The sequence below is a fragment of the Dama dama genome, chromosome 18 (assembly GCF_033118175.1).
Source record: "Dama dama isolate Ldn47 chromosome 18, ASM3311817v1, whole genome shotgun sequence".
NCBI lineage: Eukaryota > Metazoa > Chordata > Mammalia > Artiodactyla > Cervidae > Dama > Dama dama.
Window position 1 is genome coordinate 88,319,113 of NC_083698.1, and position 137,228 is coordinate 88,456,340.

Here is a 137,228-nt window from a genome sequence, read left to right on the forward strand (position 1 = left end):
AGAAAGAAAGAGGGAGGGGGGATCGGGATGGGGAACACATGTAAATCCATGGCTGATTCATGTCAATGTATGGCAAAAACCACTACAATATTGTAAAGTAATTAGCCTCCAACTAATAAAAATAAATGAAAAAGAAAGTCCTAGTGAAAGACGAGATTTTCCAATTTGTTTCAGGGTTTTTAATCCCCCTATTGTCCTTAGTAGTGTATTCATATATACTCCCACCTTTTCCAGAGATAGTTTAAGGAGGGCTTACAGAATTATATAGGATAAATGAGAAATTATTAATCAAATGTGAAAGCAAAAAAAAAAAAAAAGAGAGAGAGAGAGAGAGAAACAACAGAAGCAAGTTCAGGAGTCAGGGGCGAGATTGAAACACAACTACTCTGGGAGCTCGCTACTGATGGACCACACATTCATGCTTCCCCAGTGGCCCCATTTACAAAATTAAATGTCCGGAAAGCAAACACAAACCAACCATTCTTCAGATTATGAGAGGCAAAGAGGGGGGTTCACAGAGGAGACATCCGTCTAACATAATAAACAAGGTCCTTAACAACATTTCTGAGTAGCACAACCACCAGTTTCACTGGCCTGGGTCTACTGCTGACTAGTACCTTCAGTATGGGCTCCACACAAGGCATGATTCAGAACTGGACATAAACCAGAACCATTCCCCGGGGGGCCAAATACCAGCTCTGCCAGGCTGCTCTGATCCACAGGACATTTCAACTCTCTGGAGGCTTGAATCATCTCCGCTTGGTTTTTTATCATTTAATTCCTGTTCGAGTGGATTGTATATGCCCAGGGCTCAAAATTCAAAAAGTACAAAAGAATATACAGTGAACAATACATTTCTTTCCCACCCAGGCTCCCAATTCCCCTCTCCAGAAGCAACCAGTGTTTGCCTTTTGCTGTTTTTTTCCTGCGTAGGGGGTGACAATGAGCTTGAAATGATGTGTTGTGACAATGTTGTCTGTTAAATACTGACCGGTCACTCTCCAGAGAAGTGGTGAGATAAGGGAAAGGTTCACACACGCTCTTTTGAAAATGAGAAATCATCCAAGGTTTACTTGAACAAATGCCACCCTCATATCTGGGAGGAAAGGACAGAAACCACCCCCCATCCCCTATCCCCACCATCCCCTATCCCCACCCCAAGGTAGAATCATGACTCTCCCTAGAGAATTTCATTTGCTGGCCTTGAAATGCAGAGACAAATGAGTCACTGAGGGCCTGAACTCCAACTGCCTAAAGCCAGGCCAAGAGTCACTTTGGAAAACAACGCATGGTAGATGCCAACAGATTGCCACCAGGAAAGCAATTCTCTCCCTGACCCCACCATCTTGGAGGCATTTGGAAGTGTGGGGGTGGGGGAAGGGTGTCTTACGGCTCTTGGCAAAGAAGCTAAAACTGCTAAAACACATTTCATGTTCAGTCGTGTCTGACTGTGTGTGACACCATAGACTGTAGCCTGCCAGGCTCCTCTGTCCATGGGATTTCCCAGGCAAGAATACTAGAGTGGGTTGCCATTCCCTTCTCCAGGGGACCTTCCTGACCCAGGTATTGAACCCAGATCCCCCACATTGTGGGCAGATTCTATACCATCTGACAGTTACCAGGGAAGCCTCAAGAATACTGGAGTGGGTAGCTATCCAAGAATACTAGAGTGGGTAGCTATTCCCTTCTCCAGGGGATCTTTCCAACCCAGGGATTGAACACAGATCTCCTGCGTTGTAGGCAGATTCTTTACCGTCTGAGCCATCAGGGGTGGCCCAGGGAAGCACCAGGGAAGTGTGGGGTGGGAAGAGAGTGTCTTAGGGCTCTGGGCAAAGAAGGGTTTACTGGTATTGACTAGGCAGGACATTGCTTGAGACCGCCCACACTGAGAAGGATCCGGCCTCAAATTCCATCAACACCCCCAGAGAGACGCCTGGGCTGGGGCCCAACCCCAGTCTCAGCCCTGAAACATTCTCTGCAAAGTCCCCCTGGAGCCCTTACTAGGAGCCACCTCACTCCCTGGCACACCCAGCGAGAGAAACAATTAGGGAATGCATACTGAGGTAATGGAATGACGCGTTGAGTAGCTTTTATTTATAAGCCAGTTTGAAGCTGGGGAACAATTACCCAAAAAAGTCCCTTTGGTTTGAGAATAGATGAGCTGTTGCTTTTCTCTCTGGCCGTGACCAGTTAGCTGAGTCAGTCATCTGGTCCAGACACTCCTGGATGGAGATAATAAAACTTGATCCCCTGGGTACAAAGGAATGTTGGCCAATCCATTCTCTAAAGTGAGAACCATTCTTCCTCCTATCCAAGAGAAGGGGTTGGTTTATTAGGAAGCCTATTTTTGCGTGGAGGGTGGAAAGGGTTTCTTTAGGCTTATGGTTTTTACCTCGATCCAAGTGAGTATCTGTTGCCCCTGGTGGGTTTTTTGTGTACACTCCTGACTTCCTTTCTTCATTTTTGCACTCTTTTATTCCAGTCATTTGCTGAGAGATATCTACAGCAGCAACTGTGCTGTGAGGGTGAAATGAGATTAATCTGATAGAGTGCTTACCGAAGACCAGGCACACAGAAGTGCTTGGGAGTCGTTTGTTTTGTCAGCAGGATTGCCGAGTGCCAGATGCCAGCCTAGATCCAGAGATCAATAAGAGAGATCTTTGTCCCCCCAGAAGCTCCCAGCCTCCTAGGGGGCAGACGCCCCTGGAAGCAAGTGTCCTGGGATGTGATGGGTGTGGTGCCGTGGCAGAGCCTCCTGAGTCTCTGACCAGGGCCCCAGTTTCTAGAGGGGTGACCTCCTCCCTCTCTCTCATTTGGGGAACCCCAACTTGAAGAACCCCACCCTTAGCTGATGGGCCAGCTCATCCCTGCAGCCTCCCCGGATGGGATGAACAGGGCAGGCCTGGGTGAGGGAGGGAGTGTGTATATTTACAGAATGTATTCCCATTTTTGGTTTTCTAGAATGTCTGGGTAGCATGTGTACTGCGTTTAAAACAGGCTTTGGATTCAGATAAATGTGATCCTTGTAAGCTGAATTTTGCCAAGTTTCATTTTCTTACAGTGGGGTGACAGCTATCTCACAAGGCTGCCATGAAGTTAAGTAAGAGCTGTAAAGCGCAGATCACACCACTCAGCCACCGTAAGCATTAAGTGGCAGCTCTCCTAGTGCGTATTTTTTCCCCTGCCCTCAGATTACATCATCATAACTCCTTTCCTTTTCCAGCACTTAACAGTTTGCAGCGTACTTTCTTTCTTTTTTAAGTCTATTGAATTTGTTACAATTATTGTTTCTGTTCTATGTTTTGGCTTTTTGGCTACCAGACATGCGGGATCTTAGCTCCCTGACCAGGGATCAAACCCCCACCTTCTGCACTGGAAGGGGGAGTGGTAACCTCTGAACCACCAGGGAAGTCCCTGTAGAGTGCTTTCACCTATGTTTTCTCACCTGATCCTCAAATGACCCCGTGAGACAGCGCAGGTGTTCCTTCCCCAACAAGAAGAAATTGAGTCATTTAGCAACTATCACCCAATCAAGGGTGATCCAGGACAGGCTTCTCAGTCCCCATCTAGGAGGCTGATGAGTTCGGAGGATATTTTCTGGTGGTCTGATCATGAGATAAGAAAGAAGAATGGTTCGATCCGGGTGTAGGAGATACCAGACTGGCTCCCCTCAGCCCTGGGCTTCTCACAAGGGGAGCTGGGGGAGCCTGGCCCCTTCTCTGCCTTCCCCAGCAGCACCCCATGAACTCCACTTGGCAGCCTGCGGGGGAGCTGGATGGTCACAGGGAAGATGGAACAGTCCCCGCAGTGGGCTGGGGGGGAAGTGGAGAGCGCTGAGGGGTGAGGCCTGCTGGAGTGGAGCCGGCCTGGGCTGGGAGCCAGCCTGGATGAAAAGACTCTTCCAGGAACCACAGACTGTGGCTGCTGCTGAGGTGGCAGAGAAGGCACATCTGGCAGAGAATGCCCATCAGTGGCTCGTTGGTCTAGGGGTATGATTCTCGCTTAGGGTGCGAGAGGTCCCGGGTTCAAATCCCGGACGAGCCCTACTTTTCCTGGATTTTTCTTTTTTTCCATTCCCTTTTCCCCACCACACACACAAGTATACACTGCCTGCTTTTTCTAAAGTTAGAAGCAGAGATGATCCAGTGGTGAGTGAATAAAGGACTCAGGACAAGCTGCCAGTCAATTTCCCCACTAGCCATGTCCTGTATATACCTCGTTACCCCCACTGAGGCCAAACCAAGCAGAAGGAGATTGTCATAGGTCCAGGTGCTGAACCTGAGAAGGTTATGGGGCCAAAATGTTGCCTTGTGTTAGGCAGAAAGCCTCAGCCTCAGAGAAGGAGCAGGGGGTCAGGACTGAGGAGTGGGTCTGAGTCGGAGGTCAAGAAAAGGCAAACCCGCCACGCAAAATCCAAGCTATGAAGTACACTGGCTTCAGAGTCCAAAAGCTAGGATCAAAGTTGCAATTTGGAATCTCAGCTTTCCTCTTGGTAAAATGGGAACAATAATATTCATTTCTCAAAGTCGGAAGGATTAAATCAGAAACTGTATGTGAAAGCCCTTTGCAAACTATAATGTACCTTACAGACAGGGATTGTTAGGAATGCTACTAAAGGTAAAGAAAATCTAGAAAGGAAATTCTGACAACATGACAGACTGAACTAACGTAGCTCTCCCTTCACCTAGTGTTCCCTAAAACACACACAGAAATATTGCCTAAAACAGAATTTAAAAATTCAAGTATGAACAATTGCAAAATTGACTTTGAAATTTCCAGATATCAGAATTTAAAAAGGAATGCAAGGGACTTCCCTGGCAATCCAGTGGTTAACATTCTGCTTCTAAAGCAGAATTAAATTCTGCTTCTAATCCCTGGTCAGAGAACTAAGATCCCATATATGGCACTGTGTGGCCAAAAAGTAGGAAAAAAAAAAAAAAGGAATACAAAACAAAGAAGGGAGATGGGAAGAAGGAAAAGAGCTATCACAGGAGCCCATGGTTCATTTCAGACACAGATAACAGATATATTGCTTTCAATTCTAGGCTATGTCCCCTCAGCCCAGCAGAGACAAAGAGCTGGGACTGAACCCTCTGCATTAAAGTTTAGAACATCGAAGATCTACCTTATCCATGGCAGAAAGACTAAAAATGGCACACTCTAGTTCAAGGAAGCAGAGAAAAAAGGGGGAGAAATATAAGTCAACTCTGAGAAACTGAAGTCCAAGCCTGAGAAGATGCTTGTGTTGCCTCTGGGTTTATCTGCATGATGCTGAATCCTGAAGCCAAGAAATTAAATATAAATTGGTTTAGGAAAATCCCTAGGAATACCACAGGACTCCCTGGGAATACCACAAAGGAACACCACAGGAATCCCTAGGAATACCACATAGCCACAGAAAGCAGGAAAGAGCTCTTCAAGCATGTTTCATAACCCAAGGTATATCTCACTAAATAAATGGAAATCTCACTAAAAAGTGACAAGTCAAGAACACCTACTGAAAGAGAATTCACAATAAAATATTAAAAGCTAGACAAGAAAGCAAACCATCATAAGGAAGAATTGGCAGACACAGCAGACAGGACAATTAACACTCTAAGAACGATGCATAATAGAAAAATATGACAAGCACTGTATAAGTTTTCTTAAAAGTGTTAAAGATGAAAGACAAGAAAATAAACAATAATGAAAATATTGCACTATGAAGAAAAGCCGCTCATTGAGGGAAAAGAACAAAACTTTAGGAAATGAAAGATATACCACTGAAGACTCAATGCATTAAACAGTAGACTTGACCCAGCTGGAAAGAGAATTGATGAACTGAAGGAGGAGGCTGATGAAAGTGTTCAAAATAAGGGGGGAAAGGGGAAAGTAATGAGATAGAAAATATGAAAGAATAGTTAAAAGACATGAGGAAAAGAACACTATATATATACATATATATACATACTCAAAGACTTTTGGGCTTCTCTCATAGCTCAGTTGGTAAAGAATCTGCCTGTAATGCAGGAGACCCTGGTTTGATTCTTGGGTCAGGAAGATGCTCTGGAGAAAGGATAGGCTACCCACTCCAGTATTTTGGGGCTTCCCTGGTGGTTCAACTGGTAAAGAATCTGCCTACAACGCAGGAGACCTGGGTTTGATCCCTGAGTTGGCGAGATTCCTTGGAGAAGGGAAAGGCTACCCACTCCAGTATCCTGGCCTAGAGAATTCCACGGACTATACAGTTCATGGGGTCACAAAGAGTAGGTCATGACTGAGCAACTTTCACTTTCACTTTCAAAGACTTTCACTGAAATGCCACTAAAAGATATACTTCATAAGGAAGAGGACTGGGAAAGGTCAGTTTTCATTCCAATTCCAAAGAAAGGCAATGCCAAAGAATGTTCAAACTACCACACAATTGCACTCATGTTACACACTAGCAAAGTAATGCTCAAATCCTCCAAGCCAGGCTTCAACAGTACCTGAACCGTGAACTTCCAGATGTTCAAGCTGGATTTAGAAAAGGCAGAGGAACCAGAGATCAAATTGCCAACATCTGCTGGATCATCGAAAAAGCAAGAAAATTCCAGAAAAATGTCTACTTCTGTTTTATTGACTATGCCAAAGCCTTTGACTGTGTGGATCACAACAAACTGTGGAAAACTCTTAAAAAGATGGGAATACCAGACCATCTGACCTGCCTCTTCAGAAATCTGTATGCAGGACAAGAAGCAACAGTTAGAACTGGACATGGAACAACAGACTGGTTCCAAATAGGGAAAGGAGTACGTCAAGGCTGTATATTGTCACCCTGTTTATTTAACTTATATGCAGAGTACATCATGCAAAATACCGGGCTGGATGAAGCACAAGCTGGAATCAAGATTGCCAGGAGAAATATCTATAACCTCAGATATGCAGATGATACCACCCTTATAGTAGAAAGCAAAGAGGAACTAAAGAGCCTCTTGATTAAAGTGAAAGAGGAGAGTGAAAAAGTTGGCTTAAAACTCAACATTCAGAAAACTAAGATCATGGCATCTGGTCCCATCACTTCATGACAAATAGATGGGGAAACAACGGAAACATTGAGAGACTTTATTTTGGGGAGCTCCAAAATCACTGCACAAAATCACAGAGTGCACTGGTAATAGCAAACACCCTCTTCCAACAACACAAGAGAAGACTTTATACATGGACATTACCAGATGGCCAACACCAAAATCAGATTGATTATATTCTTTGCAGCCAAAGATGGAGAAGCTCTATACAGTCAACAAAAACAAGACTGGGAGCTGACTGTGGCTCAGATCATGAACTCTTTACTGCCAAATTCAGACTTAAATTGAAGAAAGTGGAGAAAACCACTAGACCATTCAGGTATGACCTAAATCAAATCCCTTATGATTATACAGTGGAAGTGAGAAATAGATTTAAGGGACTACATCTGATAGACAGAGTGCCTGATGAAATATGGACGGATGTTCATGACACTGTACAGGAGACAGGGATCAAGACCATTCCCAAGAAAAAGAAATGCAAAAAAGCAAAATGGCTGTCTGAGGAGGCCTTACAAATAGCTGTGAAAAGAAGAGAAGTGAAAAGCAAAGGAGAAAAGGAAGGATATACCCATTTGAATGCAGAGTTCCAAAGAATAGCAAGAAGAGATAAGAAAGCCTTCCTCAGCAATCAATGCAAAGAAATAGAGGAAAACAATAAAATGGGAAAGACTAGAGATCTCTTCAAGAAAATTAGAGATACCAAGGGAACATTTCATGCAAAGATGGGCTCAATAAAGGACAGAAATGGTATGGACCTAACAGAAGCAGACTATATTAAGAAGAGGTGGCAAGAATACACAGAACTGTACAAAAAATATCTTCATGACCCAGATAATCACGATGGTATGATCAGTCACCTAGAGCCAGACTTCCTGGAATGTGAAGTCAAGTGGGCCTTAGGAAGCATCACTAAGAAAAAAGCTAGACAAGGCTATATTTTGTCACCCTGCTTATTTAACTTATATACAGAGTACATCATGAGAAATGCTGGGCTGGAAGAGACACAAGCTGCAATCAAGATTGCCGGGAGAAATATCAATAACCTCAGATATGCAGATGACAGCACCTTTATGGCACAAAGTGAAGAAGAACTAAAAAGCCTCTTGATGAAAGTGAAAGAGGACAGTGAAAAAGTTGACTTAAAGCTGAACATTCAGAAAACTAAGATCATGACATCTGGTCCCATCACTTCATGGCAAATAGATGGGGAAACGATGGCTGACTTTATGTTTTTGAGCTCCAAAATCACTGCAGATGGTGATAGCAGCCATGAAATTAAAAGATGCCTACTCCTTGGAAGGAAAGTTATGACCAACCTAGACAGCATATTAGAAAGCAGAGACATTACTTTGTCAACAAAGACCATCTAGTCAAGGTTATGGTTTTTCCAGTAGTCATATACGGATGTGAGAGTTGGACTATAAAGAAAGCTGAGCACCAAAGAATTGATGCTTTTAAACTGTGGTGTTGGAGAAGACTCTTGAGAGTCCCTTGGACTGCAAGGAGATCCAACCAGTCCATCCTAAAGGAAATCATTCCTGAACATTCACTGGAAGGACTGATGCTGAAACTGAAACTCCAATACTTTGGTCCAATAAGTGAAAAAGTTGGCTTAATGCTCAACATTCAGAAAACTAAGATCATGACATCCAGTCCCATCACTTCATGGCAAATAGATGGGGAAACAGTGGCTCAATAAAGGACAGAAATGGTATGGAAAAGACTCATTGGAAAAAACCCTGATGCCGGGAAAGATTGAAGGCGGGAGGAGAAGGGGACGACAGAGGATGAGATGGTTGGATGGCATCATCAACGTGATGGACATGAATTTGAGCAAGCTCCGGGAGTTGGTGATGGACAGGGAAGCCTGGTGTGCTGCAGTCCATGGGGTCGCAAAGAGTCAGACATGACTGAGCGACTGAACTAAACTGATAAATGCAATGAACTGGTATATTTTACATATAAAGTTTCTTGAAAGATAGAGGATGAGGGAAATGTAATATTCCAATAGATAATGATCCATAATTTTCCAAAAAGAAGGAAGACACAGTTCTCAGGTTGAAACTGAGCTTATAAACAGATTGTGGTGAAACTGCAGAATACTGAATAGAAAAATAAAAATCTTAAAAGCAACCAGAAAAAAAGAGGCTGTTCACCTAGAAGGACAATTATATTGGCAGCTGACTTCTTATTCACTGCAAAAGATTATAGGAAAAAACAGAATATCTTCAAAAGGCCAAGAGAAAACTGTCAGCCTAAAAATCTATGGCCACTAAATTGCCATTTGTGTTTTGAAATAAAAGATCTTTTAAGACAAAGACTGAGAATGTTTACCACTCAGAGACTTCTGAAATGCCACCAAAGGATATACTTCATAAGAAGGAAACTGAAATAAGAAGAAAGGCATGAAACGCAAGAAAGAATGATGAGCAAAGACATTTATAAATATGTTCGTCAATCTAAACAAGCACTGAAAGCCACTGCTGGTGGGATGTAAATTGGTCCTGCTGCTTTATAGAACAATTTGGCAATATTCTGTAAAGTTTAAGGTGCATGTATCCTATGATCCACAAATTCTACTTCTAGGTATCTACCTTAGAGAAGTGCTTACATATATGCCAAAGAGGCACACACAGCACTGTTTATCACAGCATTGCTTATGATCTGGAATACTGAAAATGTCTTAAATGCCCATTAGCAGAAGAATGGATAAATACGTTGTGGTATATCCAAACCATGAAACAGTATTCAGCAGTTAAAATTTATGAACTGGCACTATATGAAATAGCATGAATGTTTGCATTTAAATATATTTTTAAAACACACAAACCAGTATTGTCTATTGTTTGTTGTTGTTCAGTCACTAAGTCATGTCTGACTCTTGGTGACCCCCATAAACTACAGCATGCCAGGCTTTCCTGTTCTTCACTATCTCCCAGAGTTTGCTCAAACTCATTTCCACTGAGTCAGTGATGCAATCCAACCATCTCACCCTCTGTCGCCCCCTTCTCCTCTTGCCCTCAATCTTTCCCAGCATCAGGGTCTCTTCAAATGAGTTAGTTCTTCACATCAAGTCCCAAAATATTGGAGCTTCAGCATCAGTCCTTCCAATGAACACCCAGGACTGATCTCCTTTAGAATTGACTGGTTGGATTTCCTTGTTGTCCAAGGGACTCTCAAGAGTCTTCTCCAACAGAGTTCAAAAGCAACAATTCTTCGGCACTCAGCTTTCTTTATAGTCCAGCTCTCACACCCATACATGACTACTGGAAAATCCATAGCTTTGACTAGATGGACATTTGTTGGCAAAGTGTCTCTGCTTTTTAATACACTGTCTAGATTTGTCATAGATATTCTTCCAAGGAGCAAGTCTTTTAATTTTGTGGTTGCAATCACCGTCTGCAGTGATTTTGGAGACCAAGAAAATGAAATCTGACACTGTTTCCACATTTTCCCCATCTATTTGCCATTAAGTGATAGGACCAGATGCCACGATCTTTGTTTTTTTGAACGTCGAGTTTTAAGCCAGCTTTTTCACTCTCCTCTTTCACCTTCATCAAGGAGCTCTTTAGTTCCTCTTCACTTTCTGCCATTAAAGTGATATCCCCTACATACCTGAGGTTGTTGGTATTTCTCTTGTCAATCTTGATTCCAGCTTGTGATTCATCCAGCCCAGCATTTTACATGATGTACTCTGCATATAAGTTAAATAACCAGAGTGACAACATATTGTCCATTGTTTGTAGATACATATATTTAAGTAAATATATAATAGATGGGCTATCTGAATCAAATGTGTCAAGAAATGAACAGTTGTTAGATTTCAGTGGTGGGTGCATGGATCTTTATTATGTTACTTTCTGTATTGTACTTTATGCATCTTTAAAAGATTCACTTTTATTTTTTTAATGAAAGGATTTAGGTATTTAGAAATAAGGGTAAATGGGGATAAATGGCTGCATCAGTCCTCAGAGAGGATGATCTGCTGGGATGGGATTAGGAGGGAGGCTGAGTCCTGGGTCCAGGGATTATGAGGATTAATTCAGATCATCCCCCTAAGCTGATCACCTGGTTGGCATTCCCAGGACTCCAAGCCCTTCAGAGATGCATCTCTGGACACAGTCCACTTCTCCCCATACTTCCTGCCTCCTATCTCCACTCTCACACTCAACCCAGTACTACTCTGCTCAGGGATTACCCACATTTGGATCCCTAGAATAGATTGGTTCAAGTGCCCCCTGAATACTCCTCAAATCAAGGGTAAATGATGACCTGCACCCCAGGAGCCAAGGAGAGATTAATCCTAATACTCAGGATCAGAGCTCCCTGAGGAGAGCCTGGACCCTTGGATGTTACAGTTGACAACTGCCTTCCCAGTCCCTCCCTCTATTAGCCAAGAGGTCAGCAGTCAAGGTCTGCTAACTGACCCTGCTGGTCAGTCAGAACCAGAAGAAGCTGGGCTGGTGCAGAACAAAGAGTCACTCTACTTCCAGCATTAGCCTCCGTCATTCCTGGGAACCCTATGCCCTTCATCTTCCTGATGCCAACCCTATGCTCTCTACCTTCCTAATGCCAACCCCTTCCACCATACCTGACAAGCACTCTGCTCCCCAAGTTTTGACAAACCTACAGTCTGCAGCAGTCCCTCTGGAAGGGGTCTTGGTGGACTTGCCCAACAGTCTTTCCCCATAGCTGGATCACATTAACCACAAGGTCTGGAGTGGAGCCCTATCCCCCAGGGAGCACAAGAAACATCTTGATCTGTGCTTACCATCTCTCTGAGCACATACTGGGCTGGGAGTATGAGAGGGAGGAAGAAAGGTGAGGAGAGAAGGCAGGGTGTGGAGGGAGGGAAAGAGAGACAGACAGAGGCTGAGAGGCAACATTATTAACAGGCAACACTGAACTCCTTGAGTGTGAGATCATATACTAAATGATAAGCAGAGTATACAGAAGTGAAGTTGGGAGATTTACCTTTACTCATTCATTCTATGTGTAAGAGAATTTGTCAGATGCTAGAGATACACAGAAGACCATGGTAACTTCCCAGTCTTCAAGAAAATGGGCAGACAGAAAATTAAAAACCTGATCTTGACAACCCTGAGTGACTGGCGCTGCCCTAGAGAGAAAGGAGGATAGGGTGGAAAACTGCAGGTGTGTATAATGGGGTGGGAGGGGGCGTCAGGAAGGGCTGCCTAGAGATGACTCCCTGCTGAGTATTGAAGGATAAGTAGGGGATGTGCAGGCGAAGAAAGGTTCTCCCCTGTAGAATACGGAGGGCTCGTGAACCTGGGAGCCTGTGGCTGTGACAAAGACACTATATGCCAAAGACCTTGCGAGTGGACGGGCGAGAGAAGGGATTGGTGTGTGTCCCTGGCTTAGGAATCTCCCAGGGCTTTTCTGGATGTCCTGGGACGCCCCAGTGCTCAAGTGTACTCATATTTTCCCTAGCTAAGACCTTCAGAGATGTAAGAACAATTGCTTCTTCAAGACGTTCCTTGAATGAATGAAGAAGTTAAGTGAAATAAGCCCGCAGAAGTTTCACATCTCCCATTTTTAAGAGTGTAAATCAGCAGTGCCCACCCTGAGCAGGCTACGGTGCAGGATGAGTGGGGGTCAGGCTCGCAGCCCACCGGGCTCTTGGGAAGGCAAGCGGTGGAGAAAGGCGGCCTTCGGACACTAAGGACTGTGTAGGGCCACGGAGCCGCCCCTCCGAAGAGGGTTCCTGCTTCTGGCTTGGTGAGGGGCGCACGCACGGACAACAGAGGGATCAGGGCCCCGAGTTCACATATCCTGGCCTCAGTTTCCCGGCTCCTGCCCTCACGCAACTCTGAGGCTGGGGCGAGCGGCCGGGGTCCGCGCAGACTGCGGAGCTCGGGGGGCGGGGGGTGGGGACGCCCTACGCTGTAGGGAGCCAGGGGAGTGCGAAAGCATCCGCGTGTTTGCAGGAAACAGGCCGGGAGGATCCGTCCATTCTTTGGGTTTTCCTGCCTCATCACCGAGCGAGACGGGATGCTGGCACAAGGAGCCGAGGGGTCCCCCAGCGGAGCCGACTCCTGGCTGCTCGCACTCCCCGCGCGGGTCTCCTCCCGTCGCCCGCTCGCTCGGCCTCGGGGCACCCGGGAGCTGCGGCTGCCGACCGGCTTCCGGGCGGCGGCGGGGGCGGTGTCAGGTGGCCCGGCCAGGCCCCGCCCCCTCGGCCGGCCCGCCGTCCCTCCCCTGCGCACCCGGCTCCGGTACCCGGCCTCGCGGCGGCGGCGGCGGCGGCGGCGGCGGCGGCGTCTGCTCCGGGCGGCGGCAGCGGCGGCGAGAGCGGCCATGGAGGCGGGCGCCGGGGCTGGCGCGGGCGCCTCGGGCTGGAGCTGCCCGGGCCCAGGTCAGAGCGCCCCTCCCTCACCTCTCCACTGCCGCTCTTTCCTCTTCTCCACCTCTCCTCCCTCCAGACCCCCACGGCCTCTCCCCCCCTCCGCTACTCCCCACCTTGACGTCCGAAGTCTTCCTCCTCCCTCCATCCCGCCCCCGACCCGGGCCCGGTCTCCATCTTTCCCGGCTGGGTCTTCCCCACACTGGCCGCATCCTCCTTGACAGTCCCTGCCCTGAGCCCTCTCAGTCTCGACTCTCCAGCCTCATACTGCTTCCAGCCCTAGGAGCTCTATAGATCCTGCACCCACTCGCACCCCTAAAGCTTCTGAGCGCGGGGCGCGGGTGCGGTGGACGAAGTCTAGGGAGAGATGGAGGGGAGGGGAGGGGCTCCGGTCCACACGACCCCCGCCAGCCATCGCCGTCCCCCCTCCCCACCTTCCCTTTAGGCGCACCACCTCACCGTTTCAGCCTCTTTACTGGCTCCCACCCTCTGCCATCCTTGTCCATCTTCCCCCACCCCCCGTCCCCTCTGGGCTAAAGAGACACACACCCTTTCTGCCTGTGCAAGGGATAGGAGCCTGGAACTGAGGTTGCAGCGGAGGATGGGCAGGGCAGGGCGGTGTCCCCAGAGGCCCAGCTTGAGGGGCAGCTTGGGGAGAGGAATCGCAGCGCCTGGCAGAGTGAGCCAAGTACTTCCACTGGGATGAAAACCCCCAGGACTCCGAAGGGCTAGAAGGTGTGTCCCTTCCCCTCCCTGCCTCACCCCAGCACCCCACAATCCCTCCTGTCTCCTTGCTCACAGGACCCACAGTGACCACTTTAGGCTCCTACGAGGTGTCTGAGGGTTGCGAGAGGAAGAAGGGCCAACGCTGGGGGTCGTTGGAACGGCGGGGAATGCAAGCTATGGAGGGTGAGTTTTCCCATAAAGCTTTCTCTCCTTCCCCCTCACCCAATTTTCCTTCCTCCCTCTGACCCCCCAGAACTCTGAGCCAGGACACACACCTTCCCCCTAGTTCAGCTCAGCAGCCCCTAGCCCTCCTCAGGGCTCAGGCTTTGAGGGAAGTTCAAGGTACATCCTTTTGGGGTTTTAATCACCAGCTAACCAGGTTGTGTGTCCCGAGGGAGCTGCCAGACAGAAAGAGGCCTCTTTGGACAGAGCTTTGAAGCTGACTTTCAGCAGGGGGTTTGTTCTCTCTGCCTCCCGACCCAGATCTCAAGCTGTCTCTTATTCTGAAAAACAGGGAAGTGAACTTGTGAACTATCTTTCTGGTGCCACCACCACTGACTTCAAATGGAAGCCTGGTGGCTTTGGTTCTCTAGGCTACCTTACTGCCTGAAAGAGGGAGCCTGGGAAGGGGGCTGCTGAAAAGGCCAACCTCCCAACACACGTGTGTTCCTACCACACCCATGCGACTTGGCAGTTGCTGCCAACACCAGGAGGATGCTAGAAGGATGCTGGTCCTGTTGCCAGGACTTCCTGTGAAGGGTCCCCAGGTCCCTGTGCACATCCAGTGTGGACAATCTTGCCCCCCTCCCTGACCCCGGGGAGACAGATGATGCAAGGAGTCCCAGATGAATCTTAGGCTGTGGTTACTGGACAAAACCAGGCCAGAGATTCAGAATTTTAAAACAAAACAGTTGCCATCCAGATAAGGTTTTGCTATTTAGAGGAACTGCATTGCAGTAAAGGAGGGGGTGCTTGCCAGCCAGAGACTGGGGACCAGCACACCCCAGTTTCTTAACTCATTAAAATGGCAGGCTTTCTTTTACACACAAGTACAACCTATGACTTCCCCCTAAAAACTGCCTTGTGGTTAGCAGGGGAGGAAGGGAGACCCCTGGACACTCAGCAAGGAAAAGAAAAGTGGACTTGGTAGAAAATTTCAAAAAGGCTATTCGATGGAATATATTTGGAACAGCCCCAGTGTTTGTCCAGTAAAACCTTTAGATCATTTCATTCAATTGTTCTCTTTCTCTGCCTACTGACAGGCAATACTTTCTTATCATGGAAAGGCTAGTTTCTCACAAGCCACCTGGATCATTTGTAAACTTTGTGCAAACCCCCAAACTGTAATCCTTGCCTTGTTTGGCTTAAAGACACACCCAGTGTCTGAATCCTTTCTTGACTACTTGTGCCCAGAGACAAGGATGGAAGAAGCAGGTATCCTTGTGCAAGCCGGTCCCTGGCTGTTCAGTCCACCTGAAGGCAGTCCTTGGAGGCCCCAGAGGCAATGTTGGTCCAGAAAGGGCCTGGGAGGGGGATGGATACCTCCAAACTTCACTCTCACACCTCAGGTCTCCTCAGGCATGCAGGTGCTGCCCAGGGGCTCCTTGGGGGACACCAGGTGGCACTATTATACCATCTCTGCCCTCTAAGGACAGTGAGGCAGAGGGCCCTCTAAGGGCTGTGGAAGAAAGTTGGCTCTTACTCGCTGGCGGGATGTTGTGGGGGGTCTCTCCTAGGGGAAGTGTTACTCCCAGCTCTCTATGAGGAGGAAGAGGAGGAGGAGGAAGAGGAGGAAGAAGAGATGGAAGAAGAGGATGATCCAGGGCAGAAAGGTGGCAACGAGGGCTCTCTGTCAGTCGGCAAGCACCGAGGCCTGAGCCTCACGGAGACCGAGCTGGAGGAGCTGAGGGCTCAGGTGCTGCGGCTGGTGGCAGAACTGGAGGAGACCCGGGAGCTGGCAGGGCAGCATGAGGATGACTCGCTGGAGCTGCAGGGTGAGTGCCTGCCATGGGGTGGGAGGTCTTGGGCCCAAAGGCACTGGGTCCCCAGCCTGACACCAGCTCCCCTGTCCCTGCAGGGCTCCTGGAGGACGAGCGGCTGGCCAGTGCCCAGCAGGCAGAGGTGTTCACTAAGCAGATCCAGCAACTCCAAGGTAAATCCTTGCACTTGGACTGGCGGTCATCCGAGTAGTTGTGTCTTAAGGGTTTAGCAGAGGCACAGCAGACCAATGGAGCCGAGCTTGGTACTTTGTCCTCAGTTTCTTCTACTGTTCTTACCTTTTTCTCCTCATCTCTCCATTACACTCTTAATTTCCTTTTTTTTTTTTTTCCCCTGCACCTCTAACTGACTCTTCTGTCCCCCTCCTCCTTCCCTTTTTTTGCCCTCCCATTTCATCCCCTTTCCTTGAGGCTAACTCCTTCTTCTCCCCTCAGTCTCTCCCCTTCACACCTGCATCCCCTTTTCTTTGTTCTCCTGGTCAGTGCCAGGGGTAGGTAGTCACGGTTAAATTGCAAACCATATCACTTTTCCCCCCATCCCTCCAAGAGCATCATGGGAAGAATGGTGAGCCAATGAGAAGTGACAGGAGGGGACTCAGTGCATCTTTTAAGGGAAGCAGATGAGAATGCTTCTCTTGTTACCTAGGACCGAGCTAGTGGCCCCCAAAGCCCTTTTTTTTCCCTAACGCCCACGTCTCTGGGAAGCAGCAAAGCAGGCATCCTACAGTCCACTGTTCCACCAAATAAAGAGGCAGGTTTTGTTACATCTGTGGGCCTTGGGAAGGTTTTGGGGAGTTGCCCTAGAAAACAGCAGGGACTCTCCAGGGAGAACTGAGATCAAGCCAAAAGAGAAGTATAAATGGAAAAATAAGGAAGGCTGGCAAGCAGGCCTGGAGAGGATCAAGCCAAGGTGGGAGAGGAGGAGGGAAAGAGAAGGGAAAGAAGACGCAAGCAAAGGTAGAAAATAAAACAGAAAAAGTAGACAATAAAGGCGCTGAGGTGGGTGGGGAGGTAAAAGTGTAAGTCACTCAGTTGTGTCCAATTCTTTGCGACCCCATGGACTATAGCCCACCAGGTTCCTCTGTTCATGGGATTTTCCAGGCAAGAATTCTGGAGTGGACTGCCATTCGGGGAGGGAGAAAAACTGCAGGAGCCATGTTGCTCTGGGGAAAGAGTGTGAGCATTGTTCTCAGGTCACCTAGATTCTTGAGCTCAGCTCTGGCACATAACAAGCTTTGTGATCTTGAGCAAGTCACTTTTATCTTTATGAGACTCAGTTCCTTAGCTGTAAAATAGGGCTGATTTATATGCTTTATCAACCATTTATTGAGTACCTGCATACTTGGAGGACCAGCTATAGACAACATAGATCAGATCCCTGTTCTAATGAAGAGTACATTCTGATGGGAGAGGCAGAAAACAGACAAACACCATCAGTTCAGGAAGAAAATAAATACTAGGAAAAAATATAACAACATGATAGGGACGGGGGTAAGATGGAAGTGTATTTTTGATAGAGTAATTAGAAATGTCTGAGAAGGAGACATTTGAGCTAAGACCTGAATCATGAAGAAGATCTGAGGGATGTGCACACTGGGTAGGTGAACTAGCAACTGCAGAAGCTCAGAGGCAAGAATAAGCTTCATGTGCTTGAGGGACAGAATGAAGGCCATTGTGGTTGGAGCAAAGTGCATGTGGAGGATTTTGCTAAGAGAGAGTTCTGGGAAGTGGGAGAGTTCAGATTACAGAGGACCTTATAAGCCAGCTGAGAGGTTTGACTTGTATTCTAAGTATAGTGGAAAACATGGGAGGGTATTAGCCAGGGCTGGAGGGATATGATCCACTTTACATTCTTAAAAGAATACTTTGGCTACTCTGTGGAAATTGAATGACAACAGAAGAGTCAAAACAGTTGAGTCTGGTCAGCAAATAATTGCAATAGTCCAGCAAAGAAATGGTGGTTGCTTGGATTAGAGCAGTAGAAATGGAGATGATTGAGAATACAATTTGAAATTTAGAGCTCTCAGGACTTGCTGAATTGGATTGGGGGATAAGAGAGGCATGAAAGATGACTTTGCCTTGAGAAACTGAATGGATGGGAACAACTTGACAAGAAACAAATTTTAGGGCTAGGAGAACCCTTTAAGACATGTTTTCTACATGTTGAGTTTGAAATGGCTATTGACATCTAAGTAAATATATTAAAGGAAGCTGCTGGATATATGAATCTAGAACCAGGGGAGAAACCAGGACTGGAGATATAAATTTGGGAGTCATTAGCATATAGATGACATTTGAATCCATGGGAGATCACTGTGAAATCACATGGAGAGATACAGGAAAAGGAGAGAAAAGGGTCTGGTCCCAGGGATGCTCTGGAAGTTAAAAGTCTCACAGGCAAGGTGAAATGAACGGAAACTGAAGTAGGGGAGGAACCACTGAAGCATTTGGTGACCTGGAAGCCAAGAACAAAAAGTGCTTCAAAGAGACAGTGATCAGCGCTGTCAAAAGTTGCTAAGTAAGACGGCCATTGGATTGGGCAAGACGGAAGGCTCTGAGACGTTTCAGTGAAGATAGAAGCCTGACTGTACTCAACTTGAAGAGGAAAGGGGAGGTGAAATGGAAAAGGTGAGTATGCATAATTCCAGTAGTCATGTCTTGGAGAGAAGCAGAGAAACAACGGAAAGGAAGCCAAGGGACAGCTCCTGGTGTTTCGTTTTTGGGGGATGGGTCACACTGGATCATGTTGGTATGATGAAAGAAAGGATCCGCTAGAGCATTAGACCTCACCTAAGTGCAGGGTTGGGGTAGGGGTGGGGCGGAGGGCTGCAGGTCTGGCTGGTGTTGGTTTAGTCGCTAAGTCGTATCCTACCTTTGCGACCCCGTGGGCTGTAGCCTGCCAGGCGCCTCTGTCCATGGGATTCTCCAGGCAAGAATTCTGCAGTGGGTTGCCATTTCCTTCGCCAGGGGATCTTCCTGACTCAGGAATCGAACCCTGGTGTCCTACCTTTCAGGCAGATTCTTTACCCACTGAGCTATGAGGGAAGGTATGGGGAAGGCGCCCAGACCCCACCCCGCGGGTGAGGAATCTTTGCGCACGCGCGTTGCCCGTTTCCGCCAAGAGGGGGCGCGCGCGGCCTCAGAGGTAGCTGGTGTTGAGAGGCCGTTCCGGCCGCCACAGCCCCTCGGGGGGCTGGGACCCGCGGCGGCGGGAGGCCCCCCCAGAGAGACCGCTTGGTGGGGGGCAGGCCGGTGAGATGGAGGCCATAACCAGTGAGTGAGAACTGATTTTTCTGTGCCCCTCGCCCGGCTCCAGGGCCTTCGGCATCGCCCCGACGGTCCCAGTCTCACTGTCAACCGGCGCCGGCTCTTCAGAACCCCAGTCCGGCCTTTCCAACTCCTAGCGAGGCCACCCCAGTGAGGGGCCGTCCAGCCCAGCCTTCCGATAAGGTCCTCCCTGGTGCCCGCAAGTTCCACCCCTCTGCCCCTGTGTGTTTCTAATTAAGAGCTTTTCAAGGTTTAGAGGGACCCTCTGCCATTCTTCAGTGGATCTAAGAATGTCTTTTTTTTTTTTTTTTAAAGACATAGAGGAGAACCTCAGGGATACCTGAACCTGAACATCAGGGGCAGAGTGGGGAAATGGAGGTTTCCGACAGAAAACCCACCTGGGCCTTTATCCTAATGGCCTGTGACTTGTGTGTCTCCCCCACTAGGCTATATGCTCCAAGAGGCAGACCGTTCAGTAGTAAAAAGAGCAAGGACTATATTTCCTTCAAATAGGAAGGAAGTCAGAGAATCTAAGCAGAGATGTTTGGGCTTGGCACAGAGGTGATCAACTAATACTTGTTTAATTGTCTAAGTAGAGGAGACTGCTAGGATGCTTGTAGAGAAGGGAAGACTGGCAAAAGGTGTGCCTGGAACCGCACCTGTGAGCTTGGCAGTGTAGGGCCGGAGACCTTAACCCTGCCTCCGGACTCCCCATCGGCTCAGCATTTATGTCTGTAGTATGTCCAAGTTTTTCTTCTCAAACCTCCGTTTTCTGTTCTAGTGTGTGTGTGTGTGTGTGTGTGTTTTTAATACCCAAACATACAATTCTGCACCCGTGGTCCTCAGTAAAAGTTTGTGAACTAGTTGTATCCCCTGCTTCATTTATGCATGTATACAGCAAGTATTTATTGAGTGCGTTATGCCAGGGTCTCTGGCAGATCCTGGAGCTGTAATGGTGAGCAAAACAGACATGATTCCTGTCTTGATGAAGCTTACAAGTGAAGGGGAGGCCAGCGTTTTAATAACACACACACTGAAAAGTACAAGGGCCTATGAGAGCATTTAATGAAGGACTTCGCTTAATTTTTTGAGAAGGTGGGGGGAGAGGCTAGGGAAAGTTGAAATCTGAAGGGAGTTGGGGGCAAGGGTTAGGGAGAGGGTGCCTTGCAAAGAGTTTGTGGGAAGGTCCTGACCCTCCTAACTCAATCCTAATTTCCTAATCCTGACCCCCAAATTTTGGATTCTGTATTGGTGGCAATATCTTTTACTCTTGCTCCACTTTTAGTTTCTCCTGGGTACCTCTGTTCAGAAACCCTGAGATGCTCCACAGATACTGAGAGCTCTGACATGTTTATTTTGTACATTAAAACCTATTATAAAATATAGGCTTGTTGTGAAAAGTTACAAAGCAGTAATATATATGATGTGGAAAGTAAAAGTCTCTCTCATATGCTAAATCATTCCTTAGTAGCAACTGTGTTTTATGGTTGAGGACTTCTATCTTTCCAGACCTTTTTCTATGTCTTTGTATATTTGTGTTATATATTATACATATAAATATTTTTGCAAAAATGAGATAATACCATGTATTTTACAGCTCAGTTTTCTTTGTAGTTAGTATATTATGGAAACCCTTTCATGTTTTCTCTATAGATCTGCCACTTTCTTTTAAATGGCAGCCAATATTCTATTTCATCTTCTTCAGTTTAAACAATCCCTTATTGATTGGCATCTAGTTTATTTCCCCATGTTTGATTACCTTGCGATGAGCTTACGTTTGAATTTCAGCTGTGAGCTCTAAATACACATTCTTTTGGGACCAGTACTTACACAAGCAGTTCATGGAAAATCTGAGGCTCTGTAATTTCTAAGCTCCCAGACTGACTAGATGAGAATAGTCTATAAGTGTTTTTTTAGTGAGAGACTTTTTGGGAAGACTCAGGGCATAAGTAAAATGCTGAAAATTAGGTCTGGTCTTTAACTATCAGGTGATTTCTTAGAAGTACCTAATACTTTTTGTTTGGGGTAGCCTAATTTGTTTTTGTTTGTTTGTTTGTCTTTTGGGTTGTTTTTCTTTTTTTTTTTTTTTTTTTGGCCTAATTTGTTTTTGATGCCAAGCCTCAAGATCTGCTTTCCTACTGCACCTAACTACCTAGATTCACTCTGTTCTCTTAGGTATTCCCTTTATTCCATATTAGGTGAAGCTATACTTCTCTGATGGGGTAGAGACCAGGTTGTCAGGAGTTTCCAGATAAGAAATAAGCCTGCCTTTAACTTTGTGCCCCTAGAATATGGTTGGTTATCCTCTTGATCATCTCAATATTATCTTTGGGCTTTGCAGGTGAGCTGCGGTCCCTGCGGGAGGAGATTTCCCTGTTAGAGCGTGAAAAAGAATGTGAACTTAAGGAAATAGAACAGGAGTTGCATTTAGCCCGGGCTGAGATCCAGACTCTGCGGCAAGCAGCGGAGGACTCCGCGACCGAACACGACAGTGACATAGCCTCCCTGCAGGAGGACATCTGCCGGATGCAGAATGAACTCGAGGACATGGACCGAATCCGAGGAGAATATGAGATGGAGATCACCTCCCTCCGTGCAGAAATAGACATGAAGAACTCTGACCCTTCCAATAGTTTCAGTCTCTCAGATTTCTCTGAGATGCAAGGTATGAGAAAGTGAGCCCTTCTCCTGGTCTGTGAGTCAAATCAAGCAGAGGGAGCTAGGATGCAAGAAGGTGGGCTTAGATCATGAATTGGGAGCCTGTAGAGGAAACTTCTAGATGGGATTCAAGACTATAAGAGAGAAAAGCTTGAGGTCATGTAACCAGTCTATGGTGGTATAAAAAATAGTACCATGTGTGAAGTAATTAGCCTCCAACTAATAAAAAAAAAAAAAAAAATAGTACCATGGAGATGTCCCCTGAGAATTCTTCCTCACAGAGCCATAAAGCCCTTCCTACTCCCCTAGTGGCTCAGATGGCAAAGAATGTGAGTGGAGGGCATGGCAACCCACTCCAGTATTCTTGCCTGGAGAAGCCCCTTGAACAGAGGAGCCTGGTGGACTGCAGTCCACGGGGTCACAAAGAGTCAGACACGACTGAGCAACTAAGCACAGCATAGCACACAGCCCTCCCCAAGGAGAAGTCTAGGGGGCAACAAACCAGAGCGCAAGACAGCTGGCGAGGGACAGAGGTTATTTCCAGTAATACATGAGGTACACAAAAGCTCTGAGTCTGCTCAGAGTCTCCCAGCGAGTTGCTAGGCTTCATGACATCAGAGACTTTGCCTTTATTCTGAGGCTAGATTTATGATCTGAGTATAATGGGAGGCCCTGTACTAGGCCAGGTCAAGCAGAGGCAGTCAACAAGGAATCAAAAGAACTGCAAGTTTTCCCAGCTGTAACAGGCCTCTCAGAAGTGCCTTTGGACTGATATACTCTGAGAAGGAGGCTAACACAGTGGGAAGGCTTGGGCTGTTCAGAATCTCAGCTCTGCTAATTAGCAGGATAAACTTAGCCTGGTTATTATCTCACGGTTTCCATAGCTGTGAAAATTGATTAATAAAACTTTATAGTTGGATGGGATTCTGGAACAGGAAAAGGACCTTAGGGAAAACGTAGAAAAATCTGAATAAAGTATAGAGTTTAGTTAACAGTAATGTACCAGTGTTCATTCCTTACTCATGACAGATGTACCCATGGAAAGATGTTAACAAGAGGACAAGCTAGGTGAGAATACTCCCAGGGAATTCTGCACTATCTTTGCAACTTTTCTGTAAATCAAAAACTATTCTAACACTAAAAGTTTATTTAAAAAGGGAGAAAGAAAGAAAACCTTATAGGGCTATTTTGGGGATTAAATGAAATGCCTAGTATGCTGAAAGCACTCACACACAACTAACTCCAAGGCTGGAATCATCCGGTCTAATGCTTAGCACATGGTTAGTTTTTATTAAAGATTAGTTTCCTTCCTTCTACGGTAATCTGGAGTATGCCAAAGACTTTCGGTTGGACTAATGAAGGAACACTAGAAGTGAATGTGAGGGTGTTGACTCTTACAGCGGGAAGGATAGGCCTTGGGCTCTAGTTGGAGCAAGTTAGTGTTCTTTAAACATCGGTAGAATTAGTATTCTGAGAGAATTAATTCTTAATCATGAAAAAACAAAGCAGATATGTATGTTTCTATTTTCACATCATGAAAAAGTGTTGGTATCTGGAACTTAGGATCTGTGCTGGGGCATTTTAACCAAATCTCTGCTGATGCTTGAGGATGTATGATTTGTGGCTTCGATTGTGGTGGGCTTTTTTGTCGGCAGATGAAAAAGATCATTAGAAAAAATTCTTGACCACAGGCAGGCCGATGGATTGGGTGTGATGATAAAGGAAGTAAAAGGACAACAAGAAGTGCAAAGATGCCTGAGTTGTCTTGAAAGCTGAGGACTGGCAGTTCACACTCTTAGCTTTTTGTACTAAAAGTGTAAGGACAGTAACCATAAACAGTTGAATGGGAACCTTAAACACAATAAACCAAAATTCCTCACAGTTAATTAATTAAACCCTCAAAAGCTCCTAAAAATCTGAAGACACTGTCTTGGTTGGTTTTGCTTTTTTCCCCTGCCACCTCTGCGCCCCCCCTCTCCCCTGGCCCTCTTGGTTGAGGTTTTGAAGATGGACACCCAGGGCCAGTCTTCTGGGAAGTTGAAAAGAAGGGCAGCACACTGAAATAGGACAAAGACCCATTGCAACATGAAACTTTTCAGGCCCAGTCTTCTAAACCTCTGCATGGGGTATCTCATCTGTCTCTAGAAAAAGAAACTCTTCAGCTTTCTGCAGCCAGATTTCTAGGCTGGAAAACTGGGGGCTGGTCATCTGTGCTTCCTCCCTTGGTTCTCACCTCTCCACCTGTCCTCTGCAGAAGAGTTGCAGCAACTGCGGGAACGCTACCACTTCCTGAACGAGGAGTACCGGGCCCTGCAGGAGAGCAACAGCAGCCTCACAGGGCAGCTTGCGGATCTGGAGAGTGAGAGGTACAGCCCACAGGCCCACAGGGTTCTTTAGGACAGGGCAGTTCTCTGAGTAGAACCGGCGAAGGCTGATGTCAGGCTCCCCAGCCTCCCTCCACTGTGGGAGAGCTGGTCCTTCCCATGGTATCTGAAGGGTTCAAATACTTCTGAGAAGCAGGTATGGGAATCCAACCAGATGTCTCAGAACTAGAGCTGGGCGAGTTCTGAAATTTCATTTTCTTTCACTCTAGGCAGTTAGGTCTAACTGACTCTGCTCTGGAGTAAAGGAGAAGCAATTCCTTTGTTGTCCTCCCAGACTTGATCCAGTCTAAGGATGCATTGCCTCCAAACTGGAGCTGGCTTGGCTCCAGTCCCAGCCTGGAGCCCGACTGGACTAGGACCCTTAGGGTCTCCCAGAGCCAGACATGCCTTTGCAGCTTGAGGTGCTGGGGGCCTTTTCTGTCATCTTCTAAGTGTGTTTGAGAGGTCAATCACAAGAGAAGACTCCTTAACTGCCTTTTGCCTTAAATGAAGGCATTAGGACCAGGCATACTTGGCAGGTGGTGCTGGGCAGAGCTCTCTCCTGAATGTGGCTCTGGGTTTCTGAATTACAGAACACGAAGAGCAACAGAAAGGTGGCTGGAGTCCGAAACGCTACGGACCATGAAGTCAGCAGAGTCTCAGACCTCAGAAGAGGATTTCCTGGAGCCCGATCCTGGAATGCATTTGTTGCGGCAGCAGCTGCTGGGAGCCAAGGAGCAGATGCTTGACATGCAGAGCAAGGTAGGGGAAGGCCAGCCCCTTCACTGCCTCGCTCTTACCTTCTCCTGGCCTGTGGCAGCAGCATCTCCTTAGACACAAGGCCTACAAGGGGGACAGGTGCTACGGCAAGAGATCAGACTCTGGGGTCTCCCTTGCGTGTCTTTCATGGAATATTCCAGTAAAAGGACTGCCGTACTCTGCCCAGGTCCATTCCTGGAGTGCATATGGTCCCTGTAGTAATTCAGGCTTCCTGTTCCATTGCCCACACAGTGTAAGAAATTGACTTGTGAGTTGCAAGAGCTACATCACCATCGCCGGACCAGCGAGGAGGAGCAGAGGCGGCTGCAGAGGGAGCTCAAGTGTGCACAGAATGAGGTGCTTCGGTTTCAGACGTCACATAGCATCACCCAGGTAAACATGGATGGGGCTGGGCACCAGGGGAGGGCAGAAGGGCCTGACTGGAGTTGCCGCTTCCAGGGAGGATGAAGGCAGAGGTGGACTGCGCTCTACTGACTCTTGGCCTCCAGCCAGGGGTACAGTCAACTGGAGAACAAGTGGAGAAGTCACACAGCGTTGCATTCTAGAATGGTAGTCATGAGGGAGCATCTGCTGCAGAGAAGAAACTAAACCCTAATGCCCAGGGGGAGCTCCTCAAGATGTCCACTCAGCAAAAAGAACTACTCTGGTGTGGAGAGGGGTCTGCTGATTTCTGAGAGTAACCACTCTTCCCACATCCTCCCCATCACAGAACGAGGAGCTGAAGACCAGACTCTGTGCCCTGCAGCAGAAGTACGATGCTAGCCAGGATGAGCAGAGTGAGCTCTTGAAGGTGCAGCTACAACTTCAGTCTGAGCTCCGGCAGCTCAAAATCATGAAAAGCACAGTAGAAAGCCAGAGTGAGAAGGTAACAGTGACCCAAGTTGAGGGGCTGCTTAGGTGCCAAGAGGTTTGGGCAGGGTGGGGAGGAGAGTAAAACTGAAATAGCTCCAGCTGCCACCTGTATGGCACCACAGGTCCAGGACTCCAGCTGCCCTCGAGTCCCCCATTGGACCAGAGGGCAGCCTGTAAGCACAGGGCAGGGACCAGTGGATTCTCAGACTGTCTGTGTCTGAGGGCGACTCCAGCAGAAGAGGGAGTGGGTGGAGGACTGCAGAGGCACTGCCCCAGGCCCCCTCCACCGCAGGAGCTACAGTGCCAGCTACAGAAGCTGCAGCTGCAGTGCCAGAGCATCTCATGTGAGAAGGACAAGCTGCTAGACGTGCAGCAGCACCTGCGGGACACTCTGCGCTGCCACGAGGCCGAGGTGCAGCACCTCAGGGGTGTTGTGGCCACCTACCAGGAGAGCAGCGAGAAGGTAAAACAGGCTTCAGGCGAGGGAGAAGGTAGCCCGGCAGACCCTCCCTTCAGAGGCTGGGTCCACAGGAGAGAGGGATGGTAGTTCTGTGGAGGAGCGGTTGGTGAGGAGACTTTATACCTTACTATTAGAACCATAATGATATCCTGTCATTCATGAATAACATATATGTAGGTCCATATACACAACTATGACTGTGCTCAGTGGAAAGGTGACCTCAGAGGGTCACAACATGCTCGGCTTCCTGTGATTTTAAGTCCGAAAGGGCTGTAGAAAGGAGGCACTTTCCCTTCTCTGCCTCCCCAGAGAGGAAGCCCCCAGTGTCTGTGGAGAGCCTGTTAGGGGTTGGTCCATCTCAGGGAATCCCCCCTAGACCTGGAAAGGACAGGGTAGGACCCCTTAGCCCCTACCTGAGAGGAGAGAGTGTGGCCATGGGGCTCTGGGGATAATGGCGGGGTCTGCCTCCCCACCCCAGAGTGCAGAGGTCCACGCCCAGCTGCAGGAGACGAAGCGGCTGTACCAGTGCAGCCAGGAAACTCTGGACCGGCAGAAGCACATGTATGACCAGCTGGAGCAGGACTTCCTGCTCTGCCAGCAGGAGCTGCAGCAGCTCAGGAGCACCCAGTCCATCCTAGAGGACAAGGGGAAGTGTGCTAATAAGGTAATTGTAACTAAGACAGGTGAGGTCTCCCGAGCCTTGGAGAGAGGAGGGCGAGGGGCAAGAGATGAAGTCGTGCAGCTGAGAGGCTTGATGGACTTCCTGTCCAGTCACAGCTGAGTGTGGAAAGGCAGGGAACAGAGGCAGAATCCATGCTGTTAACATTAAAGCTTTGACTTAATCTTCACTTTGAGCCTGAGCTACAGCTTAGTAGAATCAATACATCTGGGTCCAGTCTGAACACCTGAAGATTTTACACATGATTCCATGAGTGTAGACTTTATACTGTTTATTTGACCTACAGTGATATCCTGTCATTTGTGGAGGAGAACATACATGTAGGCCCATATACACAACTATGACTATTAGAACTAGAAAAAGAAGGTCCAATTTTCTGAGGCAGATTGTAGGTGCTCTTGTCTGAAGGCATGGTTGGTGCCCTGAATGCTGACTGGTTATTAGAAGAACCTAGGCTTTTCCCAGATTTATTCCATGACTTCAGAGTAGTTAAATTCTCAACTCAAATCTTACCCTTTTTTAAATTGAGCAGAATACTACTCTTTCCTCACTTTGTTTTAGTGAAAAATCCTGGTGATCAATAAGGCCTTCCTTCCTCACTTTCCCTTTTTTCCATAGTGTGTAAAATGCAAGTCATTATTAGTTAGCCTTATTGAGTACTTTCAGCTCCTGATCACTGATAGGAAACGGAAAAATGTCAAAATATGATGCAAAATACTGCTAGAGTACTCTGTCACTCCTGCCAAAGCAGGCTATGTACCCAGGGGAAGGCCTTCCCAAGACACAGAGCTGCAGATGTTTTTTGGGCTGCCCTAGTAGTCCACCTGCCTTTCTACACCCAGGCTCACTTTCCCTCTTCCCACCACACCAACTCCATTGAGAGGTCCAGGTCCATATCCTGCTCATCACTTTCTCTACCAGGGGAGGGGACCATGGGAAGGGAGAAGGATGTTGGCACACAAAGCCAGTCTTTTCTTTAGTCCTAAAAGGGCATTTAGACTAATCTGATATTAGAAGATTGGGTTTTTGGAGTCACAGGATACTTTAGTCTTCTCAACCCCAGCTCAGCAATAGATCATACTTCTCTAAAGATTCTTAAAGCTGATGATGAAAACAAAAATGGGGGGAAATTAGGGTGAAAGTACATCCTTATTGGTAAGGAACATAATCAGTTATAGAAACAACTGGAGAACTAGAATTCCCAGCACGGTGGGAAAATGGTCTTCACCAGAGGAAAGAAGCAGTGGGGAGGTAAAAAGGGAGGGGCATTGCCAACACTCCCTTGAAAACCACCCTCAGAGAGGACTGGTAGGCAAAATTTCCAGCACAGCCAAACCAGTCCTGAGCCGCCTGCTGGGGTTCCCGTTCAGCATCTAGGCCTCTAGGGGTCGCAGTGGGGCGTAGGGTGATTAGTCTACGGTGACCACAGGGCGGGAGACCCTGGTGAATCACAGGACAGAACACAGGCGTGGTCCGCTGACCGCCCTGTGTGCCCTGCCCCGTCCACAGTGTGATGCGCTGCTCTTCAGACTGACAGAATTGCAGGAGAGTTACAAGGCCAGCCAGAAGGAGATGGCGCAGCTGCAGATGGAGCAGTGTGAGCTCCTGGAGGAGCAGAGGAGGATGCAGGAGGAGCAGGGCCAGCTACAAGAAGAGCTGCACAGGCTCACGTTCCCACTCCCCAAGTCTGGTCTCTTCCATAAGGTAATGTCGGCCAGGGCGGCCATCAGCTGCAAGGCCCTTCCCGGATGTGAGCAACCTGAGGAGAAGTGAAAGGATGCAAACGGAACTTTGTCTTAACTCCTCATTTTCTCGCCAGTCTCCTTACACAAAACTGCTCAGTATAGCCGATTAGGGCTTTAAATCTTGAAATACATCCTCAACTCTGGAATCTGTCCAGCATTTTAGATATTTAGTCCATCTGGAGAAAATGTCCTTGAAATCACTTTGTAAACAACAAAAGACATCCACCCACAGGAGGTCTTTACTCCTCCACTAGCAGGTCTGTGTAGAAAGACTCCCCTCCTGTCCCAGGTGGTCTGAGCAAAGCTAACTCTTTTGAGGGAAGGGTCCCCAGCGGGAAGGAGGCAGAGGTCTTTCTGTGTAACCATCACAGTGCCGCCCACTTCCTTCCACTCCGCCTCACAGAGTCAGGAGCTCCTCACAAAGTTACAGGACCTGTGTGAAGTGCAGATGCTCTACCAAGGCATGCAGGAGGAGCAGAAGAAACTGATACAGAACCAAGAGAACATAGTAAAAGAACAGTTAGAACTGCAAGGAGCACTGCATCGTTTCAAGGAGTCCAGCTTCCGGGAAGTGTTGGAGAATCCCGAGGATCCCAAATGGCCTAAGTCCTCAAAGTGTGGTCACAACAAGGTAACCACAGCAAGAAGCAGGGAGACAGTTCTGGGGGCAGCATCATGCTAGGGAAAGGGGCTCCATAGCAGGGTCTGAGTTCTGAAGGCCTGTTGGCCAGGAGCAGAGAGGAAGCTAAAGCCCACTCATGGACTCCTTAGTCACAGCTTTAGGTCTGGCCTGAGCTGCTCCAGATGGATGCCCAGCTGAAGCACTGTGATGACGAGGAAGTCTGTGATCTCCTGATACTTTGAACTCAGTCTCTTTAATACCTCATTTTCCAGATGTAGTTGGAAGTAGATCAGCCTAGTGTTTGTTTGGGTTCTTTAGGACTGACTCTAAACATGTTGTCTTTTCCTTGTGAGCTGATTGATGATTGAGAAGTTTGCTTTCCAGTGATCCAAATCTGTAACCTTTTGGTGTTCTACATGAGGCATATCTGGGGCCATTTGTTTCCAAGAGAGGAATTCCCAGCATATGGGGTTCTTGGTACTGACCTCACTGTCTTCATTGGATTGAAACTTTGCAGTAGTAACAGCCAGGTCAGAGGCATTAGACTAGAGAATCCATGTTTCTCAAGCACCAGTGAATGGTCAGGCCTCTGAGGTCATACTGGTGGAATTTTCTAAACAAGTGTGTTCAGGATTGGGAGATGCATTTAGTATGAGGCCTCAGTGTAGGCAAGGAAGAGCAGGAAGACAGTTTCCATTTAAGTGAGATCGATTTGTCCAGATATTAGCCTAGACAGGCAGATAGATGCAGGGAGCAGCAGAAGTCCAAACCATGCGATTTGGTTGATTGGGTTCCAGGGGCATCCAATTTCAGCCTGGATAACATAGACCAGGAACCAGACCAGGAAATAGAAAATATTTCCTTAACTGATCAGTTGTCATCCTGGGCATCAGCTGCCAAGGAGCCAGGCCCAGAGGGCCCAGGAAGCATGCCCAGAAACCAGATTTGGAATTGAGGCAGGAGGTGCAGGGACTCATAATGAGACCCTGATTGGAAGTCTGCATCTTCCAAGGAAGGAGTTCTTCGTACGCTCATGTTCATGGCCAGGGCTGATTTTAGAATTGGGAGTGGAGGAGGGGACTGAACCCCAGAGGTCAGGATAATGGGTCCACCTGACTAAGAAGAGAGAAGGGAGGCTGAGTGACCTTGAGACCCACTCAGTGCTGCTCCAGGGAGAGAGGATTACCAGAGCATAGAAGCCAGGGGAAATGAGAGCCCAGACATTGCGGAGTGTCTGCCCTAGGAGATTTTCTCCAGTGAGTAAGAAATTGAAACATGCCAGGTACCTGCAGGCTAAGTGGAAGTTCTGGGCTGCGGTGAGCTGGGAGGGCCAGGTGTGCCATTCCCTGACCTGGGATCTCAGACATCCTCACCAGGAGGGGTTCCACTGGAAGGACCACAGCGTCTGAAGTAACGCTGGTGTCTCCCCACCCACTCCCGCCAGTCCAAGATGATCATCGCCCAGATGCAGGCCCTGCAGGAGCTATACGAGGCCAGTAAGACTGAGCAGGAGCTGCTGCAGCAGGAGCAGGAGCGGCTTCTGGAGGAGCGGAAGAGGCTGCAGGCCGACCTGCAGCTCTGTCTAGAAGAAATGCAGCTGCTCCAAGACCAGTCCCCTTCAATCAGGATGAGCCTGGACTCCTACAGGAAGAGTTATGCCAGCACGACCGCCAGCAACGAGAACTGCCACAAGAGCTGCGACATCAATGACGATGAGGGCTACCAGAAGAGCTACAGCAGCAGTCAGGCCAGTGAAGAGAGCCTCCTCAAGAGCTACCAGAGCAGCACCAGTGCCAGCGAGTCTTATCAGCGGAGTTACCTCAGCAGCAGCAGCAGCAGCATCTCCGACACCTATAAGAGGAGCTACGGCAGCAGCAGCTCCAACACCTGTCACAAGAGTTACGTCAGCAGCAGCATGGACGACGAGCTGGCTGAGCCTGGAGTTGTGGAGGTAAAGGCAGTCAGGTGTCCGGTCAGATAGGGGACGATGGTTCTTGTCTCGCTAGGAGAGGCCATGGGGAAGGGCCCGAGAGGTGAAGTGGGCAGCGGGCTCAGAGCTGAGCTGGGTGACCGTCAGGAAATGAATGAGGTGCTCTCCCCACGTCCTATGGAGATACAGTTCCATCTGGACTGAAGTCTAAGATTCTGGACTTTTCATCAACACAGTCATGTGCTCTTCATGGGAAGAAATCCAGTGTTCTCCCCCTGGGCAGCTTCAGATCCTCTCGGCCAGTGTTTTGTACCCATGAGATAAAAGGGCCCGGCAAAGAAAGCGGGTGGAGGGCAGGGGCTCCTCAGGGTGCCCTCCTCACTCCTCGCCCTCCACAGCACCTTGAGGACGTGGTCGCCAAGGTGCTGATCAAGCTGCAGAGTGTGCAGGCCATGTACCAGCTCAGCCAGGAGGAGCACGAGTTGCTGCAGCAGCGAATGAAGAAGCTGCTGGATGAGCAGAAGGAGCTCAAGGAGGAGCTGGACGCCTGCGAGAAGGAATTCAAGGAGTGCATGGAAGGCCTCGAGAAGCCCGTCGCCTCCCCAAGTGACAAGGACAAGACTGAGGTAACCGCTTTCAGCGAGGCAGGGCTGCTCATAGGTGTCCCCAGAGCCCAAGGAGGCTGGAGTCCTTTCAGAGAGGCTGAGGGTGAGACGGGAGCTCACTGCTAGCTCTGTACAGGTGCCATCCTCCTGGCGGAGGGACGGAGCAGGGGCTGAACCCCAGGCAGCAGGGCAGTCTGCTGGGCCTCTGACGGGCATTTCTCAGGCGCCCAGTGTGCTGGAATTTACTGATCATCAAGACCCCTTGAAATGATTTTTTTTTTCCCTCTGCCATTTTGTTATTTCTTTTGTCCTAGAGCACTTATGTAGAGTTGCATTTTTTTTTCCCTGCCAATTTTCTTTAGTTAGTTTGTGTGTATTCCACCTTGTCTCTTTAACTAGATTGTAAGCCCCTCAAGGACAGGGCCGGGTCTTCTTCTGGATTTCTCATAATACCAAGCAGAGTGCTCTGCATCCCTAGGAATGGGATAGAGGGCATTGACTCTGACTAGGAGTAGTCCACTGTCCAGTGGGGGTCACTGTATGCATGGGAGAAGCTCAGAGAGCAGGAAACACATGGGCCTCAGTTGCTTCGTGTTGGTACCTACCTCAGAGGCCACAGTGTGCTGCCAGAAGCCAGGAAGGACAAAAGTCAGTGAGTAGTGAGCAGGGTTGGCAGTTGCCTTTGTTTCCAGGGCGAGGTGCAGGAGCCCAGTCCGGTCTCAGAAGCATACGACACAGTTCCTATGGTAATGATTGACCTGTTAGAGAAATAGCCTGAGCAAAGTAGGAGTTCCTATCAAAAACCACTAGGTAATCAAGCCCCATGGTTCAGTTAGCCCAGCAATCATTCTCCCGCCAGTTCATAGTAAAAGCATAATTTAAGTCATCCTTTTTTTTTTTTTTAATCACATTAGATGTAAGTCAGGTGCCTCAAGTTAGGGAGAACCTCTTTGTAAAACTGCTTTTGAGGCTCATTTTCCACGGTTTTCATGTTTTCTGTATTATCTGCCTCCCCACGGGCTTTGGCAGGGAGATTCTAAGGCCGTGACCTCCAGGCAGGGGCCAGACTGATCACGTAGGCCCAGCCTCGGGTAATGGGCTCTCCACTACCAACAGATCAAAGAACTGCAGGCCAAGCTGCGGGAGCTGCAGCTGCAGTACCAGGCCAGCATGGATGAGCAGGGGCGGCTCCTGGCCGTGCAAGAGCAGCTGGAGGGGCAGCTACAGTGCTGCCAGGAAGAGCTCCGCCAGCTCAAAGAGAAGAAGTCCTCTGTTACCAAGGAAACCAGGAGCAAGAATGGCAACAAGAACATGAACAAGAATGCCAATGGGGTGAAAAATAAAAAGGTGGCTAAGCAAAACCTAGAGAGTACTGAGAGCGGCCCTGAGACCACGAAGGTGAGTAATAACCTTAGTAGTCAGACAAGTAGGAAGTTACCAGAGATCCTGGGAAGAAAATTCATCTTTACCACCGTTGTGACCAGATGAGGTCACTGTGGAGAAGCTTCTGCGGTCTCTTAACTCGTCTAGAGTAGATTCATCTTAGTAGTGCTTTGGTCCTCCCTTTTCTTGCGAGGTCAAGGGGAGGGTAGAATACAGACCACTCAGATCTGGAGCTCTAGCCCCCAGGCTGGATGACTGTTTCAGGTAGCCCAGTGCAATTGGCAGAGGGGTGGGAGGTTGTTTTTCTGGGTCACATGCCCAAGAGAAGCACCAAATATATGAAAAGAAAGGAATTTATTCAAAGCCCTGGGTACACATAGGCAGAAGAGGATTGGATAAAATAGGAGCCACCATGCAAGGGTAGGAAACAGCAGTTGAGGTGTAGGATCTTTAGCTCTGGGAACTGTTGGAAATGGCTAATGGACGGATAGGTGTAGTACCAGGTAGGTGTGGTCCCAGGTAGGTGTGTGGTCCCAAGTAGGTGTAGTACAGGCACAGAGAAGTTGGGTGTGGCTACCCTCACCTGGTGCACAGGGGCATCAGTTGGGTCCTGGGACACAGTACTGTGTATGCACCATGACACACCAGGAAGCACGTGTTCCTGAGGTAGTTGAGCATCATCGTGAAGGTGATAGCAGCATCCCCGATCCTGCCCCCCGCCCACAGAGTCTGGAGGTGGTGCTGTACTATAAAGCCAGCCACACATCCTTGGATGGTATAACAAAGGAGAAGAAAGAGGAAACAGAAGAGGAAAAGAAGAAGGAAGCCAAGGAGGAAACACAGGAGGAGTCCGAGGACGGAATGGTTTCTGAGCCATCAGGTCCTAAAGAGGTTAAGTTCAAAGACAATGAGGAGGAGAAAGATGAAGAGTTCCCCAGCCAGGAGGCTAAGGACGAAGACTACCAGGAGGAGGAGGATGATGAAGAAGCTTCAGAGGAAAGCAACCCCCTCACACTTTCTGAGAGCAAAAAGGTAACCAGAGCTGAAGGCTAGATTGTGTGGGAAATGGGCTCTTGGTTGCAAGTGCCCGGTGTTTGAGGGTGGTCCAGTCCCTGGATGGACTTCGGCAGGAACAGAGGCCAGCAAGCTCTGAGGCACCACACTGGGGTAGTGGGAATGGAGGTGGGGACCACCTTCTCTGGGAACCGCGGTGTGCTAGTTGGAGTCCCACCTCCTTTCATCTATGAGGTAGCCCTTGTTACTTCAGGAGGGTTCTTCACCCTCTCGTAGCACTGCGCTGAGGACACTGATGGGCATTTCTGTCAGCCGGGGCAAGTCATCCAGCCCTGCTTTCCCGGGGTGCACCCCTAGGGCTGACTTCTGTTGCCGTGAGGGGTGTGGTGAGGCTGGTGTGCCTCCTGGGTTCTATATAGTATTACAGGCATGAGGAAGGGTGCGGAACCCATCAGAAGTGCTGGGACATTCCATCTGTACAGCAGGGCCATTGGCCAATCTCGGGAGGCCAACCAGAGCCCTAACCCTCTAGTTACCAGATCTTGGGAGGTTGGAGAGGAGTGTCCTGGGTAACGTACCAACAGTACAAAAGCATTTCTATATTTTAACAACTGGTACATCTATATAGGAACATACTAGCTGACTCTCTGCCCTGGTTGAAGTTAACTGGGGGCTCTGATTTCTGAAGGGTTTGATTAGTATCTGAAGAAGTCCTCAGTTTATAGTACTGATTCTTTTTGTCCCTTTGAACACAGGGTAAGAAAGTAAGTCTCTTGTGGTGGGATGTCCCAGTCAACTCTTAAGGTTTTCTGGAATTTTCTATCGGTTCAGTCTGTGGCACTGGCTAAGGACCCAGTTACAATTCTCTGCCAATCTTGTGGCAGAGGACCTTGACTTAGGATGTGGGAAGTAGGAGTAAGCTCAGCCCCTCCTGCAAGGTTCCATTTCTTTGAAGTCTTTATGTCCCACCACATGCCTATTCAGAACCTCCTCACAGATCTCCTTGCCTCATGTGTCATCTTTCTAGACAGCAGCCTGGATTTTTATACTTCAAAATCTAGTACATTTCTTGTGTCTGCTTATGGAGATGTCCCCTTGCCTCTGTGGGTCCTACCTCTTTTACAAGCAGCTCTACTGGCATATGTGTTACTGCCTGCAAATCCAGTTTCTCTCTGGAAGATGGTTGTGGTCACGACTAGCCCTTCTCCATTGTCAGCTTGTTTTAGTGCATTTTGTCTCATAATGACAGCATTAGACTCCTAGGGGATGGTAGGGACCAGAGCCCAGAACACAGACGTGGTGGAAAGCAGCCAGAACACGTGGCTAACAAAGGGCCAGGTGGCCTGGCAGAAGACTGCCCTTCCTAGAGTGACCCAGGCGGAGCAGACATCCTGCACATCTGGAGCGCCCAGCTTTACCCCCTGGAGCTTCACTTCCCCAGAGGTACTGATCCACAAGAAACGTCTCGGTGCAGATGACCCTGGCTTGACAAGATACAAGTGGGATGTGACAAGCCAGAAACCTGGTCCCGAATTGGACCTAAGCTACTGCTTTTAACCCATTCAGTTTTGCGTCTTCTGCAGGTTACCTACGGGAAGAACCAGGCCTGAGTTGTGGAAAAGAAACACCACTGCTCTCGCTGACCTGTTGTTTAACCTTTTGATCTCTTTCTCTCTTCCCTTTGTTTTATCATCTTCATTATCTGTTGGATTCATGTATGTTTGTCTTTTTATACCATCTCTCATCTCCTGGTCTCTCCTCGTGCCTCTTCCTCATTTGACATGTTGCAGTCATCCCCTGCCCCCAATCCCCCCATCTTCTCCTTGCCTCTCGTAGGCCTGGTGGTCATATCGGCTTTGCTCTGGTGCTGGTGGGCCGAGACGTCGTCCTAACACAGGTACTGGTATTGCGTCCTCTCCTTCCTAGGGATAGAGGGGGTTGCAGGTTGCCCTGGCCTCTCCTCTTTACCCTTTCTATCAGCGGCTTGCTGTTTGCTTTTGTCATTTTACAACAGGTGACAGTAACGACTGAGTGTTAGTCCTGGCTTCCCGTTGGGCTACCACAAAGCCCATAGCATGGCTTCCTAATGTGTGGGGAGTTGGAATGCTCACCATTGACACAGTTTGAGTTTCTGTCCTCTGGCTTGGAAAAATCTGGATGATTGCAGCCCTGTGGCTACTTTCAGAGCCCCTTCAACTACTTTCGATGAGAGATGTCTGACTGCAGGGCTTGCCTGGCTGCTCTTTGTCTTTGTTTAGCCCTAGAGCTAAGTTCTCACTATAACTATTAATTACCGCCTCCCCCCTTGGGTGAGAGAGGAGGTCTGGAGAGCTGTGAGCCCCAGGGTCATTTGTATGAGGGCAGTCTAAGTTGTCTGTCAGCCTTGGCATCAAACTCCACTGTATTATATACTTCCTACTGAGATGTTCTCTGGTTTGGGAATTCTGGTCTCCAAAAAAAATCAGAAAAAGAAAGCCACATCTCTTTTGGGGGGTCAGATTCTGTTGTAATTGGCTTCCCAAGCTAGGCTTTCTGAAGAGGATGTGGTACTGGTGAAAAGTTTCCATTCACCAGAGATGCCTTGTTCTCAGGGAACCAAACTGATATATTATGGGTACCAATCCACGTAATCTGATCTGTTAACAGGACACCAAATTCAGGCAGTAGAATGTAGAACGGCCCAAAGTAGAACCCTTCCAGAACCCGTAAACTATTCTCCCTTGACCCGTTTTGGCTCCTTTCTCATGCTCCGCCTGCCACTTCCATTGCTCACCCTCTCTTCTAACATCCCTGTAAATGGAGTGCAGTTGACTCAGAGCACACGCAGGTTCAGAGTGACTGCTGGACCATTGTAGCTTTTATCTGTTTCCTTTTCTCTCCTTCCTGTTTTCCTCCTCACCTTTTATTTTCTCTTCAACCTGTCTCCTCCCTTCTGTTAGATAATTCCAGTTACTCCTCTCGGAGGGTCTTTAACTCCTTTGGTGTGAGGACTCTCTCCCTCTACACTCCTGGATTTCTGAGTCCCTCCCTGTGGGATGGGACTCACTCAAAGCACTCAGCCATAACCTTTCACCAACTCACACCCATCCAGGCCTGGTCCAGGGGAGCCAAAGGAACTCCTGGGTAAGGGTCCTCTGGGAGGAACCTGTTAGCCCAGAGCCTGGCTGACCCTAGTATGCTGCCTCCCATCCAGGAACTGAGGCTTCAGAGTCGAGTAGCAAGTGTGGCAGGGACGTTGGGTGAGTCTGTCTCTTACTTACGGCTTAGTCCCAGTGGGCAAAATGGATAATCTGAACATTAGTCTCTTCAAATGTAAGCAAGAGATGTTAAGTCCTGTGGCTTCCTCATATGAGGAACAGATGAGTTCATGTATATGAAAATATTTTATAAATGATAGAACACCACAAAAATAATAATGAGCACATACTCTTCTTACATAATGCATACTATATGCCAGGCACTATTCTAATCACCTTATAACTATCAACTCATTTAATTCTCGGAACAACCCAACAAGGTAGCTATCATCAGTGTATACATGGTAAAACTAAGGCCTAGAGAGGATATGTAATACAGCCAGTAAATTGTGAATGATTTTAAGGTCTTAGTATTAGCATCAGATAAAATTCTAATCTCTTGGACTTCACTGTGGTCTCGTAGTTAAGATTCTGTGCTTCTACTGTAGGTAGGGTGTGGGTTCAGCCCCTGGTTGAGGAACTAAGACCCCACATGCCATGCTGTGTGACCAAAAAGAGAAAAGAAAAAGAATTTTCATCCTGTTTCACTGTATCTCTCCTCATTTTGAGCAGTTTTCCTTGGTTACTTCTAAGTAATTAGGAAGACACCATTCAGCAGCCTCTTAGTGCAGCCTCAGATCTCATTGGCTCTCTTGCTAACTAATACCACATTGCTAATTTATTTCATGTATTGTTTATAAAACCCCTTTTCACATTGCATATGCTGAGCATTCTTTCCCTGTCCTCTGCCTGCAGTTGATTTTTTGGATCCAAGGCAGAATTTTCCATTCAGCTCTGTGAGGTCTAGTCCATTGTCTGCTGTTCTCACCTATAGATTGTTTTTGTTTGTTTTTTTCCTCTTGGCCCTGTGTTTTCAAAATATTCACGTTCACTCCCTCATGCTCAGGGGTGACCAGCCACCATCTTGTCTTCACCTGAGTTACAGGTGAGGGCAAGCCTCTGGAGGCCCTCTGCAGGCTCAGACTCACTGGTCACACACGAGTGCTCATGCTGACAGCAGCCTGCTCTTGAATTCTCATATTCTTTCCAAGGACAGCATGGAAAATCTTGTCAAACACCTTGATTAAGTCCCCCAAACACGATTTCCTTGATCAGTCAATTCAGTAATGCAGTCTGAAAGGAAAGCCTGACATGACTCACTCCTTAGGGACATCCACACCCGCTGTCGCCTCAGCCAGTCTAAAGTCTCAGCTCTGCCTGGTGTAAAAGGCCACGAGTTCATATCTATGGGTTCAGCTCTTTCCTCCTTTAAGAACATCAGGCTAATATTTTTCTTTTTTTAATTTATTTATTTGCTGCATCCGGTCTTAGTTGTGTCTCAACAGGCTCAGTTGCTCTGCGGCATGTGAGATCTTAGTTCTCCGATGAGGTACTGAACCCATGTCCCCTGCACTGCAGGGCAGATTCTTAACCACTGCACCACCAGGGAAGTCCCAGACTGATATTTTTTGCAGTGCGTGTTAGGTTGTAAGCATCTGAGTAAATGTTTTTCTAGCTCCCTTTTCAGTTATCTTCTCACGTGAATTACTCTGTATTTGCACCTCCAACATGGTTTTGCTTTTCTTTCATTTCATATGTTCTATTCTTCTCAGAACCTGTTTCTACAAATTTAGGAGATTTTCTTTGATCTTTATACTTGGCTTAAAAATCCTCTTTTTAGAATACAGAGGTATGGCCAAAAGGCCAAAAGATAATATTCAGTAATTACTTTTTAAGTAACCCAAGGAAGGCAAGAAAGGAGAAACAACAGAACAGAAAACAATAGGACAAACAGAAAATAAATATGAAGATGGTACACCTAAAAGGTGTAACAGTAATGCCACAATAAAATAAGGCAGTACTTACCAGAAAAAAAATCTTTTTAGACCCATTTTTCTCTGAGCAAATGCATCCTTAGCATAGTGAGTTATTCTTTGTCCTTACCTAAAACCATTCTTCTGTTACTTTATGCCTTATGCCTTTATACTTATGACTCAAAATCCAAATTGTCTTCTAAGTTAAAAAAAAAAAAGAATATAAAATAAGAACAATTTCCCAAGTATATGTATTTTCTTGTCCAAGATGTCATGTTCCCTGAATGATGCTTTTCCTTCAGTCCCAAGAATCAGCAGGATTTGCTGTGGTCTGCAGAGTCTGGAAGCCTCAGCAACTCCAGCACATGCTCAGGAAGCCAGTCACCAAGCCTGGTGACTGGAGGTGTTGTAATGACCCTGGCGTTTGTCTCCCAGGGCCAGTGACCAGCTTCCTTGAACTCATCCTTCAAGGACATCTGTCCTTCACAGTCTGGGCTGCATAAGAACCTCACGTTGGCCTCTACTTCATGGTGCACTTTCTTCACTTCTCCCCCCGAGTCTTATCATCCTCCCTCTTGACTCTGAGTTCACTTTTCCTCCATCAAGCTAAATGATGCTGCTGCTTCTCCCAAGGACCCAAATTTACCCTCTTTTTTCCTGCCATGGCATCTAATCCTTTGTGGCAACCATTTGGATGCTCTAAAATCTGCTCCTGAGCTTGCCTCCTACACACAGGGGCTGATTTTCTTTCCACCCCACGGGACGTGAGTGGAGGCAGCCCACTCAGGGGATCCACATAGTGTTGTTCCAGATGCCTAGTGGTGCCGGGGCTAAGCCCTCATTGTCTGCAGCGGTCACCCAGGAGGTAAGAGAGACTGGACCATAATGATGTTGCTGAGGTATCTCTCAGCACCAGTAAGCAGGGCATTCTCTGGCTTAGGGAAGGATTCAGAAGACTGGGCACTCACCATCTGTCTTTGGTCCCCACAGAACATGTTTGGGATGTGGAAGCCTGTGGTGTTCTTGGCTCTTGCAGCTGTGGCTCTGTATGTGTTACCCAACATGCGACCGCAAGAGACAGAGTTCTGCCTCATGGAGTGATGGCAGGCCTGGGCCAGCCGAGGGGGCAGACTACCAGTGGCCACTACCCTCATCTTTGGGCAGGACATACTGTGCCAGCAACCCCACCCCACCCATATGTTCCCCTTGTCCCCATCTCCTTAGCCTCCGCCATTCAGGCTTACAGGGAACTGCTGGCTCCCATCTCCTGCCCTGTCTAAGAACCTGGGTTCCTTGTAATTAAATGTCAACTGAATTACGAGACTTTGTGGCTTTTTACTTGTTTAGCACCTCACAACACAACCAGAACAGAGTGGTTTCCCTCTAACCAGGTACTCACTAAGGGTCTGGCGCCTCCCTACAATTTCTAACCCTGCCAATGACCTCAACAATGAGGTTGGCTCCTTGTGTGGCCAGCCAAGTCACAAATGGATTTGTTCTGTCCACACTCACCCTAATCTTGAGGGACTCAGCATAGAGAAATGGAATGATCTGGGTGCTTTGTGTGAGGGGACCACATGGCCTGCCCTTGGGTCCCGTGAGAAGGATGCCCTGAGAAGATCTGTGTGCGGGCCTTCGTGGCTTAGTTCTTATGACTTCTTGAGCTATTTACCCTCAGAGATGACTTAAAATCACCCAGGCTCCTAGCAGTGAACTGAAGGGAGTCCAGTGGCCTCAGGGTTGGAATTCAGGTTTTCACTGCCACAGCACAGGTTCAGTCCCTGGTTGGGGAACTGAGATCCCACAAGCCATGCAGACAAAAAAAAGAGAAAAACTTTAGCTGAAGAGTTTTTAGTGAACAGACTATGTGCAGAGGGCAGAGGTAGGAGAACCAACAAGAAATGGTGAAGTCCCGGGGCAACAGTGGGCTTCCCAGGTGGCTCAGTGGTAAAGAATCCACTTGCCAATACAGGAGATATAAGAGAAGCAGGTATGATCCCTGGGTTGGAAAGATCGCCTGGAGTAGGAAATGGTCACCCATGCCAGTATTCTTGCCTGGAACATTCCACGGACAGAGGATCCTGGCGGGCCCTAGAGAGTCGGACACGACTGAACGACCAAGCACCAGGCACCAGCAACAGTGGAAAAGTGCTGCCATCATGGGCTTGAAGGGGGAAGGGGAGGAAGCAAGAGCTGGAGACCTGGCGTGGGCCAGACACACACTGTGTGGGCCAGACACACACAGTGGCCACAGGGGCTGTGGCCTTTGTCAGAGCCATGGTGAGATGGGGAGTGTATGTGCTGCTCCACCCTCTCTTCTCTCCTGCCAGTTCCCAACTAGCGGCTAGAGAGCAGAGGTGCCCAGGTGACAGTCTTTCAAGGTCAGCCTCCTGCAGTTTGGAGCAAGGCAGAGGACTTAGTTGGTGTCAGTGGGAACAAGCAGAATGATGAGAATAATTGATGAGTGTTCCTGTTGACCTTCATTCCTGTGGAACCCTTTGTGATGGGTTGTTCTCATCATGGCTGTTTCCACGTGAAAGCCCACAGGGACTTGCCTGCTAGTACAGAGGATAAGAGCCTGCCTGCCGATGCGGGGGACACAGGCCCAACCCCTGGTCCAGGAAGATTCCATGTGCAGGGAAGCAACCAAGCCCAGGCACCGCAGCTACTGAGCTTGCGCTCTGGGATCCGCGAGCCTCAACTGCTGCAGCCCCTGCACCTGGAACCCACGCTCTGCAGCAAGAAAAGCCACCACAAGGAGAAGGCCGTGCACCACAACGAAGAGCAGCACCCCTCGCCCCCACTAGAGAAAACCCACCCACGACAACAGAGACCCAGCACAACCATAAATCAATAATAAAGTCCCCACATGTATTCACATACTAGACTGGGCAGAATGGTCCCCATAACTGCTGGTTTCCTGGGACTCTTCTCTCTGCCTCCTTTCTATCTGATACCAAAGGAGTTTGTTTTTCTCTCCAGATAGCCAAAGTAGCACGTAACTATCGAGTATATACTGGGGTGGGCACTACTGAGCACTAAATGAATTCATTTCTTCCGCAGTCTTTTCCTTGGGGGAGTAGCAAAGACATTTAGAATTAGGAGATTTTAAAATTGTGTGCAGCCCAGAGGGGTGGCAAGGCTGACTGGGACCCCTAGGAGACCTGGGGCCAGGGCCCAAGTGGTGACCAGCTCCTACATACAGGGTTGCAAGTAGGCAGATTGAAGGCAGTGCCACAGATCCCTTTGGTCTCCCTCTAAGTGACTCCTCTTTGAAGACAGGGATTTAGAGGGGACTGGCCCCTTGCTACTCAAAGTGTACCCCACGGAGCAGCAGCAAGAGCATTGTTAACTTGTTAGGAAGGTAGAATCTCAGCCCTCAGCTCAAGCCCAGACACAGAATCTACATTTTAAGAAGATCCTCAGTTGATTAGTGTGCAAAATAAAATTTGAGCAGCACTGCCTTCAACTATATCAGATTGCGTATTCTCAGTTGTAACCTAATTGACATTCCTTCACAATCTACCTGCTACCCTGTCCCCTTGCTGTTGAGACTGTGCTTTTTATCCAGTTTAGTCCAGCCACCAGTTGGCTGGAGAATGTGTGTGGTAGAAAGGACTGGAAGATTACCCACCAGTGAGTATCATTGCTTTAACTTTGAATTTGAAGCCAAGATGGAGGTTATGGTCTGGGAGGCAGTCAGCCCCTGTTAAGGACTTTTATCTGATCCTTTCCAGGCCCAAACCCAGAGCCTGCAATGACAGGGAAGTAGTCCTTTTCTTCAGTCTTTTTGCTTAGAAATAGAGAGCTCTTCCCTTTAGGATGCTTGTCCCTGTGGGCTCATGTTAGAAGACTGTGCTCTTCGTTGATTTGGGCTCTGTGCTTTCTGGTCTTGCAGGTACACTGTTACCAGAGTAGATTAAATAGGTCTACCTGTTGAATGTGAAACAGTCCCTTGAATTAGCTTTAAATCTACAGGGATGTCACAGGCAGGCCCGCACCCAGGCCCAGGTACAGATAGAACCAAGGACTCAAAACACCTCTTGGGCCTCCATCTTCCCCCTCTACTGCCCTCTGCATAACTGCTTCCTATCTCTCTCCCTGCACCACGGTCCCCCTCTGCTTTCCCTTCCCAGGCCTCATGGTAGGCACACCACCTGCCACCTCTGTCCACGACCAGCTGCTAATGGGGGGCAGGGTGGGTGGCTCTAAAGGTCGTAAGTAGTACTCTGGCTCTGACTCTGGCAGATGGAGTGTTAGGATGCAAGGAAGGGAACAGTGGAGCCGAGGAAGATGCTGGCAGTGGATGCCACACGGGGCAGAGGTAGCTGTGAGGAGGGCCCAGCTCACTAGAACCCACATGGTCCCCAGGATACCAGCAGAGGATGCAAACCGTTTTTTCTCATCACCTATTAACTGCCCAGCACCATGCTAATCACTTTACCTGTTATCTACTTTCACATCTTCACCCATTTTAAAAAAAAAAATCCCTGTGAGAGTACTATTAATTCCATTTTGCAGACAAGAAAACTGAGGCCCCAAAGAGTTACATTTCCTGATCACGGCTATAGAACCAGAGGTAAAGAGGCTGGAATTCAGCCTAGGTATCTTCCCAACCCTACCATACCTGGGCCAGGGCCATGTCAGTATCACAGACTGAACAAAGTGCCTGCTGGGAGCCTGGCCAACCTGGTGCCATCACAGGTGGCTATGGAAACACAGGATCTTCAGACACAGCCTTTCAGACAAGGACTCGCTCACTCAGATGCTACTCAGCTCAAGTTAAATATGGCCAGCATTGGTGGCAGAGAAGTAGTGTCCCTTGGTAGGAAAGGCAGGGCCAGGTGAAAGGCCAAACCTGGTCTCCAGAGACAGGTCAGCGGGGGTGAGTCAGGGGGCTATAAACAGTCTGTAGCCACAGCAGCAAAGCCCCCAACTACTCAGCTGATGAAAGCCCCCATAAGCCCCTCCAGGAGCCCCTGCCTGGCTCCGAGAGGAGCATGTCAGTGTCCTCCTCTGGGAGGGGCCCCCGCTTGGCAGGCCTCAGGACCAGCATTGTGCACGGCCTGTTCCAGCTCTCATGGCCCTGCCCGGGCTCATGGGCTATATTGAGGGCTGAGTCACCAACCTGCGCCTGGGTAGCTGACTGTGACTGGCTGGCTGGGGCCTGAGTCAGGTCCTGATTTATCCTGGAGAGCAACGGGCTCTGGTTTCTGGGGTGGGAGTGGGGAGGGGAGGTGTGAGAAGGGTGCCGGGAACTATCCTTGGCACCGGGCACCCTCTGCTGACCATTCACTCACTCCCCTGGGGCTGCACACAGACTTCTCCTGAAGAGAGGGAACAAGAAGCGGGAGAGGGGAGTCTTTTGTCCACTTGCTGGCTTCCCTCTGAACTCCCACCACCTTAAGAGAGAACCTCAACTTACTGGAGGACCTTGGGGAACGCCCTCAAAACAAGACTGTGAGCCTTTAGGGTTTGTAAAAGGCTGTCAGCTCCAAGCAAAACCGCTCTACCCCTCTCTCTTCTCCCTAGGCGCTCAGGGAGAGGGATCCACCCTTTTCCAGATGTATATATCTCAGTTTCTTCATCATTGAACCCCAAACTGGCACCTAAGTTTGGGTGTCCGAAGTCTGCCTTTTTACACACACACACACACACACACACACAGAGTTCCCTTGTGAGACCCAGCTACATGTCATGTGTCCCCAGGAGCTGGGCATCTCTCCACAGGAGAGCTCAGCCTCTCAAGCAGACAGACAGCACTGATGGCTGATGGCTGGTCTTGGCCATGGGACAAAGGTGGCATGGGGGGAGCGAGAGTTCTGGAGACAGGCAAGGGGGTGCCAACAGGAGAGTGGAATTCCTGAGCACCTCGTCACAGGCAGCCGACAGAACATGAGCCGCAGGGCCCAAGCTATTTATATCTCGCCTGTCACTCTCAGGGCCCCCAGAGCTCCCCCACTCCGAAGTCACGCACAGCAGTTCCCTTTTCTGTTTCTGGTCCCTTCTCTCCTCCTCCCCCTCCCTAACTGATGAGAAGGGAAAGAAATCATTCATGGAGCCCTTTCACTATTATTGCTGCCCCACCACCACCACCAAGCTCCTGAACTTCTTCCCTCACAATGCCCTCAGAGATGCCCACCATCTCTTCCCTTTTAACTGGGCTTGGTTGGGGAAGAGCAATAAGGTCAAATGATTCACCAGAAACGTGCCCAATTTCAGTCATCACACAATTTGAGTTGGGGCCCAAACTTAAGGGTCCAGAAGGATGGGAAAGTGGAGGAAATTTGGCCTAAAAGGGGTACCAGGAGGTGTGGAATACATGTTATCCCACAGAATCTCAGAATACATAGTCTCTTTATGTAAGTATATTCTACCACTTTTTCACTTCATCCCAGGCCAGCTGCTCTGAGTGCCTCAGTTTCCCTGATGTCAGCTGCCCTTGGCTTACCCTGAGCCCCGTCCTGCCCAGGCTTCCTGGCAGGCTCCCTAGGGCTCTCCATGTCCCCCAGCCCCCATCACACTTCCCCGTGGCTGCTCTGGGCAGGGCTCTCTGTCTCTTGTCTGGTTAACCTGCCCTCTGACTGGAAGGATCTGCCCGGTGGCCCAAATGGGCACACTGCCCAGGGGGCTCCCTGGTAGTACCGGGCAGAGGCTCTGCCTCCTCTCCGGTCACCTTAGTTGAGTCAGACTTGGGGGGAGGGGGCACACTGTGACTCACTGGGTACACTTTTCTGAGCTCAGCTTCATTCTGAGAGGATGAGGGCAGACGGACTGGTGACAGGGACTGAATCAGGGGTAACCTCCATCTTTCCCCTGGGACCCTGGAGTTGCAGAGGGTTTTTTTGTTTTTTTTTATGCTTGCAGAGGAGACTTTTCTACCTGTAAAGTGGAGCACCCCCACCCCAGGCCTTCTCCCTAATCAGCCTGCGCGGAGTTGTCGCTTCCTCTCAGTCTATCTACACACAAGCACACACACTTCCCCTGCCAGTCCGCAGGTGGACAATACCCTGGGCTAGCAGCCAGGTCTCCCCGGCCCTGTCAACAGCCCTGCCACCAGCCAGTCCAGAAAATTCTGTCAACACCGATCAGCGTGTTTTGCCCGAATCACTGGCCTCAGTTTCCCTTTGCATCTCTTTAGTCCTGCAAGGTGTGTGTGTGTGTGGGGGGGTATATATTTCATCTCTGACTAGCGATGCTTAATTTGGGGGTGTTGGGAGCCGTCATTCCCCCTAACTTTCCAGCTCCACTATTCATCTGTCCAGCGTGGCGGCCTCGGGCCAGAGCCTCCTTCCCCCGGGGTGAGGGCAGCAGACCCGGGACCCCAGTCAGGATGGAGGGCCGCGTGGGGGAGGGGAGGGGAGGGAGGGAGGGAGGCGGGGCCGGCGGGCTCGGCGCGGCCCCCACCCGCGGGCCGGGCGGCATTCCTGGGAGGCCGGCGCTCTGACGTGGACCCGGGGGCCGCGGGCTCGGCGGGGGGGACGCGGCCCGGGGGCTTCTTAAACCCCCCGCCTCAGCCCGGCCCGCACTTTCCAGAGCACCGCTCCGCCCCCGGAGGGAGAGAGAGACACACAGACAGAGCGCGGCCGAGGAGCCGAGGAGGCCCGCCCGAGTCCCGCCAGCCAGGGGCGCGAGAGAAGTTCAGAGCCGCGGAGCGCACAGCCGCGGGTCCCGTCCCGGACAGCGCCCCCCTAGCCCAAGCCCCGCCGGCCCCCAACCCCCGCCCCAGCCCGCGCCAGCATGATGAACAACAGCGGCTACTCCGAGGCCCCGGGCTTCGGCCTGGGCGACGAGGTGGACGACATGCCGTCCACGGAGAAGGACCTGGCCGAGGACGCGCCGTGGAAGAAGATCCAGCAGAACACGTTCACGCGCTGGTGCAACGAGCACCTCAAGTGCGTGGGCAAGCGCCTCACCGACCTGCAGCGCGACCTCAGCGACGGGCTGCGCCTCATCGCGCTGCTCGAGGTGCTCAGCCAGAAGCGCATGTACCGCAAGTTCCATCCGCGCCCCAACTTCCGCCAGATGAAGCTGGAGAACGTGTCCGTGGCCCTCGAGTTCCTCGAGCGCGAGCACATCAAGCTGGTGTCCATCGGTCAGTGCGGGCGGCGAGGGGGCAGTGCCCCGACGAGGGGCTGGCCCACGGGGACAGGTCGCTCGGGGCTGGGTGGGCGCGCGGGGAGCCGAGGCAGGGCCGAGGGTGGGGTGCCCGGCACCGGGAGAGGATCCTGACCCGGTTCTCCCGGAGCCCACCCACGCCGGCCCCGAGGGGGCCCTGCCTTCACTCCCGGCTCTGGTCTGCCGGCATCCCGAGGGGGCCTCCCCGGGGGGGCCATCCAGCCCCGGCCGTTTCTGAGCCCTCCAGCTTCAGGTCCCTTCGCACGCTCTTGGCCAACCTGCTTCTACCCCCTCGTCTCCTTTCTTGCCACCCGCACCCCCAGCCCAGGCTTGAGAAGACGGGGCCAATGCTCATTGACGATTCCCGGGGGCGCCCCCCCCCCTCCCCCAGACAAAGCAAATGGTTTCCCAGCCTCCCAGCACGTCCACCGGGGAGGAGAGGCTGAAGGCAGGTCCCCATCGCTGCCCGGTCCCAGGGATCCCAAGAAGAGCGGGAGAGCGGGTGGCCGGGCGGGCACGGGGCCCAGGCCCCCCGCCGGCATGTGCTCGGCAGCTGGGTTCAGGCCCGGGGGCCAGAGCCGGCAGGGCCCGGCCTCGGAAACCTAAAAAGGCTCTGAGCGAGCGCAGGCAGCCTTAACCCCTGCCTGTCCTACATCGACTTCAGCAGGCCAGGGAGGGGGCTCCCTCCCATCTACTCCCGGCCCCAGCCCACCCCCTAAGCCCCGATTGGCTACAGCTAATGATCTGGGCTGAGGGGAGGGAGGCAAGGCCTGGAAAAGGGAGGAAGTCATTGAGTGTAACCAGATTTGGAAGGTGTGTCAGTGCTGGGTGGGGGTGGGGAGGCACTCCAGGCTGGGGAGCTGGGGGAGCCAAGGATGGGTTCTGAGAGCCTGGGAGTTGGCCGTTCCCTCTCAGCTCTGCAGTCACCCCTTCAGGCTGGGGGTCTGGGCGAGACCCCTACCCCTATGGTGAGCTCTTAAGTGTCCTGCTGTGATTTTCAGGAAAGCGCCCCTTAATGGGGCCCCAGGGCCCCAGAAGGGGACTTTCACAGGGGCCCCAATGCCCACCCCCAGGCTGCCCCAGAGATTTCTTCAGATAATTGAAGGTCTGTCTATCCTCAGCCTCCCTCAGGGCATCTCTGGGCCTCCTGAATTAGTAGCTGAGGTCAGTCTGGGGCCCTTTGGCCCTGTCCAGTCCCCTCTACGCCTTACCCCCTCCTGCCCAATACTGTCCCCCCCCACCCCACCCGCTCTGGCCTGGAAATAGCCCTGCCTCCGTGACACAGCAGATGTCTCTGAGCTTTCCAGAGGACAAGGCTGAGGACAGGGGGTGGGGGAGGGGGCCACCCTGGTGTGTGTCGTGGGACTAAGGGCTGCCCGAGAGTGTGTGGTTGGGAGGGGGTGGCAGGGGTCAGCGAGGTGTCAGCCCTGGGCCCTTCCACCCCCCCTGGCAGCTGTGATCTGACTGCCTGGACTGACTGTCCCAGGTGGGATCCCGAGGGGAGAGCCTGGGGCCTCACCAAGACTTCATAGGAAATGGCTCGACCTCCTCCTCCCCTCCCCACTGCGGGGGCGCTCGGCCCCTCTGCTGGCCTCATCCTTCCTGAGCGCACACCTCTCCCTTCCCCCCACGGTGGTGCCTCTGGCTCCAGCCCCCTTGGCTCAACTGTGTTTGGAGAGGCCAGCTCAGAATAGAGGGGGAAGGAGGGAAAGCTGGCTTGGGGGCGGGAAGGAACCCTTCTTTCCCGTTCCTGCGGGGAACTGTTCCCCATTTGGGCCAAGTGGCTGACTCCCGAGGCCGATGAGATAAGCTGTCAGCAATTCAGCTGCTGGGCCCGAGGCGGAGGCTGGAGGGGAGGGGGCACAGACAGCAGCGGCTACCCATCCATCAGGAAGGAGGTGTCAGGGGTTCCCCTTTCTGCTTCGTCTGGTTCCCTGGGTCCCACTTAGTGGTGGGAAGGGGCTGGGACGGGGGCTTCTCTGGGTACCATCTCAGGACTGAATGTGAGCCTCTAGGCACCCCATATCCCTTTCCAGGAGTGGAGTGGGAGCTGGGCGTTGAGCAGTCCCTTTGAAGGAGGGCAGGGTACACAGCCTGGGTTGAAGGGGCGGTGTGCCCTCCTTACCCGCACACCGCCCCCTCCACCCCTCCGAACAAAGAGGCCTAGAGGCCGCTCTGTCCCGCAGCTGTTCCCCAGTTGCTATTCCTTCTCCTGGAGCCAACCGCCGAGGGAGGGGCTGCAGGGGGCAGCAGCTGTCCCAGCCCCTCCCTCACTGGTCCTCTCCTCTCCCCCCACTCCACGCAAGGCCTGGGGTGTCCTCAGGGGCTGGCTCTGGAGCTCCTCCCACCCCTTTGGTGGTATCCCCAGTGGGGTGCGACGAAGGAAGAGGCCTGGCTTGAGCAGAGCTCCCCTTCTCTGCCTGGCCTCCGAGGGGGAGGAGGGTGAGGAAGGTCATTGCTCCCAGAGTGGGACTCCGGACCCACCCCTCTCCTGCCACTTGCTGTCTGGCCCAGGGCCAGTTGCTGGGGAGGAACCTCTCCCTGCAGCAAATATGAATGACCCCCCTCATTCCCCCCACCCCTTCCCAATCCTGGCGATCCTGGCGGCCTCAGGGCCTCCCTCCCTAGGATCTGGCTTCAGTTTGCAAGAAGCACTTCTGGGTGTGTGAGCACCAGCTTTGGAGGCTGTCAGGGTTGTGAGAGGCCGTGAGGCCCTGGTGTCAAGGCTGTGTGAAAATGTCCTGGGCCTGTGTGTGTTTGAGAGAGACTGCACCAAAGCACCGGGAGTCTGGGAGTGAGTGTGTCATGGAATCTGCAAGCTGCCAAACCATTGTGCTGCAGCAGAGCCAGGGGGAGAGGGGGCGGGCCTGGGGAGCTGCTGGGGAAGGAAGGATGAATCAGTGAAAGGGTGGGGGAGCCAAGGGGACCAGAGCCCAAGACCAGAGGGACAGAGACACTGAGATTCCCCTCCAGGGGGCAGGTTGGGGAAATGCTGGGGACAGGGTGTGTGCGGGGGGCGGGGGGGCATTCTGGAAAAGATATGTAAGGGGAGACACCTTTGGGATCTTTACTCTCTAAAGGCTGTCTCCCAAGATCTAGGGGGGCGGGCAGGAAAAGATATGTAAGGGGGCACCTCCAACCCCACCCTTTCCCATCTCTCGGGTAACACCAGTAAACAAGGCTGAGTCTTTCACCCCCTCCCAACCTCCTGAAAGCAGTGCTCAGGGAAGCTGGTGGATTTCAGGCCTGCCTTGCCCTTCACAAGTAAGCTGGTTTTCAATAACCTATACTCTAAGCCACCTCCAGCTCCTGGATCTTTCTCTCTGGCTGTTACGGGGAACTAGGCCTCCCCCCCCACCCCAAATCTTGGAGTTCTGGTCCATAATATTTATCAAGGGAGAGGATGGGTCTAGATCTCAGCTCCTGAGACTTGAGTCCACATGGGTAACACTCCCCCAGCTCTTGTGAAATCTCACTGGTCCCTGCCATTAACAGAACGTGTACTGTCCCCAACCCCTCCTCCTCCCAGAACTTTGTTCCAAAAGCCTTTTATAGTATTCAAAGGAGAATTTGGCTGGAACCAGGTTGGTCCCACTCCTCTCCAACTTCACTTTTTAAAATGTTCATTCAACCAGTATTTATTGAGATTTTACTAAGTTCTAGGCTCTGAATATATGGAGAGAAAAATATAGTATCTAGAGTGAAAGAAGGCAGACAAAAAGGATACATACTCTATGATTCTATTCGTATAAAATCCTGAAAAATGCGAACTAATGTATAGTGACCAAGAGCAGATTGGTTGTTGTCTCGAAGGATAGACTAGAAGGGGCAGGAGTGATGGTTCCCAAAAGAAGGGAAACTTTGAGGAAGGGTGGATGTGTTTCCTATCTTGATTTGTGGTTATGCATATATCATCAAAGGTAGGGCTTCCATGGTGGCTCAGATGGTAAAGAATCTGCCTGCAGTTCAGGAGAACCAGGTTCAATCCCTGGGTTGGGAAGATACCCTGGAAAAGGGAATGGCAACCCACTTCAGTATTCTTGCCTGGAGAATCCATGGACAAGGAGCCTGGTGGGCTACAGTCCATGGGGTTGCCAAGAGTTGGACAAGGCTGAGCGACTAACGCTTTCACTTTTCACATATTGTCAAAATGTATTCAGTTGTACTTTCTAATATGTACAGTTTGTTGTACATCAAGCAAACAAAAAAGGAAACAAAACAAAACAGTGTCTGCCCCTAGAGATTTACAATCTTGCATAACGGTATAGATGCTTGTAGCCTGATAGGAGGCCCATGCAAGTGCTGTCAAAGAGTTGAAAGTACCTGCCCAAGCAACATATTGGGATGCAGCCTTGTTCTGAGGAGGGTGGGAGATACATCAAGGGCTGGTCCTCATGGGATGCAGAATGTGGTAGGCAGAGAAGTGGTAGGTTCCAGGAGGAGTCTTCCAGAGCCAACACTCAAGCAGCAGCCTCAGAAGCTGGGCCAGGAGAGGGAGGGCGCTGCATCAGAAGTGGGGCTCTCATGAGCCCTGCTTGTCCCCTCCTCCTTGCAGACAGCAAGGCCATCGTGGATGGGAACCTGAAGCTGATCCTGGGGCTCATCTGGACCCTGATCCTGCACTACTCCATCTCCATGCCCATGTGGGAGGACGAGGACGACGAGGATGCCCGCAAGCAGACACCCAAGCAGCGTCTACTCGGCTGGATCCAGAACAAGGTGCCCCAGCTGCCCATCACCAACTTCAATCGCGACTGGCAGGACGGCAAAGCTCTGGGCGCCCTGGTGGACAACTGTGCCCCTGGTGAGTGGACCCGTGGCACACCGTGGCTCCCCGAGCCAGGAAGGGGTGCGGGGTGAGCTGGTGATGCCGAGGCTTGTCTTTGTCAGAATGTGTGTCCCAGGGCTGGGGGAATCAGGGCCTCCTGCTGCAGCTGAGAATCACTGCTGGAGTTAGACCCTTCCCGATGAGTTGTCAGATCCTGCAGTGGCAAGGACATTGAGGTCCAGAGAAGGCCAGTGACTTTTCTGAGGCCACACAGCTTATTTGTGGCAGAACTGAATCAGAGGTCGGCCAGGACCTGGAACTCTCTGCTCCATGAAGTTCCTATTTTGCTACATAGGGGTCATTTCTGCTCAGCCAGCAGAAAGAAAACATGGTGGGACTTGTAGAGAGAAGGCCAGGACTTTAGGCCTGGAGAAGGCTGTTTTTTGCAAGCCCCTGGGATAGCTTTGAGAAGGGGTTGAGGCCCAGGATGATGTGGTCTGAGGCTGGTGTGACGCTGCCCTAGCGGCAGGAGACCCAGGCCTGGCCTGGGCAGGTGGGGGCCACTGAGGGCCCGTAAGACTTAGATGTCACAGACGAGAACGGTACCCCACGTACGGCTCCCTTTCTGACCCTCATCTCCTGAGACGATCTGTCGTCTCCCCACCTCTTGGAGCCATGTCCCCCTGGGGGAATCCTCCCTCAGCCTGGGGTCAGCTGGGGAGCAAGGGGTGGGAGGCGGGGGCACCAGCCGCCTGGGAAGCATTCCCAGCTGCTGAGCCATTGCCCATGGCTGGCTCGGCTGCCAGCAGTGAGCTCAGCTGTTCTGGCCAGTCATGGATTCCAGCCTTTGAGCTGGTCCCCTCCCCGCCAGGGAGCATCACCCTCCTCCTCCAGCTCTGGCTTGGACCAATCACCCCCTAACCCCTGCACCCCTTCCCAGGAGTGACCTACGGCTACCTCAGCAGTCCTCCCATCAGAAGGGCTGGGTTCTGGGTGCCCAGAGAGAACTCGGCCTCTCAAACAAGACCTTCAGTGCCTCCATTTCCCCGAGGCGGAAGTTAGGAAGCAGAGAGAGTCTTATGCTCCGAGCCTGATATGGGAAAAGTACATGGACACCTAGGGCTTCAGGGCAGCTGTGAGGACACCTCCCAGGGATGGGTCAGAGGCACTCGTGGGACAGGGACTGCCCACCCCTGAGGCAGCTGGGATGAGGCGGGAGGTCCACGAGGGGTGCGCTCCCCCAGGGTTTGGTGTTCAGGGTTGGTGCTGGGGCCTGGGCAGGCCGGAGGCCGGCTGGCAGGACTGGTGCCAGGCTGCGTCAGCTGGGACAGAAAGGCCTCATTGTTGGTGCTCGGGAGGGCTGTGGTGCGTCTAAACAGCGATGGGCATCCCAGCTGATGGGCTGTAGGGTCAGCAGGAACCTGGCTGGTCAGGGGCCTGGGGCTGTGTGGGAAGAGAGTGTAAACCCATGGCCTGGGAGGGTGTCGGTGGAGCAGGTGCTCTGTGTCCCGGCTGACCGCTTCCCCCTCGTCATCACTTCCTTCCACCATCTCTCCAGGCCTTTGCCCTGACTGGGAGGCCTGGGACCCCAACCAGCCTGTGGAGAACGCCCGGGAGGCCATGCAGCAGGCGGACGACTGGCTCGGGGTGCCCCAGGTAGGTGGAGAGCAAAGGGACCCGGAGAGGGCCAGCCGTGGGGTTGGGTCTGTGAGGCTCCCTGGGCAAGATGCTGGGGATGGAGGACACTTTCTGACTCCTTCCTCCCTGGCAGGTGATTGCCCCCGAGGAGATCGTGGACCCCAATGTGGATGAACATTCGGTCATGACCTACCTGTCCCAGTTCCCCAAGGCCAAACTCAAACCTGGCGCCCCTGTTCGGTCCAAGCAACTGAACCCCAAGAAGGCCATCGCCTACGGGCCTGGTATGTGTTGAGCCCGGACGGTCTTCGCTGGGCAGCTGGACACAGGCTGGGATGGTTCTCCCTAAACTCTGGCTCTGCCTTCCGCCCTCAGGGATCGAGCCCCAGGGTAACACCGTGCTGCAGCCTGCCCATTTCACTGTGCAGACAGTGGATGCTGGCGTGGGCGAGGTTCTGGTCTACATCGAGGATCCTGAGGGCCACACTGAGGAGGTATGGGGAGGCCAGTGGGGATCAGACAAGAGCACAGACCAACAGCAGAATGGGCTGGAGAGGGCTGCTGGGGCCACTTTCCAATGCTGGAGAAGGGGGAGGCCTCACCATGGGGGTTGCAAGAAGCATGGGGTCAGGAGGAGCTTTGACGGCCAATCGTTTTCCTTCCCATAGGCCAAGGTAGTTCCCAACAATGACAAGAACCGCACCTACGCTGTCTCCTACGTGCCCAAGGTTGCCGGCTTGCACAAGGTATCCCCTGTAGACCCTCTCATGTCTTCCCCACTCCATTCACATCCTTGCATCTGGCTGAATGGACCCCTCTCTCAGCTCGCACCCTGCCCCACCCCCTTGCACCGGCCCCACCTGCCTCCCACCGCGCTTGGCTCTGCCCTGCCCCTCAACCCCCCTCCCAGAGCTGCTCTCCTCTAGAAGCTCACCTTTGGCCTTTGACCTCCAGGTGACCGTGCTCTTTGCTGGTCAGAACATCGAACGCAGCCCCTTTGAGGTGAACGTGGGCATGGCCCTGGGAGATGCTAACAAGGTGTCAGCCCGTGGTCCTGGCCTGGAACCCGTGGGCAATGTGGCCAACAAACCCACGTACTTTGACATCTACACTGCAGGTGGGGATGGGCCCTTCCACCATACACCCCATGACTGTTCATGGTGGGGGAACCTGGAGGCCAGGGGCAGGGCCTGGCCAGAGGGCCATGTCTCAGGGTGAGGGAGCCCTGAGCAGGAGGGACACCCCATGACTGTAGGGGGCAGGGTCAGGCGGTGCCTGGGGGCTAGGAGCTGGGCCCAGCCAGGAGGCTGTGGTCTCAGGGTGAGGAAGCCCGAGCAGGAGGGACTGACAGCCATTGTCATGACAGGGGCCGGCACTGGGGATGTTGCCGTGGTAATCGTGGACCCGCAGGGCCGGCGGGACACAGTGGAGGTGGCTCTGGAGGACAAGGGTGACAGCACGTTCCGCTGCACATACAGGCCTGTGATGGAGGGACCCCACATGGTTCACGTGGCCTTCGCTGGAGCCCCCATCACCCGCAGTCCTTTCCCCGTCCACGTGGCAGAAGGTAAAGGCCCTTCACTCACCCCCACGACCCCCCTCACCAAAGACCAGGATGCAGAGTGTTGCTACCAAGCCTGAGGACTTACGGGAAATGAAGCACTACAACCAGGGGGGTGAGGGTGGGTGGGGATGGGGTCAGGGGGAGCCTTCTGAAGGCTTAAAGTGGGCAGAAGGAAGAGCCCAGGGGTGGGGCTCCCGAGAGCTCCTCTGTCCAGCCCCTGCCCCCGAGGACGGTCAGGAGGCCACCGTGAAGGATACCAGACAGGTGCCACGGTGGAAGGGTTGAGGGGCAAGCGAGCGGACCTTGTGGGTGGAAGGGCATGTTTACAGGCGCACCTGCACACCAGGCTCTCAGGCAGTGACTCCCCCACCCGGTTCTCTCTCTGCCACTCAGAGCCCCGGCCGCCGCCGCCCGCCCCCTCCGTGCCCATCATCCACCAGGCCAAGAGAGTGGTGCCACGTTAGTACACGCCAGCAGAGGCGGGCCGGGCATGGCCACGGCTGACTGGCCTCACCTGTGCTGTGTGGCATGGCCCGAGCGGGGTGGACTCGCCGCCCCCTTCCGTGGCATTCTGTGACAGGCCCCAGGTTCCACGTCTTTGCCTCTGTTCTGTGGCAGCTCTAGTCTCTCGGGACTTGCCTGGTGATTTCTGTGAGAAGGGTCTGGGTTCCGTGCCGTCGCCTGTTCTGTGGCAGTCCCCGGACGCTGTGCCGTTTGTCTGTGTTCCGGGGCAGGCCTGGGTGGATGATACACCGCCGCCTGTTTGGCACCCCATGGGTTCCGTGCCATTTTATGTGTCCCGTGGCGGGCTGAGATCCCTGTCCTATGGTCTGTGTTCAGCAGCAAAGTTGTTGCCACCGGCAGCGTCCCGCAGCAGGCTGACCTTCATGCATTGCCTGTGACCTGTGGCAGGCTTCTCGTCACACGACCGTCCCTCGTTCCATGGTGTGGCTGAGTGTTTTGTGGCATGACTCGGTTCCTGAAGCTGCTGTGGTGGCTCCGAGCAGGCTCAGAGGGCTCTAGGTGGATGGCTGTGGGGTGGATGAAAGGCCCTTCCGGTCTGTCTGAGCTCTGGGCTCTGCCTGGCCTTTGTCCCACCCGACCCTGACTCGGAGGAGCCCCGAGGGAAGGGTTTCTTGCAACCAGCCTGGGGACAGGGGCTGGGGGCGCTGCGGCCGCTCCCTGCCCAGCATGGCTCTCAGTTGTGTCGGGGGCCCAGGGAGCACAGGGGAGGGCTGCATGAGGCCACGGCCTGTGCCTGGGGGAAGGGGACGGGGGGTGGGGGCGGTCGGTCAGGAAGACTGCGCACAGTGAGGTAGGGACGAGTGGTAAGGGCTGAGGCTCTGTCTAGGGCCCCTCAGCACCCCCCAACCTCATCTCTCCTCTTCCTCCCAGCCTGTAACCCCAATGCCTGCCGCGCTTCTGGGCGGGGTCTGCAGCCCAAGGGTGTGCGTGTCAAAGAAGTGGCTGACTTCAAGGTGTTCACCAAGGGCGCTGGCAGTGGGGAGCTCAAGGTCACAGTCAAGGGACCTAGTGAGTACCAGGGCCCAGGGCTGTGGTGGGGGGTCGGGGAGCTGGGAGGAAAGGCAACCAGTGCTTCTGACCCCCTGAGGGCAAGGACAGCACCATGCACTCCCCTGGGGGGAGGGGCTCCAAAAAGACACTGACCAGAGACTTTGTGGGACCTCAGGTGAACCGCCCCGCCTGGCTCAGTCTCCCAGGCTGCAAGCTGGGAAGGCTGCATGAGGCTGTTACCCGGTGCCTGCTCCACGGTGCCTGCTCACAGCGCTGTCCTCAGCCAGGGAATGTCCCACAGCCCAGTCCCCAGGGTCCTTGAGGGGACTGAGGTGCGGAGACACACAGATCATTGATCCCTCCACTTCCCACATCTCAGAAGGCACAGAGGAACCAGTGAAGGTGCGGGAGGCCGGGGATGGCGTGTTCGAGTGTGAGTACTACCCCGTGGTGCCTGGGAAGTACGTGGTGACCATCACATGGGGCGGCTACGCCATTCCCCGCAGGTGAGCAGCACGCAGGCCTGAGCCTTCCAGCCTGGGCCCTCACAGGGTGGGCGGAGGGAGGCAGGCTGCCTGGGGCTCCGAGTGAAGGGCAGAGGGGTACCTCTGATGGGGGCACCTTGGGGCGCTGACACCAGCTCCCTCTTTGCCCAGCCCCTTTGAGGTGCAGGTGAGCCCAGAGGCAGGCATGCAGAAGGTCCGGGCCTGGGGTCCCGGTTTGGAAACTGGCCAGGTGGGCAAGTCAGCCGACTTTGTGGTGGAGGCCATTGGCACAGAGGTGGGGACACTGGGTAAGTGGCCGAGGTGGTAGCTGATGGGAATTCTGGGGAGTGGTGTGATGGAAGGACACTGGGGAGTGATGGGGGGGAGGGGCAGGAGGCAGGAATTTGGGCCAGTGTTGAGATGAGAGGCACTGGAACGGGGATGGCTGGGGTGGTGATGCTGGGAGAGTGATGGGGGACCTGCCTGGGTGTCCAAGTCGCTTCTGGTACCCCCTGACCCTCCCCTCCTCTCACCCAGGCTTCTCCATTGAGGGGCCTTCACAGGCCAAGATCGAGTGTGATGACAAGGGAGACGGCTCCTGCGATGTGCGGTATTGGCCCACAGAGCCTGGCGAGTATGCAGTGCACGTGATCTGTGACGACGAGGACATTCGGGACTCGCCCTTCATCGCCCACATCCAGCCAGCTCCACCCGACTGCTTCCCAGACAAGGTGTGTCCCCAGCTCCCACACCCCAGCCTGCAACAGGGTGAACAGACCCTCCTCCAGTCCCCAACCCAGCCCTCCACTCTTGTCCCTGCACAGGTGAAGGCCTTTGGGCCCGGCCTGGAGCCCACCGGCTGCATCGTGGACAAGCCAGCGGAGTTCACCATCGATGCCCGGGCTGCTGGCAAGGGAGACCTGAAGCTCTACGCCCAGGTAGGGTGTTGCCCCATCTTTCTGCCCCTAGCTGCCATAGGGGGGACCCTGGGAGGGTAGGGTAGGTTAGAGAAAAGGGCCTCAAGGCATCACAGGACTGATTCTCATGAATCCATTTGAACTATGGGAAGTCTAAAGTTTTGTGTTTTCTTATTAATGATAATCTTAAAAAACATTTTACCAAACATATATTTTTATGCTAATCATTTGCAATTTAAAGATGGTTGGGTTAAGATACTGGTTTCCAGGTGACTTTCTCAAAATGGTGTCCTTTGACCCCTAGAGGTTAATGAATATGTCCTTTGGTCCAGGAGGATGTTTCTTTCTTGAAAGTTTGTTTATTCAGTTTTAAGAACATTGGTTTAGCTGAGCCTTTTCCCCTAACAACACACTTCGGAGACCTAGGATCAGAGACCAGGCCACACAGATGACCTCAAACCTGGTTCCTCAGCTCTCCAGGGTGTGGCCTGGCCACCAGAACTCGTGGCACTAGGCTCACGTGATTGGAGGTCTGTGATCTGTTTGCGGGGAGGGGCTTTGATGGTGGGCAAGCAGCCCAGCAGCAGGCACAGGCGCTCTGAGACAGCCGGGACGCTCTGAGATGGCCGGGGTGCTCTAAGAACCTTGCTTTGGGTGATGCCCACAGGATGCCGACGGATGCCCCATTGACATCAAGGTCATCCCCAACGGCGACGGCACCTTCCGCTGCTCCTATGTGCCCACCAAGCCCATTAAGCACACCATCATCGTCTCCTGGGGAGGCGTCAACGTCCCCAAGAGCCCCTTCCGGGTGTGTCCTCCAAGCCCTGCCCCGTGCCCCCTGCCAGCAACCCCAGAGGGAGGGTGGAGCCCCAAGCGGGGAATGTTGGCTGTCCCTGGGCCCTGTCCCTGCTCCCCACCTCATGGCCCCTGTGAAGAGGCTAAGACCGGGCCTAGATGTGCTGGGGAAGGGACAGACCTTGAGGGAGGGGGCCCCACGCTGACCGTCGACTCCTCCCCACAGGTAAACGTGGGAGAGGGCAGCCACCCTGAGCGGGTGAAGGTGTATGGCCCCGGCGTGGAGAAGACAGGCCTCAAGGCTAATGAGCCCACCTACTTCACAGTGGACTGCAGCGAAGCGGGGCAAGGTGCGTCCAGGAGCAGGGAGTGGGGGGCAGGGCCGGGGGGTGTCCGGGCAGGAGGCGCTGCTGCCCTCCACCTGTTCCCCGGAGTGGGACCGGTCACATGCAGGAGGTTGTGGAGCCCCCTCAACTCATGGCCTCGTGCCTGCCTCCCTTCAGGCGATGTGAGCATTGGCATCAAGTGCGCCCCCGGCGTGGTGGGCCCCGCAGAGGCTGACATCGACTTTGACATCATCAAGAATGACAACGACACCTTCACAGTCAAGTACACACCTCCGGGGGCAGGCCGCTACACCATCATGGTGCTGTTTGCCAACCAGGTACCCTGTGCTTGGGTTTTGGTTATCAACCCTAACCTCACCCCCTTACCCCTTCCCAACCAGCAGCTTGAGAGGCTGTCATTTGGGGACAATTCTGCTGCCCCTGACTGAGCACTTCCTGTGTGTGGACAACGTGCCTCAGAGGAAGCAAAAGGGACAAGGGACTCTTTTCAGACACTGCCAGTGTCCACCCTGACCAAGCCTTTTCTCCCTCCAGGAGATCCCCGCCAGTCCCTTCCATATCAAGGTGGACCCATCCCACGATGCCAGCAAGGTCAAGGCAGAGGGCCCTGGGCTGAACCGCACAGGTAGCTGTCTGGGCTGGGCTGGGCTGGGCTGGGTCTGGGGCTGGGTGGCTGCCAGTCCCTCACCACCATCTCGGGATGGGCGCTCCAGGTGTGGAAGTTGGGAAGCCCACTCACTTCACGGTGCTGACCAAGGGAGCCGGCAAGGCCAAGCTGGACGTGCACTTTGCCGGAGCCGCCAAGGGAGAAGCCGTGCGAGACTTTGAGATCATCGACAACCATGACTACTCCTACACTGTCAAGTACACGGCCGTGCAGCAGGTGTGTCCACCCCCTGCCCTGGCCCTCCTATCCTGGCTGACTGGGGGCGTGGGGCTCCTTCTTCTAGTCTCACAGGGCCCGTTGGGGGTCTTGGCCCCTTTCCTGCCTCCCCATCCTCTCTTGCCGTGGGTCGCTGAGCCTCTGGTCCACGTCGGCCGAGGACCGATGGTGGGCTGGGTCTCAGCCCCTCAGTTCTGACCTCCTGCTGTATCCGTTAGGGCAACATGGCGGTGACAGTGACCTATGGTGGAGACCCTGTCCCCAAGAGCCCCTTCGTGGTGAACGTGGCACCGCCGCTGGACCTCAGCAAAGTCAAGGTTCAAGGCCTCAACAGCAGTAAGTGGGGCGGGAGCTGCCCCTGCAGTGAGGAGGGTTGAGGGGGGCGGTGGGTTGGAATTTCTGCTCACCGCATCCCTCCCTCTCCACACAGAGGTGGCTGTGGGGCAGGAACAGGCATTTTCTGTGAACACACGAGGGGCTGGCGGTCAGGGCCACCTGGACGTGCGGATGACCTCGCCCTCCCGAAGACCCATCCCCTGCAAGCTGGAGCCCGGCGGTGGAGCTGAGACCCAGGCAGTGCGCTACATGCCCCCTGAGGAGGGGCCCTACAAGGTGGACATCACCTATGATGGTCACCCGGTGCCTGGCAGCCCCTTCACCGTGGAGGGCGTCCTGCCCCCTGACCCCTCCAAGGTGAGGAAGTAGGGGTGGGTGGGAGCTGGGGGCTTGTAGGGAAGGTGGGTAGTTCACAGGGGCCGAGGCCAGAGGCCTTATGTCCCGGGGTGAGCACAGCCAAGGGCCCAGAGCCGAGGCAGTGCCCCACCGCAGGACTTGCCTTTGAGACAGCTTAGTTTTTGTTTTTTTTTATATTTTTATTGAAGTATAGTTGATTTACAATGTTGTACTAATTACTGCTATAGCAACATGATTCAGTTATACATGCATACAAATACATACATTTAAAAAAATACTCTTTTCCATTATAGTTTATCACAGGATATTGAATATAGTTCTCTGTGCCATACAGTTGGACCTTGTTGTTTATCCATTCCATATATAAAAACTCATATCAAGACAGCTTAGTCATTAAGAGCCTGGCCTTGGGCCTGAGCTGGGCTTCAACCCCAGGTCCGTCAGCTGGGACACATTTTTTAATCTCCCTGCATTTCCTCACATGGAATTGTGATGAGGACTCAGACTGTGGGAGCTGCTACAGTTGAAAGTGCTTAGCTGATTTGGGAGCCATGAAGGTTGGGCATGGGACCAGTCGAGGTAACCCACACACCTGCTTCTTCTTTTAGGTCTGTGCTTATGGCCCTGGTCTCAAGGGCGGGCTGGTAGGTACGCCAGCACCCTTCTCCATCGACACCAAGGGAGCGGGCACCGGTGGCCTGGGGCTGACCGTAGAGGGCCCCTGCGAGGCCAAGATCGAGTGCCAGGACAATGGGGATGGCTCCTGTGCCGTCAGCTACCTGCCCACAGAGCCGGGCGAGTATACCATCAACATCCTGTTTGCTGAAGCACACATCCCCGGCTCGCCCTTCAAGGCTACCATCCGGCCCGTGTTCGACCCGAGCAAGGTGCGGGCTAGCGGGCCAGGCCTGGAGCGTGGCAAGGTTGGGGAGGCGGCCACCTTCACTGTGGACTGCTCAGAGGCGGGCGAGGCTGAGCTGACCATCGAGATCCTGTCGGACGCTGGCGTCAAGGCCGAGGTGCTGATCCACAACAACGCGGACGGCACCTACCATATCACCTACAGCCCCGCCTTCCCCGGCACCTACACCATTACCATCAAGTACGGCGGGCACCCCGTACCCAAGTTCCCCACCCGCGTCCATGTGCAGCCCGCGGTCGACACCAGTGGGGTCAAGGTCTCAGGGCCTGGTGTGGAGCCGCACGGTGAGTGAGAGAAACCTGGATCTGGTCACGTCACCAATCGGGGAGAGGGAGGTGGGGCTGAGGGCTTGGGGGGCAGCACTGGCATCTCAGGGGCTCAGATTACCTCTGAGAAAGTGTCAAAGCCAAGGGCAGGGTGTGGAGCTTTGCCTTGGTCTGGGTGGCAAGATTGCTTCTGCCCGTGGCCATTTTCCTTGGGAGATCCTCAGCTTTCATCAGCTGATCTGAAAATCAAAGAATCTTGTGCTCAATGGTACAGAGGGAAGGCTTTGGAGTAGAGGGTGACGAGAGTCAGAGATGGTTCAGCTCAGTTCAGTGACTGAGTTACCATCTGCTGGGGGCCAGACCGTGGGCCAGGCAGGGTTGGGCATGCAGAGGGTTGGAAGAGCCAGTCCCGCACTCCAGGGGCCCACAGCCAGGTGGGGAGACTCGGGTGAGCAGAATGTCACTATCTGCTGAAGGGAGGGAAGGCAAGGGCTGTGGCAAGCAGGGCCTGGGCTGGGGGGATGGTCCAGGCTGAGGAGTAGCAGGTGGAGAGGAGGAGCCGCCTCGGAGCTGGGGAGGGAGGGCAGGGGTGGGCAGCAGCTGTGTGAGGGCTGAGTGCTTGTCTCCTGGGACCTAGGTGTCCTGCGTGAAGTGACCACCGAGTTCACTGTGGACGCGAGATCCCTGACAGCCACGGGTGGGAACCACGTGACGGCTCGCGTGCTCAACCCCTCGGGCGCTAAGACAGACACCTACGTGACCGACAACGGGGACGGCACCTACCGCGTGCAGTACACGGCCTACGAAGAGGGTGAGGGGCTGGGCTGGGCCAGGACAGCGGGGATCTGGCCCCAGCGCTTTCAGAGGGGGGCGGGTGGTAGGGGCCGTGCGCGCCCTGACCTGCGCCGTGTGGCTGACTTCCAGGAGTGCACTTGGTGGAGGTACTGTACGATGACGTGGCCGTGCCCAAGAGCCCCTTCCGCGTGGGCGTGACTGAGGGCTGTGACCCCACCCGTGTCCGGGCCTTTGGGCCGGGGCTGGAGGGGGGCTTGGTCAACAAGGCTAACCGCTTCACCGTGGAAACCAGGTACGCCCACCCCTTTCCTAATCTTGGCCCTGATGCTGTGGCCTCCCTGAGCCCAGCCACCTGCCCTCCCCTTTCATCCTCCTGTGTGGACCTCATCCCCACCCATCCCCTGTCAAGGCTGCAAACCTCCCTGCTATCGCTGCTGGTCCCTTCTCAACCCGCCCCGCACCCCCCTTCACCTGCTCCTCCATCCCCACTCACTGGTCCTTGCGGTGCTGATATAGGGGTGTCATCTTGTAGGGGAGCTGGCACCGGGGGCCTAGGCCTAGCCATCGAGGGCCCGTCGGAAGCCAAGATGTCGTGCAAGGACAACAAGGATGGGAGCTGCACCGTGGAGTACATCCCCTTCACCCCCGGAGACTACGACGTCAACATCACCTTCGGGGGCCGACCGATCCCAGGTGTGCACCAGGAGGGAGCAGGGGGCCTGCTCAGTGGGAGGGAAACTGGAGGGAAGTAGGATGAGGAGGAAAGCCCCAAACCAGCAGCAGGGACAAGGAGCAGGCAGGCACGGGTGCCAAGGTTAGGGCAGGGGCAGTGCGGTGGGTACAGTTCATTCCCAGAGGCCCAGCACTGGTGCCTCAGCCCTTTTGCCTGGAGCACCAGATCTCGTGGGTTCCATCACTCACAGTCCAAGCCAGTGTCGCTGGCTCAGCCAGGACAACCTCTCGCACCCTCACTCTGTCTGCAAAGCCAGGAACCGCCCCCTGTCCTCCAGCAGGGGTTGGGGGTGGTTGGTGTCTTCAATTATCACATTACCCGGGCTTGCTGAAATGGGACTATCCCCGCCCCACTTATCTAATTTCACACTGGAAAAAATTCATTTTCTTTTACAAATACCTCTTTTAGCAATTTATTAATTTAGGAAGGCCTGTTTTCAGTCGTGTGGCCTAAATAAGTGGATTCACCCAGGCTCAGCCTGTAGCCAAGTTTTTGTTTTGTTTTTAACTTTTACTTTTATTAATTTTTATTGGAGTATAGGTGCTTTCTGCAGCCGATTTTATTTTTCCTTGTTACATTTTCTTAGCAAGTTTCTAAGTGTTTGCACATTTGGTCTAGTCTCCCAGGGGCATCTCAAAAGCAGGGGAGGCCTCGTCTTCCTGGGTCCTTTGAGTCAGGGGGACCCTTTGGGGTCGGGGCTGATGTCCCTCTTCCTTGCAGGGAGTCCATTCCGGGTGCCAGTGAAGGACGTGGTGGACCCCGGAAAGGTGAAGTGCTCGGGCCCAGGGCTGGGAGCCGGCGTCAGGGCCCGGGTACCCCAGACCTTCACAGTGGACTGCAGCCAAGCTGGCCGGGCGCCCCTGCAGGTGGCCGTGCTAGGCCCCACAGGTACGGAGTGTCTGGGGCCGGGTGGAAGGAGATGGAAAGGGTGCCAGGTGGCTTTGCTAACTGTTCCCTTTGCCCAGGTGTGGCCGAGCCTGTGGAGGTGCGTGACAATGGGGATGGCACCCACACCGTCCACTACACCCCAGCCACGGACGGGCCCTACACAGTAGCTGTCAAGTACGCCGACCAGGAGGTGCCACGCAGGTGAGGCCCAGCCTGGGGCTTCTGTGCTCTGCTGGGCTCTGGGGAGCTCCCACGAGGGCCACAGCTACAGGGCCACTCCAGGGCCCTGGAAACACTCCCCTACTTGTCTACGCCTCATCTCTTCTCTGCTGCCCCATCCCACTCTTCCTCGGGGCCCCCTGCCCATCTTCTTCTCCACCCTGGAGGTGGCGCAGCCCCAGGAGCTCTCCTCTGGCTGGGGTGTCCCGCCAGTTAGCTACAAAATCAGCACCTTGGGAAAAGGCACCATGTCGCTACAAACAGGTGTGACAGGGCAGCCTCCCGCAGCCTCCTCTTTAAACCATCTGCAGCATCTTCCCGGAGAATGGAGAAGAAATGCCCAGGCTTTGTCAGGGGCACACCTATGTGACCCTCCCCTGACCCAAGCTGTGACCTGGTCCCTGCTTCCTGCCAGGACTCCTCTCCCCTGCTCGTGAATGTAGGGAGGACTCCAGGCCCAAAATGAGATGGGATTCCTTCTCCCCCTGAATCTCAGCCAACTGTCTATCCTTTCTGCCTCTCAAGCCCCTTCAAGATCAAGGTGCTTCCAGCCCACGATGCCAGCAAGGTGCGGGCCAGCGGCCCTGGCCTCAACGCCTCTGGCATCCCGGCCAGCCTGCCCGTGGAGTTCACCATCGATGCCCGGGACGCTGGGGAGGGCTTGCTCACTGTCCAGATCCTGGTGAGTCCACGTGCCACCCACCTCTCAGGTCAGGGTCTAGGCACAGGTGGGCCTTGACCGCTGCTTCTCCCCCAGGACCCTGAGGGTAAGCCCAAGAAGGCCAACATCCGAGACAACGGGGATGGCACGTACACTGTGTCCTACCTCCCGGACATGAGTGGCCGGTACACCATCACCATCAAGTATGGCGGCGATGAGATCCCCTACTCGCCCTTCCGCATCCATGCCCTGCCCACTGGGGACGCCAGCAAGTGCCTGGTCACAGGTGGGCACCCACCCCTGCCTATCCCCTCCCTACACACCCCATCCCTCACCCCTGCTCATCCTTAACACTGCGGCTTACGCTTTTCTCTATTTCCAGTGTCCATTGGAGGCCATGGCCTGGGTGAGTGTCCTTTTTCCTGTGGGAGGAGGTGATGGGGGCAGCTGGGAGCTGAGCGGGGGGACTGGGCACAGGTCCCACGGACCACTGACCAGGCACTCCTGTGTGGCAGGTGCCTGCCTGGGCCCCCGCATCCAGATTGGGGAGGAGACGGTGATCACAGTGGACGCCAAGGCAGCAGGCAAGGGGAAGGTGACATGCACAGTGTCCACCCCCGACGGGGCGGAGCTCGACGTGGACGTGGTCGAGAACCACGACGGTACCTTCGACATCTACTACACGGCGCCCGAGCCTGGCAAGTACGTCATCACCATTCGCTTCGGAGGCGAGCACATCCCCAACAGCCCCTTCCACGTGCTGGTAAGTTCAGCGGCTGCAGCAGTGCTGGGGGTGGCAAGGGAGGGGGGGCCAGGCCTTCTCAGTGGGAGCAAAGAACCCCAGAACCCCTCCCCACGTCTGATGGATCCTGGGCCCAGAGTGCTCCAGGGTGGAGCCTGTGCTTTCCCTGCAGCCTCCCAACCCAGGAGGCACTCACAGCCCTGCCCCTGGCCCCTCTGGGCATCAGTCAGCTCTCTCTGGTAGAACCTGCTGTGTTCCTTCTGACCCTCGGGCCCACTATCCCCGTCCATCTCCTCAGGTGGCCCTGCAGGACAGGGAAGCCCTCGGGAGAGTAAAGCACCCGAGATAGCCATCCTGCCCTAGGGGCGGCCCAGGATATCAGGTCCCTGGGCCATTCTGAGTCAGCTTGTGGTCACCCGAGCTGGCGGGGACTGGCCTGTCACAGCCCGTGCTCTCCCGTGCCTTGCCTCCCAGGCGTGTGAGGCCATGCCCCGCGTGGAGGAGCCCCCTGACGTGCCGCAGCTGCACCGGCCCGGCGCCTACCCCACACACTGGGTACTGCCCCTCCCACCCGGGCCACACTCGCCCCCCACCTCCTCTTCCTTCATCTCTCTCTTCTTCAGCGGCCAGGGCCGGGGCATGGTTTGGGGGCCATCTTGGGGAGCAGGCGGGAAGTCAGGCGGGGCAGACGGATCCCGGAGCTGGGCACGGCACCTCTTCTCTTGCAGCTGACGCGCCTCTCCTGCCCTCTGGTTTCACCATTAACCATCTCGCTCTTTCCTCATCTTCTGTCTTCAGTCACGGCTCAGGCCGCGCTCCCCAGACCTTCTCCCAGCCACGTGACCATTCCCTCTCCCCCGCCACAGGCCACAGAGGAGCCGGTGGTGCCTGCGGAACCCATGGAGTCCATGCTGAGACCCTTCAACCTGGTCATCCCCTTCACCGTGCAGAAAGGGGAACTCACAGGTACTGCCCCAGGGCCCCGTGGCAGGATGGCCCCAAGGGGGGCCATGTGTCCAGGCCCAGCTCCTCCTTAAGAGATGAAAGCTGGGGCCCAGGGTGGGGAAGTAAGCGCCCCAGGATCACACAGTAAGCTGAGCAGAGCTGGGACTCGAGACTCCAGCCTCCTGTCTCCCAGGTCAGGATTCACCCTGAGGCCCCCTGGCTGTCTCCTGGTACCTGGGCGGGGGGAAGCCTGGGACAGCAGGGGGTGGAGCTGGGAGAAACTGGGGTCCCACACGTACCCGTGTCTGCCTGGCAGGGGAGGTGCGGATGCCCTCTGGGAAGACTGCCCGGCCCAACATTACTGACAACAAGGACGGCACCATCACGGTGAGGTACGCGCCCACCGAGAAGGGCCTGCACCAGATGGGGATCAAGTATGACGGCAACCACATCCCCGGTGAGTCGGGGGCCGGGCTGAGAGGAGTCCACAGTGGCTTCCTCCTCATTGGCCTTCTTTCACTCATAATTATTGAGCACGTGCTGTGTGCAGACACGTGTGAAGCCCCGGGAAGGCTGGTGTCCTGGTGGGAGACCCCGTCGGCACAGATGCAGGGCCTGGCAGGGAGGCTGTGGGAAGGTGTGGGGGTCCGAGGTGGGCTCAGGCAGCCCCTGTCCTCACTGCTGACCCAGCCCCCTTTCCCCCACCACCCCCAGGGAGCCCCCTGCAGTTCTACGTGGACGCCATCAACAGCCGCCATGTCAGCGCCTACGGACCAGGCCTGAGCCATGGCATGGTCAACAAGCCGGCCACCTTCACCATTGTCACCAAGGATGCCGGGGAAGGTGAGGAGAGCTGCCGGCAGGGGCTGCGGGCGGGCAGCCGGTGCAGGGGTGAGGACCTCTGACCGCGGCCCCGCCTCCCCCCACAGGGGGCCTGTCCCTGGCCGTGGAGGGCCCGTCCAAGGCGGAGATCACCTGCAAGGACAACAAGGATGGCACCTGCACCGTGTCCTACCTCCCCACGGCGCCCGGAGACTACAGCATCATCGTGCGCTTTGATGACAAGCACATCCCAGGGAGCCCCTTCACGGCCAAGATCACAGGTGGGTGTATGCGTGGGCACACATCCCAGCACACGATGGCTGCGCAAGCCCAGCACCTTCAGGTCTCTGGGGTGTTTAGGGTAGGGTGCCCTCGAGGTAGAAGAGGTCATTTTTGGATACGTGTAAGGAGTGCGCTGTTCTCTACAGCAAGTGAGAAACACTCAGCCACCCTTTGAAAACACACTCCCGCAGTCTTTTAAGTCAGGATGTTGATGATGGGTGAGGAAACCAGTAGACCTGGAGGGGCGACACACAGCAAGTAAGGGTTCTGGGCTGTGTGGTCTAGACTCAGTTTTCTTTTCTGGTTCCACAAAATGACCTGACTTAGAATTTAAATTTATGTAAATTAGGGGTTTAACCCATTCAGGACTGGGGCCCTAATCTTGGGCCCCTAACATGTGCATGGAGACTGTGCTCTCCCTGTCTCTGTGCGCCTGTTTGGGGGGTGAGGGGAGGGCGGGCAAAGGATCTGTTGAGTCCAGGGGGTCTCCTGATCCCCACGAGGGCAGGGCCTGCCTGGAGTCACCCCGCCTGACACACCAACTCTCCCCTAGGCGATGACTCGATGAGGACGTCACAGCTGAACGTGGGCACCTCCACGGATGTGTCCCTGAAGATCACCGAGAGTGACCTGAGCCAGCTGACCGCCAGCATCCGTGCCCCCTCGGGCAACGAGGAGCCCTGCCTGCTGAAGCGTCTGCCCAACCGGCACATCGGTGAGCATGGTGCCATGGGAGGGGCCCCGGGGAGCTGGGAAAGGACCACTGCCAGGCCCCGACCTCCATTCATGCCTGACCTCCCCCTGCAACAGGCATCTCCTTCACCCCCAAAGAAGTTGGGGAGCACGTGGTGAGCGTGCGCAAGAGCGGCAAGCACGTCACCAACAGCCCCTTCAAGATCCTGGTCGGGCCGTCTGAGATCGGGGACGCTAGCAAGGTGCGGGTCTGGGGCAAGGGCCTGTCCGAGGGACACACGTTCCAGGTCGCGGAGTTCATCGTGGACACTCGTAATGCAGGTGCTTCTTGCCCCGGAGACCCCTCACTGCAGCTGGTGCCTCCGGTGGGGACCAGTCCTTTCCTTCCTAGCGCCCCTGGGCCATACCCTCCCCTCCTGAACTTCCTGGCCCAGTCTCTGCTGAGATAAATGCCTCCCTGACACTTCTCCTGTGTCTAAGAGAAAGCTCAGCCATCCTGAGTTTGTCTCTCCCTCACTCACCAAAACCCAAGAGGCCTGCCTTAGAGAACTTTCCAGACTACCTATCCCTAACCCTCTGGGTCAGTGCCTGGCTCACCCCTTGTTCTTCTGCTGAGCCACCTTTCTTTAGTGGTTACGATGCCCCTTGGGTGTCTGTTCTGGGTGGAGCCTGCGGTTTGGGGAGGGGAGAGCAGATGGCAGTAGGGACTGAAGGAGACGTGTCCCTTGCCTCCCGCTAGGTTATGGGGGCCTGGGGCTGAGTATTGAAGGCCCTAGCAAGGTGGACATCAACTGCGAGGACATGGAGGATGGCACGTGCAAAGTTACCTACTGCCCCACCGAACCTGGCACCTATATCATCAACATTAAGTTCGCCGACAAGCACGTGCCTGGTAAGGCTCTGGGCTGTGGCTGGGATGGGCCAGGAGGCCGGAGACGAGTGGCCTGAGGTGGCTGACCTGCTCTTTCTCGCTCCTACAGGAAGCCCCTTCACGGTGAAGGTCACCGGCGAGGGCCGCATGAAGGAAAGCATCACCCGGCGCAGGCAGGCACCATCCATCGCCACCATTGGCAGCACCTGCGACCTCAACCTCAAGATCCCAGGTGGGCGCCTGGAAGAGCCTGGTGGGGTGGGGCTGCGGGGAGGGCCCAGAGCCCGTCCCCGGGGCCTCTGTCCTTCTGGCTTACTTCTCACCTCCCTCCCCTCCGCTGGCTCCATGTATCCCACAGGGAACTGGTTCCAGATGGTGTCCGCCCAGGAGCGCCTGACACGCACCTTCACCCGCAGCAGCCACACCTACACCCGCACGGAGCGCACAGAGATCAGCAAGACGCGGGGCGGGGAGACCAAGCGCGAGGTGCGGGTGGAGGAGTCCACCCAGGTTGGCGGAGACCCCTTCCCCGCCGTCTTCGGGGACTTCCTGGGCCGGGAGCGCCTGGGCTCTTTTGGCAGCATCACCCGGCAGCAGGAGGGTGAGCAGGACTGGGCGGGGGTCTTCACAGGGAGGTGGGCCTTCTGTCCCTCGGGACTGGACAGGGAGGCTGCTGGTCTGAGCAGAGGAGGGGGTGTTTACTGAGGGAGGGAGGGAAGGGCGAGGGTCTGGAGCAGCCCCGGTGTGGCCCTGACACTCCCCGCCCCCTGCAGGTGAGGCCAGCTCTCAGGACATGACCGCACAGGTGACCAGCCCATCGGGCAAGACAGAAGCCGCCGAGATCGTGGAGGGGGAGGACAGCGCGTACAGCGTCCGCTTCGTGCCCCAGGAGATGGGGCCCCACACGGTCACGGTCAAGTACCGCGGCCAGCATGTGCCAGGCAGCCCCTTTCAGTTCACCGTGGGGCCACTGGGTGAAGGCGGTGCGCACAAGGTGCGAGCTGGAGGCACAGGGCTGGAGCGAGGGGTGGCTGGCGTGCCAGGTAAGCGGGCAGGTGGCCGGGACGGGGTGGGGGCAGGACAGCCAGCAGGGTGGGCGATGGTGCTGAAGACCTGCCCCTGTCCCGTTTCCGTCTCCAGCCGAGTTCAGCATCTGGACTCGAGAAGCAGGTGCCGGGGGCCTATCGATCGCTGTGGAGGGTCCCAGCAAGGCGGAGATCGCATTTGAGGACCGCAAGGACGGCTCGTGTGGGGTCTCCTATGTCGTCCAGGAGCCAGGTGGGCATCTTGCTGGGCCTGCCCGACTTTCCAGACCAGGCTTCTGCTTGCCCCAGCAAGAGAAGGGCTCCCAAACCAACCCCTCACCTGGGCCGCTGCAGTTTCTCTGCCCCATTTCCCTCCACCCTCACTGCCAGGAATACATGTCTCCAGAGCTGAGCCCGACCTCGGAGCTCATCCTGGGCTGAGATCAGGGTGGGGACGTTTCCCCCCTATGCTGTCCCCTGTCCTGGAGCTTGTGCTGACTGGTCTTCTCTCCCCAGGTGACTATGAGGTCTCCATCAAGTTCAACGACGAGCACATCCCAGACAGCCCTTTCGTGGTACCCGTGGCCTCCCTCTCAGATGATGCTCGCCGTCTCACTGTCACCAGCCTCCAGGTGTGTGCCCGGGGGTGGGGTGGGGCCCTCCTGCCACCCTGAGAGATGGGCAGGAGTAGAGGATGGCAGGCCCATGTGACCAGGGACTTAGCAGTGACCTTGGAAGGTCCAGACAGATGGCCCCTCTCTCCCAGTGTTTGGACAACAGGGGGCTCTAGCTGTACTAGCTGCCCCTTGGGCTAGTCTTAGCAGCCTCAGGTGCCATCGTATCCCTCCTCCCCCTCCCCCATTCCAGAACTGGGCTCATCTTCAGGACCTGCCCCCACCCCCAGCCTCCCCAGCGGCCCCACCTTCTCCATCAAGTGCCCCCAGGGCAGTCTAGCCCACACGCCTCTTTTCCCATCCCAGCTACTGAGTTCTCGCAGTCCACACAGTGCTGTCCCAGCACTGGTTTCTCTGCTATCAGGCCCGCTTTACGGTATCTGGGTCTTACCTCCCCAACCAGGACAGAGCACATCATCTCTGGTCCTCCACCATGCCCGGCACAGCCAGGAGGCCCCACCTCTTAGCAGGTGGTTGCCAAGGCCAGAGACCCAGCCTCCGCCTCCCATTGCAGCCTTGTTGAGAACCTCCCTGAACTGGGCCAGGCGGCAGGGGGCAGCTGGGGGTGGGAGGAGGGAGCCTCCAGGCCGGGCAGGAAGGGAGATCGGTGCCAGGCTGCAGACATGAGCCCTCCAGCAGCACCCTCTGTGGTTTCTGCAGGAGACCGGGCTCAAGGTGAACCAGCCGGCGTCCTTTGCGGTGCAGCTGAACGGCGCACGGGGCGTGATCGACGCTAGGGTACACACGCCCTCAGGTGCCGTGGAGGAGTGCTACGTCTCCGAACTGGACAGTGGTGAGCTGGCCTGTCCCTGCCAGGCTAGGACCTTCTGGAAAGGGGGGGGGGAAAGACTAAGGCTCACCCACCAACCTCTGCCCCCACAGACAAGCACACCATCCGTTTCATCCCCCATGAGAATGGCGTCCACTCCATCGACGTCAAGTTCAACGGTGCCCACATCCCTGGCAGTCCCTTCAAGATCCGAGTTGGGGAGCAGAGCCAGGCTGGGGACCCAGGCTTGGTGTCGGCCTATGGTCCTGGGCTTGAGGGAGGCACTACAGGTGAGTGCCTGGGGCTGGGGAGAGGGGTGGGACAGTGTTGATGAGCCACAAGTCCTGGCTGAGGTCTGCTCCGGGGAGCCTGGGCCCATCTCAGCTCTGGGCCCCAAGCCCTTCTTGTCTACATCCTTGCTGCCTCTGGTCCCCAGGTGTGTCATCAGAGTTCATCGTCAACACCCTGAATGCGGGCTCAGGGGCCTTGTCTGTCACCATTGACGGCCCCTCCAAGGTGCAGCTGGACTGTCGGGAGTGTCCTGAGGGTCACGTGGTCACTTACACTCCCATGGCTCCTGGCAACTACCTCATCGCCATCAAGTATGGTGGCCCCCAGCACATCGTGGGCAGCCCCTTCAAGGCTAAAGTCACAGGTGAGTGTCCTGGGTGGGGCGAGGTCCCTCCAGTCCAGCCCATCCTGGGCTGCCTCCAGTGGCCATTCACATCTGGGTCTGAGTTGGCCCCAAACATCAGGGTTTCAGGTTACCAAGAATAAAGTGGGCCTGGCTTTACACAACATGCCATTCTCTACCTTCTATGTGTGGACTTGTGTACATCATTTTTAAAAAATCAAATCCCTCTCTACTGTCCATCCCTTGACTAATCTTTTCCCTGCAGTGGCTCCCCAAGTTTTCACTTAACTCTGCCCTCCTAGCATCCCCCGTTTCTGACTTCCAAGAAGACATAGCTCAGCAGACATATACCCGATTTTCCTTTTGGAAGCTGTGTGAAGGATTGGTTGGATACTTGTTCCTTTTTAAAGCAGGGCTCTACCTACCGTGTGACTTCGGGTCCCAGACAAAGCCCAGAAGGGTGGGGGTGGGGTGGACAGAGCCATGGAGGCCCCAGACCTGGAGATAAGCCTGCCTGAGAGCCCTGTGTGAAATGGGCTGCTGCTCCTAGGATGCTGCTGCTGAGGAAGGGAACGTGGGCTGTCAGGGCTGCCACACGGGGCCTACCGCCTCGGGAAGAGCAGGCCTCTGACCCAGCTCGTGGCAACCCCACCCTGCCCCTCAGGTCCCCGGCTGTCTGGAGGCCACAGCCTTCACGAAACATCCACGGTCCTGGTGGAGACTGTGACCAAGTCGTCCTCAAGCCGGGGTTCCAGCTACAGCTCCATCCCCAAGTTCTCCTCTGATGCCAGCAAGGTGGTGACGCGGGGCCCCGGGCTGTCCCAGGCCTTTGTGGGCCAGAAGAACTCCTTCACTGTGGACTGCAGCAAAGCAGGCAGGCAGCGGGTGGAGCGGGGGAGAGGGGGCCATCTCCCAGGGTGGGCAAGTGTGCGCGAACATGGGGCCAAGGGCCAGGGGTGAGCCTGTCCCTTGCTGCCTCTCTCTCCAGGCACCAATATGATGATGGTGGGTGTGCACGGGCCCAAGACCCCCTGTGAGGAGGTGTATGTGAAGCACATGGGGAACCGGGTGTACAACGTCACCTACACCGTCAAGGAGAAAGGGGACTACATCCTCATCGTCAAGTGGGGCGACGAAAGTGTCCCCGGAAGCCCCTTCAAAGTCAATGTACCCTGAATCCCAGAAGTGCCTCCCCCAGCCTCGGCCCCCACCTCTGGCCAAACACACTCACAGACACACAGACACACACACATAAATGGGCCACACCCAGATGCACGCTCGCAGAATCAGACACCACAAACACCTGCCCTAGGGTGTGGACAGAGCGGCACTGCCCCCTCCCTGCCAGGCCCTCTGGCTGGAGGGCCTTGTCTGTTTCAGGGCAGTGTCCCTCGCCTCAAATGTGACATGAGGGTGAACTGGGGGTTGGGGGGCCAGGGAAGCCCTGTGTTTTCTGGTGGGGCTGAGGCCAGTGGGGGAGCACATGTTTGGGGGTGTCTGCATGTGTGAGAGAGGTCACCCTCAAATCGCACTGCCAGCCGGGCCTCCTAGCCACTGAGGACTGCATCCAGCCCCTCTGGTGGCCACAATCCCAGAGTGTTACGACTTGGAAAACGAAGCACAGTCAGAGGAGAAAGTGTACCTAGCGGCAGCTGCACACATGTCCTGGCTCCGGGCGGTTGAGACCCCAGCCAGGCTTCCTGGGGGACGATTTCTCTCTCTTTCTTTTTTAATAATTGCACAGCTCTGCCCCATGGGGGGGCCTTTTTTACACACTGCGAGGCCCAGCTTTCTGGGGGGCTTTTGCACATGTCATGCGGCTCAGCTGGGAGCCGTTTAGGCGGAAAACTCCAAATAAAGTGCGGCCTGTCGCAGGGGAGTGGTTGTTCCTTGTGTGTGTGCTCTCCTTGGCTGGCCAGCTCTGGCTGTTGACCCTGAACCAGGCCTTGGGAGGCAGAGGCTGGCTGCGTGTCCCCTGGAGGACCGAGTCAGGTCCAGGGGAAGGGCCTGGGGCAGAGAGGCACCCCTCTGGGCCATCTATTTGGGGAGGTCTGGAATGTTGACAGAATGCTCCAAAGAAAAGGGGGCATGTCAGGGATGTGGGCTTGGTCCTCAGATTCCTGGAGAGCTGGAGGTGGGAGAGGGAGGCGGACACAGTGTTATAGAAGATTGCCCCGGGGACCACCAGGAGGCCAGTTTCTGTTCAGCCGGATCTCAAGGATGTTCTCAAAATCAGGACCTTAAAAAACAGTCACCCTTGGCTCATGCAGGAATACTCCTCAACCAGCAGGCAGGCAGAACCACAAACGAACCCAGAAACCTGTCACTCCAGCTAGGTCCTGGGTCAAAGCGGGGTCTCCTCCGTCCCTCCAGCCCGACCTTGCTTAGGGCCTCCCTCCTGAACTGGTCCCTCCTTCCTGATCCACCAGCAGCTCCCTTCCAGCTCACCACACTGCAGCCAGAGGAGGGTGGTCACATTACAGGAACTGTGTCCCTCTCTGGTCCAAGGTCCTTCTGTGGCTCCCTTCTCTCCAGACTGGTCTACGTGTCCTAACAAGGCCCCCAAAGCCCATAGGTTCAGACACCAGCCTCCCTACCCATTCATTGAAACCTCCTGCCAAGCTGGCGGCGTGCCCTTTCTCACCACACCCTCCACCTCCTACCCTCTTCACAACTTCTAGATTCCCAGACCCACGTGCTGCAGTTTGGGCCTCTGCCCTGGAACATCCTTGCCTCTCCACCGTCCTCACCTTCCTGGCCAACAGGAAGCTTTCCTGAACCCCTCCCTATCCTCCCAGACCTGCCCCCCAGCCCTCGTGCTGCCCTGGGGCAAATCTCTGATTGCATTTATTACCACTACCCTCATCTGTAACAGTGAATCTGAGGGTGGGCCTGCCCCACCAGACTGCACTCCCTGGCCTAGGAGGTCCAATACAGACAGGTGTGACCAACGAGTAAATGAGCAACTGAGTAGCCAGAGCAGGGCAAGGGAGCTTCACTCAACTGATCCCCCAGCTCTAGACTCATTCCAGACATTCGGCATGTAGCGGTGGGTTGACCAAAGAAAACCCAACACACGTGGCCTGGCTCCAAATACGTCCATCCCCCACCTCTTCACTCAAAGGATGTCTGCCTCCTGGCTCCTCTCGTCTTTCTCTTCCCCCTCAAGACCCCTCCAGGGCCTCTCTTTCTGTAAGTCCATCCCTCTCCCTGTGATATTTTTACTCTCCCCTCAGTCCCGAGAGAGTTCCTTGAGGACAGAAACTATTTTATCAATCTCGTGTCCTCAGCCTCTCCATGGCCACAGTTGATAAAGGTTGGTTGAATGGTGTGTGTGATGAATGGGGTGCTCTCACAGCTCCCTCACCTGACAGACCCTTGAAGGCGAGATCCCTTCTCAAGTTCCCAGCCATTCATGGCCATTAAGGGCCAGCTCTGTGCCAGGCACCGAGCCAGGTGCTTCTACACACATGCTTCCTCACTCTCTGCCTCCCCTCCCACCTCGCCCCAAGATGGGAGCGTTTTTCCTGCCAGGTTGCCGGCCTCCTCCTCAGCTTCTGCTGCCCTCTACCTGTGAGGTGATGTGTTTATGAATATTCAGTCCTGCTGCTCACCCTCAGTGGTAGCATGGTCCCAGCTGCTAAGCATGTAGAGACTCTGCCTCACTCAATCCTAACAGCTCTGTGAGATGGGCACAAAATTACCTAAAGAGATCAAGGTCCTGGGAATTTTGGTGATGAGTCCCAAATCATACCTCTAAGTGGCAGAGCTGAGATTCATACCACTTATGTTCAAATCATGAACCTATCACACATGTAACCACCAGATCAGACCATCCGGACAGCTCAAGTGCTCTCAATCTGCAGATCAAATGCCAGATGCCAGGACATCTGTTTGTTAGAAGGGAGGGAGAGCGAGGGGACCTTTCTCCTTCAACATGTTCATCTCAGAGTTCACTCTCTCAGGAATGTGACTCCCGTCCATCTAGCTGCACAGGCCAGAAACCTGGAAGTCATCTTGTCTATCTCCCCAAACATATCTAATACCAGTTCTGTCCGCTTTGTCTCTAAGTATCTCTTGGCTCCACCAGACTCTCACATTCCCCATTCCCACTCCCTGGGATCTGCCCACCATCATTCTCTTCCCACAATGGTTTCTTCTCCTTCAGTCCTGCCTCCTCACACAGCACAGGTCTCAACCTATCGCTAGTACATAAATTTGGCCATATCATTCTCTTGCTTAAAATCCTTCAGTGGCTTCAGAATAACTCTGTCCTCAGGATAACCTCCAAATTCTTTTTCTTTCCTTGAAGGCACTAGGTTCTCTCTAGTCCCTAAGTCTTCACACGTGCTGTTTCTCTCCCCAACAACACCCTCTTGTCCTCATCTCTACCAGCCTCATCCAGCTAGCGACCTTCTTTGTGCGCCCCCTCTCTCGCATGGGTTAGTTACACTGATGGGCGCTTCCACGTACGTTTCACATTTTAGCAATTGACACACTACTCACTAAAGAGTATCACCATTAACTTATCTATCCTTTTATTAATTGAGCAAATATGCACTAGTTGTTAACTATATGCATACATACATACACGACAGAGACTCGGACCTTACCCTGGAGAACAGAAACCGTCTCTCCTTAGGCGTCCAGACGTCTAACAGCAGCTGCCTCACCTCCGTCCAACGAAGCAGCGAACTTACCTGCGAGAGACGACTGTGCCGCGCGGACTTCTGGGAATCGTAGTCCCCGATTCTGGCCTCCCATTATGGCGCAGGCGTATTCTGAGTCAGGCGCTTCTGCTCTTAATGCGCATGTCCCAGGAGGCGGAGTGGTACAACTGCGCATGTCCAAAGCGTTGCGGGGGTTGAGGAGCCGGCCGAAGGCTGTGCGCTGCGAAGGCAGGGCTTCGGTGACACCCGGCGGTGGCTGAGGATCTCGGCTTGTCTGTGAGGATGGCGGGGAGGGGGAAGCTAATTGCCGTGATCGGAGACGAGGACACTGTGACTGGCTTCCTGCTGGGCGGCATAGGGGAGCTTAACAAGAACCGCCACCCTAATTTCCTGGTGGTGGAGAAGGATACTACCATCAATGAGATCGAAGACACTTTTCGGTAAGGTAGCCCGCGAGGCCTGGACGGGACCTTCTGCTGCCTGGTGGGAACGTGGGGAGGGGAGAAGGCTGGGGGCGGGGTTCGGCGTTGGGCTTCCAAACTTTGGCTGAAGTGTCAGACCCCGTCCTCGAGGGTGGGGGGCGGGGGTCGGTCCACCGACTGAGAGGAGGCCACTGAGGCCCAAGTTCCCTTTTGGGGCTCGGTGGGACCAGGGCTAGATCGGGTCCACAAAGGCCCCTCTCACATGACCGTGTGTCAGGAAAGAAGGGGAACAGCTCATGACCGCCGGGCACCGCCCTTTGGTCCAACCTGGCCCGCCAGAGCTGAGTTTCCAGAGTGCTCAGGCCTGGAGACGGCCACTCTCAGCTCCCAGTTCACCGGTAGAGCAGGACCCGTTCATTGCAAGCGCTCGACTCTAGTGAGTTGACCCCTAAAGGAACCACTCACTCAGTGAACACCTGGGCAGTAGGCTCGGACTTTAATGTGTTTTCATCTCCCTTAGAAGCTCACAGTCATCATGTAAGGTAGGGGTTATTCCCATTTACAGGTAAAAAAACTAAAGTTCAGAGAGGTTAAAGGCACACACTAAAGTCCTACAATTCGAAAAAAGATGGAGCAAAGATTTGAACCCAGTCTCACCTTTTCTGCCTTTCTTAAGCCAGGGCCACACTCTACTCCTTCAGCTCTTGGTCTGCTTTGGAATTTACCATTGTCCTGAGCTCAGCGGACAGAATATCAGGACAATCCTACCTTCTACTGATACCTTGCGCTTCAAATCTTCATTTCCTGTCCCGGGTTAAAAGCAGGAGCTTCAAGCTGTGGGTGCAGTCATGTCCTTTAATCCAGGAGGTGACTTGGTGACTAGAGTTGAGAGTGCCAGCCCCCTGTCCTTTCCCACACCCCTTCTCTGGAGCCCCTATGAAAGTGCTAGGAACAAACCTCTCCGGCCTGTTTTCCCCTAAACAGCCTAGCCCTGAGCTGCCGGCTAAGACTGGTTCCTATTGCCTGGGGTATGATTGGCCCTGACCCAGGAGGCTGATCTCTAAGCAGTCTGGTAAAGTGACTCAAGTTGTCATGAGAGAAGGACAAATTTTACTTCAAGTTTCCAACCAAAAGGGACCTCTGAAATCATCAAATCTAACCTGCCTTAGTGTCTGGTAAAGAGTAGCTACTCTGTAAATAGTTTTTATTTTTTAATAGTAAATAGTTTTTAATGAGTAAATAAATTAATGAATGTGTGGGTGATCACAAGAAAGTAAGAGCCCAATGCCAGGTTCCTTCTGTGTGGAAAGTATGATTCCTTCGTTACTGATTTTCTTCTTCCTATGCTGTGTTCCTGGCTCAGGCCAAACTTCCCCTCTGATCCACTCCCTGCCCTCATCAGCATAGACCATGAGTGGTCTGAACAGCACCTTCCCCCCTTAAAAATTTTTATGGGGACTTTCCTGACAGTCCAGTGGTTAAGACTCTATGCTTCCACAGCAGGGGGCATGGATTCTATCCCTGGTTGGAATACTAAGATCCCACGTGCCACGTGGTGTGGTCTTGTGTGTGTGTGTGTGTGTGTGTGTGTGTGTGTGTGTGTGTAGAAATTTAACCTGTTTCCTTTTGAAAAGTTAACATGTTCATGTGGTTTACAAATTAATAGTTGTAAATTGTAAATTTATTTGTAAATTAATATTTGTAAATTCTCAAATACACATTGAGAAGTCACAGTCTCAACCCCTGACCTCTTCTACTTCATTACTTCCTTCCTTCATCATGTATTTTTTTCCTTATCTTTCTGCTTTTTTCTTTATGCAGATACAAAGAGACTGGCACATATAGTCTTGTTGAAGGCAGCATAAGGAACGCACCAGCACGCACTCTCATCTTCATTAGCAGATCATTTGGGAGTTTTCCAGGCGGTAGGGGTGGGGTAGAAGCCATGCCCTTAGCTTTTGAATGAAATTGACTCTAAACAGAGTGGAGAGTTTAGTGTAGCACCCTTTTCTCTTGTCCACTGCGCTCTCTGGATTAAGCCCATTCCATCTGTGGCCCAGTCCACCAACTCAGAGTGGGCCGCCCTGGACTCCCTTCTCATCTCTCCTTCCAGGCAGTTTCTAAATCGGGATGACATCGGCATCATCCTTATCAACCAGTACATCGCAGAGATGGTGCGGCACGCCCTGGACGCCCACCAGCGCTCCATTCCGGCTGTGCTGGAGATCCCGTCCAAGGAGCACCCATATGATGCTGCCAAGGACTCCATCCTGCGCAGGGCCAGGGGCATGTTCACAGCCGAAGACCTGCGCTAGAGGACTCCCCTCCGCCTTGTGGCTTTTCCCCAGGCTTGCCATCAGCCCTTCTTTAAGATCTTAGCCTCTGAGTTCCAATTCCCTGCCCTTCCCATTCCACTGAGAGGCACCAGAGGTGGGGTGCTTCCAAGGTTGCTGGGGCTCTGCCATTAAAATTAAGGCCGGTTGGGGTACAGGAAACCTGAGTGTCTTCTCTCCACTACCTCTTCCCTGTGCTGTTACACAGTGTCATTGTTGATGTTAAATTAAAATAATGTTCTTGCTTCTCTCCAATCTGAGGCTGGGTGCTAGGAAGGACATGTGTGGAAGGAGGCTCTTGTGGGGGTGATTTGATTGGCAGGGCTGGAAAAGGTTTTGCCAAAGACCCAGGCCTAGAAGAGTTGGACCGGGAAGATTGTGCCAGCCTGGTCTTCTGAATTAAAGGTAACCAGTTGTGGCAGGGAGGCTTGTGTCCAGACCCCTGATGCCCCTGCTTGGCTGGGAGGGGTCGGGACCTCAAGGGATGGAAGCAGGAACCACAGCAAACCTGGAAGCCAGAGATACTCAGCTTGAGTCTGGCAAGAGGTTTGGGGGTCAAGGCTCTTAGCCAGTGGGCCCTGGCCTGAGGCTGCCTCAGCAAGCAAGGCAGGTGATGTATGCTGAGGGCATGGCCCTGTGTGAGGTGAGGCACGGTTGCCGAGTGACTGTCCCTGGGCAGCCACCTGCTGTCAGAGGGACTCTGCTTGCTGTGCTCACCCCTTGGCAGCAGGCACCCCGCTCCTGCTCCTTCCTGTGCCTCCATGTCTCGGCAACTCAACATGGACACGGTGCGGCAGAACTTCTGGAAGGAGGAATACCTGAGGGAGAAGATGTTGCGCTGCGAGTGGCACCACAAGTACGGGTCCCTGGTGAAGGCCAAGCAGAAGGCCAAGGCTGCAGCCCGTCTGCCCCTCAAGCTGCCAACCCTGCCCCCCAAAGCCCCACTCTCACCCCCACCCGCCCCCAAAGCAGTTCCTTCCAGGGCCTCCAGCCCCACCCTGGAGGCTCCTATTCAGTCAGAAATGTACCCAGTCCCGCCTGCCACCCGGGCCCTGCTGTACGAAGGCATCTCCCACGACTTCCAGGGCCGCTACCGCTACCTCAGCACCCGAAAACTGGACGTGCCAGAGAAACGCTACCTCTTTCCCATCACCACCAACTTCACATATGGCTGGCAGCTGGGTGAGCCCCAACCTCCCGGAAATTATCCACTTCACAGACACAGAGAACTTGCCACGAGCCAGGCAGCGCTCTTGGCACTAGACACACAAGACACATGGACACTCCTTTTGGGGGCATCCATCCTCGTGGAGAAACATAAGACCAAGAGAGGGCCAAGTTCCAGAGTGAAATGGCGTGATGGGCGAGGAGGCAGGGGGGTGCACGGCTTTAGGATGGATTGTCAGGAAAGGCCTCTCTCAGGACCTAGAGGCCGAGTGAGCTAACTGACAAGGGAGAGGAGTTTGGGTTTTATTCTAAGTTTAAGGGGAAGCCACAGTGAGTTTTAAGCAGGTGAATGATACTGATTTACTTAAAAAAAATCACCCTGACTATTCTGTAGGTAGTGGCCTTTTCAGGAGTAAGAACAAACTCTGACAGATGGTTGAGGTATCCTGGCAAGAAAGACGGTGGCTTGGGCTAGAGTGATTAGCAGTTGAGCTGAAATCTATTCCGCATGTGTTTTGGAGGAAGACACAATGGAACTTACTGGTGGTTTGAATGACAGAAGGAGAGAATGCAATGGCAACACGCAGGTGTTTGACTGAAGCAGCTACAGCAGGGGAGACTGGGGGTAGGGAGAGTGCTGGGGGGTGTGAAGGTCAGCGTTGGCTATGTTGTGCTGGAGGTGTCAGTGATTTGGCCCTCTGGAGCGAGGTCCGAGCTGAAGACACAGTTTTGGGAGTCATCAGAATATAGGTGCTCTTTAAAGCCTTGCCTTGAGAGTGGGTGGGCTCACCCAGGTTGCTCCAGAGGCTGGATCACTCAGGGAGAAGGTGCAGGGGTGGGGGGGACACAGTGATATGTAGACATGGTATTGGCAAGAAGGCTGTCCATCTAGATTGACTCGTGGTCGTCAACTGGGTGGGAGAGGAGCGAAGGCAATGGTGTGGTTTGAGCTTAAGAGTCAAGGTGTGGAGAGAATATGCCAGGGAGTGTCATGGGTTTGCTGCCTGATGAGGGTTCCTTTGCTGTCTGGTCATGAATTTCAAGTGAGACTACTCAGTCAGGTGTTTTCTCCAGTTCCTGCACGGAAAAGGTGGATGATTGAGGATAAACACAGTTGAAATTTGGCCTTAACAAAAAATTGCCCCAGGGCCCTAAAGGGAGAGGAAAGGGAACAATTTCCAAATGAAAGCAGGAGGTTTTGAAGCCCTGTCTGCCCCCAGAGAAGTCCAGCTCTGTCTGTCCCTGTAGCAAGCACGGATGGGAGTCCCACCACCCACCTCTGTGGAGGATTCTGAGGCTGGGGGAGGTGTTGGCACACAACTGACTGGCACTTGGCCATCACTGCTAATCCGGGTGGGCAGCCAGCCAGCTCCCGGTTTCCCTGTAACTCCCGCTTCTCAGAAGCATTTCTTTTTATTTCTGCACTTACAAAGTGGATACAACACAGGCAGACCCCTAGGGCTATGCAGGCAGAGCTCCTGTGCTCCGTGGGTTCTTTTCCCAGGAACCCACTCCTGGCCTCTGACATCTTTTCCCAGGCCCGCCGGTGAAGCAAGAGCTGGTCTTCTGCAAGATGTGCCGCATTGAATCTTTCTTCCGCAAGAATGGGGCCTTCGCGCTCCTCGATCCCCGGGATTTGGCCCTCTGACCTTGAGCAGGGCAGAGAGCTTAGGGGAGGGAAGGAGAAATAACACACCTCCTGGTGGGGCGAAGCTGCATGTGTTTCTGTGTCTGTGGCTCTCCTAGGCGCAGAGGCTGCGTTCTGGGCCTTTCTGAAACTCCCTCCGACCTGCCGGTTGCCCTCGTCCCTTTCCCTTAAACCCCCGTCTCTTTAATCATCTCCTTGAGGATTCATCAGAGACTTAGAGGGGCCTCGGAAGGATGGGCGATGCTCGTCAGGTTCCACAGCGCCGGGGGCCCACAGTAGCTGCTGGAAGTTCTGGGTGTTCCTGGGGAAAAGAGTGGCCTTGCATCCCAGATGTCAGGAAAAAGTGACCGCCACCACCCCACAAGACTCCCCTTCCAGCCCCTCACCTGGCCCCGAGGGCTCGCAGCCGCTGGGTCCTTTCCCGATGCGTTTGCCCCAGCTGTTCCCGCAGGGCGCGTCGTCGCCCTGCCGCGTCCTCCTGGGGAGGGACGGAACGCTGAGCGCCCGCGCGTGCCTCCCGGCCTCCGGGCTCGAAGCGGCCAGCAGAGGGCAGCAGCCGGGTCGGCCCGCTCCGCAGGTGTTACGGCAAGTGCGGGATACACTCCAGTCAAAGCGATCCAGATCGCTCCCAGCTCGGCCACCGGCCCCCGCCCCGGCAGGGTCGTTGTGGCCCCACCGCCTTCTCCTGGGGGTCTTGCCTGTGGTGGGAGCTGAGCTGGGCTCGGTGGGGGTTCCAGGGGGTGCACCCGGCAGTGGCGGTTCCTCGCGATGCGGAGGCGCTCCAGGACCTGCAGGAGGCGACTGTCAGCGGCCCAGCGGCCGCCCCTCGGGGCCCCACCCGCCCAGCCCGGCCGCGCACCCGGAGCCGCTGCTGCTCGCGGTCCCGCTGCCGCCGGCGTCTGGCCTCGCGGTTCAGCTCCAGCAGCCGCTTCAGAGCCGACGCCTGCTGCGCGGCGTTCATGCCCGCCGACGCCCGGTCTCTGCTCGGGGGCTCGGGCCACGCGGTCTTCGAGGTTCTGGGGGCCTCCGCCGCACCCCTCAGTCTCCCGAAGGCGCTCGGAAGCCCCGTGGAGCCGCCCAGCTCCTGCTTCGTGGGGCCAGGGCTTCCTCCTGGGCCCTGAAGCGAGGGCGGATCGCGCAGCGGGCCCAGGTCCCCTGGGAGAGCAGCGGGGCGCTCCCGCTGCCCGGAGCCCCCAGTGCATGGGGCCTCTAGCATCACCGCTCCTGGGCCTGGGAGCAGTGGCCGGGTCAGGGGCCCAGCGAGCTGAAGGGGAGCCCGCAACGCTTCCCGGAGGGGCCCCTGCGCTCCCAGGGCCGGTGCGCTGTCTCCTCTCAGGCCATGGGTCTTAACCTGCATCAGCTGGGTGGTCCTGCCCCGGGGCCCCGGGCCCTCCCTTCCCCCAGGCTCCCGCATCCGTTCCCCCAGGGACCTGCAGATGTCCCCCGGGGAGCCACCTTTCTCCCGGGGCGCCTCTCCCCGAGCCGCCTCCCAGGCTGGTGGGATACAGGCTCTGTCCTCGGAAGACTGGAGGATCTTCTCTCCCGAACCCCGAGGGGAGTCTGCACTCGGCTCCGGCTCCGGGAGGGCCTCCTTTTGCCCGCATTTGAGGCGACTCTCACTTTGACCTTGAGGCGCCCCTTTGTGCTCACCCTGGAGGCCTTCCCATCTTTGACCTTGAGAGACCTCTTCCATCAGAGCCTGAGTGGCCTCCCCACTCGGACCCTGGTTTGTCTCTCTCTTACTCTGACCCTGAGGGTCCCCCTCTCTCTGACTGTGAGGAATCTCAGTCCTCAGCAGCTTCTTCTGTTCTGCTCTCTCCTGGCCCAGCCCCTCCGGGGGACCTTGGGGTTCTGGCAGGCCCGGGGAGGGGAGGCCTGGGGGCCCTGGGGCTCCCTCAGCCAGCTTTTTCTCCTGTAGGCTCCCGGGTGTTAGGTGATGGGGCCTTTGGGGCGTGGGCTCTGCTCGGCTCCCCTCTTGCCTCTGGGCTAGGTCCTAGGAAGGAAGAACACTTTGTCCCAGGTTTGTGATGGAATCCTCCCTCCAGGGCCACTTCCCCCAGGGGAACCTGGAGCCCCCAGGGCCCCGGTCGGCCTTACTTCCATTAGGCCCCGGCCTGACTCCTACATTTGTAAAGCCCATGTTGTGCTGTGCTGTGCTTAGTCACTCAGTCATGCCTGACTCTGCAGCCTCGTGGACGATAGCCTGGGAAGCCCCAGACCCATGTATGTAGTTTAAAAGGTGCTTCAGCGATGGCCCCTTCTTCCACCTGGCTGCGGGCTTCTCACCCCAGCAGTCTCCTCCCAGGCAGACCCCACCTCTGCTATCCCCAATCTGAGAGGGGTCTTGCCCAGGAAACTTCCACCCTTTCACCTTGAACTCTGAGATTCCTGGTTCTCCAGGGCTACTGCTGGTGGTGAGGTTCAGCTCTTGGAAGCAACCTGAGGGAGAAAGACAGATGTCTGCTCATGTCCCAGCCCCTCACACACACACCCCTGAACTGGAACCAGGAAGCCCAGGGAGTCCCCAGCAGGTGAGGGGACTGAATTGAGTGGTGGTGGTAGGGTACCCTGAGGGCTGGTGTTGGAACTTCAAGGCCTTCCCAGCTCACCATTCCACCTTTATTTACACTGCCTGCTATGTGTCTGCTTGTCAGGTTGGCCTGCCAACAGCTGACCCCATCTTCCTCATCCTCTCAGCCAAGGACCACCTTGGAGGAACCTATACACTGTCTTCCTCAAAACTGCCAGAGGCAGCCCAGGAGCAGGAAGGGACTGTCTGCCAGGGTCACCAGTCCCTCTTAAGGACACCCCTACTTTGTTCTTGTGTGCCTGTCCAGCCCCACAATAGGCGCCTGACTTTTCTATTGTTAAGGATAATCCTCTTTAGCTCTTTCTTGGTTTCTGGACATCAAAATCAAATGAAATTCAAGAAGTGGAATTTTAGGCCAGAGACTAGTCTAAAAACTGCAAGTCTTTATAATTAACAAAAGGAATCTAAAAAAAGAGATGAAATGTCACTGCTCCTTTGCAGCTGTGGAGGAAGGAGCATCGTTTTGCATTCATAAAACCACTTAAAAGAACCTGATTTCATAAGGTCTTAAATTGAGAACTCTCATAAGAAATGCCATCTTTATGCAACATGGATGTGTGAATATTCATAACAGTAACCAAATAGGAATGTTCTCTGTGAAAACAAATCTGTCTTTGGAAGAATTTTGAACAAAGACATCTGGTAAGAGTCCCAAGCCTTCAGAAATTATTGCCATGAACTGTGAAAATAACCTCCAACCCCGTCCCTCTGTAATTCTGATCTGTTGTCTTACTGGATCATTTATTTTACTGGTTATAATACTGTAATAGATATCTTCTGCCGATGTAGTCCCAAGAGATAATATACTTGTAAAGTTTCTGTCGATCAGAAAATAATCATTTGTACCTTCCTCCTCTCGCCTGTACACGATGTCACAATTAAAAAGCTTGTGACTTTGCCAGGCTTATTATTTAACCAATCATTTGAGAGCCTGTTTCATTTAAATGAACAGACCCAGGGTTCATAGCATTCATCCTGATGAATTCTAATCACCTATTTATTGTCACACTCTCTCACTAGGCTGTGATCTTCTCGGAGATGAGGACAAGTGACTGGCCAAGTCACTTTTGTGCCCTGTATCTCCCCAGTGCCTGGCATGAGGGTGGCAGCTTGGAGCTGCCATTCCATTCTGTCCCTGCTGGAGGACAGGGAGGACAGACAGCCATTCCCAGCACTCTCTCCTCTGAGCCCCAGCTTAGCTTCAGAATCCTCCTGGACACAGTGCCTGAGATGGCTGGCACCAATCAGGTGGAGTTGGCATAGAAAAGAAAACCTGGGGCTTCCCAGGTGGCTCAGTGGTAAAGAATCTGCCTGCCAAGGCAGGAGACGTGGGTTCGATCCCTGATCCGGGAATATCCCACAGGCGGTGGAGCGACTAAGCCTGTGCTCTAGAGCCTGGGAGCAGCAAGTATGGAGCCCAAGTGCCACAACCACTGAAGCCTGTACTCTGAACCAAGAGAAGCCTCTGTGATGAGAAGCCTGAACCACAGCTAGAGAGTAACCTCTGCTTGCTACAACTAGAGAAAAGCCTGTGCAGCAATGAAGACCCAGCACAGCCAAACATACCTACATAAATAAAATTATTTTTTTATAAAAGAAAACCTACTTTTTGTCCCTGGTTGCCCCTGGCACCCCCACAAAAAGGTATGAGAGGAAGAATAGGTAAGGATGAACCAGAATCCCGGGACTTGGGGTGATGGCTTCCCGGCTTGTCCCAACCTAAGCTCACAGCATCTATTTCACTGAATTCAACCCAGGGGCTTCTGTTCTCCTGGCTGCCAACCCCTCCTGTCAAAGTACCAGATGTGGGCCCTTCCGAAGGCAAGCCAGGGCTCTCCTGCCTTGGGTCTGCATCCAGGCTGGCTTCCCTCAGATCCAGGGCTGATGGCGGGTCCGCTGCCCGACCCCTGCAGGAATGCAAGGACTGCCTCAGGCATACCTCTTGTTTCTGGTTCTGCTGCCAGGGGGGTTGGGGGGTGTAGGACTCCCCACCCACGGCAGGCTACAGGAGTCTTCCCACCCCATCACCCAAACTCAGTCCATGGCAGCCTCCTCTCACCCACCACTGGATGCTACGAGCTGGAACTTGAGGTTATCCTTTTCAGGGACTGTGGGGCAACCATGTGGGTTCAACTGAGTAAAAGCCCCAGGAGGAGTTAGGGGCATGAGGAGGGGTCACTGGGCAGGGCTCTGGAGAGCTACAGGGCAAAGGGTCCTGGGTTTGGTCACTTTGTGTGGCAACATGGAGTGGACCGAATTCCATGGAGACTTACCCCTCCAGGAGCTGATGGTTCTGGCTTAGGGAGTCCTCAGTCTGGGGTGGTGGGCACAGCCTGGAATTCTGGAAGGATTGGGGGGTGCCCCAGCCCACATGGCATCATCCCCCAATGTGGTAGGCAGCCTCTAAAACAGCTCCTAGGGATCCATCTTCTGGCTTCTGTGCCCTTGTGTGACCCCTCTCCTTTCCCTCCAAGTCAAGGAGCTTAGAGACGGATCCCTCCTATCCACTCCAGCCTTCAGATGAGACTGCAGCCCTGGCCAAAAATGTTGGCTGGACACTTCCTCAGTAGTCATGACTAACACCCACTCCTGCTACAGCTACTAACCTGCCCAAAGGGCCTCAGGCAGCAGGGTGCTGAGCCAGGACTGGGAAGCACATCTCAGTTCCAGTCACCACAGCACCATCCTTCCCAGGGTGGCAGGCCAGAGGGAGAGCCACCAGCCCTGAAGGGAGGGACTTGGGGCTGGGGCTACTCAGGGTCCCATCTCAGGGGCACCCTGAGCGTCAGCACCTCTGTCTTCTGGGCCCCATCAGACCTGCTTTCCTCTCTCACTGTAGCCATAGCTAAAGGCATGGTGTTACCATGTAGTTGATTGGACTAGAACAGTTCATTATGGAACAGTAACAGGCCGGAACGGTCCTGTATGTCCAGCAGGGTGCTAAACCCTCTACACAGATGAGTTCACGGGCCTCCCAGCAGCCCTCTGAAAAGAGCTCTTATCTTCCCCGTCCTGTAGCCGAGGAAGGAAACAGGCTTCCAGTCCACAGGAAGCATCAGAACGGAGATGTGAACTGAGATCTGTCTCCAAAGCCCACGTTCCTTCCACTTCTAGGCCACTGCAAGTGCCCCACTGTCTCACTGACCCCCCAACTCTCAGCCGAGCCCCAGCTCACCCCACTCGACAGCCGCTCAGAGTTGTCATCTGTCCTGCTCTGGGGCTTTCTGCGCTGGTTCTGTGTGTGCTGGACCTGGGCCCTTAGGTCACAGAACTGGGCCCAGGGTGGCCAGAAGAGGCCCAGGCCTGCCCCAGTCAGCAGCTCCAAATCCCACAGGAGCTGCAGGAAGGTGGGGTGCTGGGATGTGAGGGGGCACTCGCCCCACCCTCTGCCGCACCCCCTGGCCAGCCAGTCCCTACCTGCTCCTGGGCCCGCCGGCTCCGCTCCATCTGCAGCAGCACGTTGGGCAGTTCCAGGACTGATGGGCAGGCTTGGCCCTCTTGCACCTGGGGAGGCAAGGTGGAATCAGACCCCACGGACACCTGCCCACTCAGAGACGGTGCCCCGTGGCCCTTACCTGCTGCAGGGCAGCCCGGAGCTGGTCTAGGCCTGCAGGGCACCGGAAGAGGTGCTGGTACAGGGCCAAAGCCTGCTTGGGGCTACAAGGGAGCCCTAGGCCCCCCAGGGTGGCTGCCTGCTCCATGGCATTGGGGGCCTGGGAGGGTGTTCCCCACCCCCTACTCCCTGCTACTCCTGGAGAAGAGAAGGACCAGGAACTGGGGACAGGGGCGAGAAGGAGACAAAGGCTCCTGAGCTCATTAACACAGGGCCCTGACATCTGACCCAGGCCTGGACCTCAGCCAAGTCTCCTAGAGACGCTGGCCTGACTTGGATCCAGGTTTCTTGGCCACGTGGGTGGCAGTGTGGGGTGAGGACTGTGACTCTGACAGAGAGAGGTGTGTGCAGGTGCTCGTTTGCAGCCCCACATGAGCATCTGCTTTATGTATGCAATTGACCCTTAAACAACACAGGGATTAGGGGCCCTGACCCTCCCTGCAGTCAAAAATCCACATATAAGTTACAATCTGCCCTCTGTATCCAAGGATTCAAGCTATCGGGGAGGGTGTAGTACTGTAGTATTTACTACTGAAAAAAATTCTGAGTATAAGTGCATCTGTGTAGTTCAAAGCCATGTTGTTCAAATGTCAACTATATATACGGAGTCCCGAGAGGCACAAGTAAGAGTCATTTCCTGGGTAGTTGTCTCTGAGGGGCAGCAAGGGAAAAGGGTTAGCCATGTCATCTTTGATCAGAAGGGTGATCAGCACAGTGAAAGCCCCAGTGGCCATTGGTCCCACAGGCTGTGTTAGTCAACAGGACCATTTACATTTCAGGACAGCTAGGCATGGACCCTGCAAGTGGAGAGCTTGTGCCAGGAGGGGTGGCAGAAGAGACTAAACAGGCTCTTGCAAATATGGGTGAAATTCTGAAAGCAGCAGGCTGCGGCTTCACGTATGTGGTAAAAACAACTGTTTTGGGGGCTGACATAAATGACTTCAATACTGTCAATGACATCCACAAACAATATTTCCAGCGTAGTTTTCCTGCTTGAGCTGCTTACCAGGTTGCTGCTTTGCCCAAAGGAGACTCTGTTGTGCAAGGACCTCTCAGCATAGCATGATTCTAAGTGGGCCCAGTGTTATTTAGTCTGGAATTTTAATATTTTTAAACTAATGGCTTAATCTGTTGGAAAGTGTGAGAGAGTAATTTCCTAGGCAGGTTGATAAGAAGTCTGGGGGTCCCCAAGGAGAGAGAGGTCTGGAATATTCAAGGAGGAAGAAAGGACAAACTTTTTTACTTTTTTCCTTTACATTCCTTAGGATTATATAACAATAATGTATCCTGCCTGAGGACAGTCTTTGGATTAAACCCTCTGGCTAATTCTGTTATCTTAAAACATAAATTATGGGAGTAGGTCTGGTCTTTACAAGGATGTATCCTGCCTGAGGACAGTCTTTGGATTAAACCTTCTGGCCAACTCTGTTATCTTAAAATGTAAATTATGGGAGTAGGTCTGGTGAGGTCTTTACAACCTCCAGACATTCTTTGGATGCATTAGAGAGTATATAACTCCATTGCTAACACTAGCAAAGGGGTACTCTTTCTACCCCCTTCTGATGTCCATGTCAGAAGCTTTCTCTATCTCCTTTATACTTTAATAAAACTGTATTGCACAAAAGCTCTGAGTGATCCAGCCTCGTCTCTGGCCCCAGATTGAATTCTTCTCCTCCGGAGGCCAAGAACCCCGGCGTCTTTGCGTGATTCAGAAACAACCTTTCAAGTGTAAGGTTGAAATATTAGGAAAATACAATACCATGTACTATAAAATAAGGGGAACTGAACATTAATTGAAGATTAATGATGAATCTAGTTACCAATAGTATAAATTACACTTCTATAACACTTGTATTGCTGGATGTGGGAAAACAGACATGCCTTACTTAACTCAGAAAAATAAAAGTAGAAGGGAATAACATGTAGGAAAGATGAGTTACTATTCCTCAGGAAATAAGAATGAGCACATCTAATTCAATTAAACTCTTAATTTAATGATGTGAACTATTTTGTTATGTCAGATCTGTGATTCTGCTTTTACTTGAGTAAAATTAAAGTTTGAATGTGGTAAAGGAGAAGAAACTGGACCAAATTTTACAGAGATAATATTTTTCTAATGGAAGTAAAATAGCACGCAGATTAAAAAAAAAAAAACACCCCAAACTGTATATATGAAGCTTGCAACTGCATTATAGATGTGAAATATAACCAATACTTTGGCCACCTGATGCGAAGACCCAACTCACTGGAAAAGACCCTGATATTGGGAAAGATTGAAGGCAGGAGAAGGAGACAACAGAGGATGAAACAGTTGGACGGCATCACCAACTCAATGGACATAAGTCTGAGCAAATTCTGGGTCTTGGTGAAGGACAGGGAAGCCTCGTGTGCTGCAGTCCACAGGGTCTCACAGAGTCAGACATGACTTAGCGACTGAACAACATGCCCAAACAGGCAGCAGTTCCCAACAGCTTACTGTCTGCCAGGACACAAGACGCTGCTGTGGACATGTGATCCTTCCTTGAAGCAACTCTGTGAAGTAACTGGTATCATCTTCATCCCCACTTCACAGACGAGAAGACCAGGCCCCAGAGAGTAAGCTGCTGTAACTATCACAGGGCATTGTCTCCCTCATCTGGAGACACACAGCCCAAGAAAGAGGCTCCAGGAAAATGTGGTCTCTAATGCTTGCTCCAAACTGTCCGTGGTCACTCCCCACAACACAGGAGATAAAGTGGGTGAGGACACGTATGGGATGGTCTGTCATCTTCCCCTGCTGTCAGAAGTATCCTGGCCTGCCTACGTCTTGTAACAGCTCTGTGAAAGGGGCCCCAGTGGAAGCAGGCTGAACAAGCAGGCAGAGGGTCTCAGTTCAGCCCAATGCCCTGCCTTCAACCCTGTTGGAATACTGGGGGCCCCACCAAGAGAACTGAGTCCCCCAACCCCAATTGTTTAGCTAAGGTCCCTAAAATATCAAGATCACATAACTGATAGGTGGCAGAGAGAACTCAGAGTTCTCTTTGAAAAGAGACTTTCCTTGTCAAAAAAGGAGATTTTTCTTTTTTTCGATTTCAGACTCCAAGTTCTTTTCCCTATAAGGATGTCTTTGAAAGTTACCCATGTGTCCCCTGCCCCCATGTCCATCAGGGGTGGGTGTAGCTGCAAACACACACAGAGTACGTGCATGGGTTTATCTGGGCTTCTGAGGGGTGTGTGTGTGTAGTCCATCATGGGTCTGCATGTCATCACATACATACTGTCTTTCCTCTTCCTCACCCCAGGCGCGGGGTCCCTGTGTCACCAGATCTTAGAGTGGCCCACAGGGTGCCTGAGCACTCAATATCCCCGAAACCACAAGGAAAGGGGATGCAACATGGGGACTGAGCCCCTTCTCCGGGCTCCTCAGCCCCTGCACGATTGCACAAGGATCCACAGAAGCCCCTGCAGAGGGGTCACAGGCTGTGCCTACGACATGTAAGCACAGGGCTGGGATGGCACTCCTGGGTCGTCCTCCTGCCCACAGCAGGGTTTCCCAGGCAGCCCAGGGTGTGGCAGGCAGGGCAGCCCAGGGATGCAGGCTCAGAGAGTGTGTAAGGTCCGGGTCTGAGTCCCCACAGCTGCCACCACCCCAATTCTGGGACACTGATCTCTGGACCCCACGTTCCAAACAGCCCCCCTCACCACCACCCCAGCACCAGGAAGAAGCACATATACACACAAAGAAACCTTAGGCTGGACCCTAAGTTTACTGTTTCCGATGCAACACAGCTGGGGTCTTTGTGAGAGCCACGCCCAGCCTCCCAGCACCCAGGCAGGGTAAGAAGTGCTAGCCAAGGGGAGACTTCATGCCCGGTGAGTCCTGGTCGGTGTCGTCCTGGCTCAGGTTGGCCCCTGGGGCTCCCAGCTGGGGTTGTGCGGAGTGCTGGGCAGCTGGTCCCCAGTGAGCAGGACTGGGGGGCAGGCCTCGGGTGAGATACAGTGGGCCTCGTGCTCCACGAGGCCCGCCGGGCACTGGCAGCCGGGGATGCAGGGTCGCACACAGTGGGCTGCCAGCTCCCCCAGGGGGATGTGCCGGTTGAAGCAGGTGCGGGGACAGGGTGGGCCACACTCATCAAACACGAAGCCGCGTTCCAGGGGGCAGCCCACCACTGCAGACGGAATGGAAGGCAGGGTCACCGTCCAGTCTCCAGGCTCCCCTCCAACCCCGTGACCCTCCCTGAACCTTCCCTGTCCAGACCTGAGCCCTCCGTGTCACCCCCTCCCCCAGCTTGCCCTGGGCACTGCCCCCTCACCACAGAGTGTGGGGCCCCGCCAGGCCGGTGTCACCCCTGCACGGCGACAGTGGCTGGCATAGGCTTCCAGAGCATCGCAGAGGCAGGCGTCAGCAGAGGAACCGGGCCCGCAAGCACAGAGGTCATACACGCAGGCGGCAAAGAAGGGGTCTGGTGGCACCACAGCATGGCAGCGGCTGAACGGGGCAGACTTCAGCACCGCACACCGGGCGTTGGCCTCACGCCTGGCACGGTACCCTGCTGCCCGGCATGGATCCACCTCACGGCCCTTGGAACAGGGCCGACCAGGTCCTGGGCCCTCTGGGACCTAGGTGGGGAAGGCGGCCCTGATATGACAGCATCCACTGGCAGCTGACCTCCGTATGCTATGTTCTTCCAAGTGTTTTGCACCAGATGTTTTGTTTTAGCCTCAAAAACTTCCTTACAAGAACAGCAAAGAAAGCATCAGCTACTTTTCCTTAAAAGTAAGTGTCTTGTTAAGTGTCTTGTCCAAGACTTAGAGTCAGTGAGTGATGAAGCAGGTCTTGGGGATTCAGTTGATGAGATCCCTTCCAACAGGCCCACCCCATCCAGCACTGTAACAGGCAAGAAGACTCCAAACCTTACTGGAAGCCCCAAAGCCCAACCCCTCCCCCTTTCCTTACCAGAGGGCTGCTCTGACACTCAGGCTCAACTGTGCCTCCCCCAGCCTCTCACTTCTGTGCAACTCACCTGCCAGCTATTCCCAAACGCAGCCTCAGTGGGCCGGAGCAGCTCCTCAGGGTCCTGCAGGTCATCCTGGGCAAAGCCATTGAAGTTGCCACAGAGCCCACACATGTGGCCCCGGTAGGAGCCAGGCACTCTCACCTCCACCTGGGACCGCCCATCCCACAGCACCTGTGCAGAGAGGCGGGGACTGGAGAGCAGGAGAAAGCCAGGGGCCCCAGGAAGCCCAGGGCCCATCCCAGTGGTGTGTCAGCATGCCCCCTGCAGGAGGGGAGGAGAAAGGACAGGTGGGGTGCCTCATGGAAGGGAGGCTTGCTCTGGCCAAGGCCAGGAAGGCACCTCAGGAGGGCACCTTCTCCCGTCATCATCCCTGAGCTAGGCTTCCCCGTGAAATGCAACCCACTTTCAGAGATTCACTCCCTCAAGGGCATTCAGGCCTTACAGAGGACAAACCACAAGTAGAGTCTGGTATCCTAAGTTTTCGTGTGTGCTAAGTCGCTTCAGTCGTGTCTGACTTTGTGCGACCCCCATGGACTACAGCCCACCAGGCTCCTCTGTCCATGGGATTCTCTAGGCAAGAATACTGGAGTGGGTTGCCGTGCCCTCCTCCAGGGGATCTTCCCAACCCAGGGATCAAACCTGCATCTTTTATGTTTCCTGCACTGGCAGGCAGGTTCTTTACCACTAGTATCACCTGGGAAGCCCCATCCTAAGTGTGGATAAGCCTTATTTTGTGGACTTACAAATGTGCTTGTGGCTGGAGGCAGGGGAGTGAATTACTCTTTGACATGGGAATTGGAATCTCTGAAACCATCATCTAGGAGAGGATAGTTGACATTGTCTCCCCACCCCACCCTCCTCTGGTTTGACTATGGGAAAGCTGAGGCCCAGAGGACAGGCTTAAGGCAATGGCCTAAGAGCCCCAGCACATCGGTGGCTGGACACCAGGCTCAGAACTCCTTTCATCACACCTGGAGTTCTCTAGCTCTGATTCCTCTTCCCCCTGGAATCCCGCAGAACTCTCTAAGCTCCTTGGCCTCATGGCCTGGCAGGTAGTTGGTATTCCCCCTCCTACAGGACAGGCCTGGGGCGCCCCCTGCCCGACACTGGCCCAGGCCGCACCTGGAGGCCCGGCTGGGAGTGCAGCACCACCGTGTGTCCCCGAAGCTCCACGTAGAACAGCGGTTCCTGCAGGAAGGGCAAGGCCACGGGGCGGCCATCCACCTAGAGGAGAAGGGACGTGGGAGGAGGAGCGAGGTCAGGACAGAGGAGGGGACAGCGCCGACTGACCGGTCCCCGGATCCTTGGCTCCACTGACCGTGACCTCCCTGCCCTGCAGCAGCCGCACGGCCACGTCTCCCAGCAGCACAGCCACCTCTTGGGTCCAGGACACGCCGCTCAGGCCCCGGTCATCGTTGGCCACGTGCACGCTGCGGGTGGGAGGCCCGGGTTTAGGGGTCAGCAGGGCCGGGTGTGGGGGGCGAGCAGGGAGAAAGGCAGAGGGAGCGGCGCACCTGAAGTCCCCGCCACGGCAGTCCTTGGCCAGCACGTAGCTGCAGCTGCCCTGGAAGTGCAGCAGGCGGCCGTCGAAGGTGCGGTAATGAGGGTCTCCGAAGGCCATGCAGGAAGCGGGCCGGGGCAGGCAGCGGGGACAGCAGCTGCCGGGACTCAGGGCGGGGGCCTCGTCCTGGCCTCCGCCCCGCACACGATCAGATACGCCGCGCTCCCGGCCGGGCCCCATGCTGAGCCTCCCCGGAGGACCGAGCATCGCCGGGGAGGCTCCCGGGCTCCCGAGCCCCTGCTGGCGGGGGTCAGGACGCCCCCTCGTGGCCGTGTCAGACACTGCACGACCCGGGCGAGCCCCTCTCCTACTTCCCCGGTGCTCCAGGTGGGCGGTGCCACGCGCCCACCATCCCACCGCCCCAGGCCCTGGCACTCACGGGCTCACAGGAGAGCGGCGCGCAGCTCTGGCTGTGGCAGCGCACGGTGCCTGCCACGCAGGAGCAGTTGGTGCAGGCGTCCACGTCCCAGCGCTCCCCGGAGGCCACCCGCCGGCCCTGGTGCGCGCACGACGGGGCGGGGGCTGGGGGGACGGGAAGGGGGAGAGTCAGATGCCCGCCCCTCACGTTGGGTCTCGCTCCGCGCCCCGACCCCCAGCCCCATGGCCCTGGCCCGCACCTTGGCACCTCTCACAGCACCTGCCAGCCTCCCGCACCTTCGCCCAGCCGCGCGGGCAGGTGAGCGCCTGGCACTCCTCCAGGCGGCACTCCACGTGGCCCCGCTGAGGACGGACGGCATTGCTCTAGGGACTTCCGGCAGGGTTTGGAGTCCCTGCCTCACACTTCGGCATCAGAGACTGGGCAAGCAACTCCTCTCCCACAAGGGCACCCACTTCATGATCAAGTAGGGGGTGAAATCACCTTCAGCGGCTTGCCCTCACACAGGGGTACCTCTGCCCTCTCACCCAGAGGGGCTGCCTTTTTCTAATTACCTCCAAGACCCCATATTCCCTGGTCCAGTGTCCTGAGGCCCTTCCCTTTATCAGTCTGTAAGGTCCTCCACTCCCCACCCTCCCTTCCCCAGCTCACACGGCAGGTGCAGGTGACACAGGCGTTGCTGGGGTCCCGCCAGCTCTCTCCATCCGCCACTGTCCGGCCCTCAGCCTCCACCACACATTCTGAGGACAAAGAAATGGGGATGGGGAAGCACTGTCATTCTGGCTGCATGAGCTCACCCTGAAGGCCCAGGGCAGGGCAGTGCCCACCCCATCTAATTAGTACCCTGAGGGTGTTAATTTCTTCAACCAGCAGCACCATGGCCGACTAAATGGCAGACCTTACGCCAGCACCCAGGATATCCAGAGCGTCCCGGAAACTGAAAGAGCCAGAACTTTCCTCTGGTCTGGCTGCCAGCTCAGTAGTGTGATGCCCTCTGAGAGTGCTGGCCCTCTCTGGCCAGCCCTTGAGAATCCAGGCTCCATTCCCTGCCTCCCTCCACCTCACAGGTCCCTCCGCTAATGAACAGCCCTCCATTTCTATAAAAGAACAAAGCCTGCATTCAGAGTGCACACCCCAGGTTGCCCACTTGGCCCATAGAGGCCACGCCTCCTGTCTCCCTCCTGGCTCATGTTCTGAGGATGCAGAACAAAACTGGGCACCAACCCTGGCACACGGGGCAGCAGCTCCCAGGGGGTATGTAGCGTTCCGGCAGGGGACAGCTGAGCTCAGGACAGGCCCGGTGAATGCAGAGCCAAGTCAGGTCCTATTGAAGGGCATGGGAATAGCACAGGTAGAAACCACAGGGAAGGCGCAGGGCCTAGGTGGAATGTGACATTCAGGACAAGTGGGCGAATGTTGTTGGGGTGATTGGGAAGCCTGGAGGTGCTAAACAGAGGAGTCACAGCTACAGAGGAGGAAGAAGAGGGGGCTGGAGGAATCCTCAAGGTAAGACGGCTCACCTGGCACCGGCAGGTGTAGCAGGGGTCTGGTGGGGTCAACTCAGACCCCAGCAGGTGCTCCGTGCAGTGACTCAGCGCCTCTGTGAAGACAAGAATGCAGTATGGGAGATGCTGGGGGAGCAGGGACAAAAGCCCAGTTGACTGCCTACCCTCTTACTGTGTTCCGGGATTTCTTGAGCCCAGGACATACTTATAGCCCTGACACCTTGACTCCAGGGAAGATAAATCCTTTTTCCTTTTGTTTCAGCCAAGAAAAGTTTGGACTTTTGACAAGGAACTCTGCTAGGATGGGGACCCTGGAAACGGACAAAGTGTGGCTTCCTCAGCCTGAGGTGGCTAAGGACCATGCGGCTGCCTGGCCTGCCCCTCCCACTTCTGTTCATTTTGTCTGGAAGGAAGCACAATGAGCCAGGTACCCCAGTTCCAATCCTGGCTCCAGCACTCAGAGCCTGTGCCATTTTTGGCAAATTAATCAATTTCTCTGAACTTCAATTTCTTCATCTGTACAATTCCTCATCACTGGGTAACTGTGAGAAGTAAATGTGAAACTTTATTAAAAGTAACAAGTACAGTGCATGGCATACAGTAGATGCTTAATAAGAATGGAAACAATGATGGACTTTAAATTTTCTTAGGTTCCAAAATCACTGCAGATGGTGACTGCAGTGATGAAATTAAAAGATGCTTGCTCCTTGGAAGAAAAGCTATGACCAACCTAGACAGCATATTAAAAAGCAGAGATATTACTTTGCCAACAAAGGTCTATCTAGTCAAAGTTATGTTTTTTCCAGTAGTCATGAATGGATATGAGAGTTGGACCATAAAGAAGGCTGAGCACCTTAAAGGCTGGTGCTTTTGAACTGAGGTGTTGGAGAAGCTTCTTGAGAGTCCCTTGGACTGCAAAGAGATCCAACCAGTCCATCCTAAAGGAAATCAGTCCTGAATATTCATTGGAAGGACTGATGCTGAAACTGAACCTCCAATACTTTGGCCACCTGATGCGAAGAGCCAACTCATTAATAAAGACCCTGATGCCGGGAAAGATTGAAGGCAGGAGAAGGGGACAAAAGAGAACGAGATGGTTGGTTGGCATCACTGACTTAATGGGCATGAGTTTGAGCAAGCTCTGGGAAATGGTGAAGGACAGGGAAGCCTGGCATGCTGCAGTCCACGGGGTCGCAAACAGTCAGACATAACTGAATGACTGAACAACAACAACAGCAGTACGTGGCATACAGTAGGTGCCTAATAAGTATTATTATTTTTCTCTCCCCCTGCAGCACATTCTAGCAGGTGTTGGTAAGGATAGCTCTCCCCACCTCTGTAGCTGGACCCTCTGGTCCTAAGACCCCTGCCCTCAACAGGCCAGCAGCCCGCACACCTGCAACCCTGTAGCACCACCTGCTGGGCAAGAGGCAGCAGGCTTCAGCTCAGCTCAGCTCAGCCACTCAGTCGTATCCGACTCTTTGCGACCCCATGAACCGCAGCACGCCAGGCCTCCCTGTCCATCACCAACTCCCGGAGTCCACCCAAATCCATGTCCATCGAGTCGGTGATGCCATCCAACCATCTCATCCTCTGTCGTCCCCTGATCCTCCCGCCTTCAATCTTTCCCAGCATCAGGGTCTTTTCCAATGAGTCAGTTCTTCGCATCAGGTGGCCAAAGTATTGGAGCTTCAGCTTCAGCTTCTTCCTTCATTCAGTCCTTACAATGAATATTCAGGATTGATTTCCTATAAGATTGACTGGTTGGATCTCCTTGCAGTCCAAGGGACTCTCAAGAGGCTTCTCGAACACCTCAGTTCAAAAGCATCAATTCTTCGGCGCTCAGCTTTCTTTATAGTCCAACTCTCACATCCATACATGACCACTGGAAAAACCATAACTTTGACTATACGGATCTTTGTTGGCAAAATAATGTCTCTGCTTTTTAATATGCTGTCTAGGTTGGTCATAGCTTATCTTCCAAGGAGCAAGCATCTTTTAATTTCATCGCTGCAGTCACCATCTGCAGTGATTTTGGAACCCAAGAAAATAAAGTCTGTCACTGCTTCCATTGTTTTCCCATCTATATGCCATGAAGTGATGGGACCAGATGCCATGATCTTAGTTTTTTGAATGTTGAGTTTTAAGCCAACTTTTTCACTCTCCTCTTTCACTTTCATCAAGAGGCTCTTTAGTTCTTCTTCACTTTCTGCCATAAGGGTGGTGTCACCTGTGTATCTGAGGTTATTGATATTTCTCCCGGCAACAATTAGTTTCCCTGGTTTCCCCTTAGGGCCATATAGGTCTCACTGGCTAGGGTGTGGGCTTCTAGAACAACCCACTGGACTCAGGAAGGGGCTGGGACTGTGGAGGAGAGCTGGCTGGCCCATCTGGTGTCACTCTGAGGGGTGGCAGCCCTGCCCTCTTGACTGCCCCCCCAGTCTGGGGACTCACCGGCACAGGTGGGGCAGCACTGCTGGGGCCCCGGGGTCAGGAGCTGGCCGGCGGGGCAGCCCACCAGGCGGGGGCACTGCCGCCGGTGACAGTGCAGGCTGGGTGTCCCCTCAGGCTGCAGCTGAGCGAGAGAGCAGAGGGTGGGATTCGGGCCACGGAAGCCAAGAGCCACCCCTTTCCACTGGACTCCAGGCACCTCTGTCTGCCTTGTGCAGGTCAGACTCTGGTCTGCAGAGAGAATCAATCTCTCCCCAGACTTGTCCCTCACCCCCCACCCCAATCCTCAGAGATGACCTATGGGGTGCCTGCTCCTGTAGTCAGTTGGGCGTGAGCCTTTGTGTGACCTTTGAGCCTTCTGCAAGCTCAGGGCATCTTCCCTACCCAGTCCCACTGCCTAATCTCCCGATCCATGACATCATTTGCCTGCTCAAAACCCTTCCATTGGCTCATGGTTCTTTCAAATAGACTTTCCCCGATAGGGCCCCCGACCACTTTCCAGGTGCCTCCCCCCAGATTTCTACCCACACCACCCTCCACTCCAGCCGGATGGGCCTGCCCACTGCCTGCCCCACAACCCCAGACTTCCTGGCCCTGTTGGCTCTTCACCCCAAGCTCCTGCCTCTGTCCCTGGCCACAAGAACACACTCCTGTCCCTGACTCCACAGTGCCTGCTCCCCACAGTGTCCAGGCTGCCCCTCCACGGTGCCCTCCCCTACCTCACAGACGCATACTTCGCAGGGGTCTGCACCAGGCTGGAAGCTCTCTCCTGGCTCATACTTCCGACCCTCATGCTCACAGTCTTGTTGGAGGGTGAAGGTTGGGGGGTGGGGGGATGGGAGGGGTACAGGTCGGGTGGGGTAAGAGTAGAACAAAACCAGGGAACTTTCAGACTGGCCGCCATGCCAGGGGTGGGGTTCTCTGCCCCCTGGATGCCCCCCCCCCCCACCTCAGAGACTGGAGTGTGTATAAGAATGGGGGCCACCCAGCCCAGGGCAGTGACAGGGAGATGCTGACCGGCTCTGCCTCCTTGCCACCCCCGCCTCAGCCCTCCCCAGGCATCAAGGGCATACCGGAGCACCGAGGGCAGCAGTCACTGGGCCCCTGGTGGGGCTGGGCGCAGGAGGTGGAACACTGGACGCGGGCACAGGTGACGACACCCTCATGACACATGCAGGAGGAGCAGGGGCTGTCGGGGGGCTTCCAGCTACTGCCTTCGGGGTGCTCCTCCCCATGGAGCAGGCAGCCTGTGTCCGCGGTGGGCGGGGATGAGCTCTGAGTCTGGGTTCTGCATGTCTGCCCCCGACCCTCTGCCCCACCCTGCATAGTCAGTAGGGCATGTGGGTAACCAGGAGGGGCTTCTTCAGGGCTGGAGTAGGAAGCTGGGACAGAACCCCTGTGTGTGCTGGAGGGGAAAGACCCTGGGTCCGGGTCAGAACACCCAGGTTCTAAGCCTGTTCCTGCCTGTTTGCTAGACTCTAAGCCAGGCATCAGGCGCTGTCCGTCCCAGCCCAGCACCAGCAGCAGCACCCGGCCTGCGGCAGGAGGGTAATGCATACATGTGACGCTAGTGGTAAAGAACCCGCTTGCCAGTGCAGGAGACACAAGAGACACGGCTTGGATCCCTGGGTCTGGAAGATGTCTTGGAGGAGGAAATGGCAACCCACTCCAGTATCTTTGCCTGGAAAATCCCATGGACAGAGGAGCCTCGCAGGCTACAATCCATGGGGTTGCAAAGAGTTGGACACAACTGAAGCAACTTAGCAGGCATGCACGGGATGAATGAAAGGTTCCATCACTAACCATGTGCCCGAGGTAACTCCATCTCTCCAAGCCTCAGTTTCCTCACCCATTAAATGGAGATTTCATCTGTCCTGCCTACCTCCCAGGGCAAGGAGATGTTCATGGTTCTTATACCATTTGGGGCAGTGTATGGGGTGAGGGTCTTCTTCATAGGCTAAAAAAAGACCCCTATTCTAGAACCAGGTGGCCTAGATACAGATCTTGACTCTGCCACCTACCGGCTAAGTGACCACAGGTAAGTTATGTTAACTCTGTACCTCAGTTTTCTCACCTGTAAAATGGGAATAATTAATCATAATACCTACCTGATGAGATGGTGTGTATAAAGTGCCTAGCTCAGGGTGCGGCACATGGTATATACTCAATAAATGTTAACTATCGAAATTACCATTATGAACCACAGTGTTTGACTGTGTGGATCACAACAAACCGTGGAAAATTCTTAAAGAGATGGGAATACCAGACCACCTGACCTGCCTCCTGAGAAATCTGTATGCAGGTCAAGAAACAACAGTTAGAACTTGACATGGAACAACAGACTGGTTCCAAATTGGAAAGGAGTACATCAAGGCTGTATATTGTCACCCTGCTTATTTAACTTATATGCAGAGTACATCATGAGAAATGCTGGACTGGATGAAGCACAAGCTGGAATCAAGATTGCCGGGAGAAATATCAACAACCTCAGATATGCAGATGACCCCACACTTATGGCAGAAAGTGAAGAAGAACTAAAGAGCCTCTTGATGAAAGTGAAAAAGGAGAGTGAAAAAGTTGGCTTAAAACTCAGCATTCAGAAAACTAAGATCATGGCATCTGGTCCCATCACTTCATGGCAAATAGATGGGGAAACAATGGAAACAGTGACAGCCTGGAAATCAATCCTGAATATTCATTGGAAGGACTGATGCTGAAGCTGAAACTCTAATACTTTGGCCACCTGATTGGAAGAACTGACTTATTGGAAAAGACCCCGATGTTGGGAGAGATTGAAGGCGGGAGGAGAAGGGGATGACGGAGGATGAGATGGTTGGACGGCATGACTGACTCGATGGACATGAGTCTGAGTAAACTCTGGGAGTTGGTGATGGACAGGGAAGCCTGGCGTGTTGCAGCCCCTGGGGTCGCAAAGAGTCAGACATGACTGAGCGACTGAACTGAACTGAACTGAACCAATATGAATGGTGTGTGGTTAGGAACAGGATAGCTTTGAGGAGATTCCAGTAAGAGTAGTCTAGAAGGAGAAATGGGCTGGGCAGGCCAGGGGCAGGAACAGGAAGGAAGAGATGAAGGTGGGCACGGTGAGAGCTCAAGGCCTGAGGTGTGGGAAGGCCAGATGGGTGGACAGGGAGGTGGGAAGGCTGGAGGAGAGCTGAGGGGAGGGAGGTGGGGCAGATGGAGGGACACGGGACCCAGCGACGGACACAAGGGGGCATCTCCCCATCGACCAGGCGTACCTCTGCAGCGAGGACAGCAGCTCCCCTGCTCCATGACCTGGAGCGGGCAGGACAGGGGCGGGCAGGGCTGCCGCACACAGCTGACCTGGCCGGCCTGCGGGAGAGGCATGCTCAGTGACCTGCTCCCGCCGCCCCCAGCCCCTCGGCCACCTCCCTGCCACACCTCACAGCGACACCGCTCACAGCTGCCTGCGGGCCCCTCAAACTCCTCCTGGCCCAGAGAGAGGCAGCCTGTGGGCTACACGGTCCCTGGGTGAGGCTGCGGGGCCATCCCAGCTCAGGCCTGGCAGAGAGGGAGGGAGGAGGGGCAGAGAAGAGCACGGGGGCAGGCGTGTGCGCTCACTGTGGCAAGTGGGGCAGAAGCAGCGTCCTGCAGAGGGACGAGGGCAGAGAGCCGGAGGACACGGCTTCTTCCAGCAGCGCATGGAACCTTCCTGGGGGAGAGAGGCCGCCTGGCCACATCCCGACTCCCGTGTCATCACACCCTCAAACAGGGCTGCACACGGCCCCCCGTGGCGGTACCCGTACTGACCCCTGCCCCTGGCCCTGGGAGACCTGAACCCAGTCCTGGCCCCAGTGGATGTCACAGGCAGAGTATAGCCCGGGAGGAGGAACAACCTTTTTTCTGGCCAGAAAGGAGGATCAAGGGATGAAGGGTTCCAAGCCCCCAGAGGGCCACCTCACCTGGCAGGTGCAGAGCGAGCAGGTGGGGTCTAGTGGGTCAGGAAGGGTCTCTCCAGGGGCAGCAGTGACCCCATGATAGAGGCATCCTGGCAGAAACGGGAATGCAGTGGAAGGGGCTGCAGTCAGTGGAGCCCTCCACCCACCCACCCACACACGCACACACACACACCGGGCCTTGGGTCCTCTACCAAAGCTTAGCTAACAGTCAGAAAGGGAGAGGTGAGTGGCTGGGAAGGGGAGGGATGAGAGGAAAGACTTCGGCCAGACCACAGTGGAGAGACTTGTGTGCGTGAAGCAGGGGGGAACTAAGGGTGAGATCACAGACCACAGACCGGGTGGGAGGAGGATGTGAGGGAGGGGCACCTGAAAATGAAGGTGAGAGGTGGGCTGGGCTCGGGAGGGTGGACGAAGGAAGCCAGGAGGGAAGGAAGGTGCTGGGCGTGTTAGGCGACTCAAGGGCTGTGGGAGTCACTGAACGGCTTCAAGCCTCGTGACGTGTTTGAGGAAGGCAGGGAGACAACCGAAGGATGCGAAGATATGGCCACACAGACCTTCTGCTTATTTGGTGAGTTCAGCAGGCAGTGTGAGGTGCCAGCAGAGACCCAGAGGAGGCTGAGTATGGGGTGAGAAACCAGAGGAGAATCCCAGGTGTGGGCTTGCCGTGAGGCCATCTCAGGGGAGGGTGACAGTGACCAGACCCACTGACAGGGGCAGTGGGAGGGCAGGTCTACCCTGGCAGGTTGGGCAGCAGTGCCCAGCTTGGGTGAGTGGGTGGCTGCAGCCCAGGGGCTCACAGGGCCGGCGGCCGCAGGTCACGAAGCCTCCAAGGCAGGTACACAGGTTGCAGGGCTCATGGGGATCCGGGAACTCCTGGCCGCTCAGGTAGGACTCCCCCAGATACTCACAGCCTTCAAGAGAGGACAGGGAGGCCAAGGTGGAGGAGCAGAAATCAGACAGGAGACCGGTCATCTAAGCTTGGACCTGGCCTGAGCTCAAGGGCTCAAAGACCTGGTGGCAAAGGGCAGGGCTCAGTGCCGGCAGTAGGGAGCCACAGTGGGATGGATGAACTGGCCAAAGGACAGACTTTCTCCCCTTTGATCTGCAAAGAAGCCCCCTGTCCAGTCTATAGCGAAAATCCACCTAGAATTTAGCCCAGGGCTTTTTTTCTTATAATAATAAATATATTTGACCCACACTAGGGCAATAAATTGGATGGCATCACCGACTCAATGGACATGAGTTTGAGAAAGCTCTGGGAGTTGGTGACGGACAGGCAAGTCTGGTGTGCTGCAGTCCATGGGGTCACAAAGAGTTGGACACGACTGAGTGACTGAACGGAGGGCAGTAAAGGGGCTTCCCTCGTGGCTCAGATGGTAAAGAATCTGCCTGCAATGCAGGAGACCTGGGTTTGACCTCTGGGTTGGGAAGATCCCCTGGAGAAGGAAATGGCAACCCACTCCAGTATTCTTGCCTGGAAAACCCCATGGACAGAGAAGCCTGGCAGGCTACAATCCATGGGGTCACAAAGAGTCGGACACGACTGAAGCGACTTCGCGCGCACGCTGGGCAATCAAGAAGACTTTGACCCCGCCCTCCCAGCCCACCCCTCAGTCCCTGCCCCTCACCGTCACAGGCAGGGCAGCAGTCATCCTGGGCAGGGAAGGGGCACTGTGCAGGTGCACAAGCCCTGGGCTCACAGCTGACGCTGCCCTCCCAGCAGAGGCAGACGTGACAGCCGGCAGTGGGCGAAGGGAAGCGCTCCCCACTGGCGAACTCCTTCCCCTGGTACAGGCAGCCTAGGGGCACAGGCGAGGGGCTGGGGGCTCGTGGAGTACCAGGTGCATTACCAGGGCATGCTGCCCTCCCAGCCCTAAAGGCCTAGCCATCCCAGAGACCACCCTCCATCCTGCTGAGTACCAGGCGCATTACCTCCCAGGCCCTGTGGATCAGGTGGGCACTGTTTCCCCACTTTCTTAGTGAGAACCCCGACGTGGGAGGGGCGGGCCAGGAGGAAGTGGGGAGAGGAGGTGGCGCCCTCCTGGAGACAAAGAGGGATGTGGAGGAAGAGGGGCACCAAGAAGGGGGGTGGAATTAGAAGAAGGGGGGACAGGGTAGGGAGGGGGACAGCCAGGGCATTACCATCACAGGAGGGGCAGCAGGGCCCCTGGCGCGGGTGGCTGCAGGGCGCGGGCGGGCAGGGCAGTCGCTGGCAGGTCACCGAGCCGTCCAGGCAGAGGCAGCGGCGGCAGGGGTCATCGGGCGGGGAGAAGTGCTCCTGGTGGCGGGCAGGGACCAAGCCCCCCGGCCGAGGGCAGCCGGAGGGGGTGGCTGCAGGGGAGAGCCTCCATCAGCGGGGCTGGGGACAGGCTGCGGAGGGGATCCACCCCAGAGAGGTAGCGAGGGGTGCAGCTCCTACCTGGGCACTGTGGGCAGCACTCTCCAGGCAGCAGGACCGGCTCTGGGCAGGACAGGGGCGGGCAGCGGCGCGCCAGGCACAGCACATTGCCTCCCTGCAGATGGACCAGGCCAGGGCAAGTTAGCCATAGGAGGTGGAGGAGACCCCACGCCTTCCCACCCTGACCTTGGCTGACCTCGGCTGACCTCTCCTGGTCTCCCCAAGCCCCGCCCTCCCTCCCCGGACTCCTCCTCCCATCCACACCAGACTCACCAGACAGTGACACAGCCGGCAGGGGTCAGAGGGGTGGGGGAAGTCAGCCCCATTGGGGTACTCTTTCCCTCCAAAGGCACAACCTGGAGGAGGGGGCAGCTAGAGGCCTAGGAGGGGCCTTTCTCCCTCCAGGGCACGCCACCTTCCCCAGCCCTAGAGGCCAAGCCATCACGGAGACCACCCCCCATCCTGCTCGCCTCACCATTGCAGTTGCTCTGGCAACAGACACCAGGAAGCGGGTGGGCACAGGCGGTCCGGGGGCAGACCCGGGGTTGGCAGTGGGCATGGCCTTCCTGGCACTGGCATTCCTGGCACGGGTCTCGGGGGTGTGAGAAGCGCTCACCGTCCACAAACACCTGTTTCTCCAGGACGCAGTCTGCACAGTGGGGTGGGGGTGGGCAGGATGGGGGCACAGTGCAAGGAGCAGGCCGACAGCCCCTCCCGCCTTGAGTCCAGAGCCACTGTGGAAGTGCCACTTGGAAGCTGTCCGCATGGAGGGAGAGGAGGAGGAGCGGCTGAGTACACACGCAAGGGTATCTCTCTGAGCACAGACCTGTGTGTGTATGTGTGTAGTCTCTTTACCTGCAGGCAGATGTGTGTGCCTCTGAGGGTGAAGAGCTGAAGGGCTTGTGCACATGCCTGCCTGTATTTGTGATTCTCACCCTACACACTCTCCATGTGGGCAGGGATCAGGGCACATCACATCCCAGCTCCCAGCCTAAGGTATAGAAAACTTGAACACTTGTCATCTGAATCAGTCTTGTACAGGTAGATACACGGGGGGATCCAGGTGTGTGGGCAGTGGAAGAGGAAGAATAAGATGGGAGAGAAGGGTGGGTATAGTAACACGAAGAGACAAACAGATGTCTACCGTGTCTCCCACCCACACCCTCTGAGTTCCAGAGAGTTCCAAGCTATGTCAGACTGAAAACAATTCAGAAGGCCATTGCTGTTTAAAGTTAGGGTTAGGCCCCAGGGGGGACTTCCCTGATAGCTCAGTTGGTAAAGAATCTGCCTGCAATGCAGGAGACCCTGGTTTGATTTCTGGGTTGGGAAGATCCCCTAGAGAAGGGATAGGTTACCCACTGCAGTATTCTTGGGCTTCCCTTGCGGCTTAGCTGGTAAAGAATCTGTCTGCAGTACTGGAGACCTGGGTTCAATCCTTGGGTTGGGAAGATCTCCTGGAGAAGGGAAAGGCTACCCACTCCAGTATTCTGGCCTGGGGAATTCCATGGACTGTAGAGTCCATGGAGTAGCAAAGAGCTGGACACGACTGAGCGACTTTCACTTTCACTAAGGGCCCCAGGGGCCATGGAGTGTTAGAGTCAAGGGCCTCCCGAGCCACACAGGAGCAGTAAGTACATACCTGGGCACGTGGGGCAGCACTGGCCGGGTCCACTCTGAGGCCTGGCACAGGTTGTGGGAGGGCAGTTGACCAAGGAGCACGTCACGGTCCCGTCCTGGGAGCAGGTGAGAGGGCAATGGTGGTGGGTCCCGGGAGGGGCTGAGCCGGGCAGCGGCAAGCCTGGGGAGGTACCTCGCAGCGGCAGGTGCGGCAAGGGTCTGCGTCTGTGAAGTTCTGCCCGTTGGCGTACACTTGGCCGTGGTAAGTGCAGCCCTCACAGCTGGGGCAGCAGGCACCTGGGCAGGGCAGGTGGGTCAGAGTCCTACCCATCAAGGTGAACTGGTCAAGGCACGGGGGAGAAAGCTAGCTCGGGGCAGGGCACTCACCCGGGGGCTGGGTGGGGTGCTGGCAGGGGGCTGGGGAGCAGAGCAAAGTCCCACACACAGGCACCCCAGCTTGACAGGAGCAGGTCGTGCAGGGCTGGCCATCAGGCTCCCACTGGACACCCTCAGCAAACTCCTCTCCATCAAGCACGCAGACTACAGCGGTGTGAGGTGGGGAATGGCTGTCACCATGGCAACCCAGGCACCTCCATCCATCCCTGTCCTTCCCAGACCACCCAGGACCCTTCCCAGGACCCGAGCTTCGCCATCCCCACAGCAGCCTCTGAACCCACTCTGGAAGGGCTGGTGGACTTAGGGATGCGCCCCCCACCTACTGTGAAGGAACACTCCTGGCCACTGCAAGCAGCACCCTTTCATGGTTGTCCGCCCCCATCCCCCAGCACACACACCTGAGCAGAGCCGGGGGCCAGAGTCAGGCAGGGTGCAAGGCGTGCCTGGGCACTCGCGCTCCTCACAGGAGACCTCGCCAGCCTAGGAGGGAGGCTGGGTGAGAGGCCCTCAGGGGACAAGACAGACCTGGGATGTGAGACAGCAGGACTGCCTACCTGGCAGGCGCAGCGGACACAGCGGCCACTCTCTTGGAGCTGGAAGGTCTCCTGGTTCTGATACTGGTGCCCCTGGTACTCACAGCCTGGACAGGATGCCAGAGGGGCAGGGGGACAGGGCTGGGGGCTGATGGGGAAGCCTCACCACACCCGAGGCCTCCACCCCGCATCTGATAAGGACAGTCACACGTGTTCTCCAGGAAGCCCTGCCTGCCAGCCTCCGCCGGCCCCCAGGTGCCCAACATGCCATGAGGCAAGGGGAGAGCTTGTCCCTCACCCGTGGTGACAGAGCTTAGGTTGGTTCAAGGGGGCTTCTGTAGGTTCAGTGGAGGCAACCACCCCCACCTCCAGACCCAGAGCCTCTCCTGGGGCAGCGGCTAGCCCTCCCCCTGGTGACCGGAGCCCTCACTCACTGTCACAGACAGGGCAGCACTCCCCCGGGGTCCTGCCTGGGTGTCTGCAGGGCGTCGGTGGGCAGGGCGGAGGCTCACACTGGACACTCCCGTTCTGCCAACAGGGCCTGGTCAGCATGCAAGAGGCAGGCCCAGATGCCAGGCCCTCCCTGCCGGGCAGCCACACTCACGGCACAACGGCAGTGTGAGCAGGGGTCCCCAGAGCCCACAGGCTCCCCACTGCGGTAGTCCCGCCTGTTTAGGAAACAGCCTGTTGGGAAGACGGTGCCTCAGACCCTCCTCAGGGCCGCATGCCAGTCAGTGTCCTGGTCTTCTCAGGAAGCCCATGATCCGCTTTCTGATCCCCCTACCACCTGCTGACTCACCATCACACACAGGGCAGCAGGTGCCCGGGAGGGGCCGGGCAGGGTATGGGCAGAGACTGGCACATTCTCGCTGGCGGCACTGGATGTGGCCCTCCTGTGGGGGCAGAGGAAGGGGCCATCAGAGTGCAGCCAGGTAGCGGAAACAGCCTTCGAGTCCCAGCTATCCATTTACCAGATGTTGTTATGAGCAAATTGTATCCCCCTTCATATTCTTATGTTGCAGTCCTAACCCCCTCAGAATGTGATCTTATTTGGAAATAGAGTCGTAGCAGATGTAATCACATAAGATGAGGTGAGACTGGAAGGGGGTGGCCCCTGATCCAATGACTGGTGTTCTCTTAAAAAGGGGAAATTTGGACACAGACACACACAGGGAAAACAGCATGTGGAGACGAAGGCAGAAGCCACGGGATGCCAAGGATTGCCAGCCAGAGCTGGAGAGGGGCCTGGAACAGTCTCCCTGACAGTTCTCAGTCAGAACCAACCCTGCCAGCACCTCGATCTTGGACTTCTGCCTCCAGAACCATGAGAGGACCAATTTCTGTTGTTTAAGCTATTCTGTTTGTGGCACTTTGTTACCGCAGCCCTAAAAACAAATACGGATGGATAACCTGGTGTGTCACCTAAAGTTATCTGTGACTCCGTTTACTCATCTGGAAAAACAGAGAATGATCCTATCTGCAGGAATAGAGACGCAGACATAGAGAATGGACCTACAGCACGGGGCGGGGGAGGGGAGGACGGCATGAGCTGGGAGAGTAGCGCTGAGATGTATACACTACCACGTGTAAATAGCTAGCTGGTGGGAAGCTGCTGCAACAGTGCAGGGAGCTCAGCTCGGTGCTCTGTGATGACCTAGGGGGGTGGGGTGGGGCTGAGGGGTGGGAAAGAGGCTCAAAAGGCAGGCGATATGTGTATATGTATCACTGATTCTAGTCTAGTCAAAGTTATGGTTTTTCCAGTGGTCATGTATGGATGTGAGAGTTGGACCATAAAGAAAGTTGAGCCCTGAAGAATCAATGCTTTTGAGCTGTGGTGTTGGAAAAGACTCTTGAGAGCCCCTTGGACTGCAAGAAGATCCAACCAGTCCATCCTAAAGGAAATCAGTCTTGAATATTCATTGAAAGGACTGATGCTGAAGCTGAACCTCCAATACTTTGGCCACCTGATGGGAAGAACTGACTAATTGGAAAAGACCCTGATGCTGGGAAAGATTGAAGGCAGGAGGAGAAGAGGATGACAGAGGATGAGATTTTGGATGGCATGACCGACTCGATGGACATGAGTAAGCTCCAGGAGTTGATGATGGACAGGAAAGCCTGGTGTGCTGTAGCCCATGGGGTCGCAAAGAGTAGGACACGACTGAGTGACTGAACTGATAGCTGATTCACTTTGTCGTACGACAGAAACCAACACAACGTTGTAAAGCAATTAGCTCCAATGAGGAACTTTTTATTAATAAAATAAAAAAATTTTTTAAAGAGACAATAATAGTCCTGCCTCATATCCTTGAATGGGGATAAGATAGATGTGTGGTGTGGCATCCACCTCTGGAAGCTGACACTTAATAAACTCTTAGCTGCTACGACTCCCCATGGTCTTTCCCAGACAGACCCAGTCCCTGGAGTTCACATCTATACCTGGGCTTGCTACCTGGGCAGCCAGTGACTCTCTCACAGGTGGGGTGGGGATGTGGGGTGTCAGTGTGAACAAAGAGGGGAAGCACACGGTAACAAGGGGTGGGTGCACTCTGGCCTTCACAGTGGAGTCCTTCGTCCTTGGTGAGCTGTCAGGAAGCTCTGTGGCCCTGGCTTCAGCCCTCTGAATCACAGCCCTCCTTGGCGTGCACCCTGCCTGGATGTTAGGCCTTCGTGTCCCTGCCTTTCTCCCCCAGGCTTTGCCCTACCTCTTCCCTATGTCTGGTGTCTTAGTCCATTCGTGCTACTGTAATAAAAATCCTGTAGTCTGGGTGGCTTATAAACAACAAAAATTTTAGTTCTCACTGTTTGGGAGGCCAGGGAGTTAAAAATAAAGGTGCTAGGAGTTCCAGTGTCTGGTGAGAGGCCTTCCTGCTTCAAGCACGAGTGCCTGCTAAGTCGCTTCAGTCATGTACAACTCTTAGAGATGCTACGGACTGTAGCTTTTATCAGGCTCCTCTGTCCATGGGCTTCTCCAGGCAAGAATACTGGAGTGGGTTGCCACGCCCTCCTCCAGGGCATATTCCCAGTCCTGCTTCATAGAGGGCTGTCTTCTTGCTTGTGTCCCCCACATGGTGAAAGGGGCAAGAGAGCTCTCCGGGGTCTTTTTTTTTAAATTTTTGGCTGCACTTGCTGTGCTCCGTGGCACACACAATCTTAGTTCCCCAACCAGGGATCAAACCTGTGCCCCATGCAGTGGAAGTGTGGAGTCTCAACCACAGGATCACCAGGGAAATCCCTCTTGGGTCTTTTTTTTTTTTTATATAAAGGCACTAATTCCATTCATTACTTTGCCAACAAAAGTCCGTCTAGTCAAAGCTATGGTTTTTCCAGTAGTCATGTATGAATGTGAGAGTTGGACCATAAAGAAGGCTGAATGCCAAAGAACTGATGCTTTTGAGCTGTGGTGTTGGAGAAGACTCTTGAGAGTCTCTTGGACTGCAAGGAGATCAAACCAGTCCATCCTAAAGAAAATCAGTCCTGAATATTCATTGGAAGGACTGATGCTGAAGCTGAAACTCCAATACTTTGGCCACCTGATGTGAAGAGCCGACTGTTTAGAAAAGACCCTGATGTTGGGAAAGATTGAAGACAGGAGAAGAAGGGGATGACAGTGGACAAAATGGTTGGATGGCGTCATCGACTCGATGGACATGAGTTAGAGCAAGCTCTGGGATATGGTGATGGACAGGGAGGCCTGGTGTGCTGCGGTCCACGGGGTCGCAGAGAGTCAGACACAACTGAGCAACTGAACAACTACAAAATCCCATTCATGAGGGCTCTACCCTCTAGACCTAATCACCGCCCAAAGGCCCCACCTCCTAATACCATCATTTAGGGGTTAGAATTTCAACATATGAATTTAAGGGGGCACACAGATAGTCAGTCTATAGCACCTGGAGTGTCCTCCCATTCCTCCCTGCTCAAATCTTACTCACTGATTCAGATCTAAGTAAATACCACCCCACCCCAAAGTTTTTCTAGATCTGAGCTGCCCAATAGAAATATAACACAAACCACATATGTCATTTAAAATTCCCTGGTAGTCAAAATTCAAAAAGAAAAAGAATCAGATGGAACTAAATGTTAACATTATATTCCTCTCAAACCAATATATCCAAAAAGTTATTTCAACATGTAATTAACGTGAAGTGTTAATAAGACATTTTATGTTCCTTCCTCTCGTAATATATCTTTGAAATCCAGTGCATAGTCTACCCTTAAAGCACGTTTCAAACAGGACGGTCACATTTCAGGGGCTCAGTGTCCACATGGAGTGGCTCCTGCTCAGATAGCAGAGCTCCGGACGTCTCAGGTGACCTGTGTTTCTCCCTCCCTGGAGCTTGTGCCCTCGTCACATCCTGCCTGCCCAGCCTCACTCCTCCTGTAACCTGAAGCGCCTTGGTTTGGGTTCACAAACATGCCGCCCACCTACTGTGCTTGGAACTGGACATACGGGGAGCGACCCCTTCCCCACCCTCAGGCCTCCAGAATTAGGTCTCCTCCATCTCTTTTCCCTTATGGTGCCTTCTGGGGTGTGTTCAGTGGAGTGAAGGGATGAATCTGGGTGACCTGGGGTCAGGGAGTGGTGGGGGCAACACAGGAGCAGCATGGGGACTCACCAGGCACTGGCAGATCCGGCAGGGGTCCCCAGGGGTGGTCCACTCTTGGCCATGCTCCCAGTGAGAACCATCTTCTGTGCAGCCTTGAGCTAGGGGAGACAGGCAGAGAGGAGGCCTGGTGGAAATTTCAGCCAGACCCTCCCTCCTCCACTTGCTCTCTGAGGGTCCTCTTCAGAGCCTAAACCCCACCAGAGCCTGCCTCTGCCTGGACCCCTCGCCCCAGCTCCCCAGCACCCCAGGCAGGGTCAAGCCCAAGCTCCTTAACCTGACTTTCCAGGTCTTCCAGGGCCAGCATGGCCACGCCCACCTGCATCTGGCCCCTCCCCACCTCTCAGTGTAAGCCACACCCACCAGCCTGCACCTTCCCAACCAACACACCGCCCACCTCACATGCAGGGTCAGTCCCAAACTGCCCTCTCTTCCTGGCATGCCCTCTGCCCTTCACCTAGAGAACTGCTCTTTAGTCCTGAGGTTCAGTTAGGACCCACTACCCCCAGGAAGCCCTCCCTTCTGTGCCCAGGTTGGACTAGGTCTCCACTAGGTCTCCTTCCTCTGAGTTTCCGTGGTATCTGTAATCTAATCCCACTTTTGCAATCCTGGCTTGTGACTCAGTGTCGCCTTCTAGTGGTCTGCCTCGAGGGTCCACCAGGTGTTTTTGCACAAAGCAGGTAATAGTCAATGTTTATTGAGGTATACAGTATCATTATCCCCCTCTTACAAACGGGGGACTTGAGGCATGGAGTAACTCCCTCGGAGGCACACAAGCACTAGTGTCAAGGGCAGACCTTGGACCAGGTGTGGTCAGGCACGGCTCCCCCGCTGACGGAACCCCCAGGTCAGGGGTCTGCAGAGTGGGCTCTGGGTTGACAAAATGGCCTAACAGCCCCTGACAGGCATGGAGCTCCACCAGGGAAGGGGCAGGGGCTCTCACCTTGGCAGGTCGGGCAGCAGTGCCCAGGCCTCAGGACTGGCTTGGGGCAGGGGATGGGCGGGCAGTTCATGGGCACGCAGCGAACCAGGCTCCTCTGTAACACACCCACAGCTGTGCTGCCTCCAGCTCTGGCTCCCAGAGAGAGCAGGCTGGGCCACAGGGCGGGGCTGGAGGGAGGATCTCTCTGGCACCAGGCCTCGGGAGGTATGTGAAGGGCTGAAGAGTGGCAGGTGTGGGCCGGGGCAGGCGCGGGCATCCCAGGAGGAGCAGGGCCTGGGCAAAGGTGCGGGGGACTCACCAGGCAGGAGCACTGGAGACAAGGGTTGGAGCTGGACAGGAAGTTGGCCCCTTCCTTGTAAAGCTGCCCCTCATACTCACAGCCTGGGGAGGATTGCCAGAAAGACAGGCCAGTCAGCAGAGAGCAAGCTGGGTGGCCATCACCCAGGGGAAGGCATGACCCCAAGTAGGTACGGAACCCTCTGGGGCTGAGGCCGGGGTGTGGGGCAGGGTGGGCAGGAGAGGGGCAGGTCACCTGGCCGGCAGACGGGGCAGCACTCCCCAGGTGGGGTGTAGCTCTCCAGGCAGTTCAGCTCTGAGCATGAGGGCCCCTGGCACCGCACTGTCCCTGCCTGCGGGACAGACTCTGAGCCCTCCTTCCTTCTCCACTGCCCTAGCCGAGTGGAGTCCTAGACAGCTCCAGGGCTCAGTGCCAGGGTGGCAGCAGCAGCCCTCCCTGGCCCCCAGATCAGGCTTGGGACTGCCAGGCCTGGGGTATGCCGGACAGCAAGGACGTAGGTGGTAGCTGGGGCCAGGCTCTGATTCCCTTACCTGGCAGGTGCAGATAACACAGCGCTCCAATTGCCACGTTTCCCCATCTCTGTGGCCTCCAGGGCAGCCTGCAAAACCAGGGCCAGGCCCCCAAGTAAAGGACCCAGAGAAGTGGGGCAAAAGACAAGGACACCACATCAAAGGGGCACTGTTCAGGTGAGAATCAGATTTGTATATTTACTACAACATTTCAGCAGATGGCAGTGTAGTGTCTGACTCTAATATCAGTAGGTCCATGATTTTACACACGGAAGCAGTGAGGGAAGAGTGACTTTTTTTTTTAATTTCACCAAAGACATCATCAGTTCAGTTCAGTTCAGTCGCTCAGTCGTGTCCAACTCTTTGCAACCCCGTGGACTGCAGCACACCAGGCCTCCCTGTCCATCACCAGCTCCCGGAGTTTACTCAAACTCAAGTCCATTGAGTCGGTGATGCCATCCAACCATCTCATCCTCTTGTCATCCCCTTCTCCTTCTGCCTTCAATCTTTTCCAGCATCAGGGTCTTTTCAAATGAGTCAACTCTCTAAGACATCATATGGGCTAGCAATGGCCCCGAGGCACCATTTATCTTACAAGTTATGTGTGTGTACGTGCGCGTGCATGTGTGTGTGTCTGTCTGTGTGTCCCTTTTCACTGAGATCCAGTGACTCCAAGGACATTACTCCTCATCTCATCTTGGCCAAGACTCTCAGGCTACATTGCCAGACCTCAACCAGTGCCTGGGCCCCTGTCCCACCTTTCAAACTACCAGCTACCATTCTTCCTGCGGTGCGGTTGTCAGATAAAACATAGGACACCCAGTTAAATGTGAATTTCAGATGAACAATACATAATTTTTTTAGTATAAGTATACCTCAAATATTGCAACAGACATACTTAAAAAAATATGTATTATTTATCTAAAATTCAAATATAACAGGGCATCCTGTTTTTATTTGCTGAACCTGGAAACCTTATCTTCCTATGAGCTAGTAACACTTCCCAGCAGTCACTGCCTCCACTTCCACCCAGCTCTCTTCACGTGACTGGCCCACGGCCTTCCTTGTCTCCTAAGCTCGAAGTCCACTGTTCCATGGGATACAACCATGTTCCTTAGAAACAACCCTCCTTCTGTAGCCCACTGTCATCTCTGGCTCCATGCCCAGACCACTGGGCATGCCATAACCCCCTACCTGGTCTTCCTGCATCTAGCCCATACCAGATGAATATTCCAAAAATGCCTCTTGGAACATGCCACACGCCAGCTCTGCAGCCTTCAACGGCTCCCATTGTCCATAGAAGAAAGTCCAAACTGCAAGGCTTGTAGCAGCCTGTTCCCACTGGCTTTCCCAGGCTGATTTGCTGTGACACACGTCTCCACATTCTGGTGCACAGAGGACCCTCTTTCTGAGGAAACCCCACTCTCCCTTGAAGACCCAGCTTGGATGACCCGTTGTCCATAGAGCCCTCCCTGCTTTCCTGCCCTCTCCTCTGGCAACCAGCCACTTACTACCTTTCTCTGCTTCCTCTTAATCTGTTCACTGGCTCTTAAGTCTTGTATTACACTAGCTATATAAATTTATCTTCTCACTAGATTAGAAACTCCTGGAGGGAAGGGAGAAGATCATGTCGAGCCTTTGGCTCAGTCCCAGGCCAGAGGCAGCGTTTGCTGACTTGCACTTTGCTTCCAAACTCCCTAAACCGGAGCAAGTGGGAGGGCACCCGCTGGGCACATGGCGGGGGGCAGGCCAGGCTTGGGGGCCCTGAAATCAGTGTGGAAGGTGGGGCTGGGGCGGACAGGAAGCTAAGCAGGCTCACAGTGTGGGCAGCATGCTCCTGGCTCTGGGCAGGGTCCTCTCGGGCATGGCTTCTGGGTGCAAGTTACAGCACCGTCCTGTAGGGAAGCAGGTGATGGAACTCTGAAAGGTGGTCCTCCAGAACCGAAACCTCCCCCTAAGCTGGGACCCACTGGAGGAGCAAGAGGCTGAGCGGGCTCAGAGTCTGCAGGCTACCTTTGGCCCAAGGGCAGAAAAGGGACGTCCTTCCCCGCCCTGCCCCATCATCTCCTGCCACTCTCAACCCTCTGAAACCAGTGCTTTCAAGAACCAGCCACATCTCCAGAGTGGGGAGATCCTGGGAAGGGAACCGAGAGCTTCCTCAATGGAGGGGTGAAGAAGGGAAGGCTGGAGGAAGGTGGAGCCAAGTGAGGGAGAAGAGGCAGGTAGATGACAGGGACAGACGCATGAGTGGGGGACACTGAGGGTGCACAGGTGAGGAGCGGGTACAGGAGGACAGGAACCCCTCTATGTGTGTTGTGGGGGTTGAGCTCCAGAAAGCACAACAATTCCAAATCAACTGAAGGCTGCCAGAGGCAAGGCTTGGGGGGAGGGCAGGTAGACACCCTCTTCTAAACATTTTGCACACCAGCTGCAGCGACAGGCAGGTGAGGTGAGGGGGACAGGGGTGGGGTATCCCGGGGGTCCACGAGAACTCACCAGGCAGCGGCAGGTGGTGCAGGCATCTGGGGTGAAGGTCTCCCCATTGCCATAGGCCTGACCATTGTGGCTGCAGCCTAGGGAGGACATGGTGCTCTCACTCAGGGCCATCTCCAGGCCCCAGGGTCGTGCCCACGGGCAGGCGGATGGCACTCACCGTGGCAGTGGGGCGGGCCGGGCTTGGGGACACAGTTTGCAGCCCCGTCCTGGCAGACACAGGCTGTGCAGGCATCGGGCTCCCAACGAGCCCCCTCGGGCCAGGCCCGGCCCAACCCCCAACACTGGGCGGAAGCCGGGTGGCACTCACAGGACTCCAGCTGCATCACCCTGCCCTGCAGTTCCTTGTTCTGGGGAAGGGGGGGTAGGAGGCACTGGTTCAGCCTCCCCCACTGTCTCCCGCAAGGTATGAAAGCCAGGGCAGGAGGAGAAGGAAGAGCAGAGATGCGCCCACCTCCGGGCAGCATCCCGCTCAGACAGCGCCAGTTCTCATGGCCTGGGGTCTGGATGGGCTCCCGGAGAAGCATGGGACCCCAGTCCTCTTCTTTAGACAAAAGGGGGCCCAGTCCCCATTACCCAACAGTTAAAGACCTTTATCCATCCAAAAATCTTCCCCGACGATGTCTTATATGAAGTAGGTACTCCGTAATGTTCACCAAATAAGTGAAAGAACATGAAAATCTGGTTGACAAATACCTGGAGGTCCTTCTCTTGTAAGAAAGAACCGATGTTAACTGTTCAGATAAGAGCCTTTCTATGTTTATTTAAAACAAAACTCCATTTCTGGGTCCCACAGGCTCCCCTTCCCTCCTTTCTTCCCACTACACCAGGCCTGCCCTGCCCCTTGCACACCCACAGCCTTCAATGGTACCTGTTCTCTGAGCTCCGTGACTTCAGCCTCCAGCCTTTCCAGCCGCTCCTCCAGGGGGCGCCACCGTTCCTCGGGGGCCCCAGCAGGGGCTGACGAATGGGCTGGCCCCGCTGACTGGTAGTCGTGGACGTCACCAAGACCAAGGGGCTCCCTGGAGATGGCCCCACCTGAAGGCACAAGAATCCAGGGAGGGCCTATGGGTGAGGGGCTAGCAAGGCTTCCTGGGTTTGTCTTCCCAATGATATCCGTCCTATACCCCACCCTTGTCCACCTGCCAAACCCACCGTCCTGGGAAGGAGAGATGGTCTGTGAGGGGCTGGAGTGAAAGCATGGGAGGAGGAGGAGGGTGCCCTGGGTGGACAAAAGTGGCCCAGACCAGTTTTCCCAAGTAAAGCTATGACAAACCTAGACAGCGTATTAAAAACAAAGGCATCACTTTGCTAAAAAAATAGTCTGTATAGCCAAAGTTATGGTTTTTCCAGTAGCTGTGTATGGATGTGAGAGCTGGACAATAAAGAAGGCTGAGCACCGAAAAATCCATGTTTTCGAAATGTGAGGCTGGGAAAACTCTTGAGAGTCCCTTGGACAGCAAGGAGATCAAAACAGTCCATCCTAAAGGAAATCAACCCTGAATAGTCACTGGAAAAACTGATGCTGAAGCTGAAGCTCCAATAATTTGGCCACCTGATGAGAAGAGCCGACTCATTGGAAAAGACACTGATGCTGGGAAAGATTGAAAGCAAGAGGAGAAGAGGGTGGCAGAGCATGAGATGGTTGGATGGCATCACCGACTCAATGGACGTGAGTTTGAGCAAATTCTGGGAGATAGTGAAGGACAGGGAAGCCTGGTGTACTGCAGTCCATGGGGTATCAAAGAGTCAGACACAACTTACTGACTGAACAACAGTAATAAGAACTTCAGGTAGGTATAAGCCCCAGGGATCCCAGCTCACTGGGAGCCTGGGGGAGGATATAGACCAGGTTTCCCTGTAGCCTGCTCTGACTCTGCAGGGGTCCCCAACCACGGGGGACGTGCCAGGGTCATCCAGCCTCATTCAGACCAGAGTCTTGGCCAGGAGTGACTTGGGGAACTGATATGTCATGCTGGGAGGGCCCACAAGTCAGAACAGTCAGCAGGAGAGGGAGACAGATCAGTGAAAGATGGGCCTGCTTTCAGGCACCTGGGGTCTGTGAGCAAACCCCACCTCCATCTGCTCGGTTTCACCTTCAGAAAGGACACCGCTTCTGGGCACGGTGATGGGCATCTCTTCCCCGTGCTGCCATGCCCAAGCCTTGCCACTCTTTTCCAGGCCTGTGGCAGAGCGGCCTGGCGGCCCACACTGGGCAGGATGGGCTCCAGAAAGCAGGATGTAGCTGCATTTCTTGAAGGGTTTGGGGAAGGGCTGGCAGGGCCCCTACTAGCTTTCAAGACTCCATCAGAATGAAGACAGCCTATCCTGCGTTCTAGATGACACTGGGTCCTAGGAGAGGCTGGGGAAGGCCACTTTCGCCTCACTTTGATCTCTATTCCGCAGTCAGGGAAATAAAGACCATGCGGATGGGGATCGTCTGACTCCAGGCTTGGTTCCCAAATATCATCCCTCCTCTGGGTGAGGTGAGCAGGGCAGCAGAGGGTCTGGAGCAGGAGGGGGGTGAAGGAGGAGGAAGGGGAGGAGGGAGAGGGAAGAGTCCTTCCGCAGAGGCATCTCATTAGTGAGGCTGGCCTGGGCGGCTGAAAGGGTTTCTGGTGAACACTAGTCCAGTGAAGCAAGGGCACAATATCACTCACTCCCCAGCCCCCTGACTGCCTCCACCAAAGTGGGTTGGATATTCTAGTCCAAAACCTAAATTGCCTCCTTTTGTCCAAACCTACTTTGTCCTGAGTTCCTTAGCTTGGTTAAAGCTACCCTTGTGGTACGTGCTAAGTTGCTTTGGTCGTGCCCGACTTTGTGACTCCATGGATTGTAGCCCACCAGGTTCCTCTGTCCATGGGATTCTCCAGGCAAGAACACTGGAGTGGGTTGCCATTTCTTCCTCCAGGAGATCTTCCTGACCCAGGGATTGAACCTGCATCTCTTAGGTCTCCTGCATTGGCAGGCAGGTTCTTTACCATGAGCGCCACCTGGGAAGCTCGATGCCACTCCCAACTACCTAGAAATCTGGGGCTCAGCTGCCCTCTTGGTACCCCTCCCAAACCCCATCAGTCTCTGGTCTCAGCCGGTTATCCCCCTACCCCATCTCCCCAGCTCCGCTCCTCTCCCCTCTGTCTCCACTCTGGAGGCTGAAGTCTCCCTGCCTCTAGCTGCTCCTCTCCTCCTGGCACAGTTGCTTTAAATCCCACATCTGAAGGTGCCCAGCAGCAAGTCCAAATGTGACCTTTCCCAAGTGCCGTCATCTTTTCAGCCCACTCTCCTACCCGCCGACACCCACACCTTGGGCAGGGTGTCGTCACTTGGAATGGCTCCCTGTCCTGGTGTGGTACCTAGCTCCCTCCCCAGCCCCATGAAGGGTGGCCAAGTGTGGGGTCCCGGTATCTTATACCCTCCACCCCAGCTCTGCACCCCATGCCCCATGATTTCTCCTTTCAGGCCACTGCCTGCCCCCAGGCCTGCTTAAGCAAACACAATCAGGGGGTCAGGAGAACTTGGGGTCCTCTGGGACTCTCAGGGAAGATCCGGCCAGTCCTTCACTTGGACAGACCTACAGAGAAGAGCTCCTGGTTGTTGTGCAAAGCCTGATTGCTCACAATGGAACTGTCCTCAGCTCCCCTCCCTTCCCCACCCCCCCACCCAACACAATCCTCACACTGACCCCTCTATTCCTGCCGGTCCTTCTGGAGGAAAGCCAGACACAGACACTCAAAGCCAGTTCCCATGGCAGACCTTTTTTTTCCTGTTCTCAAGACAAATAATTAACTTCAGACTCCCAGATTCCAGGGCAGCCTCTCCCCCACCGCTGCCTGCAGGAATTCCTCCCTAGGCCAGAGCAGGAAGCCCCCTCCTGCTCCGGGACCCCAGAAACCCATGCCATAGCCTCGGTCCTGCCGCCACCACGCTGGCTCCTCCACCGACGGGGAGGACTCAGGCTGGCGGGAGAGGCAAACACACCCCAAGGCAAGGCCCCAGGAGGCAGTCCTCCTCCAGGCCCAGCTGTTCTCTCAGACTGGGCTGAGCCAGAGGTAAGGTCCCACCTGGCTGCCCCCAAGCCCTCAGCACCCCAACTTACCTCTGCTGGTCCCCGGGGCCAGTGTCCGGCTCGTGAGCTGCAGAATGAGGGACAGCAGGACGGCCGCGGCCCTGGCCATGCTCGGCCCGCCTTGCTGACTGTGGTCTTGGCTCAGCACGCACTGGGAGGGGGGGTGGGGACACACCAGGCCGCCTCCCACCCAGCCTTTGTTCAGGGAGGGCTTCTGGTGTCTGTCATCCGGGCCTGTGGCGCCTGCCTCCCTGCTGGCACCTCCACCTGGGGCCCCCAGGCCCCATCCTGACCCCAGCCCTGGCTCAGAGGTGCAGGAGAGTGCCTGGGGGGGGGGGGGCCGGAAGCTGGAAGCAAGTGGGGGGCGACTTCTCCTGCATAGGGTCCAGGAGCCAGCCCTAAAAAAAAAAACCAAACGCACAAATTCTTCACTCTCGGGCTCTGGGACTGCTGGTCTCCCTGCCCCTTGGGTCACTCTGCCACCTGGGGTTCCCTTCTTCACCTGTGCATAGGAGAAGCAAATGGAGCTGGGTTCAAATCCCGGCTCAGCCAATTCCACTTGCCCCTAGGCCTCTCACTTCGTGCCTCAGTTTCCCTATTTGTAAACTGGTCATAATATCTACTTTATAGACTTGCAGTGAGGACTAAGCGAGACTATGGAGATAAGGAATGCAGGGTAGGGTAGTGGCTGGCGCAGACTAAGTGCTCAGTAAACAAATGAAAACAAGCAGTGATGCTCCAGGTGTCCAAAGTCAAGGACTCTTGGTTTCCCCCTCCTCCTCTCTCCACCTCTGCATTTCTTTCCTGGACTCTATCCGCCACCCCCATCCACCCTGATAGCCCCAGGCTGGGCCCCAAATGCCGAGACTTTCCTTTCCCAGCCCATTTCCAGATCTTGGGCTCAGGCCTGGCCTGGGGAGGGGGGCGTTGTGTGTCCAGGCAGGGGGCCGGGCTAGGCCCTGGGCTCTGCAGGGGGAGGGGCCAAGGGGAGGAAGTGAGAGACGCTGGTCACGTGGACTGCAAGCCTGGGAAACTCCTCGGTGCAGCTGGGAAGCAGGGGAGGTGGGGATGGGCCCCAGCTTACGGCCCCAGGGACATGGAGGGTGGAGCCACGAATCCCGACACAGCAGTCTCCCCACTCCCCTGGTCCGCCAGCCACAAAGGTCAGAAAACCAGAGCTCCCCACCGTCGGCCCAGGACAGGGCTAAATGTCCCTCTAGCCCACTCGCCAAGCTCCATAAGGGAAAGGTGTGTCTCCCCCCTCACCCAACCCCCCACCCCGAGTGTGGACCCCTGAAAGGTCCCCAGCAGTTGGCAGCAGGGGGCAGGGAGGGCAGCTATGGGTCAGTAGTGAGACCTGGCCTGGCTAAGCCTGGAGCCAGGCTCCCAGGAGCAGAAGAGCACCAGGGCCAGCTGGCTGGAAGAGGAACAAGGCAGTGGCAACTGTGTTCCCACCAGGGTTAAGCAAAGTGATGTCTTTCAGAAGCAGGGCCCCAGGAGGCTGGGTGGAGGAGAGGCTAAGAGCAGACTCCAGGTCAGTCCAGAGTCTGATGCTCTCTGCTATGACCTCAGGCAAGTCGTTTAACTTTCAGTGGCTACTTTTTCTTCTCCGTGGCTCTAACGGCACCCACCTCATTGGCGTGTGAGGGTTAGCAAGCTAACGGCTGGAAAGGCCTGGAACATAGGCATTAGGTCTTATCACTTCTCTTCTGGGATGTTGGTCACCCCATTATTCCCACTTTACAGATGAGGAATCTGAGAAGTCAGGTTAGCTGTGAAGTCAGCTGAGAAGTCAGGTAAGTCACCCTGGGAGTAAACCATGGAGTCTGGATTCAATGCCAGGCCCTTGGGGCCCCAGGGCCCATACTCCATATGGGCCCAAGCACCCACCCCTGGCCACCCCAGCTCCCAGCTGCTTCCTGCTCTGGCCAACCCCCACACCCTTGCCCTCCCACCATGCCCACTCCAGCCCCTCCGTCCTCTGTCAGAGCACCTGAGTATCGCTGGAGAACATTCCAGCCCTTGGGTGACTAGATTCACTTCAAATTCATGTTTACAAACTTCAATGGACATTAAACACCGTCAGAAATTCTATTACAGTTTCCCGGTAAGGGGACTCCCTGGTGGTCCAGCGGTTAGGACTCCATGCTTCCATTACAGGGAGCCTAGGTTCGATCCCTGGTTAGGGAACAAAGATCCAACATGCTGTGCAATGAGGCCAAAAATTAAAAAAAAAAAAAAATCCCTGGTAAATCCAATCTCCTGTTCCCAAAGAGGAGCATTTCATACCCTTGCCTTCCTTCCTAAATGTTTCAGTGGCCCCACCCTTATCCGTTATATGATTTTGGCAAGTTATCAAACCTTTCTCAGCCCCGGGTCCCTCCTCTGTGAAGTAGGGGTAATAATAGTACCTCCCTTGTGATTCTTATAAGGGCTGTCTTAGCCTGGGTTCCCTGAAAACAGCCTGAGACAAAGGCTTACATGTAGGTTTATTTTGGAATATGATCCCAGGGAGCAGGAATGAGGGGAGGGAAGGATGGAAAGCTGATACAAGACCGCCTTGTGGAGGAGCTGATCACTGTGTTGGGCATGTGTGTCCAATCCCATGGGTCCATCTGTATGAAAACAGCTCAGCCGGAAAGAGGAAACACTTTTCCCCTGAGTTATCCCCGCAGGGCAGTCACTGCTCCCAGTTAGGCATGAACAAGTGTTCAAGTGGGCTCCCGAGGTGTCCAGCGCCGTGCAACATGGAAGTTCCAGAGCAAGATGGGAGTGATTAACAGCTGGGGTCTGAAGCGAGACGCTGCCAGGATGTGTGTTTGCAGAGCTGCGTGCTTCACAGAATCGATTAAGGTGCAGGTGAGTTGGAGAAGACTCTTTAAAAGTCCCTTGGACTGCAAGGAGATCCAACCAGCCCATCCTAAAGGAAATCAGTCCTGAATATTCATAGGAAGGACTGATACTGAAGCTGAAATTCCAATACTTTGGCCACCTGATTCGAAGAGCTGACTCCTTGGAAAAGACCCTGATGCTGGGAAAGATTGAAGGCAGGAGGAGAAGGGGACGACAGAGGATGAGATGGTTGGATGGCATCACTGACTCAATGGACATGAGTTTGAGTAAACTCTGGGAATTGGCGATGGACAGGGAAGCCTGGCGTGTTGCAGTCCATGGGATCGCAGAGAGTCGGACATGACTGAGTGACTGAATTGAACTGAAAGAATTCGCAGAAGAGGTGTCCAACAAATGAGACAATGCCTGTAGAAGTCTTTCTAAGTACTCGGCACATGTTAAGCACCTAAAGCATATTATTATTTTTATTGACATCATTATCATCTTCTGCTGAAGCCCAACCTGAAAAGCTAATATAAGTGTTCTTTGTCTGCCACAGAAGGTACAGAAACTTCTGGAAAAGTCACTGTATGAAATAAAAACCCAGGAAAGAGTGTTGTTTGGGAGAGGCAGTTGAGTTTCAACCACGACTGATCATAGCTTCTTGGCGCCAGGTATTGAGCCAGATACAGGAATACAGGGATGAACAAATCAGGAAGAGCAATGGGCAGAACGCCCTGGGCCAGGCCAAGGGATGCGGGACATGGCCCCTGGCAGAGGGAGGGGCATGAACACAGGACCCTAGGTGCACGCAAATGTCAGGCTTGGAATAAAGGGTTCATATTTCTCTGCTCAGCTAGTGGAACCAGATGCCACCATCCTCACCAAAAACCAATGCTTTCTTGTTTTCTTTAGCCAGGAACTTTCTGGCTAGAGAAACAAGGAATAACTCTGGCCCAGGCTTGAGTCCTTACTTGACAGGGTGTCCCCACATCTGGAGGGGCGTTTGGGACTAGGCGGAGCTTGTGGGCACAGTAGCGTGTGTAGCTCACTAAGGCAGCAGAAGGGCTCCGGGTCTAGAGTCAGTGAGTCCTGAGTTCAAATCCTGCTCCACCACTTACTGTCTGTGCTAAGTGATCTCCATTTCTACCTCTTCCATTCATCCTCCCCCTCCACGCCTTACAGACTGCTTCACGCTGGCTTTCATGCCCTCTGTCTTCCTGCTGGGTCAGCCAAAGAGAGGCACAGGCAGGACCTGAGGGCAGGAGAGGAGAGTGGTTGGGCTATTTCTTCCTGGCCTCCTGCTCACCACACTATTCCTGCCCCTTATCTGCTCAGAGGGTGGCAGTGGATCCCTGCTAACAAGTTCCTGGCCTTCAGCATCCCTGGTGATTCTTGTAACCATGTCTAAAGACCCGTCTTAAAGAAGACCTGTCTTAAAGAAGACCTGTCTTAAAGAAGACCTGTCTTTAAGAAGGGACCTTCTTAAAGTTGTCTTTAGCTAACCCCTTTGGAGGGGAATTCTCTTTTCTCCTGGGCCTTTAGCCTATATGCTAACCTTACCACATATACTCTACCTCCCTAAGCCAAAATCTTTCATCTGTAATGTAATACGTGCATACGAGTGTTCAGTTGTGTTTGACTCTTTGGAACCCCATGGACTATAGCCTGCCAGCCTCCGCTGTTCTTGGAATTCTCCAGGCAAGAATACTGGAGTGGTTTGCCATTTTCTACTCCAGGGGATGTTCTGGACCCAGGGATTGAACCCACGTCTCTTGCATATCCTACATTGGCAGGCAGATTCTTACCGCTGAGCCACCTGGAAGCCCCTTCATCTGTAAAAGGAAGTAATAACCACTGCTGTAGGTTGGGAGAGTCCAATGAGGCAATGTACATGTGATGTGTGCCTGACACATGTGTGGCACCTGGTACACAAAAGAAACCAACATAAGTTACTTTCTGTTCCTCCCCTCCTTCAGATTGTATGACAAGAGCAGCAGGTTGGTTTTCCTCTGGATTTGGTGGCTGGAAGCAAAAGGTTGCTGTAAGGAGTGAAGGAGATAAGGAGAAGCAAAATTGTTAAATTTTGTACTTAATGCCTTTCAAATCCGGGGCTTCCCTGGTGGCTCAGTGGTAAAGAGCTAATAGTCCACCTGCTAATGCAGGAGACTCGGGTTTGATCCCTGGCTCGGAAAGATCCCCTGGAGAAGGGAAATGGCAACCTACTCCAGTGTTCTTGCCTGGGAAATCCCATGGACAGAGGAGCCTGGCGGCTATAGTCTAGGGAGTCGCAAAAGAGTTGGACACAACTTATTGACTAAAAGACAGCAACCTTTCAAACCACGCCAGTTGTAACAAATGAAGTAAGCCAGCACAATGTTATAAAGGCAAAGTGCATCATGACACCTGCTTCAGCCCTTCCTTGCTTATCACTCCCCCCCAACGTGACCAATGGTAACAAGGTCTGTTGTTCCACACCCATCCCCTGGCCCACACGACCACGTGCAAGCCTGTGAGCAACGCATGGTATCGTTCAGGTGTGGTGCTAGGGAACGGGCCATGCAGGATCCCATCCCCCTACACCATCTGCCCCTGCAAGTCACCCACTCACCCCTGAAGCTCCTCTCTTGGTGGTTCCTGTCTCCATCTCCCTATTTACCGAGGACCCTCTCTCCCCACTCACAACATCATGTTCACCCCAGGCGGCGGTTACCCTGACTGACTGAGCGATGTTTATCACAGATCTGATTCTAATTCCACAGCTGTATCCCACAGCTGGCCACCCCTCCGCCTGATTCAGAATAACTAGGCCGCCAGTCCCTTTCAGAAAGGACTTCTTCTGCCCCTTAAAATGCCTGCAGGGGTCCATCTCACTGTGTTTCAGGGACTACGCCAAACTGCAGCATGCCTACTCAAGTACCAATGTCAGTCCACATACTTGACCATCACTGCTCACAGGTTAATAGCAGAGTTGGAACTCAGTGCTTCCTTGTTGGATGGAAACTGCTGGGAATTTACGAGTGTGTGTGTTTTTCTGTTACTGTTTTTTGGTAAAGAGAGACCAGCGCAGTCAGACTGCCTATCTGAACCTTGCCACAGAGCCAGCACCTGGAGGTGGGTAGTACTGGCAGAATATTTCCAGGCGCCACACAGGGACCTCGAAGCCACAAGGTTCTCCAGCCTGGAAGGGAGCTTGCCAATCAGCCTTGGGCTAACTGGGGAAACTGGGACTTCCCCGATCTCTTTTCTGACTTTCTTTTTCACAAAGAATGATCCTTGGGGATATCATTAGGGCTTGAAGAAGCTGAGAGGGTGGGGCAAAGAGGAGAGGAAATGTGTGTGGCTTCCTGCCTGTAATTTCCTCTTCTTCCCACCCATTTCTCTTCTTCAGTGCCTCATAGTCCTGCTCTCAAGATCCCATAAAACCTCCTCTGGTGGTTCTGGGCAGCACAGCCCAATAGAACTTTCTGTGACGATGGAAATGTTCTATATCTGCCCTGTCCAATACAAGAGCCCCATGAGGCTACTGAGCCCCTAGTAGTAATGTGGCTAGTGCAACTGAGGATCTAAATCTTCAGTTTTATTTTACTCTAACTCATTTTAATACAATAGCTCTATGTAGCTAGTGGCTACGTAGCACATATTCAGACTGTAAGGCAACCTTGTGCAAATTAGTGAAAAGGAGAGCTTAAGAAGACAGCCTACTCCCTTCCATGGGCTGGGAAAGTTTTGTAATGGATCCACAATGGCAGGGATATGAATGAGGCCTCCTCAAGTTGTGCAGCGCACAGCCCCACGTGGCCGCCGTGGCTCCAGGCCCCATCCCCAAATGGCAATATAAAGAAATATAATTGAATGGTTGCCTCTTGACTTCCTTTGTGGGCAGGAAGGAAGCTGCCCAGGCAGACCTTCCCATGAAGGCTGGCCAGAAGAGAGAATTTTGCAGGAGTTTGGGCCGAGACTTGCCAGGGGCCTCTGGACACGGCCCTGACCTCACTCAGCACCATAGCACCACTCCACAGTTTTGACACAAGCAAGATCTTAGACAGGCTGAGGGAGGGGAAATGGCAGCTGTCCGTTCCAGGTCATATGAAGAGAGGGAGTCAGATGGTGAGGGGGTGGAGGCCAGTGGGTCAAAACCACAGCTGGGGCCATCTTGAGGCCCCAGATGTCTTGGCACCAAGTATGATCTCAAACTCCTACTCATCTGGGTTTTTTTGGTAACAGCTTTATTGAGATATAATTCACACACCATAAATCCACCTGTTTAAAGTGTACAATTTAAAAAAAATTTTTTTTAAATAATAAAGTGTACAATTTGATAGTTTAGTATGTTCACAGAGTTGTGCAGTCATCACTGTGATCAATTTTAGAACATTTATCAATAATAAACCCCACATCCTTTAGCATTTCCCCCACTATTTCCCACCACCATCCATACCCCAGTCCAAGGCAACCACTCAACTACATTTCTTCTCTATGTATATGCCTATTCTGGACATTTCATATAAGTAGCCCTTTGTCTGGCCTTTCATTTAGCATAATGTTTTCATAATGTATCCATTTTGTACCATGTATCTGTACTTCATTCCTTTTTATTGCCAAGTAATATTTCATTGTGTGTATGTACCATATTTTATTTATCCACTTATCAGCTGATAGACATTTGGGTTGTTTCTGCTTTTTGGCTGTTATGACTAATGTTACTGTGGATATTTGTGTGCAAGATTTTGTGAGGACAGACACCATAATTTCTCTTGGGGATATTACTGGGCATGGAATTGCTACAGCATATGGTAACTATGACTTTAACGTTTTGAGAAACTGCCAAATTGTTTTCAAAACTTGGCTGCATCATTTCACATTCCCACCAGGGCTGTGATAAGTGATAAAGTGAAAGTCGCTCAGTCATGTCCGACTCTTTGCAATCCATGGAATGTGGCCTGTCAGGCTCATCTGTCCGTGGAATTCTCCAGGCCAGAATACTGGAGTGGGTCGCCTTTCCCTTCTCTAGGGGATCTTCCCATCCCAGGGACTGAACCCAGGTCTCCCGCATTGCAGGCAGATTCTTTACCGTCTGAGCCACCAGGGAAGCCTAGTGATGTATGAGGATTTTAATTTCCCTACTTCCTTGACAGCACTTATTATCATCTGATTTTTTGGATGATAGCCATCTAGTGAATGTGAAGTGGTATTTCTTTGTGGTTTGATTTGCATTTCTCTAATGACTCATTGTGTTGAACATCTTTACATGAGCTCATTAGTCATTTATGTTTCTTCTCTGGAGAAATGTCTATTCAAGTCTTTTGCTCATTTAAAAAATCGAGTTATTTGTCTTTTTATTATTTTGTTGCAAGAGTTCTTTATATATTCTAGATACAAGTTACTTATCAGGTATATATACAGCCAATATTTTTTTCCCATACTGTGGGTCGTTTTCATTTTTTATGGTTTTTTTTTTTTGGCAGCACAAAAGTTTTTAATTTTGGTAAAGTCCAGTTTATCTGTTTTTTTCTTTTGTGGCTGAACTTTTGGTGTCATATTTAAGGAATCATTGCCTAATCTATGATTATTGTTGTTCAGTTGCTAACTCACGTCTGACTCTCCGAGACCTCAAAGACTACAGCACACCAGACTCCTTTGTCCTCTGCTATCCCCCAGAGTTTGCTCAAATTCATGTCTATTGAGTCAGTGATGCTATCTAATCATCTCATCTTCTGCCAGCCCCTTCTTCTTTTGCTTTCAATCTTTCGCAGCAGTCTTTTCCAATGAGTTAGCTCTTCACATCAGGTGGCCAAAGTACTGGAGCTTCAGCTTCAGCATCAGTCCTTCCAAGGACTATTCAGAGTTGATTTCCTTTAGGATTGACTGGTTGAATCTCCTTGCAGTCCAAGGGACTCTCTTTAGTCTTCTCCAGCACCACAATTCAAAAGTATCAATTCTTCAGCGCTCAGCCTTCCTTATGGTCCAAATCTCACGTCCGTATATGACTACTGGGAAAACCATAGCTTTGACTATAGGCAAGTGTATGGTTAGAAAAATTTATCCCTGTGCAACCCACTCCAGTATTCTTGCCTGGAGAATCCCATGGAAGGAGGAGCCTGGTAGGCTACAGTCCATGGGGTTGCAAAGTGTCAGACACAACTGAGCGACTTCACTTTCACTTTCTTGTAAGAGTTTTATAGTATTAGCTCTTCCATATAGGATTTGATCCATTTTGAATTAGTTTTTGTATATGGAATGAGTAAGGATCTGTTGTTACGTACACATATGTTTATAATTGTCACTTTTCTGATGGAATATACTTTTATCATTATAAAATGTCCATCTTTACCTTAAGTTACACTTTTTGTTTTAAAATCTATTTTGTCTGGTGATACTATAGTGCCTCCAATTTTCTTATGGTTGCTGTTTGTACAATAAAACTTTTCTCCATCCTTTTAATTTAAATCTATTCATATCTTCAGAGTATGCTTCTTATAGACAGTATTTTGCTGGATCTTGTTTTTAAATCTGATCTGATGATCTCTGCCTTTTGATTGGACTGTTTAATTCATTCACATTACTAATATAGTTGTATTTGCATTTGTGATTTTACTTGTTTTCTAAATATATCATTCCTATTTTTGTTCCTCTGTTCCTCCTAGACTGCCTCCTTTTGCATTAAGTGAATTTTTTTTTTTTTGCCATGCTGCATGGCAGGTAGGATCTTAGTTCCCCAGGTAGGGACTGAACCCATGGCCCCTGCATTGGAAGCATGGAGTCTTAACCACTGGACTACCAGGCAAGTTACAAGTCAGTATTTCTTGTATATCATTTTAATTATTCCTTTAATGATTTTTTTAAAAAAACTTGTTTCTTATTTTCTTAGTGGTTATTCCAGGGCTTACCTGTGGACAGTTTACTGTCTTCCTGTCCCATCCAGGTAAGTTGTCCCTAGGAAAGGTCCTGGACAGAGCAAGTGGGCAGGAGAGCTGCCTGAAGAAAGGTGGCCTTAGAGATGGGCCACAGGCGGAAGGACTGAGCCAGGGAGACGGCCACAGGGTGGTGGCCCCAGGATACAGGCTGCAGTTGTGATGGAGCTTTGTGGGGCTGTACGACCTCAGATTTTGAGTCAGGGCAGACAGCAGCGGCAGAGGTCCACATTCACGGAAATGCGCATTCTAAGATCCAGGCAAGGCTTATTGGTAGCCCTGTAGTCAGGCTCCCCGGGTAGCTGCCCCTGAGGCTCCATCCTGCCGCTCAAATACCTCCCAGTGTGGACCCCTGAGCTGGTCCACAGTTCCCCTCGGCCCCCAGGGACCAACAGGCGGCAGGGCTCAGTGGGAATGGTGGCTACCTTCCTTTTCCCCATCAGCTACCAGCCCCGCCTCCCAGGGCACTCAGAGCACGCGCGGGTCCAAGGCCAGGCGCTGCTCCCCCCACCAGGAGGCCCGCTCTCGAGAGCATGGACTCTGCTCCACGGGTGAGCACACAGGCGCTACTCAGGGTGACAGGTCCCTCGGTTTCCACCCTGCTGCGCCTCCCCGCCCCGGCAGCACCAACGCCTGACTGAGCCCAGTGAACCCAGCCCATGTCCTTGAGAAACCCCCGATGGAGAAGGTGGGGCCTGGGGAGCAGGGTGGGGCCTGCGGAGGGAAGGCAGGCCCAGAGCAGGTTTCCAGGGAGACGGAGGAGGAGCCAGGCCTTTTATCCTGCAGGACCCTCAGGCTCCCCCTGTACCTGATGGCCCACCGCGCCCCATCCTGCCCAGCCCGTGATCTCAGCTTGTCTTGCTCAGGGTCCTCTGTAGGGCCCCAAGTAGATACTTAGGAAGCAGTCCTTCAGTTCAGTTCAGGCGCTCAGTTGTGTCCGACTCTTTGCGACCCCATGAACCACAGCACACCAGGCCTCCCTGTCCATCATCAACTCCTGGAGTCCACCCAAATCCATGTCCATTGAGTCGGTGATGCCATCCAACCATCTCATCCTCTGTCATCATCCCCTTTTCCTCCTGCCCTCAATCTTTCCCAGCATCGGGGTCTTTTCAAATGAGTCAGCTCTCCGCATCAGGTGGCCAAAGTATTGGAGTTTCAGCTTCAACATCAGTCCCTCCAGTGAATACCCAGGAATGATCTCCTTTAGGATGATGCAGTCCAAGGGACTCTCAAGAGACTTCTCCAACACCACAGTTCAAAATCATCAATTCTTCTGCGCTCAGCTTTCTTTATAGTCCAACTCTCACATCCATACACGACCACTGGAAAAACCACAGCCTTGACTAGATAGACCTTTGTTGACAAAGTAATAGCTCTGCTTTTTAATATGCTGTCTAGGTTTGTCATAACTTTCCTTCCAAGGAGAAAGCGTCTTTTAATTTCATGGCTGCAGTCACCATCTGCAGTGATTTTGGAGCCCCCAAAAATAAAGGCAGCCACTGTTTCCACTGTTTCCCCATCTATTTACCATGAAGTGATGGGACCAGATGCCCTGATCTTAGTTTTCTGAATGTTGAGCTTTAAGCCAACTTTTTCACTCTCCTCTTTCACTTTCATCAAGAGGCTCTTTAGTTCTTCTTCACTTTCTGCCATAAGGGTGGTGTCATCTGCATATCTGAGGTTATTGATATTTCTCCCAGGAATCTTGATTCCAGCTTGTGCTTCCTCTAGCCCAGCATTTCTCATGATGTACTCTGCATATAAGTTAAATAAGCAGGGTGACAATATATAGCCTTGACATATTCCTTTTCCTATTTGGAACCAGTCTGTTGTTCCATGTCCAGTTCTAACTGTTGCTTCCTGACCTGCATACAGGTTTCTCAAGAGGCAGGTCAGGTGGTCTGGTATTCCCATCTCCTTCAGAATTTTCCACAGTTTATAAACGCCTGGAAAGGTAGAAATCTTGGGGAAAAGTACCCACCTTGTTCTTATGCCGATAGAAACAGACCCTTTCCCATTCATTCTGTCACTCATTCCTTTTCCCATCTATCATTCATTCATTCAGGAACTCCCACCATGGAATAGCTAGGATGCCTGGCTGGCCCTCGGTAGAAGCCTGAGGTAACCATGGGACCAGGGTATGCCCCCAGTTTCCCCAGGAGAGTCCTCCCTTCCCAAGGGTTTTGGTTTCTCACCTCTTGCCCCCCATCCTCACCACCCTCTGCTTTTCTCTGTCCTACTTCATTCCCCAAAGCTGCTGGGCCGGTGTGACATGGGGTCCCTTGGCCTCTGAATTCTGGGTGGATTTGGCTAAGGGAAGGCATTGGAAAGAAATAGGAGGGTAGGAGGGTGGAACAGATGGAGCACCCCCTGCCAATCGCGTATGGCCATGGATCCTGGAGGGCAGCCCCTCCGTGGATGGTGACAGTTCCCTACTGACGCTCACCTTGGGGGCCTGGAAGTTTCACAGTGGCTTTGTCAATCCTGTTTGTGCATGCTAAGTTGCTTCAGTCATGTCTGACCCTGCGACCCCACAGATTGTAACACACCAGGCTCCTCTGTCCATGGGATTCTCCAGGCAAGAATACTGGAGTGGGTTGCCATGCCCTCCTCCAGGGGAGCCTTCCAACGCAAGGATCAAACCTGCCTCTCTATGTCTCCTGCATTGGCAGGCATGTTCTTTACTACTAGCGCCACCTGGGAAGCCCAATCTTGTTCACATCTCTGCAAATATTCTAAACTTGCTTCCATTTAATTTCACCTGCATCCTGTCACAATCTTGCCTCATATGCCTCCTATCTGGAGCTGCCCACACTGAGGTGGCCCCTTTTTCTGAGTCCCTGGGGCAGTCGGGAGGCCTGTGAGAAGTCATCAAACCCCAGAGGCAGTACTCAGCTTCCTGAGAGAGGGAGGAAGTCAGGAGAGGTGCCGCAGGACAAGCGGGGGAAGGAAGGAAGAGCGGAAGAGCCAGGCAGGGGGAGGAAGAAATGGAGAGGGTCAGGGCAATCACCACCCCAGCGTCTGCAATGAGCCTGTTCTTTTACTTTTCTTTTTAAAATTATTTAGGATTTTTATCTGAGACTTGCTGAAAGAGTTCTTTAAGGCTTATTTACCATATATAGGTCTTTTGCTTCCATGAAAGGAAAGATACAAGCTAAATACATTTCTTAAGCTATTCCTATCCCTAAAACTTCTTTTTAAAAAATATTTATTTTTATTTATTTGGCTGTGCTGGATCTTAGTTGCCACACGCAGGATCTTTCGTTGCAGCATGCAAAGTCTTGTGACATGTGGGAGCCAGTTCTCTGATCAGGGATTAAACCCGAGACTCCTGCACTGGGAGCACGGGGTCTTAGCCACTGGACCCCCAGGGAAATCTCTATTCCTAAAACTTCTTGACATGTAGAATTTGGGTTTTCTGAGTGCCCTTTTTATTTATTTTTAATGCCCCACACACAGTGAAAACTTTTTAGTGTACAGTTCTGAGTTTTGGCATATGCAGAGGGTTGTATAACTATCAACACCATCAGATCAGGATAGAGAACCCTTCCCATCACTTCATACTGCCCCCCCTTGGTGGTCAGCCCCCCCCCCCCACAGTCCCCCATCCACCCACCCAGCTCTGTTCTGTGACCCTACACCTTCTCCTGGGCCTGTTTCTTACGGTGAGGCAGCTGGGGAGTGGGCAGCCTTTCTCAGGGGCCATGAGCATGCCCCAGCACACACAGGCCACATTGTCTGTAGAGACAACCCCCCGGGGCCTCAGCGTGAGGAAGGAGGCCCCTAGCAGCCAGCTCCCTCTCCTCTCCCAGTGGAGAGCATGTTGGATGGGCGGCTGGAGGTGGGGGGATAGCCCCAGCGTGCTCTGGGCTGGCAGAGGGTGGGATCTGCCTGCCTCCCTGGCTCTGCCTACCCCAGGTACTCAGCGAGGACAGCTGGCTGTAGTGAGGCAGCCACCCAGAACCAGCAGAACACAGGATGTGCTCTGGGGAGTAGCTGCTGCGATGTTTAAATTATCATCACTTCTTCTGCTGTGTGCCAGGCACTGGGCTAGACAACCCGATCCCCCAATCCGCCTACTGAATAGCAGTTCTTTGCTGACAGTAGGGTGTTAAGCCCCTTTACAAACAAGGACAGTGAGACTCAGGGAGGCTGAATGCTTTGCCCAAGATCAGACAGCTGAGACCTGACTTCAAGGTCTGTCTGACTCTAAAGTGATCAAAGATCACTCATAGTCAGGTTCAAATCCCAGTGCCTCGTTTTACTAGTTGCTGTGTGCCTTTGGGGAAATTGCCTAACCTTTCTGAACTTCGGTGTCTTCATCTGTAAAATGAAGATAGTACATATCCCTGCCTTGCACAGTTGTTATGAGAATCAAATGTGACCTGTGTTTGGTGGATAGTGGGTTACACATTAAATACTGTCATGGGTTGAATTGTGTCCTCCCCACAAATCCACTTGTTAAAGTCCTAACTGCCAGTACCTCTGAATGTGACCTTATTTAGAGATACGGTCTTCACAGATGTAACTAGTTAAGATGGGGTCATTAGGGTGGGTGCAAATCCAGTATGACTGGTGTCCTTATAAAAAAAAGGGAATTGGAACACAGAGACATGGACACAAGGAGACAAACATGTGAAGATGAAGGCAGAGATCATGGTGATGCTTCTTCAAGCCAAGGAACACTAAAGATAAGGCTAAGAATACAAAGAAGTTGAGCAACTTGTTCAGATTCCAAAGGTTGGCAAGTTGCTCAGTTTGCTTCTTTGCAAATGCGGCACGTAAAGATTATGCCCACCTACCTCATGGTGGCTGGTGTGACAGTTAAATGCAATAATGTATGAAAAGTGCTTAGTGGTGTCCTGCATGTCTTGGGGGTTCATAGCATTACCTGGTTGTGGCAAAGAATCCACTTGCCAATGCAGGAAATGTAAGAGACTCAGGTTCAATCCCTGGGTCAGGAAGGTCCCCTGGAGGAGGGTATGGCAACCCACCTCAGTATTCTTGCCTGGAGAATCCCATGGACAGAGGAACCTGGCAGGTTATGGTCCGCAGGGCTTCAAAGAGTCGGATCTGACTGAAGAGCCTAGCACGCACACATGCACACACATGAGCTCCTCCACCCAGCCCAGCGTGC

The 137,228-nt window shown here is 53.7% G+C and overlaps 6 protein-coding genes, 1 long non-coding RNA gene and 1 other non-coding gene across 11 annotated transcripts; 6 read left to right on the plus strand and 2 right to left on the minus strand.

Moving 5' to 3' along the window:
* Positions 1-3,972: 3,972 nt before the first annotated feature.
* TRNAP-AGG (transfer RNA proline (anticodon AGG)) lies at positions 3,973-4,044 on the plus strand. Its single transcript has one exon. It is a non-coding gene; the product is annotated as a tRNA-Pro (tRNA).
* Positions 4,045-13,364: 9,320 nt separating this feature from the next.
* Positions 13,365-40,826, plus strand: CCDC136 (coiled-coil domain containing 136). Of its 2 annotated transcripts, XM_061165744.1 has the most exons (18): positions 13,365-13,422; positions 14,212-14,319; positions 15,873-16,130; positions 16,214-16,288; positions 21,742-22,065; positions 24,313-24,424; positions 25,015-25,183; positions 25,433-25,573; positions 25,911-26,066; positions 26,346-26,516; positions 26,992-27,177; positions 28,702-28,896; positions 29,341-29,568; positions 31,004-31,510; positions 31,888-32,115; positions 33,211-33,492; positions 34,204-34,509; positions 40,532-40,826. In XM_061165744.1, exons 1-18 carry the CDS (start codon positions 13,365-13,367, stop codon positions 40,640-40,642), a joined length of 3,615 nt encoding a protein of 1,204 aa, XP_061021727.1. In that variant the 3' UTR covers positions 40,643-40,826. The 2 variants fall into 2 exon arrangements, with proteins under 2 accessions (XP_061021727.1, XP_061021728.1); XM_061165745.1 differs by lacking the exons at positions 25,911-26,066; positions 26,346-26,516; positions 26,992-27,177; ... (5 more) ...; positions 34,204-34,509; positions 40,532-40,826 and adding an exon at positions 36,282-39,762.
* Positions 40,827-47,065: 6,239 nt separating this feature from the next.
* FLNC (filamin C) lies at positions 47,066-75,087 on the plus strand. 2 transcript variants are annotated; one of them, XM_061165746.1, is made up of 48 exons: positions 47,066-47,636; positions 52,215-52,463; positions 53,986-54,083; positions 54,199-54,349; positions 54,441-54,559; positions 54,734-54,811; positions 55,020-55,182; positions 55,432-55,632; positions 57,025-57,162; positions 57,524-57,650; positions 57,801-57,937; positions 58,167-58,360; positions 58,454-58,567; positions 59,214-59,357; positions 59,571-59,694; positions 59,848-60,008; positions 60,226-60,316; positions 60,405-60,574; positions 60,793-60,910; positions 61,005-61,267; positions 61,876-62,473; positions 63,093-63,266; positions 63,380-63,542; positions 63,783-63,943; positions 64,704-64,871; positions 64,949-65,072; positions 65,616-65,772; positions 65,848-66,037; positions 66,134-66,157; positions 66,267-66,514; positions 66,968-67,048; positions 67,360-67,459; positions 67,755-67,895; positions 68,153-68,281; positions 68,368-68,541; positions 69,096-69,257; positions 69,353-69,556; positions 69,975-70,127; positions 70,216-70,338; positions 70,465-70,707; positions 70,880-71,149; positions 71,247-71,384; positions 71,648-71,763; positions 72,466-72,598; positions 72,688-72,864; positions 73,011-73,229; positions 73,873-74,082; positions 74,197-75,087. In XM_061165746.1, the coding sequence occupies exons 1-48, from the start codon at positions 47,282-47,284 to the stop codon at positions 74,382-74,384; spliced, it is 8,163 nt and encodes a 2,720-aa protein (XP_061021729.1). In that variant the 5' UTR covers positions 47,066-47,281; the 3' UTR covers positions 74,385-75,087. The 2 variants fall into 2 exon arrangements, with proteins under 2 accessions (XP_061021729.1, XP_061021730.1); XM_061165747.1 differs by lacking the exon at positions 66,968-67,048.
* Positions 75,088-78,046: 2,959 nt separating this feature from the next.
* Positions 78,047-80,888, plus strand: ATP6V1F (ATPase H+ transporting V1 subunit F). Its single transcript, XM_061165752.1, has 2 exons — positions 78,047-78,318; positions 80,414-80,888. Exons 1-2 carry the CDS (start codon positions 78,161-78,163, stop codon positions 80,613-80,615), a joined length of 360 nt encoding a protein of 119 aa, XP_061021735.1. The 5' UTR covers positions 78,047-78,160; the 3' UTR covers positions 80,616-80,888.
* A 140-nt stretch (positions 80,889-81,028) lies between these two features.
* On the plus strand, positions 81,029-83,466 carry SPMIP1 (sperm microtubule inner protein 1). Of its 2 annotated transcripts, XM_061165751.1 has the most exons (3): positions 81,029-81,489; positions 81,719-81,815; positions 83,339-83,466. In XM_061165751.1, the coding sequence occupies exons 1-3, from the start codon at positions 81,247-81,249 to the stop codon at positions 83,446-83,448; spliced, it is 450 nt and encodes a 149-aa protein (XP_061021734.1). In that variant the 5' UTR covers positions 81,029-81,246; the 3' UTR covers positions 83,449-83,466. The 2 variants fall into 2 exon arrangements, with proteins under 2 accessions (XP_061021734.1, XP_061021733.1); XM_061165750.1 differs by having other exon boundaries at positions 81,029-81,815.
* A 151-nt stretch (positions 83,467-83,617) lies between these two features.
* LOC133072466 (collagen alpha-1(I) chain-like) lies at positions 83,618-85,613 on the minus strand. Its single transcript, XM_061165749.1, has 5 exons — positions 85,546-85,613; positions 84,308-85,441; positions 84,147-84,236; positions 83,835-83,926; positions 83,618-83,749 (listed from the first exon to the last, which is right to left on the minus strand). Exons 1-5 carry the CDS (start codon positions 85,549-85,551, stop codon positions 83,632-83,634), a joined length of 1,440 nt encoding a protein of 479 aa, XP_061021732.1. The 5' UTR covers positions 85,552-85,613; the 3' UTR covers positions 83,618-83,631.
* On the minus strand, positions 84,545-122,457 carry KCP (kielin cysteine rich BMP regulator). Its single transcript, XM_061165748.1, has 44 exons — positions 122,373-122,457; positions 119,148-119,314; positions 118,437-118,626; positions 118,280-118,356; positions 117,603-117,678; positions 115,805-115,872; positions 115,509-115,605; positions 115,275-115,357; positions 114,977-115,070; positions 114,046-114,134; positions 110,226-110,319; positions 110,031-110,110; positions 109,861-109,954; positions 109,448-109,533; positions 109,292-109,373; positions 108,885-109,037; positions 108,691-108,794; positions 108,520-108,613; positions 107,356-107,529; positions 107,154-107,236; positions 106,902-106,995; positions 106,625-106,813; positions 106,111-106,281; positions 105,217-105,393; positions 104,486-104,571; positions 103,802-103,895; positions 101,615-101,788; positions 101,261-101,343; positions 100,545-100,665; positions 98,106-98,185; positions 97,810-97,909; positions 97,237-97,325; positions 96,827-96,929; positions 96,589-96,731; positions 96,163-96,335; positions 95,967-96,078; positions 95,771-95,872; positions 94,655-94,819; positions 89,456-89,542; positions 89,214-89,375; positions 88,312-88,379; positions 87,839-87,945; positions 85,820-85,887; positions 84,545-84,678 (listed from the first exon to the last, which is right to left on the minus strand). The coding sequence occupies exons 1-44, from the start codon at positions 122,449-122,451 to the stop codon at positions 84,664-84,666; spliced, it is 4,827 nt and encodes a 1,608-aa protein (XP_061021731.1). The 5' UTR covers positions 122,452-122,457; the 3' UTR covers positions 84,545-84,663.
* LOC133072470 (uncharacterized) lies at positions 85,613-87,613 on the plus strand. Its single transcript, XR_009696741.1, has 4 exons — positions 85,613-85,671; positions 85,849-85,979; positions 86,103-86,680; positions 87,059-87,613. It is a non-coding gene; the product is annotated as an uncharacterized LOC133072470 (long non-coding RNA).
* Positions 122,458-137,228: the final 14,771 nt, after the last annotated feature.

What these genes read in the sequence shown, in the direction of transcription:
- CCDC136 (XM_061165744.1), top strand. Translation starts at nt 13,365, where the DNA reads ATGGAGGCGGGCGCCGGGGCTGGCGCGGGCGCCTCGGGCTGGAGCTGC. An exon ending in TGCTTGACATGCAGAGCAAG is followed by an intron (nt 25,184 to 25,432) that starts GTAGGGGAAGGC and finishes TTGCCCACACAG; the next exon opens with TGTAAGAAATTGACTTGTGA. An exon ending in GCGGCCCTGAGACCACGAAG is followed by an intron (nt 33,493 to 34,203) that starts GTGAGTAATAAC and finishes CCCCGCCCACAG; the next exon opens with AGTCTGGAGGTGGTGCTGTA.
- FLNC (XM_061165746.1), top strand. Translation starts at nt 47,282, where the DNA reads ATGATGAACAACAGCGGCTACTCCGAGGCCCCGGGCTTCGGCCTGGGC. An exon ending in GACCAGGAGGTGCCACGCAG is followed by an intron (nt 65,073 to 65,615) that starts GTGAGGCCCAGC and finishes CTGCCTCTCAAG; the next exon opens with CCCCTTCAAGATCAAGGTGC. An exon ending in ACAGCCCCTTCCACGTGCTG is followed by an intron (nt 66,515 to 66,967) that starts GTAAGTTCAGCG and finishes CTTGCCTCCCAG; the next exon opens with GCGTGTGAGGCCATGCCCCG.
- ATP6V1F (XM_061165752.1), top strand. Translation starts at nt 78,161, where the DNA reads ATGGCGGGGAGGGGGAAGCTAATTGCCGTGATCGGAGACGAGGACACT. An exon ending in GAGATCGAAGACACTTTTCG is followed by an intron (nt 78,319 to 80,413) that starts GTAAGGTAGCCC and finishes CTCTCCTTCCAG; the next exon opens with GCAGTTTCTAAATCGGGATG.
- SPMIP1 (XM_061165750.1), top strand. Translation starts at nt 81,395, where the DNA reads ATGTCTCGGCAACTCAACATGGACACGGTGCGGCAGAACTTCTGGAAG. An exon ending in CACATATGGCTGGCAGCTGG is followed by an intron (nt 81,816 to 83,338) that starts GTGAGCCCCAAC and finishes ATCTTTTCCCAG; the next exon opens with GCCCGCCGGTGAAGCAAGAG.
- LOC133072466 (XM_061165749.1), bottom strand. An exon ending in GCGAGCAGCAGCGGCTCCGG is followed by an intron (nt 84,237 to 84,307) that starts GTGCGCGGCCGG and finishes CGCCTCCTGCAG; the next exon opens with GTCCTGGAGCGCCTCCGCAT. An exon ending in CTGCGAGCCCTCGGGGCCAG is followed by an intron (nt 83,750 to 83,834) that starts GTGAGGGGCTGG and finishes TCTTTTCCCCAG; the next exon opens with GAACACCCAGAACTTCCAGC.
- KCP (XM_061165748.1), bottom strand. Translation starts at nt 122,451, where the DNA reads ATGGCCAGGGCCGCGGCCGTCCTGCTGTCCCTCATTCTGCAGCTCACG. An exon ending in GCCGGCGGGCCCAGGAGCAG is followed by an intron (nt 89,376 to 89,455) that starts GTAGGGACTGGC and finishes ACCTTCCTGCAG; the next exon opens with CTCCTGTGGGATTTGGAGCT. An exon ending in TTCGGAAGGGCCCACATCTG is followed by an intron (nt 85,888 to 87,838) that starts GTACTTTGACAG and finishes TTTCTCCCTCAG; the next exon opens with GTTGCTTCCAAGAGCTGAAC.